The following is a 144,179-nucleotide window of genomic DNA, read 5'->3' on the forward strand; positions in this document are numbered from 1 at the left end:
TCAACAATTTTATTATAAATTTATTGATCACTATGATCCACATCCATTAATCTAAATCTCAATAAAGATTTATTTAATTTATATTCGTTATCAAAATAATGACTAGTCACACAAATATAATTTTGTTTAGCTCTACCATTCCAAGTATCGGCGGTTAGAGCCACACTAACATGACAACTATGTATTTTATTTTTTAATTCTAATTTCATTTTTCCAAATAATTTTATTAAATCATTTCTAGTTGCAGTTTTAGAATAACTTTTAAATTCTGGAAAAAATAAATTTTTAATAAATCCTTCAAAATATTTATCTTCAGCCATATTAATAGGTTGATCAGCTGCAGCAATATATAAAGCTAATTGTTCCCTATATATATCAGAATTATAACGCCAAGTAGTACACATATTAGTTATTTGAGTTTGATTGGTTTCTCTATTTCCATGTTGCGTAATATATTTATTAGCATGCCTTTTTAAAATACTAGTACCATTATCTAAATCAGTTTTATAAATATTTCTACAATACTTGCATCTTGCTTTCTTCACTTGAACTCCATTTTCTATCTTGTAAAACCTATCGAAATGCACCGAAACGTCTTATGTGTGCCTATCATCGGTTTCAACAGCAGTTGATGAACTCGCTTCTGCTTGAGATGAAGTTGGACGAGGACGACGATTACGAGGATGACTTATAGAACCACCGGGAGCTGTAGCAACATGGGGAGGAATCGGGGGAATATTATGAGGTGTATCGGATTCTAAGACTGAGAAAGCGAGACTATTTGAATCTATTGCATTTATGTTAGTAAATTTAGGGAGACTATGATAGTTTCCTTCATCATCGAAATCGATGGGATGAAAATATATATCCATTATAGTTAAAAAAAAAAAATTGATATAGAAGAAATAAAAAATTAAAGAAGGAGAATTGGAATTTGGAAATATTAATTGAAAATTGCAAAAACTAATAAAAATTAAAATGAAAGCAGATTGATAACAAAGAGAATAATTGAGAGATTTTAATAGAGATTAGAGAAAATCAGAGAATTTGGGATGTGAGAAAATATGAGAGTTTATGTCCTATTTATAGAAAAAAAAAAAGGGAAAAGAAAATGACAAAAAAGACTACTCCAACTACTATAAAACAGCTATATTTCAAGGGTAAAAGGGGTATTTGCAAAAAATAATTATTATTTAATTTTTTTCGTCCAACCCGCCGGTCAACCCGATGGGTTGACCGTTGGCTTGCAACAGCCAACCTGTTAGGTTGAAAACTCCCAACCCGGTGGGTTGGAGGGTTTTTTTGAAAAAATAAAAAATTTAACCTGTCAGGTTGACATATTAAAACATGGCCCGCCCCACGGGGTATATGAGGGTTGGGTTCAACCTGGCCCGCCTTTTAGGTGGTCCGGATTGAACTCATCTTAATGCGGGCTGGGTTAGGGTTGACTCGCCTAACCCAGCCCATTTGTTCCACCTCTACTTTGGACCACCTTGACTCATCAGATGAGCCACCAGAGCCTCTTCTTCGATAGCCTTTGAACAGTCGTCGCTGCCGAGTTTAGGATTTGGAGTGGGGTTGGGTTTTTCTCCTCTTTGTGAATATTAGCCATGATTTTGTGTAAGGAAGCTTTAGGATAGAATATTTGCCGGAAATAAGACACTTTTATTGTCGAAAATCGCAAAGAAATCAAAGGTGTTCGTTGGTCGTTTTTTGGGTATGTGGCTCGATTAAGCGATTTTGAAGGGTGGGCGTCGTTTTTAATTTTCAAAATTTAAACAAACTTTCATTAATTATAATATTACCCACATATGTTTAAATCTTTTCAATTTAACCCGTTTTACATGTTTTATGAATCTTAAGTGTGTCATGTCAGTTTTTCTAACTTAAAAAAATTGCAAAATCTTTTCAGCGTTATTTTTTTAAATGCAAACTTGGGAGTAGGGATGGGCATGGGCTGGGGACCCTTGTCTCTGGCCCCGGCCTGTAGCTCGTTCGGGGAATTCAGGGAATCCCTAAATAAAGCCTATTCCCCAAACTGGGAATTCGAGGATTCCCTAAATTCCCTATTTGGGGGTTTTGTGTCTTTTTATGTCCTTATTACCATTTTCTCTAAATTATAATATACCATCAAAAAAGAAATTAAATCTATAATGTACATATTAAACATAAAGACCATCATACTAAATTGATAATATATTACAATATGTGACAGATCTATAATCAAAAGATTCAAAACATGAGCTGCCAAACTACCAAAAAGACCCCCACAATCCACATCAGTAGATTCAATACATCACACTATCAAGATTCAACAACCAGCAAACAACACCTAACATTCCATTTCCATGTGTAGCCAACAAACAACCTGTAGACAAATTTTAGATTATTACAAACCTAAAAAAAATCTAAACCATATTAAATTGCATACAATTAAAATATGGAGAAATAAACTTGTCACATATGAAATCCAAAACTTTTTACCAAAAGTATCCATATCATCAAAATTATACCACTTCACTGCAATGCAGTTTGCTTGTGCAAACAGCACTGCAGTTCGCACAAGCAAACTGCAGTGCAGGTACAAACATAAACTGTAGTGCAGTTTGCAGTTTGCACATTGCACAACAGGTGCAAACATAAAGTGCAAATACAAAATTTTCAAGCACATAAAATCTTCAATCACATCACACGAACCAATCTAAACCCTTAAACCCTAGATAAAATCTTCAATCATAACTCAATTAATCTAAACCCTTAAACCCCAGATAAAATCTTCAAGCATAAGTGCATAACTCAATCAATCAATCTAAATGACACATAAAATCTTCACTCATATGAACCAAAACTGATGAAAGCCTAAAACTTTAAAGGAAAACAAACCTATTTTTCTTGAATCTTGACGCAAAGGGCACGAAGAAAGAAGAGGTGAAGAGGCAAAGAGCCACCGATGAAATGTGGAGGTCAGAATCGGCGAAGAGGCAATGATATTTCGGTGAAGGTTTGACGATGAAGAGGCACACCAAGCGGCAACGTTTTTACTAGATAAGGGATTTAGGGTTTCACTTTCAAACTTTGATTACAATATTACATCGTGAGTTGAATGGATTTGGGCATAATTTGTGTTTATAAATGAAGGGCAAAACTGTTATTATGGAAGCATAACGAGAGAAAATGGTAATTACGTAATGGAAACATGGAATCAAAAATTTGAAAATCATTTAAAATGAAGGACAAGGTCTACACTCCACAAGGTGTCAAAGACTTTATTTATAATTATTAAAAAAAATTATAATGATTTATGTATTTATTATAATCAATAACGGATCCATAAATTTCTGTTAGGGTGGGCCAAAATAAAAACTAATTATACATTAATATTTTTTTTCAATTAATAATTCTGTTAGGGTAGGCCAAAATCAAAAAATTGTACATATTAGTATTTTTTGTTAAAATGCCCACCCTCAACAAATGTTGGATCTGCCTCTGGTTAATGATTATAATGAATCCAAATATCAAAATGATAATTATTATACATTATACATATATATAAATATATTATATATTAACAGTATAATATTATGTATTATTGTATTAAGTAATAAGTATTAACATATGATATTATCATTGCGGATAATATCATATCATGTATAATGTATAATTTTTGTTTTATAACATATTTTGTGTAATGTATAATAATTATATAGAATTTTGTATAATGTATAATATGTAATGTATAATAATAAATTCCATATAAAGATTACTATATATATTATAATGTCTCATTAATATTCTAAATAATACATAACATTATATATATATAATGTATGATAATACATAATATATAGTGTGTTATAATAAATTTTAAATAAATTATACCATACATATTATAATGTCTCTTTTATATATAATAAATTCTAAATAAATAACTACCATATATATTATAATAAATTTTAAATAAATAGCTATCATAATATAACAATGACAATTAGATAATAGAATTAAAATAATGATTCAATGAGGAACAAAAAAAAAAAAAATAATTATAATGATTTATTGATTTATTATAATCAATCAAAATACCAAATGATATATTATACATATATAACATATGATTATAGATAATAACATATTATGTATAATATATAACATATATATGCTATATACATTATACTTATTTACCATATATAATGTACAATGTACAATGTATAATGTCAAATGTATACTATATATAATGTACAATAAATAATATAGAGAATATATAATGTATAACTTTTGTTTCATAACATTAGTATATTATGTATAATGTATATATATAAAATGATTTATTATATTTAATCTAATTTTATTTATTACCTATTTGTATATGGTTTTAGAAAATACTTACACAATTATAATTTATCATGGTATAATATATGATTGATTTCAAATATTAAAATTAATATAGGTATATATAATATATATGATTGACTTTTTTATCAATCATATATTATACCATGACAAATTATAATTGTGTAAGTATTTTCTAAAACCATATACAAATAGGTAATAAATAAAATTAGATTAAATATAATAAATCATTTTATATATATACATTATACATAATATACTAATGTTATGAAACAAAAGTTATACATTATATATTCTCTATATTATTTATTGTACATTATATATAGTATACATTTGACATTATACATTGTACATTGTACATTATATATGGTAAATAAGTATAATGTATATAGCATATATATGGTATTTATATTATACATAATATGTTATTATCTATAATCATAGTTATATATGTATATATATCATTTGGTATTTTGATTGATTAAAAACATAAAAATTATAAATTTGAAAAATCATTATATATATTATATATATTATATAATATATATAATATAGATATATATTATATATGTTAAAACCTCTTTATAGTGGTACTCTATATAGGAATAAATTCTACATAGTCATAAAAAACTCTAGTCCCAATTTGGGATAGTTATAAATAAGAATAAACTTCACATTGTAATAAGTTATCATTTTTCTAATTCCCGTCTTAAGGAAAATTATCTCCACATAGTGATAATTATCTGTATATTACCAAGAACATATATGTTATGTTACATTATATGTTTAAGATGAAATAAAATATTTATCTAAAGTTATTTGGGACAATGATTTGTATTTTTAGAGTTGTTATCACATCTTTTACCTTACTAGTATGTAATAACTTGTTAGCATGAACACCTTCTTGTTGAAACTAAAATAGTTTTAGCTTCTCAAGCATGTTTTGAGTTTCATGGCACGAAACTTTTTGTATTTCCGTACTATCATCCTTAGGATTATTTCCTTTATCTCCTTATCTAATTGTAGCAATGATTTCTCCTTTGGTTAAGACATACACGATTTGTTGCTCATTTGGATGATCAAGAAAGACATTAATATCCATTTGATTAGTGTGGTAAAATTGTCGAATCTGATCACTCAATTTTGCAATGACTCTTTTATTTTTCTCGTCTATTTCATTTGTAACTTGCAATTCATCAAAATAGAGAGTCCTAATTTTGCAATGCTTAAAACCATTGGCAATTGTCTGTGGCTTCACATCAATTGACCATGCATCAACTGCATTTATAGTTCCATCAATGACATTTATCTTTGCTGATTCCAAGACACGGTCTTTAATCAATTTCAAAAGTAGACAATTGAAGTGCTGAATTGAAATCCCAATACTACTAAAATATGAATTGAAATCCTAATATTGTACTACTAAAACATGAATTAAAAAATAAAAAATAAAAATTATAATTTTTGTAATTACACCTCCATTAAGTTATAACCTCCTTATAATAATAAAATGAGTTAATTCCACCATTATGACTATAGAGAGGTTTTACTCTGTGTATATATATATATATGTGTGTGTGTGTGTGTGTGTGTGTGTGTGTGTGTGTGTGTGTGTAGGGGTGTTCAAAAGAACCGGTTGGAACCGGAACCGGTGGGTACTCTGGGTTTGGTTCTGGTTCTTACCCAGAACCAGTCGTCAATGGGTAGATTCCGGTTTCAAATTTTTGGAATTGTTACTGTGCGATTCCGGTTCCGGTTCCTATAGTTAGGAACCGGAACCGGAACCAGAACCAGAACCAGGAACCAGGAACCAGGAACTGAGACTAATATAAAATAAAATTAAAGATTATGGGGGTTAATAAAAACTTTTGTAGAAAAAGTAATGTGAATACATTTATATTTATATTTCATAACATTTAAAGTAAGTTGGTTTAACTTTTGAGAATCTACCTTTACAAAGTAACGGAGTTTGTAATTTTGAATTTATAATTTGTAGTTTTATTTTTGTTAACAAGTGCCAGGTGGGGGGGTATTTGTAAGTTTTTAAGAGCTTTTTTGCCATTTTAAAAACTGTTGGGGNATATATAACATATATATGCTATATACATTATACTTATTTACCATATATAATGTACAATGTACAATGTATAATGTCAAATGTATACTATATATAATGTATAATAAATAAAATAGAATATATAATGTATAACTTTTGTTTCATAACATTAGTACATTATGTATAATGTATATATATAAAATGATTTATTATATTTAATCTAATTTTATTTATTACCTATTTGTATATGGTTTTAGAAAATACTTACACAATTATAATTTGTCATGGTATAATATATGATTGATTTTCAAATATTAAAATTAATATAGGTATATATAATATATATGATTGACTTTTTAATATATATATATAGTAAAACCTCTCTATAGTGGTACTCTATATAGAAATAAATTCTACATAGTCATAAAAAGCTCTAGTCCCAATTTGGGATAGTTATAAATAAGAATAAACTCCACATTGTAATAAGTTATAATTTTTCTAATTCCCGTCTTAAGGAAAATTATCTCCACATAGTGATAATTATCTGTATATTACCAAGAACATATATGTTATGTTACATTATATGTTTAAGATGAAATAAAATATTTATCTAAAGTTGTTTGGGACAATGATTTGTATTTTTAGAGTTGTTATCACATCTTTTACCTTACTAGTATGTAATAACTTGTTAGCATGAACACCTTCTTGTTGAAGCTAAAATAGTTTTAGCTTCTCAAACATGTTTAGAGCTTCATGGCACGAAACTTTTTGTATTTCCGTACTATCATCCTTAGGATTATTTCCTTTATCTCTTTATCTAATTGTAGCAATAATTTCTCCTTTGGTTAAGGCACACACGATTTGTTGCTCATTTGGATGATCAAGGAAGATATTAATATCCATTCGATTAGTGTGGTGAAATTGTCGAATCTGATCACTCAATTTTGCAATGACTCTTTTATTTTTCACGTCTATTTCATTTGTAACTTGCAATTCATCAAAATAGAGGGTCCTAATTTTGCAATGCTTAAAACCATTGGCAATTGTCTGTGGCTTCACATCAATTGACTATGCATCAACTGCATTTATAGTTCCATCAATGACATTATCTTTGCTGATTCCAAGACACGGTCTTTAATCAATTTCAAAAGTAGACAATTGAAATGCTGAATTGAAATCCCAATACTACTAAAATATGAATTGAAATCCTAATACTGTACTACTAAAACATGAATTAAAAAATAAAAAATCAAAACTTTAATTTTTGTAATTACACCTCCATTAAGTTATAACCTCCTTATAGTAATAAAATGAGTTAATTCCACCATTATGACTATAGAGAGGTTTTACTCTGTGTATATATATATGTGTGTGTGTGTGTGTGTGTGTGTGTGTGTGTGTGTAGGGGTGTTCAAAAGAACCGGTTGGAACCGGAACCGGTGGGTACTCTAGGTTTGGTTCTGGTTCTGGTTCCTACCCAGAACCAGTCGTCAATGGGTAGGTTCGGTTTCAAATTTTTGGAACCGTTACTGTGCGGTTTCGGTTCCGGTTCCTATAGTTAGGAACCGGAACCAGAACCAAGAACCGGGAACTGAGACTAATCTAAAATAAAATTAAAGATTATGGGGGTTAATAAAAACTTTTGTAGAAAAAGTAATGTGAATACAATATTTCATAACATTTAAAGTAAGTTGGTTTAACTTTTGAGAATCTACCTTTACAAAGTAACGGAGTTTGTAATTTTGATTTTATAATTTGTAGTTTTATTTTTGTTAACAAGTGCCAGGTGGGAGGGTATTTGTAAGTTTTTAAGAGCTTTTTTGCCATTTTAAAAACTATTGGGGGGGTTAGTAATTTCACAGGGTACCCAGAACCGGAATCGGAACCGGAACAGTTGTTACAGGTTCTGGTTTTGGGTACCTAGGAACCGGAACCGTTGGTTCCGGTTTTGGTTCCAGATTTGAAGGAACTATCGGTTTCGATTCCTTCAAAAAGTGCAAGGTACCCGAAACCGAACACCCCTATGTGTGTGTGTGTATGTGTGTGTACGGGTCGGGGCAGAGATTTTAAGGTGGGGACAAAACGGGGCCAAACCGGGGAGGGGCAGGCACAAACCTATCTCGACCCCAGCCCGTCCCCGAATTTCAAGACTAATTTTGGGTTAAATCCCAACCTAAATCCTGAATGATTCAGGGAAACCCCATCCTGTTCGGACGGGTCGGGACAGCTCCCGCGGGCCGGGTTTTATGCCCGTCCCTATTTGGGAGGTCTTGCCGGTTAAATTTCCTCTTGAACTCTCCCATAAACCCTATCACCACCATCACCTCCGCTTCACTGACTTCACTCACTCACTGACCCATGAACTCGAACCCAACTCACAAACTCATACCACGCTGCGTTTCATAGCTCACTCACCTCCCTCTCAATCTGAATCAATTTCAATCTAAAGCCTAACGCAAAACCTTCACAATCCTACAATGACGCTTCACTCAATCATAATCCAAAAGCTTCTGAGCACAAACGCCCACTTGGGTCGGCGCGTGGCGGCCCACCACTTCAAACAGTTCACTTACGGCAACCGTAACGGAATGGCCATAATCGATTCGGACAAAACCCTAATTTGTCTCCGAAGCGCCTGCCACTTCATCTCTCTGTTAGCGCAACGTCAAGCCTCGTTCATGTTCGTCAACACGAACCCTTTGTTCGACGAAATCATAGTCCAAATGACCAAGAAGATCGGGTGTTATAACCCTAATATGAACGCGCTGTGCCGAATGGGGGGATTTTTGACAAACAGTTTGAGTCCGAAGAAGTTTCGGTCGAGGAACAAGAAGATTAGGTTCGCGCCCGCGAAGTTGCCGGACTGTGTGGTGGTGTTAGATACGGAGGGGAAGTCGTCGGTGATAATGGAGGCGGCGAAGCTGCAGGTTCCGATTGTGGGTTTGGTGGATTCGAGTATGCCAGGGGAGATTTACAGCAAGATAACGTATCCGATACCGGGGAATGATTCAGTGCAGTTTGTGTATTTGTTGTGTAATATGATTACTAAGACATTTTTAGCTGAGCAAAAGAAGTCGGGGTTGTTGAAGAAGGATAGAGAAAACATTGATGGGAAAAAAGGAAATGGGTATGCATATTTTTGCTTTAAATTTTTATGTTCTATTGCAGTTCATACGTATCTTATTAAGCTTGATATTGTTTTCATTAAATAGTTTATAAAGAATGTTTATAGAGTATTATATAAAGATGAGAACGTTTAGTAAGGAAAAACAAATTCTGGTTTTCAACTTTTTATCATACAATAACATTTGTGGTAAATTCATAATTGTATGAGTCTTATTCTAATTTGCCATTCATAAATGTGTCATATGCTAGTATTGTAGGATACGGGTATGCACGCTTAGTTTATATTTCATGAATACATTGCAATTCATACAAGTCTTATTAAGTTTGATATTTTTTCCGGTATCAATATTTCCTATACTAATATGGTATGGATATAGATTATGTCATTTTGATTATTATCTACCTTTTTAGTTTTTGGGTTGAATAATCATGTGCAGAGTAACCATATTTTTTTATTGTTCTGCTGTTTCAGAAGTTGAGAACTTTTGACTGTAATTTGTGGATATTTTTTTCCTTCTTGATAGCTTATCTATTTTGTTTATTATGAGAAAAATAGGAGAGCAGGAAAAAAGTGAAAGAAAAAGGACCTAGCGAAGATCATTACTCTTCTTCTGTCATCCCTCTTCCTTTCATTTTCCGTAGTGTTAGTACTATAGGGCATTAAATCGCATTATTCAAGTTTGTTGTTTCCTTGTTGGCATAATTGTAAGGCTTGATTTCGTTTCTGAATTGAAGGGAGAAAGTGGGACAAATTGAAAACAGCGAGAAGAAGAGTGAGATTGATAGTTTAAGAGATGAAGTACTAGTTGTTCCTTATGACAGCTTAGCACCTATTTCTGAAGGTAGTGTTAAGTTCAATTTTACATTTCATTTGTTTGCTCTAATGAATTTTATCTTTGTCACCCTTATTATTGTCTTATGATCCTATTTCACTCATTTTATAATTTCAGATACTGTGGAAGTGAAGATGTTTCTAGACAAGCTAGTGGTGGTAAAGTTCAATGGAGTTCTGGGAACAAATATGGGTTTTGGTGGCCCCAAGTAAGTGTTAATTGTCTCTGGAAATTTTGAGCCCATTCCATATTTTGTAGTTGAATTGATTATATCTTCACATTTATATCCTCTTTCAGAGGACCCTCTATGCCGAATGTACTGTCTGTACTAATCTAAATATAGATTCTGATGTTTCTAGAGGATGGGAACATTGTAGTCCTATGTTAGGATTAGCATTTGTGATTACTTTATCTTTATTGTGTTCCTTATTTGTTTTTCTAATTCTTTTCATAATATTCAAGCCTAGAAACTAAAACACTTCAATTTGATTTTGTTTTTTCCCTCTGTAATTTGTATCTTGTTTTGGCAAAATAACTAAGAGCATGAGATGAAAACTTATGTTATGTCATAACTTTTATAATGCTAGTAGAAATGTAAAAAAAGAGTATAGTTTCTTACCACATAAACTTTGTTTTCGAAATATAGAAACTGGATACTTATAAATGTTGAATAGAATTCCCATTAATGAATATAAATTTCTAATATTTCTTACTTTTTTTCAAAAGCTTTAAATTTAATTATCTTATATTGCCTCTCAACGAAAATCTCTTGTGCGGTTGTCATTTACTATGCTAATGTTTAGTGTAATTTTTTTGTGCCTTAGATGTCTATGATCTTTGGAGTGTTAGTGATGGCAGTTCATTTCATTTACACCATCAATAGTTTTTGCATTTAATTTTTATCTTTTATTTATGCAGATCTGCAATTGAAGTTCATGATAAGTTGACATTTATGGATTTGATGGTTAATCAAATTGAGGTCAGCATTTTATTTGTGTTCTTTTTATGTCTTGTTTTCATTCTCTCTTTTCGGGTTTTCCTTCAGGTCAGCATTATATTTGTGTTACTGTTATGTCTTGTTTTCTTTCTTTTTCTTTTCGGGTTTTCCCTCTGGTCTGGCTTGTGCCTAAACCTGCTGTTTGAATTGTTTGTAGTCTCTCAATTCCAAGTTCGGATGCAATGTTCCTTTAGTACTTATGGACACCACTGAAACAAATAATGATACCCAAAAGGTAATTGCCATTCTGTTTTGTTCTTGACCTCAAGATTTTACCAGTCTCCTCATCTAAGCTGTTCAATGCAGGTTGTGGAAAAATATTCCGCCTCAAAAATTGATATTCATTCTTTTAGCCAGGTTAGTGGATCTACCATGAATTTTTGTTTAGTACATCATATTCTACAGTATTTTCTTTAAAACTTGATTTATGAGTTATTAATAACAAGATTTGTTTTGTTGACCCTACTATCTCAACAGAAACCATTAGAAGGACAGACTGGCAAAGATAAACAGTATGTCTTTTCCTCTTTTGTTTCTCTGTACTTATGACTGACTAGATTATCTAATTTCTGGGATAATGGACAATAACTTTTTCAGATTTTTTTTTTTTTTTTTTTTCTGTTCACTTGTTTGGATTTGGAGTCCTTGTTTCCCTATTATGATTCAGCAGCTTTTAAGCTCTTTCATGTGACTTATGTTTTCTGAATAGAGAAATTTTTTGGTCAAATCAAAAGTTGTGCGCCATTAACTGATTTTGCTCTTTTCTCATATTATCCTTGAGTTTATATCAAATAATCATAAACTTCTTGCTGATAGAATTAGAGACATGAAATTGATTGCTTTGTGGAATCAGAAATTTATTTTTTCCAATTTTTCACAATAAAATATTAATCCTAAGTTCACATAAAAGTAGATTTATGTGACGTCTTTTGTGGTGTTACTCATAATAATTCTTACCTTCCAATAATTTTGCATATGCCTTTTATTGACTTTGTAGAAACTTTCTAATGGATTGTGCTATTTTGTGTGCTGTGAAGGCATCCTTCTGACCATGGTGCAGTTTTTCTTTCCCTGATGAAGAGTGGTACTCTTGATGTGTTATTGTCACAGGTAGTTCTTTTGTTTTAATTGTGAACATGTTCTTTCTTATATCTCCATTTAACTGGAGAAATGATAAAAATGAAATTAGAGCTCCTGGTAGGGGAGGGAGGTGTAAGCCTATAATTTATTCTAAGTTCCAACTAACATCTTTGATTTCTTTTCCAGGGTAAGGAGTATGCCCTTGTGGTTCATGCAGATAATGCAGCAGCTGTTGTTGACCCAAGTATCCCCCCATCATGGTTTAAATTTGTTTGTCATAATTATTTTAGTATATCCTTGTACTTGATTGCGTTCTCTTTTGTTATGAGTAAGTGGTGATGATGATTGTGCCCCTTGATTTATGATTTAGAAATCTTGAATCATTTGATTCAAAACAAGATTGAATACTGCATGGAGGTACTGAGGGATGATTTCTGTTCTTTATAATTATTTGGCTTTGGCTCATAGGTTTTTCTTTGTAATAAAATTTATGTCTTTCAGGTGACACCAACCACTTCAATTGATTTGAGAAATAGTATGATTAATTTGCGACAAGGAAAGTATCAGGTGAGTCTTATTTGTCTAGGTTCTGGATCTGGGATATAAGTTTTTTTTAATTTTTATCAAGTTTTGATGGTATAATTGGGCTGTGGAGAAGCAACTGGGAAATGATTTTATTCTTCTATTTATGTCTCTTATCATATTTAAACTAATGCTGTCCATGTAATAATGTATTGCAGCTTGTGAATATCACTCAAAATCCTGCTAAACATGTAAGTTATAGTGCCTTGTTTTACCTCTAGTAGGGATTGACGGAATTTTTACTATTTTGTTAGCATGATTATATTCAGCATTGTTTTTTGCTTAGTATGCCAGCTGATGTTCTTTTTTATTGTTCTTTCATGATCAAAAAGTCAGATGGAAAATTCAAATTTATTGATACAAGAAACTTGTAAGTCAACAGCCAGGTTTTTGGGGATTTACTCTGTTTATAACCTCTGAATGTTCTCAAATCTGGATTTATTTAATTTTTTGTCAGGTGGGTGGATCTGAAAGCTGTCAAAAGGCTTGTAGATACTGATGCACTAAAGATGGAGAGTCTTTCTGCTTCAAAGGTACCATTCTTTTATTATTCTCTGAGGGACGCGACTTAATTCATTAACAAGAAATTTACAAAATTACTGTTGTTCCAGGAAGAAAATGGTTATCAAATTAATTTGCAAGACACAGCAGCTGGTTCAGCAATACGGGTATTCTCATATATATTACATCCTTGGGTTCTATACTACTAATTTGTACTGTGTCTTATCATCATTTTATGGTTAAGCCAGTTCTTTGATCACACTATGAGTATCAATGTCCCTCCATCTCGTTTTCTTCCACTGAATTCAACATCAGACTTACTTCTTCTCCAGGTGATACTACAATGTCATGGTACAACTGAAAAAATAAACATGAATGCTTATTATTCACTTTGTTGACGACCTTTATTTATTCTGCAGTCAGATTTGTACTCCTCTATTGATGGAATCTTAGTTCGAAACAATGCTAGAAATAATCCTTCAAATCCTTCTATTGAATTGGGACCTGAATTTGAAAAGGTGAAATTTTTTTTTGTGACCTATAATAATTTTATTATTGAACATATCGCATTCCTCATGTTCTGAATTTTTATTCCATTCTTTCTTAGGTTAGTGACTTCCTAAGTCGCTTCAAGTCCATTCCTAGCATCATCAAGCTCGATAGCTTGAAGGTGGCAGGTGATGTCTGGTTTGGGGCTGGTATAACGCTCAAGGTATTCATTTTGTACCTTTCGCTGCAGTGTCTCTCTTCTTTCTACATTCTTCGCATGTTTGATCTAATGGTGTGTACTTTCAACTGAAAGTTGGTATTAGATAATTTGCTGGTAAAATATCGTATCATTATATAAGAGGTCTTAAGATTAATCCCACTAGCATCAAGGTTGGTGTTTTTGGTGTTGCAGACGATGGAGACTAGTGCTTTGTTCATTGTAGTTTCTTTTTACAACCATGAATTGATTTTGCCTTTTTTACTTTTCAGGGAAGAGTAAATATTGCTGCTAAACCTGGGATGAAACTGGAAATTCCTGATGGTGCAGTGCTCGAAAACAAGGTAAACTACTGAAGCAGCAAAGCTATGGGAGTGGATGTGGAATTGGTTCTCATATTCCGGTTCACTTTTTCTTGATATAATCAGCTCTGATTTTTATTTTTCGTTTTCCTCAGGAGATCAATGACGTCGCTGACATTTGAGAAGAATCTCTTTCAAGCCTTTTGTTGTTCCATGGTGATAAAGAATATATCGGAGAAAAAAAAATTAATAATAGGTGATTCATGTGAAAATTTCTGAAATATTTTTGCCGATTTCCTTAGTTTTTTTATATGATTTATTTTCTTCTTGTCAGAAAATGAGAGGAAATTCTAGAGGGAGAGAATAGGGGAAATTGCTCAAAATTGTGTACTGTGTAGTGTGTTTTATTTGTAGGATAAAAATAATGGAGGAAAAGCCTCCCATTAGTTACAAATTACAATTTTAACATTACATCACCATTGTTTACCTTCTTATTATTATTTTTTTTTTTAAAGCTGACGTGACAATTGAGATGGAAATCTATATTAATATTAATACTAAAAAATTAGAGACGGCCGTCTATACTATTCTTGTTTTTTTCTTTTTTTTTTTTATCTAAAAACTAGTAAGGAAGTGAAAAAAAAAAAAAAAGTAAGGAAGTATGAAGATCGCGTGGAAACTTTTCCAACCAAGGATCCTCTATAGCATTCTCCGGTCAGGTCTTGAACAAGAGAAGATTCAAAGACTTTAATATAAATTTATAATAACCTTTTTCAGCTTCGGGAAGAGCTCGAGCATGGTTTACGAAGCGAAAGGGTATGAGGGAATGAAGGCCGAAGGGAAGAGGTCTGTAAGTAGACACTGAGGCAAAGACATATGCAGGTGCAGGTGGATGTTTCCATACCCTTTTCAACAATCCAAGGAAAGTGACGCTGATGTATCTGTAGCTGCTGAGGTAGTAGAATTTTTCCATCCATCCTTAACCCCCTTGTAATAGAAGGAATTCTTGGCCTTCTTGTCGGTGTGGCATCTTCGATGAGGTTTCTGTAGTTTGAGTAGAAGCTATTCGATCATGAAAGAGGGAGGGGCTTGCTAAGTGAAGTTAACAAAAAAAAAAAAAAAAGAAAATAAGAACCTTTCCTTTGAAAGATCCAAACGAGCTATTGATTACTCTACTATGTCCTGGTTACAAAAGTGCCTAAATCTTTGACTTTGAAAAGAAATTCCCAAACAAAGACAAAGATGACATAGAGAAACGTAATGGGTATGCACAAATCTTTTGGAATATGGACGCCCATCCATTGTTTTTTTTTTTTTAACAACATAACTTTGGATGGTCGTCCATAATACTATGAACAATCGTCCGAAATGTATGGACAGTCATCCAAAAATATTGGACAATTGTCCATTTATGTCAGTATTCAATCGTCCAACATGGTTGCTTCCACCTGTTTCGGTGTAATTTTTTGGTGCAACTTTTCGGTGGATATAGCATTTTTGTTACAAAATACCCCTATAAAATTATAAATTAGGCTCTCAAATTTTAATTTATTTCAAAAATGCCCTGAAAAAGTTAATCAGTCATTTTTGAAACATTTCAAATCATCCCCATAAAATCACCAAGTACTCCTCACAACTTTGAAAAATATGAAACCCCTTGGAACCTCAACGGATCAGAGAGGTTGTCGGGTCCTGATTTGACCAGCTGGTCCGGTCTAGCTTCTAAAACAGGTGGCAACTTGGTTAGAATTAAATACAAGATTAAGACTTTAGGTAGGTAACCTNAGAAGGCCGAAGGGAAGAGGTCTGTAAGTAGACACTGAGGCAAAGACATATGCAGGTGCAGGTAGATGTTTCCATACCCTTTTCAACAATCCAAGGAAAGTGATGCTGATGTATCTGTAGCTGCTGAGGTAGTGGAATTTTTCCATCCATCCTTAACCCCCCTGTAATAGAATGAATTCTTGGCCTTCTTGTCGGTGCGGCATCTTCGATGAGGTTTCTGTAGTTTGAGTAGAAGCTATTCGATCATGAAAGAGGGAGGGGCTTGCTAAGTGAAGTCAACAAAAAAAATAAGAAAATAAGAACCTTTCCTTTGAAAGATCCAAACGAGCTATTTATTACTCTACTATGTCCTTGGTTACAAAAGTGCAGAAATCTTTGACTTTGAAAAGAAATTCCCAAACAAAGACAAAGATGATATTGAGAAACGTGAAGGGTATGTAGAAATCTTTTGGACGGACGTTTATTGTTTTTCTTTTTTAACAACACAATTTTGGACGGTCGTCCATAATTTTATGAATGATTGTCTGAAATGTATGGACAGTCATCTAAAATATTAGACGGTTGTTCATTTATGTTAGTATTCAATCGTTCAATGTGACTGCTTTCACTGTTTTGATATAATTTTTCGGTGCAACTTTTCGATGGATATAGCATTTTTGTTATAAAATATCCCTATAAAATTATAAATTAGGCTATAAAATTTTAATTTATTTAAAAAATGCCCTGAAAAGGTTTATTAGTCATTTTTGAAACATTTCAAATCATCCCTATAAAATCATCAAGTAGTCCTCACAACTTTGAAAAATATGAAACTCCTTGGAACCTCAACGGATCAGAGAGATTGTCGGGTCCTGATTTGACCAGCTGGTCCGGTCTAGCTTTTAAAACAAGTGACAACTTGGTTAGACTTAAATACAAGATTAAGACTTTAGGTAGGTAACCTAAAGTCTTACTATCCCATTATAGGTCAAATGGTTAAGTTTTATGTATTTAATTTACAAATTGTTGGATATAATTTTAAGAGTTTTACGTTAAAGTAGCGATACAATGATTTAGTATAGCAAAACGCACCTTATAATCTTGTAAAATCTATTTAGGCTAGCGTGAAGAGTCCGAGGACAGACAACTTTATTATGAACACTATTAATCAGGTACTATAGAGATCTCTCAACATTTGATTTTTGACAAAAGGGCCCCTCACGGATTCCCGCCCCAATATCACTCTCCTTTTTAGTCTCTCCTCCGTCTTCTTGCCCAAACCAAAAACCCTCAAATGCCTTCACCTTTCGAAACCATCATCTACAATCGCCACTTGGGCTTCTTAATCTGGCAATCAATCTCCTCCTCTCTCATTTTTCTTCTCTTCAAACTCTTCTTTCTCCCTACTACTTCTTCTTTCCTCGCAACTCTTTTCGCTTTCACTCTCTTTCTCTTTTCCCACTTAACTTTCTCCTTTTCTCTCTCCCTCGCGGCCTCTCCTGCCCCCACTCGCCCTCTTTCCCTCCTCCAGCTCGTCCTTGCCCCCTTCTCTTCATGGACTCTCGATTTCCGCCGCCGCGCCCTGCTCTCTCTCCGCCTTGGGCTGTTTGTGGCGGTGGCCTCCGTGTCGGGGGGCGTGTCGGTGCCGTGTGTTTGTTGGGTGAAGGATTATGATGGAGCTGAGTTGATTTGGAAACTGGGGTTTAGGGGTTCCGTTTGTGGGTTGCTTTATGGTTTGTTTTATGTTTATAATCATAAATGGGTTTTGAAGTTTCCCATTGTTCAGGTTGGTTCTTTGAATCTTTGATTGAGTTATTATCATTTTGTAATGTTGGCAACTTGGCATTGAAATCCTTGATAAAATTTTAAAAGCAAGTTATGTTCCATATTAAACTCTAAGGGCTTAGGGTTTTAAAATGGAGTTTGTTGAAAGGTTTGTGAAGATTTCTTGGTTATGGAACAAAAAAAAAAAAAAAAAAAATGTTATATTTGAATCACCTGTTTGAACGATGAGCTCAATAAACAACTGATTGATTCGTGGATCATTTATAATTGCAGTTGGTATTGACACACTTGTCAGACTTGTAAGATCTTACAAGTTATACGTTTCCATATGTTTGCAGAGCTTGGAGCTTGTAATGGGCTAATCGTATTAATTTTTAATTTTAAGGTCTTGAGGATTCTGCATNGAAGTTTCCCATTGTTCAGGTTGGTTCTTTGAATCTTTGATTGAGTTATTATCATTTTGTAATGTTGGCAACTTGGCATTGAAATCCTTGATAAAATTTTAAAAGCAAGTTATGTTCCATATTAAACTCTAAGGGCTTAGGGTTTTAAAATGGAGTTTGTTGAAAGGTTTGTGAAGATTTCTTGGTTATGGAACAAAAAAAAAAAAAAATGTTATATTTGAATCACCTGTTTGAACGATGAGCTCAATAAACAACTGATTGATTCATGGATCATTTATAATTGCAGTTGGTATTGACACACTTGTCAGACTTGTAAGATCTTACAAGTTATACGTTTCCATATGTTTGCAGAGCTTGGAGCTTGTAATGGGCTAATCGTATTAATTTTTAATTTTAAGGTCTTGAGGATTCTGCATGTAGTGTTCTTTATCATGGTATTCTAGTTTCATTAGCCTTCTTGTTATGAAATGATAATTGATTTTATATGTCTGTGTTGTAGCGCCTCCCTTTCTTCAGTTTCAAGGTGGCACTCTGTGTTGCTATTGGAAAGGCCTTACAGTTTTCAGCTGCAGCTTACTTGTTATCAGCTGTGCCGGTAGTTTTTGTTGCAGACTCTAAGAAAGTAACCTTTGGAAAGTTTATTGCTGAGCAGATTATGTTTTACGTTGGGATTTTTTCTGTGTTCCTATGTTGGGAATTAAGTCACCATTTACATCGGGTTAGTTTTTCTTTTTCAATTTAAATATTGGTTGTTTCAGGTCTTTAAAAGATCTCAGTTTTATGGTTTTTGAATTTCAACTGCTACTTCAGATCTATTTTTTTTCTATGGATAAATAGCAGATTGCAGGAAGAACTATTAATGTTATTCAATGGCTATAAAATATCCATAGCTTTCTTGTTGAAAATATATAAAAAGTTGATGGGTCAATTCTGTAATTTTTTGGCTAGTATGGATGTCAGAAGAAGATCATTAGAGTTTCGAATACGGAATTCTCACCTGCAGCATATGTTTGTAGTGTATGATTTTGAATGTAATCCTAATGTTGCAGTTTATTTTTTTAATCTTTAACCATTACAATTTCTGTAGTTGCTAGGCAATGGTTTTGTAACTTCGTATAAAGAAAGAAAAAGGAGGAAGGGGGAAGGGTTGTGTCTTCCTTCAAGGATTATTTTCTGTGCATATATGTGCATGTATACTTTATGTGATATCCTTACATTCCTGTGTAGGTGCTACATACAAAAAGGTTGATATTTGCACCACCAAAAGGAACAGCAGCGGCAGAAACAAATCCAAGTGAGCCTCTTCTTGCAGCTTTGGAGGAGAGCACCTCAAGTTCTCTTCTACAGTATCTGGCATATCTTGATCTCTGTATGGTTTGTGAGAAAAATGTTGATACTTGGCGGCGAGCTGCTTTCTTTGAAGAAACTAGTGAGACTTACAGAAGAGTCGTAGCTGTATGCTTGAGGCCTCTGGAACAGCTTGCAACAAAGTTGGGTGAAAGTATGGAAGCTGGGTCTATGGACAAAGCCTGCCAACTTTCCAGACAGATGCAGTTGCCAACTGACTTGCATGTAGATTCAAAGTCTTCTGAACCATTGGACAACTTTCAGGTATAAGAAATTGTTGTTGATTGAACTTATGGGTGCAATTTAATATATTCATGTGCATGTGCTTGCAGTTGATAGTTTGTTTAATTTGAATTTTTGTATTTTTTTTATCTTGTGTGACACCACTCTGTTTAAGCAAGTTCAGAGGATCTATGTAATTGTTACTGCAGTCGTCTTTTCTGGTCTCCATGCTTTCATTCTTTCTTTTGAATCCAAATTAATGTGGCAAAGAGATGGAAATGCTCATAATAGTTTTTTTATTGGTGGGGGATTCGGGGAAGGTAAAAGAGATGGTGAGGTGGAAAGTAGTGATTCAAGCATTGTAAATGGGATTTGGTGTGGGTGGTTTAGTTGAAAGAAATCTTGCTTGGTTAAGAAAGTGCTTATGCTTGGGAGGGTAGTTCTCTATAGAATGCTGTCATTTGATATAAATATGGCTTTCACAAAAATGGTTGAGGCTCCAATGGAGTAGTTAGGGGCTCTAGTCGTTGTCAACGGATATTTTTCATGACAGCACTTGTTTCAATGTGACATGAATAAAATTGTGTGATCTTAATCGTATATACTTAGAAGCCATCAGCTGTTCATGACTCTTCTTGTCCATTTTTAGAAACTATTAGCATTAAACATCATTTTCTCTCTGTCTTGTGCTGTTGCTTTGTACTTATGGTATAATCTTTTAATGGCTTCAAAGTTGAAATGGGCTATTTCTTTTCAAAATACTGCATTTATTGCTGAAAAATACTCTATTGGAGGTTAAATGGAAGACTGCTTGTTCCCTTCTTTCTCCTCTGTTAACTCTTTCTTTTTTAGTAATACAAGTTTATTATGTTTCATGCTTGGAAAAATAAAAAAGAAAGAAGAAGAAGAAGAACAGTGAGAATATTGACTCTATGTTGCATTTGAGCTCCACAGAAGAATATCTTGGATTAGCAAAATTAAATTTGACAAATATGTAGTCAAGTGTGTTTTCATCTTAGATGCTTAGAATTTAGCATATGGTTTACAGAGGTATTAGACATTGTTTAATGGTATTAGTGGGTTGTCTGTTGAATTAGCTTGAGAAAGTGGTCTGAATCAATCTTTGTTTAGTCTTTTATGTCTTGAAATTGTGAGAATTTTCTATATTTAGTGAAGTACTGATTATGTGTTTTTTTTTTTTTTTAATCTTTATTGTTTCTGTAACTGCTTCTGTTTGCATTCCTGAAAAGATGCTGATGTATGTGAAGAATAAAAGGTGTTAATGACTTGTACTCTCTGTTCATGATTCTTTTTTTTTTTTCCTTCAGATTATTATGTTTTGATGCTTAGAATACTATTTGTACAATCATTCAAAACTTTGAGAATCTTGGAATAAACTTTTCATTAAGACATTTCTTGTGCTATAGATTAGACAAAATTAAAGATTGGGCATGTTGTAAGTCTGCTTTGTGTGAATTATGATGACAAATTAACTAATCCAATGACTTGGGCCAAATTTTGCAGCTATGTGCTTGGTGTGCCCGGGCAGTCTCTGCGTTGACTGCACACTCACGCAAGGAAGACAGGTTTGGGGTTGCTCAACTTTCTGGTAGTAACGCTGCTGTTATCACCACCCTTCTGTCCTGCCTGCTTGCTGTTGAAGCTTTTATGGGGAAGAAGACTAATTTGCAACCGCCTCATCATTTGATGGGACCAGCTGGTATTAAATGGGCTGCATTGGACACCGGCAGAAGAGACGTTGGAATAGGAAAGAAGAAAAGTGGCCAACTACATCCAAAAGCATACGCCATGGCTGATGTTCTGAAGACCTCAATCTATTGTATTGTCTCTGCTTTCCATGACGAGATGATTAGTAGTGCCAAAGCTGGTCTTCTTGAGAAGGATTGGCTTGCTGTTGGAAAACCTCTTTTTGGTACTCGTGAGCTGCTCTTGCAGAAACTGCAACATTTCCTGGATTTTCGAGCAAGTTAACAGCTTCCTTGCTCAAGCTTGAGCTGTCTTTTTTCTTCCCCAATTGGATTGATGAACAGCATGTGAAGAGTTTGGCTTTGCGAGATCAGGTAATTGCATTTTTGTTGTAAGGAAAACTCAATGCCATCTTAAAATAGTTAAGTCTACAACTGATATAGTACAAAATGTATTCTGTATTTTAGAGTTTAGTTCCAGAAAGGTCTTTCAGTTGAAGTGGGGTGAGGTCACTATTTGGCTTGGAGGGCTATTTGTTTAATGACTAACAGTTGCATACAAATTGGGAAGGAGTTTAATTCATTCCAAATTTTTTTTTTTTTTTTTTTTTGTGAATTACTCATTATTCTAGGTATCGCTTTGGTATTGTTGTGACTTATAAATCTCTATGTTAGTTAGACTCAACTTGATCTACTCCAACGATAGGTGAATATGCATGTCGAAGAAGTAATTAGTTTTAAGCAAGAATAGTTCAATCATTTGATAAAAAACAGGTTTTTAAGTTTGAGTTTCAAATACGGTGTGTTTATACGTTTGGTTGAACCGTAGAGGATACCAAAATACTTACACTTATGGTGTGACTTGTCAGTGATCTTTTGCTCAGTTTCTTTTGAATCTGATCTGGGGACATTTATGCTTGAAAACCAGACTCAAAACACTAACCCTCAAGTCCATGGACCTGAAACACAAAGATAACATAAAATATAGTTGAAAATACAAATGATTGATATTATATGATATTTGATTATTTTGAGTGGAGAAATATCTTGATATAACCATGTCCATGTTGTGCATTATTGAACTTTAATGGAGATATTGTTGCAGAGCCCTATAGTGGTGGATAACATTATTTGATATTTTTAAATTCGAGTTCTTCAAATTAGCATCCTGCACAATTGGGGCATATGCATGGAAGAATATTTAAAAATTTCATGTTTCTCACTTCTCAAATATCTAAACTTTATAGGGTTTCATTCAATTATTAGGTCTTTCCCATTCGGAAAATAGGTGAGGGTTTCTCATAATATGTGAGTTCCTAAGGTATACGTTAAGACAATCCTTAATTATATATATATACTCAAACGATATATATATTGATTGTGTCGATGATTTTGAAATTGAGTTCTCTACATTTGATTGAAACCTTTTCCACGATCCACTATTCTTTTTAACGAATCGGAAAATCTAGCCAAATCAAACTGTAATCCCTATATTTTGAGATAGTATGACTAGTGTTTATTAAATTTTGGTTGAATCAAGCCTTCTAAAAGTTCACATTCTTGTGTAACTTTTCTTATGCAAACTTTATTTGATATTAATGAAAATCAAACACAAACCTAACCATATCTCTAAGCAATTAAATAACCACACAACTCTTCCATAATTAATTGGCAAGCTGTCGGCTGTCCTGCCATTAGCTTCCATTCCCATTATCATTATTTTAATTAAAAGAAAAAAAAAAAAAAAGTTTAAGACTCCTATAGAAGATTTTTCATCATTGCCTAAGAGAAGAAAAAACTTGAGATGACACATGTACACCATGTCATTCGAAACTACATTCAGTCATAATATAATCTCATATACGATTTTATTATTAAATTTTTTTTTAAATTTATTAAAAGGTTTACTATTAAATTTTAGGTGTTAAAATAAATGATAAGAGATCAATTCGGTAAAATTTAATAATTTATAATAACATATATTTTAATAGTTAACCAACAGTTCATGAACGATGCAAAAATTTCTCTTATTATAATATAAACCGTGGGATTAATGTCATTAACTCGGTATTATATCATATATGTATTTATTTATTTTATTCACTTTTATACTATTATTCATAATTTAATATAGAAAAGTGTACACAAATTAAATCAGTTTCACCTAAAATTTTCTAGTCACGTCCACGATATATTGTTGGGCTTCTTTAGAGCCACAAGTATCCAACTTTCCAACAATGTTGAATTGGTTGAGTCATCAGTGGCTTACTATATACCCTTATGGTCATGACTCGGCTCAAATAGCTCCATGCACTGAAAACAGTTTTAACTACAACCAATCATCTATCTTTGCGTTGACTCGAATAAATTACGATTATAATTTAATGATTAATTCTATGATCGTGATTCTAAAAAGTCTTAAAGTAAAACAAATATATCCTCTGATTGAATATAATTACAGCTTATTGATTGATATTACAAATTCATGTATTGAATTTTATAGTAGTCTCAAGCTATCATCCATTAAGAAATAATAATAATAAAAAAAGTAGTCTAAGTAGACTGCCACTTAAATTTTGACAAACCAAAAAGGAATTTTGACATATATGAAAGTGGCTTAACACGTCAACAAGCACTTCTCCAAGCAAATTAAGTGCTTAATTGACTGATGCGTGGCCACTAATAAAGATTAAGACTCCCCACAATTTGGGCATAAAATTCCAAACAATCAATAACTTGGGAAAATTAGATGCTTAGAACAAAATAATTATTCCCATAGAATCGTTTATTTTTTTATTTTTTTTGACCAGAGATGTTTGGGCCAAGCTTGCGTACATCTTAACTAATCTCTCGGACTTTGAAGTTAACGACTGGATAAACCCTCCAGTGGCCACCTCTTTAAACCCTTGGAGCTCTGAAGTTAACGATCGAGTGAACCCTCCAATGGCCATCTCTCTTAGCAATCGAACTCAAGACCTTTTGAGTAATACACTCAAGAGTCATTATCACCCCATTTAACCACTCAGGGGTGGTTTAGAATCTTTTCTTTGGTTTTACGTTTTGTGGGTTCTATTCTAATTAATTTAATGGTTTTGTTTTTCCCTGCCAAAGTAGCTTTGCTAATATGATTAATTATGTGTTAATTAATACTTTAATCACAATTATTAATATGTTTCTGTATCATGCACTCAAAGGCTAAAAGATCAACTTTGATAAAACATTTCTTTTCTTTCTCAAGTTCCACATGTAAATAGTCTATATGCTTGTCCTATTTAATTATAAAATTTTATGTAATTGTCTCTCGAGGTCATGCATTATTGAACCAACGATAAAAGAAGAATTCGAGATGAACCGTATACTTACATGTTTTGTATCCGATGCGTGCAAAGTGTAAACAGTAAAACTATACCCTAATTATACACTTGTATGTATTATTATGAGTTTATCATAAGACCTTAATTTAAATAAGAATAATACTACATATACAACTTTGTGTGTTTGATATATTATCTCCTTTATTTTTTAAATTTATCTCCAAATATGATTTATCTAATTATATTAAAACACATTAGTTTATACAATATTAAGAGTTTGTATATGTAGTATTCTTTTTATTGAGAGGGTTATCCTCGTGACCCACAAAAGAAAATAATTATTTCAATAAAACTAAGTGAAATTTACCTATTATTATCATCACATTTAATATGCTACTTTGACCTCAAGTTAGGAGAAGTTTAACATTAAATGGCGACATTTGATTGATAGATCATTTTATCAAACACCATGTATTATTAATATTTTAAAAATCTTATAAGAATTTGACCCGTGTCAATTTGTCACAAGACTCACGACAAAATCCTTTTAATGCCCTATAATTGCTCTCATGCCAAACACCACTAAGATATGTAGTCCCTGCTGACAACATTTCTAGCATCAATAGCAAATTCCCTTTTTTTTTTTAAATGATTAGAGTGTTCGGACCACTTTGCACCTATCTCAACTAATCTCTCAGGACCTTATAATTAACAATCAAGTAAACCCTCTTGTGACCATCTCTTTTAGCAATTAAAGAAAATCAAACTTAATACTTTTTAAATAATACGCTTAAAAATTTCTATCGTCCTATCCGATCAACCAAGAGTAGTTAATTTAGCCGAGTAATAGATGCCTATGTTCAATGTGTCTTCGATATTGCAACCTAGATATAGTTGAAGTTGACATGCTAAATTAATTGAGCCACTTAAATGTTCCCTACACCTAATTTAATTTTAATGGATTATCACATCACATAATATGTGTCATATCATCATAAAGCATTTTGATTTTGATTTCTATCATCATCGTAATATTATTTCAGGGTTTTATTATAGTAAAGAGGTCACGTTAACCCTCTTCATAATTAATGGTGATTTGTTGATTTATCTATGTTGCCTGTCCAAGTATCATAACCCCTTTTTTTTTTTTTTTAATTCTTTTGTTATGTAACCAAATGGAAATTCCAATTATGTTTTCAGAATTTACACCATGATTACGTTAAGAATCTCTATAAGTATCAAAATTTATGCATCTCAACTAATTTCTCGGGGTCATAAATCATGAAATTAACGATCAAGTAACATCAAATAACTTCTATCACCCCATCCAACCACCCAGAGATAATTAATTGAGACTTATGTTCATAACATATATATAATATTCCTATAAAAAGTCACTAAGATAATTGAAATTTCAATCCCCAAAACCAGGTAAATGAGTGAAGAATCAATAGCCATAAACAATATAATAGTACAAACTACAGTAGCATAAGGAAAAGTTCGGTGTCTATATATACAAACAGACTTGATTTTGTGCCATGAAATACGTTCTAAATCACCCACAAACACCTCTCCTTTAAGAAAATCATGGAAGAAGAGCAAGAGCTCATTGCTCAGCAAGCGGGACTCAGCATAAGCTCAGTAGAAAAAGGCTCGTCAACCGCAACCAAACTAGAGTTGACTGTTGATGAAGTTATAGAAGGATACATTGGATCCTTCGGCTTGTCTCAGATTTTGCATGTGTTCTTGGTTTCGTTGGCCTGGACTTTTGATTCACAAAACACTTTGGCGACGATCTTCAGTGACGCTCAGCCATCTTCCTGGAGATGCAAAGCCGGTTCTGTGTGTGAAGGAGATCAGAGCTCCGCCGCTTCTGTTTGTGCGTTGGCGCCGGGGACTTGGGAATGGATAGGTGGGAAGACGAGTTCCACCATTGCTGAGTGGAGTCTCATTTGTGACCGCAAGTTTCTTCCTGCCATTCCTGCTTCACTTTTCTTTCTTGGTTCTCTTCTGGGTATGTTTATAAAATGAAATGCTTCTCTTAATTTATTTCGCATAAATTTTCTATGTTTTTATTGAAGGCGTTACATCCCCTCGTTTTGTCGAGAGTTAAAGACATTATTTTTAAAAATGAAATGAATTCTGATGAAATTTATGTAACTCAATTAAGTAGAAATTGTCAATTTCTGTGTCAGGATCTGCTTTTTTTGGCCGCTTGGCAGACAAACGCCTGGGAAGAAAGAGAACAGTTCTTCTCTCGTGTCTTTTAACTTCTGCTACTTCATTTCTTACTTCCCTCTCACCAAACATTTGGATTTACGCTTTGCTTCGCTTTTCAAACGGCTTTGCTCGTGCTGGAATCGGAATCTGCTGCCTGGTTCTCTCCACAGAAGCCGTTGGCCGCAAATGGCGCGGCCAAGTTGGACAGTACGGCTTCTTCTTCTTCACGGCAGGCTTTCTTTCGCTTCCTATGATAGGTTATTCGACCAGAACTTGTTGGAGAACTCTGTACAAGATTCTATCTCTTTTCCCTCTCGTTTACTCTATCGTTTTTCTCCCTTTTGTATCCGAATCGCCTCGTTGGCTGCTTGTCATGGGACGGAGTAAAGAAGCTCTTGATGTGTTGAAAAACTTCGCCAGGCTTAACGGGAAGAAGCTGCCAACGAATTTGAGCCTCGCAAATCCTTCTTCTTCAGGAAACAAAACGGGATGCGAAGGTGAGTCTATTTATCAAATCGTGTGTCATCATGTTTAACATTGACATATAAATAAAGTGATGATACGTTGAATAATATGAAAATACTTATATACAGTACCTATATACATGGACGTATAAATAAAGTGATAATACATTAAATAATTAACGATACCTTTTCTTGAAGAATCTGCAGAAAGATCAGCAGCTGATGCAAACGAGAGCCTGTGGACGACAAAGTGGGCGGCTCAGAGAATGATTCTGGTTATGTTTACAGGTTTTGGAGTTGGGTTTGTTTATTACGGGATTCAACTCAATGTTGAAAACCTCAACTTTGATCTCTACTTCTCAGTCGCCTTCAATGCATTAATGGAGATTCCTGCAGTCATCATCGGAACCGTTCTCCTGAGCTTCACAAACAGGCGTTTTCTCTTCTCTCAATCCGCCTTTCTAGCCGGAGTTTCATGCATTCTCTGCATATTTTTCTCCAACAATGGAGCCCAAAACCAAACAAAAGCCGCTAAATCTGGCGGAAGTTGGCCTCAACTCACCATTGAAGCAATCGGATTCATGGCAGCTTCAACCGCCTTTGATGTTCTATACATTTACTGCGTCGAACTCTTCCCCACCAATGTGAGAAACTTTGCAGTCTCCTTTCTGCGCCAAGCTTTGATGTTGGGGGCTTCAGTTTCGCCATCGCTGGTTGTTCTTGGCCGCCTGAGCCCCTCTCTTTCGTTTCTCATTTTTGGGGGCTTCGCGATATTCAGTGGAGTCCTGAGCTTGTGGCTGCCGGAAACGAAGGATGCTCCGCTCTGTGAGACGCTGAATATGCAGCAAGAAGAAGAGGAGATACGGAGAAGAAATTTATCAGGTGAAAATCATGTGTTTGAACTTGGAAATTGTGATAGTGATGATAATCTAGAAAAGTTGTGAATCTTGATTAATTATAATTACTCTCTAGAGCGGGTTGCCATCATAAACTATTGTATTTGAGAATGTTATATTGCATACATTACTTGAAGATTATTTAAAATATTTAAAGAAATATGTTTGGTTGGTTAGAATAAATTGGTGGACATGTTATATTAATATGTTTGATTGAAAGAATTAAATTGATGGGTATATCATATAAATTACTAAATTGCCCTCTTTTTTTAATATTAATATAATATTATTTTTTAAATAATTTCTTTTAACCTCCTATATTTCAAATTTAGCTAAAACACCCCAAAAATAAAAAAGTTTAAAACTTAACAAAAATATTCCCACTAACCCCAAGCCACTGTTGGCGGCTTGCCAACACCACTAGCAATGGAGACCTGGCCGTGAAAGGCCAAATATTTGGCTGTGAAACAACGACCAAATATCTGACCTTTCACGATTAGGTCTGGTTGTTTCTGGCCATGAATCACAAATCCATGGTCGGAAACAACCTTATCGGTGCATAAGCGGCCTTATCCATTCCGTCGTCGCCGACGGTTGGGGGTGGTAGCCAGATCTGACCACCACCCTTTGGTAATTTTTTAAATTCCAAGAGTATTTATATCTTTAAAACTTTGTATTTAAGGATAAAGTAGTCAATTGATATTTTTGTAAATTGTTTTTAAAACAAGGGCATTATTGTCCTAAAATTGTATTAATAAGGGGTAAAAGTGTAACAAAGATAAGATTACCAAGTAATCTTAAAATACCTAAGAAAATAGAGGTAGTAAGATTACCTCTTATATTACCAACAATAACTACTATTGGTATCGGAAGATTATCGAAATTTTATATTACTTGATAACCAAATGTGGTAATCAAGAAGTATAAAATAACATTGCCTTAGTAATTCAACATTACCTTCAATCAAACATACCCTACGAGTAATGCTAGATGTACAAAAGAAAACTTACAAAGATTTAGGTACAAAATGATGTGACAAGAAATGAATGAAAGAGTAAATATGATAGGTTTGACTTTTTTATTCACTATTTTATTCATTTTCTGTCATATCACATTATATAAAACTCTTTGTAAAATTTCTTTATACGTACAGCATTATTGAAAAAATAAATAGTCAATGGAACTCTTTATGTCTTATGTGGTAAAATTTAAAAGATGGGAAACTCATGGAAATAGCCATATTTGAGGGACTAATATAAAATTTAAGAAAAAATATTTTCCTGTTACCTAGTTTAATCATTCATCCTATAAAATGACAAAATTACTTATTATTCCACAACTTCGTAAAACAAATTCTCAACACAATTACACTCGCTAGACATATAGAAATGTTAGATGTACAAAGAGTCTTTATACAAAGTGATGTGACAGTTACCACACTACCCATTTATGAAAAGAAAGAGAAGATTGATGTGAAACTGGTAGTGTGACAGCTACACTTTTTTGTTAATGAGCTCGTCAGCAGACAATTCAATCAAAGTAAGATGAACATCTTTCTTTTTTCAAATTTTTTTTATGAATTTCATGAGTTATAGTATATAATTAAATGATAATCTGATTCAGTTGACGTATTATTGATTATTTGTATAATGTTCATTGAATTAGACATATTAACTTTTGTAGATGTGGACTTTTGACAGAAGTGATGGAGATCCTCGTCTATTACGCTTTCGAAGTGGGCATAGTGCTCCTCCACTTTGCATCAGGTAATGATGCTATCCCTTTTGATTTTACGTGACTATAATATCAACATGATTGAAGTTTTCTTCTTATATCAGTTTATAACCCTGCGAGTCTTTATTCTTTTTGTGATATGGTCTTGTAAGATTTCAGTTTCACGACATTCTTACAACTTTGTGCCTTATTCTTTTGTTTTTGTCCCCTGTTACAATGTTATTTATTTGAAGGTTCGATAAATTTTAGGGATTTCTTATGGCGTAGAAGCAAGAAAGATTTTATTAATTAGAATGAGATACAATACTTCGTTATTATTTAGACTGCATAACTGAAAGACAAATGAGCAATAGGCTTTTCGAAAACGAGTGGTTGCAATGTGCTCCAATATCAAGAATTTTAACCATATTTCCTACATGGGAGAATAATAAATTTCATATTGCTTTAATTATTTTCTCTATATAGGTAGTTGTACATGTTCTTTTTATCTAAAATCTGAATAGCTATGAACGTGACTGAAATTTTGATATACAAATCTGAATGATATTTTTTCCCTTAATATCCATTTTTTTAAGTTCTAAATTTGTTTTTTTCAACAAAATTCTAAAGATCTGGCATCCGGTGTATTGTATCCATTCGGATCATTATAATCTTTGTGCAGCCTACTTATATTGTCATGCTAAACTCGATAGTTGGTAATTTTTCAGGGTAAATCGGTGTATGTTCTCTGGAGCATCAAATATTGATTCTTTAGCAAGTGGGAAGGAAATTGCGAGCATTAAAATGCCATCTGTTTCTTCAGTAGAAGGTTCTGAAGACAAGCATTCTACTAACTCTGTTATAGACCGCAGAGAGTCTAAAGACAATTCTGTTTCTTCAACTTCCAATCAGCAGATCCTAGATTTAGTTACTCTGTCACTGTTGCCTAAAAGCCAATGGCAAAGTTTGATCAATTTGGATATTATAAAGGTCACTATTTACTCTATGCTTTTTTATTTTAACCTGTTAACCTTTACACTATTCATTTCCATTTTAAACTTCTTAACCTTAGTTCACGATATCTATAGTTTACTCTTTTCCAGATTTGTTTGGTTTATGACTTTGTTTGTTGCTTTCTGCATGATGAATCCGAACAACTTTCAGGCTCGGAATAAACCAATCGAGCCTCCTAAGAAACCTGAGAAGGCTCCATTCTTCTTGCCTTCAATTCCATCTCTTTCTGGAGAAATATCCTTCAAGCCTAGTGAGTCCACAAAGGATGAGGATACAGAAAATGACAAAGAGGAAATCAGATTTTTCAATTGCGAGCTTGCTATCTCGTATAAAGTCATTTTTCAATTCCTTGTCAAGTATCTCTATGAAATGTTCTAGTGTCTGACATTTGTTTACTTTAAACATGTTGCAGTTTCGTTATTTACCGATTATATGAAAAGTTTTGGATATGGAACTCCGGATGCTTCAGATTATAGATGATGACGATGAAGAACTTGACAAAAGACCTGAGTTTATTTCATTTGAACTGCTTCTGGATTATTTTATTCATGAGATTTCCTGCAGGGACAATTTTGAGTTTATACAAGCTGTTATCAGGTTGTTTCTGAAGGTATTGACTCTTGCTTTTCTCATGTCAACTCCTTGTCTAAAAAGCATTTTCATTATTGATTTATAAAACCATGTTGATTCTGGGGAAAAATTGTAATCTCTTCTACATTTTTTTGTTCAGATACATGGTGAGACAATACGATGCCACTCCAAATTACAGGATAAAGCAAGAGAGCTTCTCGAAGTTCAATCCGCAGTATGGGAGAGAATAGACAAGCTGTTCCAAAGTGCTACATGCATGGTCAGTTTCCTTAGTAATTCAAAATTTTAGGCTTTTATTCTCTTTTATATTTTTAAATTTCTTAGGTTTTTTAATTTAACTAAACACTCCATATAATCAAACATTTAAAATTAACAAAAATATTTTTACTCACCCATTAAATATCGGCAATCGGCCACCTTCTGGTAGTGGTGGTCGGCTTTCGGCATTTAATGAGTGGATGGAGGTATTTTTGTTAATTTCAATATTTTATTGTAGAGGGTGTTTAGCTAAATTAACAAACCTAGAATGTGTTTTTATTAATTTTCAAATCATATCCTCGTAATAATAACCAAACTCAACTTTTTTAAAAATACTTATCAAAATAATAAAACAAACACAACTAGAAATGATTGTGATAGCAATTTAGATTTGTCTATGCCATCTTAACTATAGAGAATAAAATATATTTATTTTAATTTGTAATATCCAGAAGTTTTTTTTTTTTTTAATTAAGTTGTTTAGATTGGTTTACACTACTTCGACTAATCATAGGAGAAGACTAATATATCAATCCACTTAAAAGTTATTTGTTATCAACATAGAATATACTAATTACAATTGGCTTAGGAATTGAGTCTGTCAATGAAAGTCAATCGACCAAATGGTTGATTGAAAGTAATGTTATATATATAAATTCATTGCATAAATTAATTATTTGTTTTAATAATTTTGTTTGAAAAAATAAATTTAGAAAAAGATATAAGTTACAAAAGACATTCACAAATTTGGAAATATTTTTTTAAAATTTTTGTTTTTATTTTATTTAAAATAATTTAACAAATTATCGGCAATACAAAATTCAAATATTTGATTTTATATTTTATTTCATGTCAAAATAATTTCACAAATTAATACTAAGAACCGCAAGATTATAAATGAGCTACAAATTAACAATATTACGACATTTACAAAATCTGTTCATATAACAAACTATAAAATTTAATTTATGCAATTAATTTATAAAAGGTTTTATTATTCTTATTTTTTCAGAGTAAACGACAATGTCCCACCCCTAGTTTCGTAAATTCTAAATTCTTACTCTTAAATTAACAGAAAGTGGTTCAATGTAATGGTTAAAGGGTAAATTGGTCATTTATACTATATTAAATTTGAAATAAAAATGAAAATTTCAAAATAATCCTCCGCATCTCAAATTTCTCTCACAAGCACCCTCCACATCTTAAGTTTGAAATATGACGATCGTACCCTTCCGAGAGAAACGCGACTCGACAACTTGCGGATAGCAAACGATGAGTTGGGGGGGCCAGTGGAGGTGTGGATTTTGTTGAGGAGAGGATGGGGGTTCGAATAGTTGTGAAAGCGGGTATTTTCAGTGTCAATTCCAGTCGAAATCTGGTCGTAAACTTGGAGAATTGTGTGAGATTGCAAGGGTTGTCAGTTGGCGATTTGTGGGTACATGAGGTGGGAGTGTGAGGGGTTTTGGTGATTGTGGCATGTGGGTTCTGATGGTGGTGATGGGGGAGCTTGGTGATGTCGGAATGACCGGAAATGACCTAGGAGCGACAGTGGGTGAGAGGAAAAGTCGTGAAAATTGCGTAATCCGACTACCTTGGTGGGCGGCGGTTAGGCGAGGGTGAGGGGTGTCGCTCCTAGTCTCCTTCGTGCCGCTGCTATCGTGCTTTGGCCGATCTATGGTGCCGGTTTTGGTGGCTAGGGTTTGCCTAGCTCGTAGGGGTGCCATGGATAGCTTCCATCTTCCAGGGAGGTTTATAATGTTTAGCTGCCACAATCAAAAGTAAAAGTTAAACAACAGTTTGGTAACAACACATTTTATATTGTGTTAGACCTAGTAGTGTTAATTTAAAGGTGAGAATCTAGAATTTATGAAACTAGAGGTGGGAACTTGTAGTTTTGCCAAATCTTGGGTGGGAATATGTCGTTTACTCAAAGGTGAAATCCCAACCCTGTGATCATGATCAATATAAATTTTTTGAGTTTATTTTATCATATTTTATTGTTCCCAACTTTCAATTGATTTTGTACATTTATAGAACTTATAGTTTGTTATTTATTTGTTTTTAAAAGAAATTTAAGGGTGTTTGTCTAAGCTTATAAGCTGGTCATACTAGCTTATAAGCTCTAAAATTAAGCTGACATGTTTGTTTATAACTTTTTTGAGTTTATAAGCCCCAAAAAAAAAAAAAAAAAAAAGTTAGGGGGAAGATACTTTTTTTTTTTTTTTGCTTATAAGCACTCTGTTTATAAGTTAGTCTCACCAAGTATATTATCACATTAGCCTTGTTTAATTTTAAAATTTCATAATATACCCTTGTTTAATATAGTACCATTTTTAGTCATTTTATAATAAAATATACTTATAAGTTATATTTTACCAAACACGTCAACTACTTATCAGTCATTTATAAGTACTTTAACCAAACACGTAATTGCTTAAAATTTCAAATGCTTTTAGCTTATAAGCACTTGTTGCTTATAAGCTAATTTTCATAAGCTCAGACAAACACTATATGTGATGCCAAAGTGCATAATAGCTTAGATGCTTGATTGATAGTTAAGTGAAGATAAGAAGAAAAAAATAATAATAATAAAAGAGAGTATATATAAAACAATGATAGAGAAAGAATAGCCTGAGTAGTAAAAATCAATGTTTTAATGACCAACTCGGGGTGGAACCTAGCAAAGTTGACGGGTTCAGGTTGATCGATTTGATCAGGTGACAAAACTTTTAAAATTTAGTAAATACACCCCCATAACTTACAGTTTCTTTTTCCTAAAACTTTTAAAAGTTCCTACAGGTTTGAAATTTAGCGAACACACCCCAAATACAAATCCGTGGTCGATTGGTTGGTTGTGACGACACCCCAAATACAATCTCAATCATCCCTTGAGCCAATTCCCAATAAAATCTACCCAAGATCTTGTCGAAATCGGTTTGATTTTAGCCAGATCTCACTGACATCGATGTCAAAGTTCCAGGCTAGATCTCATCAACGCCGGCATCGACAACCCTCCCCATCACCCAAAAAATACTCTCTTTTGCCTCCCAACCAAAACCCACCTCACCCACCCCCATTAGCCTCGCCAATCGTGGGCAAAAGCCGACTGTTGCTGCCACAATTTTTTTTTTTTAAATTTTCGGTCAATTCACTCACTGAAAATCAACTCCATCACTACCATTGCACTCACCGACACTTTTTTTTCAAAAGTCCCAACATCTCGGCCTTCAATTGTTCACCGATCATCATCCAAAATTCTAGGATTTTGGGTGAATAGAGAAATTATTAACCCGACCTGGTGAAGCTCTTAGGTCCCGGTTAAAACTGGTCAGGCCGGACCGGGTCTTAAAACACTGGTAAAAATATAAATGTGAGGGTTATTGTGTAAATGAATGAAGTTTATTTAGACATTTAAATATGTTTAAAAATTTTAATGAGGTAAATCTAGAGATGGGTTTATTAAGATAAATTAAGGGAGACCAATAGCATTAGTCTTCTTAATGTAAGCATATAATGACATCAAAGCACAAGAATCTTTTATTTTATTTTATTTTATTTCATACAATAAATTTATATATATCAGTAAGTCGATGAATTGAGTGGTGAATGGCTTTGCTAAATCCCTTTTTTCCTTCAATTATTAATTGGATCCTCTCCTAATTGGAGGGGTAGTGATTTTAAGCCTCCACTCTTTTTTATCAGCAGCTCCCATTTTTTAATTTTTTTTTCTGACAAGTTTAACCTTAAATAAAATTACTATAAAGGACACTATAAATTCTAAGTACAACTTCTACTTTATTTTATATTTTCCTTTTATTTATTCTTTTTTTTTTTTTATAACATTTAAAACTCATAGTTTATCCTTTTAACATAAATATAATCACTTTTCACATTTCCATTGTATTTAAATTTTTCGGTCAAATTGAAATATGATTTTTCATATCCTCATCTTCCTTCTTTCTTTACAATTATCTACTCCAAACATGTTTTGTTTGTCCAAACATGTTTTGTTCGTGTTAACATGATTATCTCACTTATGGTAGAGTTTCTTGGAGTGAGTTGTTTAGAATACATAATTTTGGATTTAACAATTATTGGTTGACGAAAGAAGTATCTAAAATTTATTTAGTAATTAAAAAGACAACATCTTGAGTTTAGGAAATTTAAAAGCAAAATAAATAAATTAATATATAAATATTTACCATCTTCTATTATATTTGCTATATTTCAATGAATCTTTACGAACTTAGACAAAATAAAATAGTAGATTATCTATCAAGAAATTAAAAAAATTGAGGATAACACACACACACACACACACACACACACATATAAGTTTAAAAGGGTAATTTTGGTAATTAAGTGGGGTTCAAAAAGAGATTTTAAAATATAAAAATGGTGTACTTAATAATGGAGGCTAAAAATCACCAATAATGCTATGAACATCAATAATTTGCACTGAATTTTTGTACTAATGTACGTGACATCCAGTCAGATGCGGCCACATTGGAGATAACACAAGTCTTCTATGAATGAATGGTCATCCAACAATTATGGACGCCCGTTCAACACGAATGAACGAGCGTCCACAAAAATAACAATGGACTTTCGTCCATATTATTTGAACAGGAGTCCATTTACTATAGATGAGTGTCCACCTCATATGGACGCCCGTCCATAAAATTTTAAAAATAAAATAATGGATGCCAATAGTAGCTCACGAGTTCTTCTCTGCTTTTGGCTAAAAAAACTTGAATATCTGGTCCCAGAAACACTTATCAAGAGATGGAGGATTTAATCTCACTATATTCTTGAATTTTTTCTGTTCTTGCTTGGTCCAAGAACTGATAACTTCTTCACCCATCTTATCAATTTTCCATTTGTGAAAAGCTGAAGACAGCTCAAGTTTCAGTCTGTACCTTTTCTCAGCAATATGAAATATAACACATTCAATAGATGCTAGGAACTGACAACCACACGAATCTTGTCTTCCCTTTCGATACAATCCATTTCAATTAAAAATCTATGTTATACCTTTTCCAGTGGCCAAACCCGAGTCCCCAGCAGCTTGAAAACCTGGTCCTATAGGAATCATTTTCTCAACAATTTTTTTTCGTCATTTTCTCACAAACCCCTATCTAGAGAGAAGAGCCAGTTTTTGTGTTGGAGCAAGAAGCCTCTCTTTCTCTCTCTCAAATTCAACTCTTAACATGAAGGTAGAGCAAGACCTAGTAACTCATCTTGAGGAGATGCTGAACCAGCTACAATAGCCAAGAAGAAGAACAAGAAAGGAAAGAGAGACAAACCACTGATTTTAGATGGATGCCCATCCATACAAGATGGACTGGCATCCATTATTTTATTTTTAAAATTTTATGGATGGACGTCCATATGAAGTGGACACCCGTCCATAGTAAATAGACTCCAATCCAGTCAGACGGTAGTCCATTGTTATTTTCGTGGATGCTCGTTCATTCATAGAAGACTTGTGTTGTCTCCAACATGGCCGTGTCTGACTGGATGCCACGTACGTCGGTACAAAAACTTGGTGTAAATTATTAGTGTTCATAGCATTATTGAAAAAATCACTCCCTAATTTAAGCTTGGAAAGCTTTAAAACACCCTACAAAGAAGAAAGACTAATAATAGAACCTTATTAACATGGAAGCTCTAAAAAATTTGATGATTGAAGAAAATGGTTGTTCAACAAGTAAGGCAATGGTACTAAATAATTCTCATCCTTCACAGTGACAGTGGTGCCTCATCAAAATAGAAAACTTGATTGAAATTTACAAGAGTCTTTTTGATAAGAATATGTTCATTGTAATCAACTTTATAGCCCAATTGTACGTACCTAGCTTGGCATGTGTATGAGGCAGTGCATACACTTCCCTTCTTTCATGAGATTGAAAGTTTTGATGATATCCTCGACCTGAAGATCATGAGTGATGAATTGAAGATTAGGGCACTTGCTTGATATCGTGATTACACATTTGCGACATATGGTAATGACATTGCCATTGTCAAGCGTGCTCATTAGGTACACTTAGACTCACTTAAACCACTCGTATTTGTTTTATACTTTCGTTATTATGGCTGAATTTCACCTCCAATACTAAAGGGAAAAAAATGTTGATGGTTTGCTAGGTAACAAAACAATACCCTTACAATAAATGGTTAGGCAAGATAACAACATATTGCATGCCAATTACAAAAAGTGATTCGCAAAGGATCCGTAGTCCGAATGATCTCATGCCCAACTACATGGGTTGGAGGTGCGTGGTTCATTGTTAATGACTAAAGTAAGAATGCAATGTATGAAACTCTACCATCTTCATCTCCCAACAGTAGGCACTTGATCTCCACCCTCCACACTATGAAGAACTTCAGTCGACTTAAGTTCCAGGTAAGATTAGTTTATGAAAAAAAAAAAAAAAAAGGGTTTTTGTCATTGGGAGTCTATCTGTTTTTTTTTTTTTTTTTTTTTTTTTTTTTTTGCTTGAAAATGGTTTTTACAATAATATTTAGTTATATTTGTGTTTAGTTTTGGTTTCTATTTGTGTTTTCTGAAAAAAAAAAAAATAAAATAAAAAGGAGAAGAAGGGTTTTCTCATTAGGGTTGAAATTTGGTGAAATGGCTTACTATTTCATCATTTCTGGTTACGTGTTTTGTATATATTATACACATTTTATTTTGTATATGTTCTAGTTTACATGAGCATGTGAGATATGACTTATAGGGTGTATTTCATAGTTGGTTTATTCTTAAAAACTTGGGGTTTCTTGTTAGGATTGTTGTTTCTTGAAATTGCTAGTGTAATATACATGTTTTGTGTATATCAATACTTATTCCTTGATCTCTTAAATTTTCCTTTCTAAAATTTCTAATTACATTACTTATTTGAAGCAACCATTTCAATATTCATTTTCATGTTTTGTTAGGTTTTTGGGCAACAAAATGAGATTTTTTTTCTTCAAGCACATGGTTTTTTTTTTTTTTGCCTTTTTTTAAATTGATATATGTAATGCATGGCTATGCATATTACAATTTTTTTTTTTTTTTTTATATGCATATAAACTCGTAGTTTCCATGCACAAGGCATGGCTGCACATTGGATTTGCTTATGAGCATGTTGTAGCCATCTTGTAGGAATTTGATGCATGAGGGAAGCTGCACCTCCTGATATATTTAATGAAGATAAAAAAGAATTGACACTAAATATTAGCAAAAAAGATATCAACTTCTAACAAGAAACTCAAAGGAGAATCCTTCCTGCATGTCGAGCATGTAGGGCCTGGGTGCTTAGCGTGAAAGGAGCCTGCAGGTTGGTCCAATTAAATTCATGTCATAAAATTTGTTTTATGCATAAATATATAAAATTTAATTTAATTATTTTTTGTTGCATCGATTTTCATTTAATCTGGGTACCCGTCCAAATCCCAGACCCTGGGATTTGGAACCTGAACTGGAACTGACTGGTTCAGATTCCTAAATGCCTAGAATTGAAACCTGAAACACAGGTTCTGGGTACCAAGAAAAATTAATATACCCCTTAGGTTGTAGAAATTGATTAATGAAGATTATGCCAAAGTCTACTTTGTAAAAACTTTTCAAAGATCTACTTTTTTAATAATGAAAAGTTTCATTTACCATCAGTCAAAGGCAGTTTTAACTCTCACTTAAGTAGCAGATAACATAATAACAGGGATGTTTGTGCAAATTTCTCAAACATTAAGATTTGATATAATTTTTTAACACCTCCTGAGGTTGTATAAGATTATTCTTATATACAATTTTCTTTCATGTAAATGAAAATGAAATGGGTTTCCATAAAATTTAATCCTTATGGTTTTTTTTTTTTGATGAATAATTATAACATTAAATATAGATATATATTATACTGAATATAAAAATTGAAATGTAATATTATGCATAAAGAGATCACTTATTTTTAAGAACAAATTCAATGATTTCTATATATGATAGTTCTTAATATCAAATAATAAAAAAAAAAAGAACTTAAATTTAATATTAATGTAATACTTTTAAAACTTGAAAATTTACTGCCATAATATCGTAAAAAACAAATGAATAATAAAAAATTTCTTTTTCAAAACGAATGTATGTGTTTCTGTCTAATCACGACGAGACATATTAATATAATTTATTTGTATGTCAATTGAAACATGTCAATGTATTGTGTAAGTATCTCTCATGTATAATGAGATTGAATATAAGTGTCAAAGTGTGCATCCAATTGTATAAGTATCTTTAATTATGATGAAATATGCTAAAGATATATATCAATCCAATCGCAATAAAGATGTGTCCGTATAAATATCTATCAAGATATAGTGTAATTGAATGGACGTTAATGCATAGTAAAAAATTGCTTCTTTGAAATTAGTTTTTTTTAACATTATTGATTAACAAAATGAGGAGATAATCGTGATCCTTGGCCTAAAAAGGCGGGAAAACATCCTCCTTCAGTATTGGCGCTTATAAAGTTACCGTTCCTTTCGAGTAGTGAAACGACGTCGTGTTCTTGACATTCTTGTTGCTAAACAACAAACACACTCGCATAAGAAGAAAGCCCTATCAATCTACTCGCTCAATCACGCTTCCTACAGTAAATCTGAAACCCGAATTCATTTTCAAATCACATCAGCTCTCGCTGTAACACTCATCTTCGGTAAGTTTGTACTTTTATGCAAGTCTCCATTTTGATTTCTGTGAATTGTATTGTTAAATAATTCCATTAATTGCAAATAGATTGTCATTTAATCCAACTTAAGTTCTTCTGTGGTAGCTGTGAATTATTTTTGAATTATTATTATTTCTGTGTGGTTGATTGTTGAGGAACACTGTTAAAATTACAAACATTTTTGCCTTAATTTTGTTTCGTTTGAATGAAGTGATTTTTTTTTTTTTTTTTTTTTAAAGATTATAATCATATTTGAAAAGTTCCTCTTTTAGCAAAAAAAAAAAAAAAATCTCTTTATGGATCTTTCTGCTTTGTTTTGTTTTTTCATTAAAGCACTTTTTGTAGAAATGCTTTTGCTTACTGCCAAAATCATTGTTCATATAATCCTATGAAATGGAAAGAAAAGCATCTTTCAGATCTACTGTTTGCATTACTAATTTACAAATTGAGGGGCAGTAGAATTGATTTTGTTTGAACCTTATGACAGAAGTAACATGGATGAAGCCAATTTCCACATAGACGATATCTGTATGTATGTAGATAATTTGATGGAAACGAATTGGATGGAAGGATTATAAGTATGAGCTCTATCAGTGTTTTAAAGGGTTCAAGTCGACAGAAGAGGAACGCAAGTATCCGTATGGACATGTCACACAAGAAGATTGGAGTTGGTTATGCACGTTCTTTGAAAATAAGTACTCTGAGGTGAATAGTTATTTGTTTTTTTTGTTTGTTTATTTTTCATTCGAATGTTAACTTTTCTATTTCTGATGTGCAGAAGCGGCCTAAGAAGGACCCTGTTTCTCGAGCACAGCTCCCATATAAGCATTGGGCATGGTTAAAATCTTCTTTATGCCACAATGATGATGATGACGATGATGAGGTATGGTACTTAAAAGTTGAATTTTAATTAGTAGGGCATAATTTTGTTATTATATAGAGAAAACTAACTGGAGAGAGTCATTCAGGAGGAGCTATTTCATATCACACATCTTCCAGCTGCATCAAATCCACCGACAGAGGAGTTGCACAAAGAGATGGACGAGCAATGGTTAATAATCAATTGGCAGGTGCAGATATGATCAATCTGTCCTGCAGGATCAGCAAGAACAATTGAGGCGGTTAGAGGAGTGGGTCTTCAATGAGACAATGTTACTCTGGATCAGGAAGCAAAAGTTTGGAATCGAGAAGAACGATTGAGGCAGTTGGAGGAACGAATCTTCGCTGGACATGAAAACGAAAACAATGTATCTGATCCTGGATCCTCTTCTAACATGCCTGGCCTTAATTAGCCACAGATCCACTTCTAATTGTTCTTGATATATGGCATCAAGAGACTTGCATATTCCTCGTAACAGCCTATCTGACACACTATTTGAACTTTAATCTATATACTTTCTTTTTCCTTTACTCGTTTTCTAATTTTTCCTATTCTATAAATCAATTTTCTCGCACCAACAAGGACCTGCAATGGTTTGCTTTTGCTGCATGAAAGACCACCACTATTGATAGCCCACAACTCTCACTTTTGTTGGGATCTACTGTATCTCCATTTCTTGATTCCAGGTTTTCCTAGAACTCCATCTTTTCTTCTTTCTCTTCTACACAAAGAACCAAGTAAACCCAGATGCATTTACTGCAAATCTCACTAACAAAGAGTAATGCTATTTTTCGCTAGCAGATTATTAAAAATATTTAGTGGCACTTGTTTGTCATTCTCCATAATTTATTTTGAGATACTTTGAGAGAAGTTATCATAACTCCCTTTGAATTCGAATTGCCATCAAGTTTTAAGTTCCTATCTTTCTTCAAACTTTGCTTGTATGCAGGCCACTGTCATGTTTATGACAACTATAGTGTAAATTTGTGTATTATGAATAAAATATTGTACTTGCAGTTTGAATATCATGTAAGATGCTGTCTTGAACTATCTTGCAGTTTGAATTTTTATATCTCCGGGTTTTTCCTACTACCGAATTTTTTAGGCGACTATGACTCCATGAATTTGACCTATTTTTGGACCATTGAGAGTCACTTATGATCATTGAAATTGCATAAATGGTTTATATTGCTCTAGATTGTGTTAGTTTATGGAGTTATCTACATAATTTTCTTCTTTTAAAGTAGGCCAAAAGCTTCGGAATTCCCAGATGAGAATCGATACTCGATCAATTGAGGGAGAAGATGATTTTGATCAAAGTCTCCATCTATCATATTGATAATGAGATATTGGAAGTACGGGATGAATTAGAATTGATATTGGATGAAATTGTGTTAACCCAATTGATATCAATTTGGGCTTATGTTGAGTTGAGTAATTGAAGTGGAATTACACTTCAGGCAATAACAGGAGAATGGGACCTGTTGAAAAGTTTGGTAAAAATATCACAAGCTAATAATAATAATAATAATAATGGTTTTATTTTGAATTTCCCCCAAATGTGATTAGTAATCGGAATTTCTAATATTGCTATAGTATTAAGTCTTTGCACTAAAATATACTGTATATAATATAAGATAAACAATATAAAACATTTTAGAGTATTATAATTTTTAACGACTTACTAATAATTTATTTTCGATAAATAAAATTATTATTTTAAAATTTTCATAAATATGTTAAATGTGTTTTTAACTCTTAATATAATATATAATATAAGAAAGGCGGGAATGCTGCCCATATATATATACAGTCCCAAATCCAATGAGTCTGTCAGCCACTGGCTTCTGGCGCTAAAGCCACCTCTCTCAGTAGTCGCTAAAGATCGTCCATGTTTATTTATCACAATCCCTAATTCTCATTTCTTCTCTTTTTTTTCTCAGCTCTCTCTTCTCTCGCTCCAGCTCACTTTACCCTCTTACCCTGATTTCTCTTCAGTTTCGCGACATATCTTTCCCTTTACTTCCTGCCTTCTGGTAAGCTTTATCTCTTTGACTTCAATTTCTGATTTCTTCATGTGGGTTTCTTTTAATTCCATCAGCCTTTTGTGGGTTTTCGTTTTTTTTTGTTTGTTTGTAATTTATATTTCTTTGTTGTCGTCAGTTGATCTATATTGACTATGAATTGAATTGGGTTTTTGTCTTTTGTTAGTTTAAGTTAGTTTGTTTTGTTTCTTTGATTGTTTTGATTTTTTGTGATATTCTTGATGATATTGAGGTCTTGAAGGCATCGAGGGTGGATTAGGGTGTATTTGGGATGTTTGGTAAACCGGTTATTTTATTTATGTAGTGGTGTTTATTCTCAGAAGTGTTTTTTTCTTTACAAAAGCACTTCGTAATTCACTTTGAGTGTATTTTTGTGGGGCTTTGGTAGGAAGTGTTTTCAAGTAGAAGCGCAATTCCAAGTGCTTTTGTTACTGAAAAATTGCTTTTGAAAGTAGAACCCATCAAGGGTCTCTCCTTGAAGCATTACAGAAAGCAATTTTATTTATCTTGGTGAGACACTAAAAAAATAAGCACAAACCACTTTTGTTGATATGGTAGTGTTTAGTTGAAATAGACGTTAACTTCTTTTATAAGATAACATCAAATGAGTTTGAAAAGCGCTTTTTTGTGAAAATAGGTAATTTGTACTTCCAAGTTCAAACTATAAACGCACTCCATAACTCACTTTTTAAAGTATGTTTGGGAGTGTTATTGTAGTTAGCCCTTTCGAGTAAAAGGGAGCTTCAAGTGCTTTCGTTGTTCTAAATTGCAAGAGCCCTTTTATCTGTCTTAGTGAAACACTGTGAAATAGACACAAAAGACTTTAATTTTAAGAAAGCAGTTTTTATGGTGCTAAAATCACTTCCTACACTCTATTAGTTGAGCCAGTGTGGCTTATTTAAGTTTTTGATGTATTAAGAGTTTTGTGATGCATTGAAAAGAAAAATTATGATCAAAATATTTGGCTTTTCAGTTTGGTTAATTATTTAATTAGCTTATCTATTGGGTTTATTTGTTCACTGTGTGTTTTACTATGTTCAAATGGCAGAACTTGGATGTAAAGTGCTGTGCTAGTACCATTTTGTTTCAAATCAAATCATAAGGTTTGATCTTGTTTATACTTTAAACCTTATAACCGGGAAGTAAAACATGGATGAAGACATGTATAGCAAATTTAACATGAGTGTAGATCAGTTAATGGAAAAAAGTTGGAAGGACTATAGATATGAGCTCCATCAGTATTTTAAGAAGTTTAAGTCAACAGAGGAGGCACGCCAGCATCCATACAGAAATGTCACAAAGGATGATTGGGATGGGCTGTGCACATTCTTTGAAAATAAGTACTTTGAGGTAAATGCTTCTTTTTTCTCTAATTTTGTTTGTCATGTTTGTGTGCTAACTTTTCTGTTTCTTATGTACAGAGGAGACCTAGAAAGGACTCTAACGCTCGAGCACAACTTCCGTATGATCATAGAGCAGGATTAAAATCCTCTTTACGTTATGGAGGACAGTGGGTATGTTCTTCTAAAGTTGAGCTTTAATTGTAACTATGTTATCCTGTCTATAATTTTTATTAGAAAGAGGAGGCTTACTGGAGAGTAATCCAATCAGGAGAAGCTGTTCCATAACAAACACTGTGCAGCTGCATCACATGAAGAGATGGAGGAGTTACGTGAAACCAATGAGGGTTTACGTGAAGAGAATGAGGAGTTGCGTGAAGAGATCGATCAGTTACGTGAAGAGAATGATGGATTACGTGATGAGGCTGATGAGTTACATGAAGAGACTGAAGAGTTACGTGAAGAGATAGAGGGGTTACATGCTGCAGCTCAGAGTAAAGAGGAAGAAAAAGATCGGATCAACAGGCTTGAAGAAAAAATGAAACGGTTGGAGGAGGTAGTCTCTGAGGTTCGTAAGGGATTTCCTCATTCTCACAGCATGCCTAGCCTTAGCTAACCACATTCACATTCCTCCCACCAGAAATCTTCTACGTTTTGATTTTGTTTCACTGCAATGGTTTTGCCCTTGAAAAACCCGTGGAAGACCAACAAGGCCGGTGGCCTGAACAGTTCTCTCTTTTGTTGGGATCTTTTGTGTCTGCATTTCCTGATTTAAGGTTTTCCTCATTTTCTCTTTTGTGCCCTTTTCATTGAACCAATCAAATGTGAGCTAGTTTTCACTTTGTTAATTTCATTTCTCATGGGCCATATTTACTTGGTATAATTCTGACTTTGCTTTATTCTGAGCAATGCATCATTGAGAAGATGGAAATATCATGAACATCAACATAAATGTAACCACAACCACAACCCAAACATGAATCTGACTCATATTTCACTTGGTGAATTTTCACTGGTTCACTTTCATTCTTATTGAAGACAATGACAAGTGGGTTGTGGGGCAATGCAGAAATAGCATCACTGAAATTTCAAGTTTGGGTGAAGATGGCATTTGCATTATTGTTGACTGATGAAGTGTTCCCCATTATTTGTTGCTACCACTTAAAAGCTGAATCAATGCAAATAACCCCTATGCATGAATAAAGGTGGGAAGGATTACCAAATTCTATAAGCAGAGATGAATGATGTGTTAGGAAAAGAATAATGTCATATTAGTTTCGTATTCACAATTTTTATGTATAGTATTACTTGAAAATTAACAACTATTAGAAATTAAACTCGTTAAAGGTTAAAGATTGAATTGCAAAAATTACTCTTAAAAGAACGTCTGGGGTGCTATTGAAGGAACAAGTGATTACGAATCGCTTCAAGGGCTTTTGTTGCTAAAAATTGCTTCCGAGACAGATCCTATCAAGTGGCATTTCAGAAAGCACTTCTATTTGTTTTAATAACACACTATAAAGTGCTTTTAAAGGGTTTGCTTACGGACTTCCATACCTCTGACAGCACATGGACAGAAGGTTGTTTTTTAATACCCTTAAGAACCAGTTGCCACTCACTGGCTCTCTCCTTCCCAAAAAGCATTTTTAGTGAATTGAAAATAAAAACATTATGATGAACATAGTGAGCTTTGCAGTTTGGTTAAGTATTTTAATTGAACTCACTATCATGTTTGTTAGTTCACTTGCGAATTTTACTACATAGTGAAATCAATTGTTCAAACAGCAGATTATAGAAAAGCGTTGGCAGGATTACAGTTATGAGCTCCAGCTTTCTTTTAGGAAGTTTTAAGTCAGTCGAATAGGCATGCAGCACACTAACATCTTACAGAAATATTCACAAAGAAGAAAAGGAATTTACGAGTGAACGACAGATTACATGTACAGAGTGAGGGGTTACGTCATACGTGAACAGAAAGAAGAGTTACATAAAGCGAGTTACAGAGATGTTGGAGTTACATACTGCAGTTTGTAATGGGATCCTTGCTATACCTTGGGAGAATCAAGAACAATCGAAACTATTCAGAAGATATTCGCGGCTTGATCAACCCGTGCAAGTCTGCAAGACCACCTCAAATGGTGGCCTGAATGGCCCTTTCTTTTGTTGGCATCACTTGTGTCATATTCTCTTATTTACAGCAAATGAGGTTGTATGTAGTTATAGATTAACAGTAGCCACTTGTTTGAGTGTACTGTGAGAAAGTTTGATGAAGTAATGCTAATTTTCACTCTCTTTACTAGGCATCTTACAGATGCTTAGAACATGCTAAATTTCATTTCTTATGGACTATATTTACTTGGTCTTTGAATTTTGCATTAAAAAGGGAGCTTTCATCTTGAGACCAACTGAAGCCATCTTGTAATGCTTAAAAGATAGGAATTCCCTGTAGTTTCATTGTATATATACTTAAATGGCAGTTTACACTAGTTAACCAAACCACCTGTGAATTCTAGGAGAGATGTGCTAACCCAAAATTCTTTTCTTTTTTTCTTCTGATAAATATAATATTATATACATGTTTCTCATCAACAGTTTAGTGAACCCGTTACTCAGATAGAAACAAATACTACAATGAACTTTTGATACTATGAAGAAAATCCCAGTAATAATTTAACATGTGATCAGTAGGTCTCACCCGATCCCACTTCCCTGTACAGAAAATTGCGTATGCATCGGCTGCATACCTGGCCAATCAAAGGTGGTAGCGAAATATGAGTTTCCAAAAAGATGAATTGAGGTATCTTGAACAAGATCTAGGCACAAATAAATTTGGATCAAGTGAGAGAGAAGAGTTGCCTACTTACTTTCCAACACCGTGAAGCTGAGTTACATGTGTCCACTCCTCCCACAAATACTCCTGAGAGAAACGTTGTATCATCATTGCCCTCTTCTTTTGAAGACCTAGAGTTTGAATGATCTTTTCGATATCCTCAGGGTCAACCTCGGTTGCAGTTTTTGCATCAGGACACAAAGTGAAAAGTTCTGATATGACTCTTCTAGCCTGCAATAAGATCTTATACTTCTTTAAAGATATTGACTATATTATGCAGGAGTCTATCCATATTTTGTTTGGAACTAAAAGAATATGTTCATATGGCCAAAAAAAAGCATAAAAGTTCATGTGGTTATAAAACCTACTTATCAGTCAGAAGAAAAGTCTAACACAAGCAGCCCATACTGTTTAACCTACAGCCAAAAATGCAGAATTTAACTTAAAAAAACAGTAGCAATACTGCCCCCTTTGACATACAGAACTGGCTAGAATTCCTTCCCTAAATAGTGAATGTGGAGAGCTACCCCATTCTTCTGGTTCTATACAAAGTCATCAAATCCAAATTATTTCTTGAAGAATATATGATCTTGCCCATGATGGTATAAAATTGATGCTAAAAACATAATTTTATGACCACGACTCAACCAGGGGGAAAAACTTGAGATAGACATAAAATAACTTTCTTTACTTGTTTTGAATCTACCATAAATATTTCCTGATTCCTGGTAACTCTGGCCTAGCAAGAAACGGTGGCCGTACAAAGTTAATAAAATTTATCCTTCTTCAATATAAGTGTCCAACTATATTAAGGACAAAATATTTTACAATATTATCAAATACTCCAAAACATTTCTTTTCCCCATTTTCTTCAAAGACAACAATCAATCACCAAATTGTACCTCACAGCATATATTCCTAAATCATAAATAAATGAAAAGTGAGATGGTAGGGGTTTGAAATACATGTTGACCAAGATCTGCAGGCTGGCCACTTTTTAACGACTTACAATAATTTATTTCGATAAATAAAATTATTATTTTAATTTTCATAATATGTTAAATGTGTTTTTAACTCTTATATAATATATAATTAGAAAGGCGGATGCTGCCCATATATATACAGTCCCAAATCCAATGAGTCTGTCAGCCACTGGCTTCTGGCGCTAAACCACCTCTCTCAGTAGTCGCTAAAGATCGTCCATGTTTATTTATCACAATCCCTAATTCTCATTTCTTCTCTTTTTTTTCTCAGCTCTCTCTTCTCTCGCTCCAGCTCACTTTACCCTCTTACCCTGTTTCTCTTCAGTTTCGCGACATATCTTTCCCTTTACTTCCTGCCTTCTGGTAAGCTTTCTCTTTGACTTCAATTTCTGATTTCTTCATGTGGGTTTCTTTAATTCCATCAGCCTTTTGTGGGTTTTCGTTTTTTTTTGTTTGTTTGTAATTTAATTTCTTTGTTGCGTCAGTTGATCTATATTGACTATGAATTGAATTGGGTTTTTTTCTTTTGTTAGTTTAAGTGAGTTTGTTTTGTTTCTTTGATTGTTTTGATTTTTGTGATATTCTTGATGATATTGAGGTCTTGAAGGCATCGAGGGTGGATTAGGGTGTATTTGGGATGTTTGGTAAACCGGTTATTTTATTTATGTAGTGGTGTTTATTCTCAGAAGTGTTTTTTCTTTACAAAAGCACTTCGTAATTCACTTTGAGTGTATTTTTGTGGGGCTTTGGTGAAGTGTTTTCAAGTAGAAGCGCAATTCACGTGCTTTTGTTACTGAAAAATTGCTTTTGAAAGTAGAACCCTCAAGGGTCTCTCCTTGAAGCATTACAGAAAGCAATTTTATTTATCTTGGTGAGACACTAAAAAAATAAGCACAAACCACTTTTGTTGATATGGTAGTGTTTAGTTGAAATAGACGTTAACTTCTTTATAAGATAACTCAAATGAGTTTGAAAAGCGCTTTTTTGTGAAAATAGGTAATTTGTACTTCCAAGTTCAAACTTAAACGCACTCCATAACTCACTTTTTAAAGTATGTTTGGGAGTTATTGTAGTTAGCCCTTTCGAGTAAAAGGGAGCTTCAAGTGCTTTCGTTGTTCTATGCAAGAGCCCTTTTATCTGTCTTAGTGAAACACTGTGAATAGACACAAAAGACTTTAATTTATGAAAGCAGTTTTTATGGTGCTAAAATCACTTCCTACACTCTATTAGTTGACCAGTGTGCTTATTTAAGTTTTTGATGTATTAAGAGTTTTTGTGTCATTGAAAAGAAAATTATGATCAAAATATTTGGCTTTTCAGTTTGGTTAATTTTAATTAGCTTATCTATTGGGTTTATTTGTTCACTGTGTGTTTTACTATGTTCAAATGGCAGAACTTGGATGTAAAGTGCTGTGCTAGTACCATTTTGTTCAAATCAAATCAAGGTTTGATCTTGTTTATACTTTAAACCTTATAACCGGGAAGTAAAACATGGATGAAGACATGTATAGCAAAGTTAACATGAGTGTAATCAGTTAATGGAAAAAAGTTGGAAGACTATAGATATGAGCTCCATCAGTATTTTAAGAAGTTTAAGTCAACAGAGGACACGCCAGCATCCATACAGAAATGTCACAAGGATGTTGGATGGGCTGTGCACATTCTTGAAAATATACTTTGAGGTATGCTCTTTTTCCTCTAATTTTGTTTGTCATGTTTGGGTGCTAACTTTTCTGTTTCTTATGTACAGAGGAGACCTAGAAAGGCCTCTAACGCTCGAGCACACTTCCGTATGATCATAGAGCAGATTAAATCCTCTTTACGTTATGGAGGACGTGGGTATGTTCTTCTAAAGTTGAGCTTTATTGTAACTATTTTATCCTGTCTAAATTTTTATTAGAAAGAGGAGGCTTACTGGAAGTAATCCAATCAGGAGAAGCTGTTCCATAACAAACACTGTGCAGCTGCATCACATGAAGAGATGGAGGAGTTACGTGAAACCAATGAGGGTTTACGTGAAGAGAATGGAGAGTTGCGTGAAGAGATCGATCAGTTCGTGAAGAGAATGATGGATTACGTGATGAGCGATGAGTTACATAAGAGACTGAAGAGTTACGTGAAGAGATAGGTTACATGCTGCAGCTCAGAGTAAAGAGGAAGAAAAAGATCGGATCAACAGGCTTGAAGAAAAAATGAAACGGTTGGAGGAGGTAGTCTCTGAGTTCGTAAGGGATTTCCTCATTCTCACAGCATGCCTAGCCTAGCTAACCACATTCACATCCCTCCCCCCAGAAATCTTCTACGTTTTGATTTTGTTTCACTGCAATTGTTGCCCTTGAAAAACCCGTGGAAGACCAACAAGGCCTGGCCTGAACAGTTCTCTCTTTTGTTGGGATCTTTTGTGTCTGCATTTCCTGATTTAAGGTTTTCCTCATTTTCTTTTGTGCCCTTTTCATTGAACCAATCAATGTGGCTAGTTTTCACTTTGTTAATTTCATTTCTCATGGGCCATATTTACTTGGTATAATTCTGACTTTGCTTTATTCTGAGCAATGCTCATTGAGAAGATGGAATATCATGAACATCAACATAAATGTAACCCACACCACCCAAACATGAATCTGCCTCAATTTCACTTGGTGAATTTTCACTGGTTCACTTTCATTCTTATTGAAGACATGACAAGTGGGTTGTGGGGCAATGTAGAAACAGCATCACTGAAATTTCAAGCTTGGATGAAGATGGCATTTGCTATTGTGACTGATGAAGTGTTCCCCATTTTGTTGCACCACTTAAAAGCTGAATCAATGCAAATAACCCCTATGCATGAATAAAGGTGGGAAGGATTACCAAATTCTATAAGCAGAATGATATGTGTTAGGAAAAGAATAATGTCATATTAGTTTCGTATTCACATTTTTATGTATAGTATTACTCGAAAATTAACAACTATAAGAAATTAACTCTTTTTTCATTCGAATGTTAACTTTTCTATTTCTGATGTGCAGAAGCGGCCTAAGAAGGACCCTGTTTCTCGAGCACAGCTCCCATATAAGCATTGGGCATGGTTAAAATCTTCTTTATGCCACAATGATGATGATGACGATGATGAGGTATGGTATTTAAAAGTTGAATTTTAATTAGTAGGGCATATTTTCGTTATTATATAGAGAAAACTAACTGGAGAGAGTCATTCAGGAGGAGCTATTTCATGACACACATCTTCCAGCTGCATCAAATCCACCGACAGAGGAGTTGCGCGAAGAGATGGATGAGTTGCGTGCAATGGTTAATAATCAATGGGCAGGTGCAGATATGATCAATCTGTCCTGCAGGATCAGCAAGAACAATTGAGGCGGTTAGAGGAGCGGGTCTTCAACGAGACAATGTTACTCTGGATCAAGAAGCAAAAGTTTGGAATCGAGAAGAACGATTGAGGCAGTTGGGGGAGCGACTCTTCGCTGGACATGAAAATGAAAACAACGTATCTAATCCTGGATCCTCTTCTAACATGCCTAGCCTTAATTAGCCACAGATCCACTTCCAATTGTTCTTGATATATGGCATGTCTTCAGAGAGACAATGTTGCTCTGGATCAAAAAGCAAAAGTTTGGAATCGAGAAGAACAATTGAGGCAGTTGGAGGATTGAATCTTCGCTGGACATGAAAACGAAAACAATGTATCTGATCCTGGATCCTCTTCTAACATGCCTGGCCTTAATTAGCCACAGATCCACTTCTAATTGTTCTTGATATATGGCATCAAGAGACTTGCATATTCCTCGTAACAGCCTATCTGACACACTATTTGAACTTTAATCTATATACTTTCTTTTTCCTTTACTCGTTTTCTAATTTTTCCTATTCTATAAATCAGTTTTCTCGCACCAACAAGGACCTGCAATGGTTTGCTTTTGCTGCATGAAAGACCACCACTATTGATAGCCCACAACTCTCACTTTTGTTGGGATCTACTGTATCTCCATTTCTTGATTCCAGGTTTTCCTAGAACTCCATCTTTTCTTCTTTCTCTTCTACACAAAGAACCAAGTAAACCCAGATGCATTTACTGCAAATCTCACTAACAAAGAGTAATGCTATTTTTCGCTAGCAGATTATTAAAAATATTTAGTGGCACTTGTTTGTCATTCTCCATAATTTATTTTGAGATACTTTGAGAGAAGTTATCATAACTCCCTTTGAATTCGAATTGCCATCAAGTTTTAAGTTCCTATCTTTCTTCAAACTTTTGCTTGTATGCAGGCCGCTGTCATGTTTATGACAACTATAGTGTAAATTTGTGTACTATGAATAAAATATTGTACTTGCAGTTTGAATATCATGTAAGATGCTGTCTTGAACTATCTTGCAGTTTGAATTTTTATATCTCCGGGTTTTTCCTACTACCGAATTTTTTAGGCGACTATGACTCCATAAATTTGACCTATTTTTGGACCATTGAGAGTCACTTATGATCATTGAAATTGCATAAATGGTTTATATTGCTCTAGATTGTGTTAGTTTATGGAGTTATCTACATAATTTTCTTCTTTTAAAGTAGGCCAAAAGCTTCGGAATTCCCAGATGAGAATCGATACTCGATCAATTGAGGGAGAAGATGATTTTGATCAAAGTCTCCATCTATCATATTGATAATGAGATATTGGAAGTACGGGATGAATTAGAATTGATATTGGATGAAATTGTGTTAACCCAATTGATATCAATTTGGGCTTATGTTGAGTTGAGTAATTGAAGTGGAATTACACTTCAGGCAATAACAGGAGAATGGGACCTGTTGAAAAGTTTGGTAAAAATATCACAAGCTAATAATAATAATAATAATAATAATAATAATAATAATAGTGGTTTTATTTTGAATTTCCCCCAAATGTGATTAGTAATCGGAATTTCTAATATTGCTATAGTATTAAGTCTTTGCACTAAAATATACTGTATATAATATAAGATAAACAATATAAAACATTTTAGAGTATTANGGTTGTTTATGAAAAAACCGAGAAACAACTCGCGCCTTTCTACGCTTTCTCTTCGTGGCAGAATGAGAGGACAGTTGATGTTCTCGTTCATCTTGTTCTCTTCCGTACTTCTTCTTCGTAAATTTCTTTGCGTTTTTGGGCAAATCCTGTTCTGAATCTTCCATTCGCAGCCCATGAACCCGAGGACAGAGGCAAGATATCGGGTCTTTTTAGCTTATTTTGTTTTTATTTATTATTTTACTTTTTGTAGTTAAATAGAATTTCATAGAATCGTAGGCTCCGTTTGGTACATAGCTTGGGAAAACTATTCTTAACAAGTTAAACCCCTAAATTTGTTAATTTAATAACAATTTCAAATTTTTTTTTTAAAAATTAACAAAAATATCCCAATAACCCACATTTATCAAATTTTGGCCACCATTGTTAGAAGCTAGCCGAATTTGGTGTAATGGTGCACTACTTACTGAATCTTATCGATAGTATACTGATCTAGTATTTTTTGACCAGATCCACGATGAATCTGACCGTAGACAGTCGTCAACGATGGCCAAAATATGATCATCGTTAACGATTAAATGCGACCAGATCTGACCGTCAATGACCAGATCCATGGTAGATCTGGCTTGAAAAGGTCATATCAATGCACGACCAACAAGATCTAGCCGGTCATGCACCGATACAACGACTCCGACCATCCTCCGACAGTGGTGGCCGACTGTCTGTATTTAATGGATGAATTATGAGTGTTTTTGTTAACTTTTAATATTTTATTATAGAGGTGTTTAGTAAATAAACAAACATAAGAGGTATTTTTGTTAATTTTTAAATTCTATATCGTAATACTCACCAAATCTAATTTTTTTCAAAATATTATTTTAAAAACTATCAGAATAATAAACCAAACGGACCTTACTCATTGTCAATAAACTATTATATGAGTTCATAGTCCTAGGTCAAATATTTCGATAGTCCANGCGACCTCCCATCATGTAGCAAGGCTTAATTAATAGGTCTCCACTGAGAAGGATGAGGACTAAATTCAAAATATAACTACACTTAACTGTGTAGAAGCCACAACAGAGATTCATTTCAAATGCAATAGATGTCTCAGAAAAAAGAGTAAACATTAGCAAACAAGCCTAATCCCGATACGTCAGGACCTTCATCATTGTCTCAACTATAATATGCAGGATAATTTAGGGAAAATGATGGATACATGCTTGACATTTGCCATATAAATACCCAACCTAATATAATCAAGTGAAGAAAAGCCATCCATTATCTAAACAAACTACAATTTATATTACAGTTCCTAAGCAGAGTAAAGAGAAACAGGAAACTTCTTTGAAACACTATAATTTCTAATATAAGTGCCAAGTTGACCAGACAAGCTTGTTAGAAACCTATATGTTTCTGCAGAATAACTTATACCTACTAACTAAAGTCACAAGAATTAAATATAAACAGCTCACTAGCAAAGCAAAATTTCACCTCAATAAGTAACTAAACTAAACTAAGAACACGATATAAAAGAAACAATAACACTATACCTGCGTACCAGACGTGCGGTTGAGAAGCATACAAATAACCAAGACCCTCCAAGGGTCATGATAATGATCCTCTTGTAAAAGACCATGTTCTGAACGGGGAGGCTTCCAAGTATTATCCAAACTTTTTCTTTCATAAGCCTCATCAAACTTCTGATAATCACAACAACCATTATCAGGTGTTACTGCCTTTTTAAAGTAAGGCGAAACCTTTCTGCGTTTCGCCTTCACTTTTGAAGCTTTACAGCCATTCATAAAGTAAGGTGAAACCTTTCTAACTTCTACCTGTTGTAGACTACTCTCTCTTGTTATTTTCAAACAACTCTTTTCAACTTCTTCTTCTCCCAAGCTTCCATAAATTGGAGGCAAAGAATCTTCTAAAAAAGCTTTGTTCTCATCCTCATCCTCATCCTCATCCTCATTCTCGTTCTCATTCTTCTCCATGGTTTTAGTTTCACCGTTAATACAAATCCCCTGGTAAATGAACTGTGAAAGCACGTCATCAAGACTTGCAGCATCACTTAAATTACTCTCAGTCTTCACGACCGTCACCTCCGCCGTTTTCCGCCGTCTGGGTCGCTCTGTTCTCCTCCTCTTTCCACACCAATCACCGCAAAGAATATTATCATTAATCCTCTTCTTCTGCTTTGAGTTATCAAAGACGGAACAAATCCCATCTCCAGAAAAAAAATTCACGTCTTCCCCAACAATCCCACTCTTTGTTTTCTTCTTTTTATTGATCTTAGACGCCGAATTCGAGGGTTGTTTATGAAAAAACCGAGAAACAACTCGCGCCTTTCTACGCTTTCTCTTCGTGGCAGAATGAGAGGACAGTTGATGTTCTCGTTCATCTTGTTCTCTTCCGTACTTCTTCTTCGTAAATTTCTTTGCGTTTTTGGGCAAATCCTGTTCTGAATCTTCCATTCGCAGCCCATGAACCCGAGGACAGAGGCAAGATATCGGGTCTTTTTAGCTTATTTTGTTTTTATTTATTATTTTACTTTTTGTAGTTAAATAGAATTTCATAGAATCGTAGGCTCCGTTTGGTACATAGCTTGGGAAAACTATTCTTAACAAGTTAAACCCCTAAATTTGTTAATTTAATAACAATTTCAAATTTTTTTTTTAAAAATTAACAAAAATATCCCAATAACCCACATTTATCAAATTTTGGCCACCATTGTTAGAAGCTAGCCGAATTTGGTGTAATGGTGCACTACTTACTGAATCTTATCGATAGTATACTGATCTAGTATTTTTTGACCAGATCCACGATGAATCTGACCGTAGACAGTCGTCAACGATGGCCAAAATATGATCATCGTTAACGATTAAATGCGACCAGATCTGACCGTCAATGACCAGATCCATGGTAGATCTGGCTTGAAAAGGTCATATCAATGCACGACCAACAAGATCTAGCCGGTCATGCACCGATACAACGACTCCGACCATCCTCCGACAGTGGTGGCCGACTGTCTGTATTTAATGGATGAATTATGAGTGTTTTTGTTAACTTTTAATATTTTATTATAGAGGTGTTTAGTAAATAAACAAACATAAGAGGTATTTTTGTTAATTTTTAAATTCTATATCGTAATACTCACCAAATCTAATTTTTTTCAAAATATTATTTTAAAAACTATCAGAATAATAAACCAAACGGACCTTACTCATTGTCAATAAACTATTATATGAGTTCATAGTCCTAGGTCAAATATTTCGATAGTCCACAATTGCAGGTAAGAAATCATATACATCCTAACAGGTAAAACATTATAATACTTCACAACAACAGGTCAAATATCATATAAATCCAACTTTCAAGTAAAATATCATATAAGTTTACCGATGAAAGTAAAATTATTAAACCTACAATACATTATATCAAATAAGCACTTGTCGAGTGTATAATATCAAATAAACCCTGTCTTTGGCAGAATATCATATAACTACAGTACATGTAAAATATCGTTATTATCCCGAGTCACTACTCAGTAGTATAATATCATAATACCTTTAGCATATTTGAAGTATCAACTTTTACAAATGCATATTGAATTACTGTCTTCACAGCCGTCTCATCCTCCATTCTCCTTATGAGTCGATCTGTTCGCCTCCTCTTTCCACACCAACCACCGCAAAGAACATATTATAGCTCTTCTTCTTTGAGTTATCAAAGACGGAACAAAACTCATCTCCAGTAACAGCATTCACATATTTCTCGTTTCCCATCAATTCCACTCTTTGCTCTCCTCTTTCTATCCATCTTAGCTGTCGAATTTAAGGTTGTTTTTAAAAGAAAACAGTGAAACAACTCCTGCCTTTCTATGCTTTCTCTTTTTGGTAGAAGGAAAGGAGAGTTGATGTTCTTCTTCATATCTATCCTATTGTTCTTCTTATTCTAAGTTTTCTTCATTTTCTTAACACTTGGATAAAATAGCTTGAAGCTAACCCCTTAATTCAAACCCAAAAAAGCATTACTTTTAATGAAAATGGCTATGAAACTACCAAAAAAGGTATAAGCGAAGGGTATCAAAGGCAATTGGAAGTCAAAAGAAATCTTTTCATCTTCAGATACGTAGTCAAAACTACAAGCTCAGTATTTTATCTGGCGCCTACAAATTACAGGCTACTATATAACAGCTGGCCTAGATCTTACATTGCTTGTGCATTTTGTTCCCATAATTTTTTTTTTGCATAACCAGAATATGGAGGTGGAGAAGCCAAATACGCAATGCAGATCGCTATTTCCTCATCATTTCACATCTTGCTAGAAACATAATTTTAAATCAGTCATAACCACAGTTGCATTACCCAGTTAGTAGATCCTCACCATGAACACCGAAAAGTATCCACTTGCTATATTGCATAAAGAAATGGTCAGATTGTCAGCTTGTTTGCAGTTCTGAATCTCGATATATATGCCATTTTTGTTATCTTTCATGTCCGAAGAACTGGTCTAAGTCGAGGCAGTATTCAATTTCTACAGCACCATCCTCGCAAAGTCTTCACGCAGTGCACAGCATCTGAACAAGACACTAAAAACAGCTGGTTCAAAGTCATCTCATTTTAATTCACTAACAAAGTAATAGGGAAGAGACGGTGACTGCATTTATATAATACCAATAAGAACATTTAACCCAAAAGATAAACAGTGAAAGATGAGTGCCATTGTGCAAAGTGATAACGAAATTTGAAGAGAAAGCAATTGAGCTTTGGTCTTCTATTTCATAATGACCTTTTCTTTTTAAGGATTTTCAGTTCTCCAATGACGAAATTTAATAAAATGATAGGAACCCATACAAACTCAACCCAAATATAAGCAACACACAACATATCTGAATTACTCTGAATCCCTCTATATTGAATATCTGCCATTATGAACAACCCAGAAACATTGACAGTATAACAGAATTAAGAACAAAGAACAGAATGTAAAGGAAAGCAAATTAGATAACGGTAGCTGTTCGCGGCTAGGTACCTCCCCACTAATCCGTTTTCTAAAATATTCTCTGCCCTACAAATCGTATACCCAACTATATATATATCCCACTAATCACACTTTTCTAATTTGTCTGCACGTGGCTAGTGCTAACAAATTCCCCAAAAGGCCTACTAACTAATTATCCCTTTCTTCCTTGTCCTGTAAACATGATGACTGACCTTTGTGCTGGTGGTGTCTATCATAAAACACAAAAATACTAAGAGGTATTTTGAAAGAGCATAATCAGGATTTAGTTTCAGGGGATGTGACAAGAAACCCAATAGGTGTTCATTTGATCACAAATTTGCAGTTCCCACAATCAAGATCAAAAAAAATGAAACTCCAGAACCTATGCATCTACCATGAACTGGCTCTTCGAGCCCAGTTATGAAGATACAGAACTCAGGAGAAAAGGAAAGAAGAAAGTGACTTACAGAAAAGTAGGTTGCAATCAAGATTTGCACAGTTTCGATCCTTACTCAGAAATTGTGAATCACATATATAGCACATAGCAAATGGTTTTCAGAAACTTGTCCAGTCTTGTTTGCTTCAGTCGTAGCTTCAGGCTTGTAGGTTCCAGGTGGGAGAAAAGACGAATCAAACACAAACAATTCCCAACCCACTCTACAGGACCTTCATTCTTAAGATAGTGAGAAACACCTCCCTTCAAGTGTACAAATTTCGGAAACCCCTTTGTCTGCCAAAAATTAACACTTCGTAAGGGGAAGAAATTAAGCTTGTATGTGCTATATTGTCAGAGTAAATTGAAGAACCGAAAAAAAAAACTAAATATATTCCTGTGTATCCCTTAACTTTAAACAGAAAACTACTTGTCCTCTTGCAACTCTTATAAGAGCTCTATGCAACGAATCAATCTAATTGAAAGTAATCCAGATTGATATACCACCTTTAACATCAAACATGATATTATATGACAAGGAAAAATGAAAACAGTGAACACCTTAGGATAGTAGAATATACATCACAGCGATACCTCCTGTACAATACTAAAATGTCTGTCTTTTCTTATCAACATTCGCTAAAGGATCTGACAAGAGCCTGAAAAAGGAACATAGTGACTGGTAAATATAATCATAACCATCACTGAATCACCAGAAAGTGAAAATTTTCTAAGATGGCCCAAAGGATGCACAATATAATATGTCTTCCAATAAAAGTGCAATTATGCAAGCTCTACGGTAAGATAACTATATCATAAAAGTCTGCATATCATGCTTTGTTAATTTTATAAGTTAACCTTATAGATTCAGGATAGACCAATGGCACCCTGCAACACAACTGAATTTTACAAGTTCTTAAACAAAGTTCAGAAATGCCGGCAGTAACCTAGCATATAAAGATTGACCATACCTCACTTTGAGATTGCCCAAATGAAGTGCTCCTAAAGCAGTCCACATCAGGTCGTCTTGCACCCTCAAAATGACCAATATCCCATTCATAACCTGATTAAAAGTGATTACAACATCTTCAATCTTTCTAGCAGGAAGGTGAAAGAAACAAGAAAGTGCGGAAAAAGAGAGCAAGAGAAAAGAATAGAGAGAAAAGAGGAAGAAATAGGGAAGAAGAGAAGACAGGATATCTGGTTTTTAGTGGTTTAGGGTGTGATTGCTTCTCCAAATGGTGCAAACTACAGCACTTAAGGGAAACAGGAATAGCATCATCCAGCTGATGCAATGTGCATTTCAACTATGTCTTTCCTAAAGCATACCATCCTGGTTTATAACATTTCATATTGAGAGGTCTACTATAGTTCACCTCTCAACCTATAGCTAAAGTTTTACAAATTTCAGAGGCTATTTGACAAATTTGAAACATACAGCTAACTCCCAACAAATACGATACATGCGAAAACATACAGCACTAGATTTAATACCATTTCTCACATCCAATAGAATCAAGTTGGTATTAAGATTTGAATTTGATGCTTCGTCACTGTCTTTTACTGCTTCCAATCTCTTTCTCCATGCCGATGGTGCTAGTGGTGTTGCACCCATTGAGGGGTCAAGCAAAGGAAGATGTGAACTACCTCCTTCCAACTGCAGACAATAAATCAATTACTAGTTAAAACACCAAACACATACACATGCATGTATATCATACACACAACACTAAAAGAGTTTGAACTTTAAAAGTGGGTAGAAGCTGTGAATTATATATGTATTGCTGAAAAATCTTTTACAGGTAAAGAAAAAAAAAATTCATATGAAGGAGAATACACAAAAAATTATTACAAATTAGAAATAAAAATAAACCGAAAATCTAGATTAAAATATTTCATAAGAGAGCGTCATTGACTCAAGAAACAAAGTGTGCTATCATCACGAAAACAATCAATGTATAATATAGTTCATAAGGACCATACAAATTACATAGCAGAATGGCAAATCAACAAATTGAGGGTGGCAATACTAGATAAATAAATGATCAGTGAAGGAAGATAGTCTGTACAGAATAACATGATGTTTGAATAACAAACAGAAACATGCACAAATATATAGCTTGCCTGTACAAGTGAAGGCTTATACCGCAGCTTCAGTTTTGGAAAGGCATGCCCATTTAAAGCTGGAGATATCTGAACCAGTATATCAGAAAATCGTTCATCTTTTTTTAACCATTCTACATAGGCAAGAGCATCTTTTGATGGCCCACTGTACTGCAGAAAGATGAAGCAAATCAAAGGAAATTAAGGCAGATGTGCAAAGGATTAATAAGTCACAGAGATAAATAACCATCAACTTTATCCATTATGGCCCACCCTGCTCTGAGGTTAACACTAACATGGTGATTTAGAATTACGTATACAGGAAAGAAGTACATCAGTTCCACAAATTTTCATAAAAACTAGTTCCTAGCAAGATTTGCTTCAAAAAACAGATAGAGCCTAAGGCCAAAATAAAAAGTTGAAGTTTTCATTTATCGAACGGAAAAGAGTGTAGCATAATTCAGTCATAAATCAAGCAATATGAGGACTCATACAAATACAAAAGCCCATATTAAATCATACTCGTTTGGGGACCAGTTAAGTTGCCACCTGACTCGATGAGTTCTAATGTCCCCTTTGCTTAAGCTTAAACTCAATATAAGTAGCATACAAACATGGTAACTGTAGCATGCACTTGGTTAGCCCAATCAAATTCCTTTTGGAAGAAAATTGACCTAAACACATAACTTATCTCTTTCCAAAATGAAAGTTATTCCGAACATTCATAGGCTTAGAGTACTACCATCTCTGTGGCTTGTCTTCTAATTACCGAAGAAAATAAATGAGTCAACCAATCACTTGTGATCAATCATTGCAATTGTGGAAAAAGAGAAGATAGAGGAATCATATTCATGATGCAAGTCAAGATATTCACCATGCAGGCACAGTTCCACAGCATTATGAACAAAATGGAGACCAAGACCATGGAAACACAAGCAACGTATGCACATCCACATGACTTGTACCCAACATTGCCATCAAGGATTGATCGCCAGCTATCACAAAAAGAGAGGAGAAAACTACATGAACTTTGATAGATATGTTGTAAAAAGGAAAATATACCTTTGCATTAATACCTTGTTCATTCAAATATACCCGGCCATGTATGTAAGATCCTAAGAAGAAGAAAAAACTTTGTTGTCAGTTATTAGTTATGTGATAAGTAATAATTTTTATTTCACTGAGTGACCAGTTATGATCAATCATAAGGCACACTAAACAGTCTAGAATGATACTTCCTCAATCACATTAGACAAGAAATTAGAAAAGTGAAAACATAAACGACAGACATTGCAAGCAGCCCACACAAAATTCAGGCAAACTTTTCATATATATATGGCAGGAACCAGGTTTTTAACATAAAGTAAGACAACAATTATTAGAAGATTTCAATAAAAATGTTAAAAAAAAAAAGCTCTCTGCAACCTTGGATGCTAGCAATTCCCTGATGTTGAATCTATTAGACCATTCTGCAGATATGCTACAGCTCACGGACCAAATCTAATCACAGAAGACAGCCAAGAAAGGACACCAGTTGGACTAATACCAAGAGTCGCCAAGAATCAAGGCTCACAACGGTTACAATCTTCACACCACAATTATAGCTAGCTTCCTAGAATAATTCTTAAATTATCTGCATATATTTAGCACTGTATCGTCTGTAAGGGTGAGAATATTATAATCAGTTTTTATCATATACTGTCACTATTCAAACTTCATCATGGTATGCAGAGCAATCTCATCTGCAGAGACTTCACGGTATGAAGGTACTCCTAACTATTTTATTTCGTTGAATCAGCGTAAGCTCCTCTTTGAGTTGCATAGCTCTAGTGCTTGACTTGCTGCATACATAGTATTTAATTTGCCCATGCTTCTTTGAAGTTTTGGCAGTCGAGATAGGAGTATTGTAGGATGGTGGAAGCCAGAGCGCTAAGGATGATATCCTGCCTGACCCAGTGAGATTTTTGAAGGATGAGTCAGGGGTGGTGTTTGGTTGATGGGCATGGATTATCTCCGATAACGTAATCGAGAAGATTATAGCCAATAAGAAGAGCCTCAAACTGGCACGCCATTGAGGAAGGTGGAAAGGATGATTTTTCGTTGATCTGGGCAGAGATGTTGAGAGATCAAGGGCATTTCAGTGGAGAGGGTGGAGTGGAGATTGGTTTTGGGAATTGGGATTGGTTCTCGTTAGAGAGGGTTCTCCGTAACGTAACAGTTTGAATCCACCTCATGGCTTACGAGCAAATCATGAAGCTCCTCAAACGTGAGGGATTTGTCACGGACACGGTCGGGGCGGCAATCTCACGAAAAGCAGGTCCCACAGCCTTGAGAATGTAGAGAGTGAGATCATCAGAGATGGGATGATCATTAGAGCAATCTCAACGTGAGGGATTTGTCATCGTCATCTTGTTGAAACGGGACTCACATCTTTTAACGGATGCCGACTTACCACTCTCATATTGGCCTCATGCTTTCAAACAGCTACTTACCTCATAAATCGTCAACCAACCCCTCTCTTAAATAATAATCTCCCTTGAAAGTTTATTCAATCAACCACCAAATTATCTCAAATTAAGGCAATTTGTTGTTTGTGTTTTCCCCTAACCCGCCTTACAATAACTCAAAATTCAGCCCAAAGCAGCCCCTGTATTTTTTTGGGCTACTCTCAAACTCAGAGTGCGTATCGGTGCATGGACTTGCAAACAAAGAAAATTTATCTCTCACGGCATGTGCTTTTTCATGAAAAACAAAAGCCTTTTTCTTCTTACTTGCAGCTCCCCTCAAAAACTTCTCTGCCCTTTGTTCGTTGCCCATCGCGCCACTTCAAATGCCGCAACCACCACCAGTGCGAATGGACGTTGCACCTGCTTCCACAGCACCTTCAACATGCGCTCTTTCTCATCGACTTCTAGTCTCAAATGCAACCCGTCCAATCCGACTCTCTCCAGCCCGTTGATAATCAATCAGCCCATGACACATCTCGTACCATTCTATGACCCACGCTCGAGAACAATATCTACAACACAAAGCAATTCCATTCGTTCTCAAAACACCCATCCAGCCATCCGTGATCCAAAATGGAGGATTGCCATGTCTGATGAGTTAAACGGCACTAATGAGACATCACCACGTGGCGCTTGGTTTCCCCCCCCCCTCTTGTCAACCAGTGGGCTGCAAATGTGTGTTTAGAGTCAAAGAAATTAGATGGGTCGTTGATCGGTTTAAAAGCGAGACTGTCGCCAAGGTTTCAATCAACGACTGGGTTGGATTACAATGAGACTTTTAGTCCGGTTGTAAAACCCGCAACAATACGGACTGTTCTGACCATTTCTGTGATGCATGGGTGGTCCTTGCGACACTGGATGTTAACAATGCATTTTTGCATGGAAATTGAATGAAACTGTGTATATGATTCAACCCCCTGGTTTCAAAGATTGTCAAAACCTAATCATGTTGCCAGGTTACAGAAGACCATTTATGGTCTTAAACAAGCTCCAGGATGGTACTTGGCTTAAAACAAAAATTATGGAGTTGGGTTTGAAATTCCAAGGCGACAGCTCTCTATTCATCTATAAATCTGCATCTGTTTTATGCTTCTTGTTGGTATATGTAGTGATTTAGTCATCACTGGCACGACAATAGTGTTGTGACTCAATCATTGAACAACTTGGAGTCTCTTCCCCTAAAGGACATGGGGTCTCTTCACTTTTCCTTGGCATGGAGGTCATTCCCACACAGCTACTTTTCTTGTCTCAGCATAAATATATACATGACATTCTCTCCAAAACAAACATGCTCGGTGCAAGAGGTGTCCCGTCCATTGTCCCACCACCTGCTCCACACTTCTTGATGGCACTTCCTCTTTGACAGCACAGAATTTCGGCGTGTTATAGGTGGACTTCATACCTCTCTCTTACCCGTCCAGACATATCATTTGCTGTCAACAAACTTTCACAATTCATGCATAACCCTACTGCTACGCACATGGAAGCAGCAAAACTTCTACGTATTTAAGCATACCATTTATCATGGCATCACATTCGCAAGCTACAGCTCCTGACCAACTCTAATTACTTTACCGACGCTGATTGGGCCGGCAACTATGATGATAGAAGCCAACATCTGCCTATATTGCTTCCTTGGTTCCAATCCAATTCCTTGAGGTTCAAACAAAGCTTTGCAGATCTCTCCCCAACGAATATAGAGCCCTGCAATGCTGCTCTGAAACCACTGGTTACTGTCCCTATTTAAGGAACTCAGCCTGACTCTCTCTCCCCACCAACAATGCTTTGTGACAACTTGGGTGCCACCCAACTTAGTTTTAATCCGTTCAACCCTCTCGATGAAGCACATTCAAATAGATCTTCACTTTGTTCGATATGGTTTAGAAAGGCATGCTGACAGTTCGTCATGTAAATACCAAGATCAACTTGCCGATCCCTCCCCAAGCCCTTGTCCAAACAACCACTGAACAACTAAGAATCAAGATTGACTTGCCGATGGCAGCCCTATCTTGCGGGGGCGTATTAGAGACCATTCTGCAGATCATGCTACAGCTCACGGACCAAATCTAATCACAGAAGACAAGCAAGAATCAAGGACAACAGTTGGACTAATAGCCAAGAGTCAGCCAAGAATCAAGGCTCACAACGGTTACAATCTTCACAGCCACATTATAGCTAGCTTTCCTAGAAATTCTTAAATTATCTGTATATATTTAGCACTGTATTCGTTTGTAAAGTGTGAGAAATATATATCAGTTTTATCATATACTGTCAATATTCAAACTTCATCAGAATCAAATTGTTCGGTATTACTGAGATTGGTACACAAAACCATTAAAAGCGTGATATTCTTAACTCACAAATTGAATTTTAATCCAATTCACCCGGAAACATAACTGGGATTGGTATACCCCCACCATCCCATCCCAGCAGAAAATTTACTCAAATCTTATCTTTTAACTACCAACAGAATAAAACAAAACAACCCAAAAGCAAGAGGGCAAACATTGAAATACTAAAAGCACATCAAATGCAAAGGGAGTAGAACTTATAACCAACCTCCAAGAACAAGAGGTGCTTAGCAACTTCTCTTCAGGGTCTTACAAACACAAACTGTAAAAATTCACCACCACGAAATCTCCATTATCATCATTATTACTATAATTCTTTGCGCGGCGTCTCCCATTTTGTTCTTATTGGTGCTTGTGGTTGTCTCTCTGCGTGGCTTGGAGACTGGGATTGAGTGGGGGAAGTTGAACAGCAAAACACTCTGAAGTGGGCGGTCAGCTGCTGCTTCAAGAGGGTTAACGTTGGTTTGATTTTAGTTGGAAAAAATTGGTGCGATAATGTGGGAGAATGAAGAGCGTGTAATATCCTCTCATCATTTTTAAGCAGCTTCTGGTTCTTGACCGCCTTCCTTGAGTTGGTAATTTGTTGTTACACCTGGAGACGACAAAAAAAATTATCAACTATGTTAGAATTTTTTGAAGGGCTTAAAAAAAAAGAAGCATTTTCTTTAAATATCGTATTAACACGAAATCATATGCTAAATATCATATGCACCCATAATAACGTAGGATATATTTATTTATCCCATAAAAGTATACTGTTTATAAGTACACGGTATCATCTAAAATTCACATAAGTTGTCCTTTCAATATACAAATCTTAAAAGTCCTCATGTAGATCTAAAATACTCACACAGTCATCCATTTATGTAGAAGATGTACCAAGGCCTCCTTTTTATGTAAATATTGACAGTCCCCTGGTTGTAAAATCAAAAAATTCCCTTTTGTATGTAAAATTTTAGGTCCCCATTTGGATGCAAATATTACATAATTGCCCCTTTGATGTACCAATATACACGTCTTCATTATAGTAAACTATTATACAATCTATTTATATGCAAATTGTTTTATTTACCCAATCATGTTATTTTTTTTTTCTAAATCTTTTAAAAAGACCAAACTCATTATTATCAAATGAGATCACAACAACATGTACAATTTGGAAGCCTCTGATTCGGATTATATAGCTAATCTAGTATGACCTATCTTTTTATTGTATCTATCTGGTTTTAAAATTAATGTTATTTAATCCCATTATACACTGAAGAATCCCATTTTGCCCTTATGGTTCTGCACTTGACTAAAAGATCACATTAAATGGTAAAATTCATGTCTGTCCAATCAATCCTAAACATGATTATAAGGTTTAAGTTGGCTCTAAGTATCTGACCAAAGGATGCCTTCACCACCGTTTATTTTCACAGATTAAAAATATATATATTCCTTCATAAAGTTGACGACAACTCATTTGCTGTCTTAATTTACTTACAAATTGATGGATGGGCGGCCATTTTGGATTAATCTCAACGTAGTGGTGCCGCCCAAAGTGGCTGCTTATGTGGCCACCACCATCGCCATGCATTGACCTCCACTACAGTGCATATTCTGCAATTCTTTATTTCATTTTCTGCAGTGTCATGTCATCCATGATCAGACTCACATGAGTCCTCAAACTCATGTTGATCAACGCCTATGCCTATAAAAACCCCATTTTCTGTCCTTCAAGATTTGTCCTACCTGATTGTGTTTGTTTGTCGATAAGTTACAAATGGCTCAGCAGTGTCCTTTGACGTTTGTAATGAGCTTGGCTGTGCTTCTTAATGTAGCCTTTTGTGCCAATTTTAGTGATTTTTTTCAACCTCTTTGGGCTCCTGTCATCATGGCCACTGAAGGAGATCACATTAACTTATCCTTAGACACTGTTTCTGGTATGTATGGTTTAGCTATAATTTAGATGACTTTTATTCGTTATTGTTTCTATTTTTGCTGAGAAGTCTGATAATTGGTTGCAGTTGTGGGTTTGAATCTAGAAGCAAGTCTTGTTTGGGAAAGCAAGTATGCAGATCAAACTAGTTGAAGGTGATTCTCAGGAACTGTCACAGCCTTCTAGTAAGTTAATTCTTCTGTTTATGATATGTTTCTTTGTAATTTTTTTGATATAATGTGTTTATTGATATTCACAGATGTCATCGGAAGGGCCAAATCACGACGAGCTAGACTTTGAGTTTCTAGGTATGTTTCCGGGGAACCATATCTAGTTCAAACATGTGTACGTGAATGGAAGTGGAAACAGAGAACAAAGACATTCACTTTGGTTTGATCCTACACTGGATTTTCATACTACTCCTTGTTCTGGAACCGCCGCTACTAGTGTAATTACTCCTCCATCACCTGCCAGCATTTTTGGATGCTCTCCTTATGCTTTCATTAACATTTCATGTCTATTTATATGGTAAATTCAATTGAACTACATGTCTAATATTTCAGTTTCTGGTAGATGGGATTCCAATGAGAGTATTTGCAAACAAGGAAGAAAACGGTGTGTTTACCCAAGAGTCAAGCCATGTCAATCCGTGGGTCAGTGTGGAATGCTGATGACTGGGCTACACAGGGGGGAGAGTCAGACAAACTGGAGCCACTCCCCATTTGTTGCAGCCTTTAGATCGTTTGAAATAGATGCCTGCGAGTTTCGCCAACCGATGACGTGGAAGCCAATGTGGTGTATCACGGCAGTTCTGGTGGGATAGCCATCTGTGAGAGAGCTGAATAAGCACCAGAGTCACCAACTCAAGTGGGTTCGCGAAAGCTATGTTTTTATGATTATTGTAAGGATGTAGCTTCGGTTCACTGAGTGCCAAGGGAGTGTATCAATTAGCCTATATTATTGCAATGCAATTACAATGATTAGAAGATAAATATGCAGAGTCTCATCCATGAATTAACCAACCTAATATGAAAAGAAAGAATTTGGTCATGATCGTGATAAAGCTTCCGTGAGGACTATTTATCAACCAGTTTGTAAATCTAACTCTCAATTTTGTATGATTCACTTGTTTCCTGGTGATCATCAAAGGGGAATGAGAATGATATTTAGCCAAAATTATAGAAAATCCTCAATTCTAGTTTTATATATGTCTAAAGAGTTACACCAATCTTGACCCTTCCACAATTCTAGATTCATATATAGAACGGTTTAATATACTAATTTTGACCATTAATTTCACAAATTTTGATATATTTAGATCTAATCTTTATATTAGGATTGCTCGAGTTACATATTCATTAATCTCTTTTTTAATACATTTTGAGGTTGAACATTTAATTTTTATCAAGTATCAAGATCTGAATTTACCATTTCCGTTGTAGTATCTTATAGAAAGTGAATTACCACATTGAAACTGAATTCCGTCACTTAAGACTTAAAAAACTCACAAAAATGACCTTATAGGCTTTTTCCTATCAATTGGACGGGCTTTATGTGCCCAAATGGCTCAATTATGGGCCTATTATTAAACATCAATTTAAAGCTATTGAAATGGTCAATGTTAAACCCTAAGGGTTTTGGCCTAACGATAAAAAAGTTTGTTCTCTTTATTGACTTTTGGAGTCAAAAAATTTGTCCTCTTCAATGACTTCTTGGGACTGCCTACCCATTTGTGCTTTATCTTGAAACATTAGGTTTGTAGGGTGTCAATAACTCCAAGATTAATTGGATATGTACAAGCTAGCTCGAACACCCGCCCATCCAAAAAAAAAAAAAAAAAATAGTCCCCTTAAAGATCTTCCATATGATACCTTCAACACAAAATATTCTTGCAAAACATCAGTCATAATAATTAACCCAATATAAACATATTTTAATTCTCCAAATATCTTTCCTACAAGAGAATAATAAGATCGCATCTTTTTCAATGATCAACAACAACGTTTATAAGTACAAAACCAACAATATCACCTCAACCACTACCCTTAAAAAAGTCTTACTAAAAAACATTTATGTCATAACTTGAGCGGCTTTAGCAGTCGTCCCACATTACCTGACCATAACTTCATGTGGGTAGAGACATGGGGTTGGGATAGGGTGCCCGCCCCGCACTGGTTCAAGGATTATGAATGGAATTTACTCTTTAATAGTCTTTAATAGTGATGTAGATCGTCCAATAGATAAATTGCTAGAGAGAGCTGAGCATCAGAAGCCTAAACGCACGGTCCAAATGTCCTAAATGTGCATACCAACTTAAAATAGCTATAACTTTTGATTCGGGAGGAGTTATGAGGCCTGTAAGATATCAAATAAAACTTGTTTTGAGCCTGATGTCGTGGTCAACCTAGTACTCCGATTGCGGGTCTTTTTCTAGGCCAAAACCCACTGTTTCGACATGTTTCAAGGCCGTTTAAGTTTTCTGTGCGTTTTTCTTTATTTAGAGTCATTTCTTATTTTATTTAGAGTCATTTCTTATTTTATAATTAGTCAACAGTTATGATTTCTTTTAATTAATTTAGATTTTATTTCCTTGTTTATTTGAGAGTCTTGTTAAAGTTGGTTGTCTCTAGTCTCCACCCTATATAAACATTATTCGTTTCTTTTGAGGATATAGAATGATTTTCAGATTTTCCTTCCAACTTTATAAATGAAGTTTTTTTGACTGAGACTTGTTTACCAACCATAAATGCATAGTCGTGTGCTATCGTTATTTTTAAGCTAATTCTTTCATTTTTAGGGGCCTAACAGAATTAGGTAATTACAAGTGCCATCTTTTAATTCTTTCATTTTCAGTTAAGAGCTAGCATTTGGAATTTACTCTCTCCTGTTCTCACCACAAGAGGAAGATAGAACCATAGATGCAAAAAATCTATTGTTATGGAAATAGGATTTGATCCTATGAAGTTGAGGCCACTAACAATTTGCTGGACCTGCACACATGAAAAGACAAGCGTGAAGCTTACAGAAAACACTGGGGTGGTGTTTGTATTAGGCACTCCGACGCTTAAGTCAACAGAGTTGAAAGAGATGATTTAATGAGAATCAAGGAAAGAAAGATTACCAGGAGTCTTGTAGGAGGCCAAGGCCACGACGAATCGGGAGCAAGAATTTAGAAGCAAGTAGGTGATTTTGAGTAGTGGATATTGAATATTGGAGATTGCATGAATAATGAGAGGGCAAACCTCTGTTTTTATAGTGGTTGGAATCCTAATAGGACACTGAGCCTATTTTGGGAGATAATCCCTATCAGGAAATAAATAAGATTTATTGTCTTTGTTAAATTAAATTTACTAGTTTGAGTAAGATTCAGAATCTTAGCAGAAGAGGAAATAGATTCAGAATCTCAATAGAAGAGGAAATAGAATATGTTGTAGGCTAATGGGCTGGAACCCAGTTTAACTTAACTTGTAGGATAGCCCAACTCATAGAGTGGGCAGTTTATAAGGTGACTTTAAGTGTAGGCTCAAATGGAATTGGGCTAAGACGTTGGGCCATGACATGTTTATTTCGTTGTTGGACCTTGTTAGGTCCAAGACGATTTTTTTGCCTATATGGGACCATCCCATACATATTGTGCTTTTAAAGTGTTTGTTGTAAGTTCTTTTATAGTTGTATGTGATGTGATATTTTTATATTAGTTATCTATTTTCTTGTTGTTTACATGTTAATGTCATAACAAAATGAAAATAATGACTATAACTAGACATATCAGAAGATCTAAGATGACTTTCAGGGCCCGTTTGGATCGGGTTGAAATTTTTTAACAAGGGTAATATTTGTTTAATTGAGCAGATTAGCGTGTTTGGTATTTTCGTACAAAAATATTACTGGAAAATAAGATGACAGACAATGCCAAAAAGGGGGTAAATCGTCGGGAATAATATTACCTGGGGGGAGGGTGGATTAAAAGATTACTTCGGTAATCCAAATTTCTACCAATTTTGCCCCACAACAGTGGAGAATGTGGACGAAAATATCCTTGGCTTTGTTAACAATTACAAAACACCCAATTTGTAAAATGACAAAAACACCCCCACCACCACAGTGCTAGATTCCGGCCACCACCACTAGAATCTGGTCGGAATATGCCGTTACGACTCAAACTGGTTGAATCTGGCTGTAAAAGGCTAGATCTGGCCGTCGACGGCCGAAAAAAACCAGATCTGACCGTTAGAGACGGCCAAAGAGTTAGCCGTCGTTGACGGTCAATGACGGCCAAGAGTTAGCCGTCGTTGATGGTCAATGACGGCCAAGAGTTGGCTGTCATTAACCATCAACGATGACCATTTCTTTGGCCGTCAACTTTGGCATTTTTCTGCCAGATCCACCACAAATCTGGCCGAAAAAGGCCATATCGGTGAATAAATGGCCATTTTTTATCCTTTTTAGGCCTTTGTGACAGATTCCGGCCACCACTGACAGTGGTTGCTGGAATCTGGCAACTATGGGTGGGTGGGGTTGTTTTTGTTAATTTTTAAATTTTTTTCTGGGGGTGTTTAATTAAGTTAATAAACTTAAGGGGTCTAAAAGTAATTAAAAATAGAATAGTATTTCCCAAATAATTAAACAAACAAGTATTTTGGGAATAGGATAGAGAATAGGGTTTGAAATAATAAAACAAACAAGCCCTTAATTATTTATATCTAGTAATCTTCTAAAGGGCATTCTAGTAAAAGGGTATTTCAGGACATCTGTTATTACTATCAACCAAACACATTAATTATTAACACATCCCAATTGAACCAAGTACAATAATAANTAATTCTTTGCATATGCACCCCCAATAAACTATTCTCCATGCAATTTCCTTGCATTTTAATCCCCACTTTTCCTGCTAATTAGGGTTAGAATGGTCATTGTGCCCCAAAGGAAGAATTCTCTAAAAACTCAAAGAAATTTTCAGTCGAGTCTTCGCCCCGGTGACAACTTGTAGCAGCTACACCATGGGTTGTAGCACCTCTTCGCCGCGGCGAAGCTTCTTCTTCGCCCCGACAAAGATTGTAACATCAAGATTTCGCCAAGTCTTTACAATTTTCAGGGCAACCACTCAACCAAACCAAACAATTAACAACATACAAACTCAAATGAGGGTAAATCAATAAACATTCAAGCCATTCATCAAATCTTAACTACATACCTCAAGTGGGGCGTTACAATTCTCCCCCCCTTAAAAGAATTTCGTCCTGAAATTTACACAAATAGCTCCGGGTAACGACTTTGCATGTCTTGTTCTACCTCCCATGTGGCATCTTCTACCTTGTGATTTCTCCAAAGGACCTTCACTAACAGAATACCCTTGTTCCGGAGTTCTTTATTCCTTGGGTCTAGAATCTGAATTGGGCGTTCTTCATACACAAGGTTCTGTGCTATCTCAACGGCCTCTACACTCAGGATATGGGAGGGGTCATTTACATACTTTTGTAGCATCGAAACGTGAAAGACATCATGCACCTTGTCCATGCCCGGTGGTAGAGCCAATTTGTAGGCTACTTTCCCCACTCATTGCAACACTTCAAATGGACCAATGAATCTCGGTGCTAGCTTCCCTTTATTTCCAAACCGCATTACCTGTTTATAGGGGGAAACTTTCAAGAAAACTTTATTACCCACTTCGAATTCAACTTCTTTTCTCTTCAAATCGGCATAACTTTTCTGTCTATCTTGGGCTTGTTGCATCCTGTTTCTGATCAGCTTTACATCTTCAATCAATTTCTGAGTCATCTTAGGCCCAATAGCTATATTCAGCTCGTCTTTCTCACCTATCTCATCCCAATGTAGTAGAGATCTACATTGTCTACCATACAAGGCCTCATAAGGCGCCATCTTAATTATAGACTGATAGCTATTATTGTAAGCAAACTCCACTAAAGGCAACATCTCATGCCAAGATACTCTATAATCCATACATCAAGCTCTTAACATATCCTCAAGCACTTGATTTGTTCTCTCTGTCTGCCCATCAGTTTGAGGATGGTAGGCGGTGCTAAAAGCCAATCTAGTACCCAAGTTCCTTTGTAAACTCGTCCAGAAAGCGGAGACAAATTTGGAATCTCTATATGATACTATTGTCTTGGGTACCCCATGAAGTTTCACTATCTCTTTGATGTAAATCTGGGCTAGTTGATCCGAAGTAGTGCTCTCTTTCACCAGAAGGAAATGGGCTGATTTGGTCAATCTATCAACAATCACCCAAATAGCATTATAACCTCTCTGAACTCTAGGGAGACCTGTAATAAAATTCATCAAAATACTCTCCCATTTCCACTCAGGAATACTAAGCGGTTGAAGCAATCCAGATGGCCTTTGGTGTTCTGCTTTCACTTGTTGACATACCAGACATTTAGCTACAAACTTCGCAATACCATTCTTCATACCTGGCCACCAATAGCCTTTTTTTAGGTCTTGATACATCTTGGTTGCTCCAGGATGAGCAGTGTTGGGTGTGTCATGAGCCTCCATAAGAATTCTCTCTCTCAACTCCTTATCATGAGGAATACACAACCGATTCCTGAAACGGAGAACACCATCTACCAAATGGAACTCTGGTCTCTCATTCTCATGTACTCTCTGTAATAACTTCTAACACCATTCATCAACCACTTGCTTTTCTCTGATTTCGTCCAGTAAGGTAGACTGAATCTGTAACCTGGCAATCCCTCCTTGAATCACTTCAATCTGTTCTTTACACAACTCATCTATTAACTCTCTTTGTCTTGTGAGTTATAATAAGTAAGCTTTTCTATTCAACGCATCGGCTACTACATTAGCTTTCCCCGGCTGATATTGAATCTCACACTCATAATCTTTAACTAGCTTTAGCCACCTCTTCTGTCTCATATTCAGCTCCTTCTAAGTAAAGAAATACTTCAAACTCTTATGATCGGTGTAGATATTACTCTTTGCACCATAAAGGTAATGCCTCCAAATTTTCAAAGCAAAGACTACCGCTGCCAACTCTAAATCATGCGTAGGGTATCTTGTCTCGTACTCTTTCAATTGATGAGAAGCATAAGCTATCACCCTACCTAACTGTATCAATACAGCACCAAGTCCCTACAGTGAGGCATCTGTAAAAATGTCATAATCCACACCCTCTTGTGGTAACACTAAAACACGAGCTGATGTCAACTTTTCCTTCAACTCTTGAAAACTCTTTTCACAAGCAGTTGACCATATAAAAGGAGTTCTCTGTTTGGTAAGAGCTGTCAACGGCTTAGCCAGCTGGGCAAACCCTGATACGAATCGCCGGTAGTAGCCTGCTAGTCCCAAGAAGCTTCTCACTTCTTTTACCATTTTCGGCCTTTGCCACTCAAGGATTGCCTTCACTTTACTAGGATCCACTGAAATCCCTTCGCTAGAAACAGTATGGCATAGAAATAACACTTGATCCAACCAGAATTCACACTTGGAAAACTTAGCATACAACTTCTTTTCTCTCAAGCGTTGTAACACCCTTCTTAAATGCTCCTCATGCTCTTCTCTCGACTTAGAGTAAACCAAGATATCATCAATGAAAACCACAATGAATTGATCCAACCAATCGTGAAATACCCAGTTCATCAAGTCCATAAAAACCACTGGGGCATTCGTTAACCCAAAAGGCATCACTACAAATTCATAATGCCTATACCTTGTACGAAAAACGGTCTTAGCTATATCTTGCTCAGCTACTCTCACTTGATGGTACCCTGACCTCAAATCAATTTTCGAGAACACTGCCGCTCCCTTCAATTGATCAAACAAATCATCTATCTGAGGTTGCGAGTACTTATTTTTCACTGTCACCTTATTCAATTCTCTGTAATCTATACACATCCGTAAAGATCCATCTTTCTTCTTCACAAAAAGAATTGGAGCTCCCCAGGGAGAATGAATTGGTCGGATAAAACCTTTATCTAAAAGCTCTTGGAGTTGCTTCTGCAATTCCTGAAGCTCGGCTAGGGCCATTCAATAAGGGGCTTTCAATATTGGTGTTGTCCTTGGTGCTAGTTCAATACTGAACTCAACCTCTCTCTGTGGAAGTAAACCCGGTAACTCTTCCGGAAACACATCTAGAAATTCTTGAACTACAGGCACCCTCTGAATTTCTGACTGAGGAATATCACCACTTTGCACTACATGTGTAATATATCCTGAATACCCCTTTCTCAGCATCTTTCTAGCTTTCAAGCTACTGATCAACATACTCAACTGATGGCCCTCTCCGAAACTAAACTTATCTCCACTATCAAGATTAAATCTTGCTTTCTTCTTCCGACAGTCAATTTCTACTCCATACTTCCCTAGGAAATCCATACCTAAAATCACATCAAAATCAGACATATCAAACACTATTAAATCAACTAACAGCTCTCTCCCATGAATCACTACGGACTCTCCTGAAAGCATTTCACGGGTCAAAACACTAACCCTATTAGGTAACTCTATCCTAATGGGTTGGTCTACCACAACAAATTTCAGACCTAATCTTTCTATCATCCCATGAGACAAAAAAGAATGCGTGGCTCCAGAATCAATTAAAGCATAAAGAGGAACTGCATGAAAGAATAACTGACCAGTTACAACTGATGGGCTGGCCTCTACTTCACTCTGTGCTACGGTGAACACCTTGGCATTCGTACCTCTAGAAGCCTATGCTGCTGGTGGAGAAGGAGCTTTACAATCTCTCATTAGGTGCCCTGGCTAATAACACCTATAACAAACATTCGGACCGAACTCTTTTAGACACTTCCCCAAATGATTTTTCCCACATTTAGGGCACGGAGTGACTCCAACTGTTCTAGGTCGCTTACTCTGCCAATCGCCCTTATTCGTCTTTGGCTGGAATCTCTTTTTATTTCTCACGTCTCTACCTCTCACAACCTCAACTCTTTCTTTATATGGAGTAAGGGACACTTCATTCTGAATTATCATGGATGGCCCTTCTGAACTCATCTTGTTCACATAAATCTCTGCTCTCAAAGCCCGCTCTAATGCTTCAGTATATGTACGAGGGGGCTCTGCTCCGATCATAACATCACAGGCTATTTCTGACCTTAACCTGAGAATAAATTTCTCTCTTCTTAACTCGGGAGTACTCACTATCCCGGGTGTAAAACTCACAAGGGAGTTGAATCTAATTGAATACTCTTTCATTGTACTCATCCCTTGCTTCAGATTAACAAACTCTTGTATCTTCTCATGAACCCGGTCAACCGTTCGATACTCGGCCTCAAACACTCTTCTAAAGTCTCCCTAAGTCATAGTTGTCGTGTCATGAGTCTCTTCCATTAATTCCCACCAAATTCAGGCATCTTCCCGAAATAAAAAAACTAGCATAGTTGATCCTCTCTCTATCATTCATGGGAAACAAGGCTACCGTCCACTCAACGGACTTAAACCACGCTTCTGCTTCCAATGGATCCCTAGTACCCCTAAACTCTGGCGGACAGTGCTGACTTGCAAGCCCCTGAATCGGCTCAACTCGACTTTATACTGTCTAAAGTATCGGCCCTTCTCGCTCTTGTCTTGTGGGCGATACTTTAATAGGGGTCTAGATTCTCTCCGGTACAACTCTCCCCTAACTCTCCGCTAACACCTGTTGTACAATGTTTCAAATCCTTGTATCATCAAGGGTAGGGGGAGTTTGTTCTGGTGGGTTAGAGGATTCTCCCTCATTCATCACACCCTTACCCTTCCTCTATTACTACGTCTCATCTAAAAAACAACCAGTCTCACATCAACTTCAATAACTCACTAGTAAGAAAATAATTTAACTTACAGTGGTCGGCTAAGGCACGTCGTAGCGGCTAGAATGACACACTGTCCCATCCTAAAATCACGGCTCTGATACCAAAAAGGTAACAACTACTTTCTACTATCATATACATAAAATATATTAATAAAAGAACAAGCATACGTATCAAAATAGTTGGGCCCAAAAATTTTCTTTAGTTAATATATACATTCTTTACATAGTACAATATCATTTGTACAAAAAGACTCTCAAAACAGTGGACAGTGCAGCCAAGTCTCCCCGCTTGCCGACGTCTATCCGACCACGTCCTCACCTATGTCCTGTAAAAACATTAAAACAATGGAGTGAGCACAAAGATGCTCAGTAAGCAAATCCTCTACTTCATAGTCCCCATGTATTACTCTTCAATTCTTTTCTTTCTTTCTATTCTCATCACCCAAGGAGAATATCATAATAACATGCATGGATGAGATGCACATGCATTAAAGCATAACAATGCATTTTCTTTCTTTTATTTTCTTTCTATTCTTTTCTCATGTTTTCTTATTCTTCCTTATTCTTTCTTATTCTTTCTTATTCTTTGCCGATCGGTCTTGGTTGATGCATGGATTCGAAACCCTTAGTCATGTGAGTGTACTCTCTCTCGTGTATAGCCCTCATCCGCATGTATTCTCACGGCTATATGAATTCTTTTTCTCATTCTCATTCCACTCTCTCATGGCGGAGACCGCTCTCTCATGGCCGTTACATGCGGTTAATTTCTAAGCTCACGGGCTCCCCATCACACAACCTATTCTCTTCTCTCTTCTTTAGCACTTCTCTAGTGCTAACTTTTTCTTTCTCTTATTCTAAGAGAATTAGTCCTTTTCTTTATCTCTATTCTTAGAGTGTTTCTTTCTCATTTCTTATATTTCTTTCTTTGGTGATTATTCAAATAAACATATGCATATGGATGGCTCATATCTAAAATCTTTCTTATATACATTCATGAGATGCAAATATGCTATGTTGCATAAAGTAAGGTTCTTTATTTCTACTCATGCTTCTCTTAGACATTTTCTCAAACAATATGGGTGCATACATAAACTCTACTCTAACTATAATTCTATTTCTTTCTTAACCATCCAAAAATTGGAGTTCAACTCCTTTAACTCATCACACATCCTGCAAAGAAAACACACTTCAAATATTCTTCTCAAAATTCTTTCAATTCTACCCATACTTCTACCAACTTTTATCAACACAATCCACCATTCTCATGGTGGAATTCTGTTCATAAATCAACAATAAACTCATTCATAAAACTATCAATACATTTCAAACATAAAAATCCATGCATTAATCATATATAAATCTCTACACATCATTCAATCATGCAAATTACAACTTAGGTGAATTTACTTACCTTATACACAAATAGAATCCACTTAAGCTCTCTACTCTTGATGACTTGATACTTTCTCTTTAACCTTAACACAAACTCAATAAGGATCCTACTCTTACACCAATAAAAAAAAAAAAAAATCACATCTAGAGTAAGGATTCTTACCTTTAAGTGCTTAGGATCAACTTGTAGTAAAAAACCCTCCAAAAATCCTTACAAAATTGAATGAAAATTTGAGAGAATTTAAGGATGAAAGAGGCGGTGGAAAGAAAGGAATGAAATGGTTTCTAAAGCTAAACCCTTAATATCTCATATTTTTCTCCTCTCTTTCCCATCTTACCCTTACTCTTTCTAAGGAATTCCATCTTTGTCCTTTAATTCTTTGCAAATGCACCCCCAAATAAACTATTCTTCATGCAATTTCCTTGCATTTTAATCCCCACTTTTCCTGCTAATTAGGGGTAGAATGGTCATTGTGCCCCAAAGGAAGAATTCTCTAAAAACTCAAGGAAATTTTCAGCTAAGTCTTCGCCCCGGCGAAAACTTACAGCAGCTACACCATGGGTTGTAGCACGGCGAAGCTTCTTCTTCGCCCCAACGAAGATTGTAACATCAAGATTTCGCCAAGTCTTTACAATTTTCAGGGCAACCACTCAACCAAACCAAACAATTAACAACATACAAACTCAAATGAGGGTAAATAAATAAACATTCAAGCCATTCATCAAATCTTAACTACATACCTCAAGTGGGGCGTTACACCGTTTGGATCGGGTTGAAATTTTTTAACAAGGGTAATATTTGTTTAATTAAGCAGATTAGCATGTTTGGTATTTTCGTACAAAAATATTACCGGAAAATAAGATGACAGACAATGCCAAAAAGGGGGTAAATCACCGGGAATAATATTACCTGGGGGAAGGGTGGTATTAAAAGATTACTTCAGTAATCCAAATTTCTACCAATTTTGCCCCAAAACAGTGGACAATATGGACGAAAATATCCTTGGCTTTGTTAACAATTACAAAACACCTAATTTGTAAAATGACAAAAACACCCCCACCACCACAGTGCTAGATTCCGGCCACCACCACCACCAAAATCTGGTCAGAATCTGCCGTTACGACTCAGACTAGTCGAATCTGGCCGTAAAAAGCCAGATCTGGCCGTCGACGACCGGAAAAGACCAGATCTGGCCGTTAGAGACGGCCAAAGAGTTAGTCATCGTTAACGATCAATGACGGCCAAGAGTTGGCTGTCATTGACCGTCAACGACGACCATTTCTTTGGCCGTCAGCTCTGGCCTTTTCCGGCCAGATCCACCACGAATCTGGTCGAAAAGGCCATATCGGTGAATAAATGGCCATATCCGATCCTTTTTAGGCCGTTCTGACAGATTCCGGCCACCACTGACGGTGGTTGCCGGAATCTAGCAACTATGGGTGGGTGGGGTTGTTTTTGTTAATTTTTAAACTTTTTTCTAGAGGTGTTTGATTAAGTTAATAAACTTAAGGGGTCTAAAAGTAATTAAAAAATAGAATAGTATTTCCCAAATAATTAAACAAACAAGGGCTCCGTTTGGTTCATTATTCTGATGGTTTTTAGAATAATATTTTTAAAAAAGTTAAATTGGGGGGTATTACGATGTAGAATTTGAAAATTAACAAAAACATCCCCTATATTTGTTTATTTACTAAACACCCCTATAATAAAATATTAAGAGTTAACAAAAAAACCTCTAACCCACCCATTAAATACGGACAGTCGGCTACCACCACCGGAGGGTGGCCGGAGTGTTTTTGTAATTTCTAAAAAAAATATTTGGGGATGTTTAGTTAAATTAACAAATTTAAGAGGTTTAAAAGAAATTGAAAAATATAGAATAATATTTTAGGAATAATGGCATTTTACTGTTTAACTTTTTTGGGAATACTAATAATAGTATTCCCAAAAACGAACCAAGTATTTTGGGAATAGGATAGAGAATAGGGTTTGAAATAATAAAACAAACAAGCCCTTAATTATTTATATCTTGTAATCATCAAAGGGCATTCTAGTAAAAAGGTATTTCAGGACATCTGTTATTACTATCAACCAAACACATTAATTATTAATACATCCCAATTGAACCAAGTACAATAATAATTTAAACCTGGTAATCTACAATGTAATCTTTCTTTTCGGTAATCTTATTACTAAGATAAAAAAAATTATATGATCCAAACGTCCCCTCATTGATATATATATATATATTTTTTAAGTGACTGTGTTTGCTTATCAAGAATATCGAAGAAATCTTAGAAAATCAAAAGATGATTTCAAATTTGCATATAAATAGAAAATCATAAAACTACATTACGTAATATTCACTGACTTAAGTCAAAGCATTACAAATAAATTCGATTTCATGCTTTGTACATAGAGGAAATAAATTAGTTGGCTGTATGGACAGAAAATAAAATGACATGATATTAAATGGTGTTGCTGATCAGCATGATAAACGTTGATAATAAATAAATAACAACTACCTCGGCACAATAAGTAGTTAGATAATAAATAGTTTTGAGAAAGATTATCATCCATGAGCTGTCTATGTCTTATAGTTATAATAACACAATAACTCAAGCATGGATGGATGGAATTAATGTTACCTTAATTACCTCCTCCTACTATTGTCTGGTCTATTTACGAATGTTTACGAGACAAAGTGATGAGTAGGATTCAAGATTAATTACTCATGTTACACAATCGGTGCATGCACTAGTTCAAGATTATTATATAGTTACTTTGCTAGTGCCAATTATCTGTTAATCATGTGATTCATTTCTATATGCATGGTTTCCAACCAAACCTTTTCCCCATATATAATATCATCTCTTTAATTTCTTTGAAGTTTTTTCTTATGCATTGAAATCTTACTTCCAGTTGATGTATCTATCTTCATTTATTGTTGATGTTAGATTTATTTGATGTATCTTTCTTCATTAAATTAACAAAAAGTATTGAACTGTTTCAATAATAACTACCTACCTTTGTACAATCAATAGTTAGATAATAAATAAATTTTAATTGTAATATTAAAAGATCATCTTGTACATATTTGTAAGGTTACACTTTTTTATCCTGAAATTTATATACAAATGATGGTAACGTTATTTAGGATATGTCTATATACGATGAACAAATGATGGGATAATCTATCCTAATGCTATTCAACCTAAGTGGAAAATGCAGAAGACATTTTCACGGTGGACAGTGAAAAGTCCAAGAAGTGGTTTTTAATTTGAAGTAGAAGTTGCTACTCAAGTTATGATCAGGATCAGGAATATGATGGAGTGGAGAAGCTCTTTTAGCCTTAGAGCCAAGTAGACTTTTCCCAACCTCTAGATTCGGCCGATCCATGCGATCGTAGATGTCTAAAGCTGTCAAACCTTGACGGTTCTTTATATTTACTCCCATTTATATAATCATCAGCTTCACGACCTTTATTTTTCATGAGAAAAGGAGAAGTTATAAACTTATAATTTAAAGAAAATGAAAAGGCAAAAATTCTTATTGATGAATTATTCCAATCCATCCCACCAAAAAATATCATCCTTCATCCTACAGAAGCCAAGTGCTGGTAGATACAGGAAATTTTCAGAGGGAGCAAGCAGATAATGATTTTAGAAAATATCAGGCCTTTAGTTTCACGTTTTGACAATTTCATGTTTTATGTTGCGTATGTTAAGTAATATATTCAAGATTTCATATAGGTTAGTTTCTTTTTCAATTAAATTTTTATTCAAAATAATAAATTTAAAATTAATTTTAGCTTTAATATTTTTAGATGAAGAAAATGATTTTATTAATAATAAATTAAATTTTTGTGTTAATAATTTTGTAAAAGTTTCAAGTGCAATGTTTTAAGCTTTGAATTTCTAGTTTTTAGAGTCAAACTCTTTTCATTTCAAGTGTAATGTAAAAAAATTCACATTTGATGTTAATAATATCAATCTATCTTTTTAGATTTTCATTATTTTAAATTGTTCAAGTAACATGTTACTTGTTTCAAATTAAATGTCTTTTGTATCAAGTTCTTATAGTTTCAAATTTGATGCTAGAATACTCGAGTTTTATGTTATATATTTCATTTACGTTTTCTTTAGTTTCAAGTACCGTTAATGCATACCAATATTGTGTTAAAGGTTTCTAATGACATGTTGGGGTTTTGCTACCTTACGCAAAAATCAAATTTTGCTTGTAACCGGTTGTCCCAAAAAATTTAATAAAAAATATTTTAAATTAATACTTAAATTATTTTAATTTTTTAAAATAAAAAATTATATTTTTAAAATTTAATTTGGTATAACTTACATATTAAGAGTATAAAGTTTGATGTTAAAAATTTCAAGTATAATGTTATTAATGTCAAAGTTTGTTAATTTCAATTTTAATGTTTATAGTTTCATGTACAATATTGTTATATTGTTATTTGGATTTGGATTGGATTTTGGATTTATTTTATTTATCATTTTATCTTTAAATTTGGATTTTTGATTTATTTTATTTATGATATATTGTTTTTTAGATTTTGGATTTGAAAATGTTATATTGTTAAAAGCATATAATAAAAGTCCACACAGCTCCATAACTTGAGTGGCTTTAGCGGCTGTCCCACATTAGCCGACAATAACTTCGTGGGGCAGAGACACGGCACGGGATTGGGACAGGGCACCCGGCCGCACCGGTTCAAGGATTCTGAATTGAAATTGATCTTTAATAGAGCGATAAATACTGAGCATCTTCAAAATTCTTTCATTTTCAAGGTCCCAATAGAATTAGGTGATTACAAGTGCCATCTTTAATTTCTTTCATTTTCAGTTAACAGCTGGCGTTTGGAATTTCCTCTCTCTGGTTCACACCATAAGAGGAAATTAGGACTAGGGATGGGCGCAGGGTGGGTTGAGGTCGAGGACCCCAGGTCCCCAGGTCCCCAGCCCCAGCCCCAGCCCCCGCCCCCAAACCTGAAGCTGCCCCTTACACCCACCCTCGCCTTGCACCTGGGAACGGGTATTTTTTTGGAATATTTCTTGAATGTAATTAGCAAAATGTTTCTCATTTCTAATAACCCAACTAAATTAAATATGAAATTCATTAAATGCACACAAGAGAGAAAAAATATGCCAAATAGATTTCAAGAGACTGATTATCTCTTGCCAAAAATATTTAAAACATTTAACCAAATTTCATTGTATCAAATTGATTGCATTTTGTAAGATTATAGGCTTAAAAATCTGAAATTATATGAGAAATGAAAGTTCTGATATTAGAATAATACAACTAATGCAATCAATCGCCGGCACAATACCTTGTTAATCTCTAAAATTTCATTATGTTACATTTATATATTGAGCTGCCAATTTGACCCTTCTCAGACTTCAAAACCCAAGAGAAAAAGTTTTTCTTTCTCAACAAAACCACACATATAAACCACCCAGATTGCAAGGGTGTGTTTACTAGATTTCAAACATGCAAAGACTAATATTTAATTTATCAGGGGTGTGTTTGTTATATTTCAAACTTGTTTGATATGTTAACATCACCTGTCCAACCAACCAGTCCAACTGGTCAAACTAGACTAACCAGGAACTGACCCCTTGACTTGGGTCAAGGGATGGTCCAGGTTTAAAAACATTGATGAGAACTGGCTACAAAGATTCCAAATTGAAATTATTCTTTAATAGAACAATAAATACTGAGGGTATCTTCAAAATTCTTTCATTTTCAGAGGCCTAATAGTGTTAGGTAATAACAATTGCCATCTTTAAATTCTTTCATTTACAGTTAACTGCTAGTGTTTGGAATTTGCTCTCTCCGGTTCACACCGCAATAGGAAGATATGGTCATCCCTTAAATGTTGTGGTTTTAAAGAGTTTGTTGTAAGTTCTATCATCCTTGTATTTGATGTGATATTTTTATATTATTTGTCTTAATTTGAAAATGAAAGGACATCACTTGACCTTAATTTTTGCATCAATAATTCATTCTACCATATCACTAATTCATTCCACCACATCAATAATATAAAAATATCACATCAAATACAACGATAAAAGAACATACAACAAACGCTTTAAAAGCACTATATTTATGGATGGTCCTACTTTCCTCTTTTATGGTGTGAATCGGAGAGAGCGGGATTGGGACAGGGCACCCGACCCCGTCCCAGTTCAAGGATTCCAAATTGAAATTACTCTTTAATTTCAATTTTTAATAGAACTCACCTGATTCTATTTCGACCTTGAAAATGAAAGAATTTTGAAGATGATCAGTATTTATTGTTCTATTAAAGAGTAATTTCAGTTTGGAATCCTTGAACCAGGGTGGGGCCGGGTGCCCTGTCCCAATCCCGTGTCTCTGCCCCCACGAAGTTATTGTTGGCTGATGTGGGACGGCCGCTAAAGCCACTCAAGTTATGAAGGAGCTGTGTGGACTTTTATTATATGCTTTTACAGTGGTAATGAAGCCGATGTCAAGTTCATGACATCAAATAGTAGACTTTCTCTTCGAGCGAGAAACTGAGTGAGGCTTCACCATATCTAATTTTCCCTACAAATATATGACAAATGGTTTTATATGTTTGGCAAGTTAAAACAATGTAGTTTCCCTTCTTCTACTTCACGTGCACATGCTCCCTTGGAGTTGATTCACTCTGATCTGTCCAGCCCCTGTTTTATCACAAGAAGGTTATCGCTATTATATCATTTTTCTTGATGATTATAGTCGGTTTACTTGGATTTATCCACTTAAGCTTAAATTTGAAGCATATGAAGTGTTTACTCATTTTCATGTTTTTGTGGAGAAGCAATTGGGGAATAAGATTAAGTGTCTTCAAACTGATTTGGGAGGAGAATTTAGGCCCTTTTCCAAATACCTCCAACAGCATGGAATCATTTTTCTGCATCCCTGTCCTTACTTTCATCATCAAAATAGCAGGATTGAGAGGAGACATAGATCAATCACTGAGTTTGGACTCTCCTTACTAGCTCATGCTTCTATGCCATTGAAGTTTTGGTGGCTAGCTTTCTCTATAGGAGTTTACATTCTGAATAGATTACCGTCATCAGTTCTGGGTTTCCAGTCTCCATTGCAAGTACTCTTTAATCAAGAACTTGTCTATAATGAACTGAAAGTTTTCAGTTGCAGCTACTTTCCCTATCTTTGGCCTTATCAAAGACACAAGCTGGATTTTCATACTGAAAAATGCATTTTTGTAGGCTATAGTCTACGTCTTTGTAGGCTATAATCTAAGTCATAAAGGGTATAAATGTATGAAAAACTCTGGCCGAATGTATGTGGTTAAACAGGTGAAGTTCAATGAGCAAGATTTCCCTTTTAAGTCTGGTTTCTTCCAGTTGGATTGTCCTGAGAAGACTTTAGAATTTCCTGGATGCACTTTAGCTTCTTCCTCTTGGATCATTCTTTAATAGTCATGCAATCAATCTGAGTCTCATATCAGAACTGTCACTTCTCCAGTATCTAGTTTTCCACACTCTACAACAACTAAGTCACATACATCAGCCTTCAATGATACATCTGTAGATCATAATAACACTGCAGCAGCATTACCTGTTGATTCAGATTCTTACCGTGATTTAGATTCTCACCCATCTGCAATAACTAAGTCACATACATCAGCCTTAAATGATACATCTGCAGATCATATTAACACTACAACAGCATTACCTGTTAATTCAGATGCTCACCTATCTGCAGATTGTATCCACACTGCAGCAGAGGTCTTTACTAATTCAGAATCTCAACCATCAGTTTCAACTACTCAGACTACTACTCAGTTTTTTCCAGATTTGCAAAATTCTTCTGGTATTCAATTGGAAGTAATTCTTCCGTTTCCATTGACAAGAGCTTCAGCTTCCACTGATAACAATCATCCCATGATTACACGTTCTAAATCTCACAGAAACCAACCACCAGCTCAAGCTTTTCTCTCAACCCAAACCATACTTAAAGAACCCAAAAATGCTAGAGAAGCTTTGGCTATTCCTGAGTGGAAGGCAGCCATGGAAACTGAGTATCAAGCCTTATTAAACAATGACACGTGGGATTTGGTTCCATATGTAGATGGTATGCACATTGTAGGGTGTAAATGGGTGTTTAAAACTAAGTTGAATTCTTATGGATCTTTGCAGAAATACAAAGCAGGGCTAGTGGCTAAGGGTTTTCAGCAAACTCTCGGACTGGATTACTTTGATACATTTTCTCCAGTTGTAAAAGTTGCCACCATCAGAATTATATTTTCATTAGCAGTCCATCATAGTTGGGAAATCCAGCAGCTTGATGTTAATAATGCATTTCTGAATGGGGACTTAACGAAGCAGGTTTTTATGTTTCCTCTTGAGGGGTTCTCTGCAACAGCTCATTCACATCAACCACAAAAGTTTGCAAACTCCGTAAAGCTTTATATGGTCTCAAACAAGCTCCTAGAGCTTGGTTTGATAAACTCAAACATGTTCTTGTGACTTGGGGTTTCAATAATAGCTCATCTGATGTCAGTTTATTTTATTATAAAAAGGGATCTATTGTGATGTATTTGTTAGTATATGTTGATGATATATTAGTCACGGGTAATGATTCCTCACTCATTTCCAAAGTGGTTGAAGATCTGAATAGTCAATTTGCACTAAAAGTGTTGGGAGCAGTTCATTATTTCCTTGGTTTTGAAGTTAAAAGAAATGGTTCAGGGCTGTTACTTACACAGACCAAGTTTGCCCAAAAACTGCTTTAAAAAGCCAGAATGGCAAACTGTAATCCATGTACTACACCCATGGCAATTGGCACTAAACTTGGAAGAGAAGAGGGAGACTTATTTGAAGAACCGACTCTTTATAGAAGTATCATTGGTGGCTTACAATACTTGACTCTCTCTAGACCTGACTTAGCTTTTGCAGTGAATAAGCTAAGTCAGTTTTCGCAGTCTCCAACTAATGTGCATTGGACAGCTTGCAAGAGGGTTTTGTGGTATATCAAAGGTACTAGTCATTTTGGACTTCTCTTTGACAAACATGATCATTTACGTCTTGAAGCTTATGCTGATGCCGATTGGGCAAGTGATATGAATGATCGAAGGTCCACAAGTGGGTATGCAATTTTTCTTGGAAATAATCTCATCCAATGGAGTTCTAAGAAACAAAAAGTGGTGTCCTTGTCATCAATTGCAGCTGAATATTGCTCACTAGGTCAAACAGCCACTAAAATTGTTTAGGTACATCATCTATTTAAAGAGTTAGGTCTTGAAATTAAGCACATTCCTATCATATGGTGATAACATAAGTGCAGGGGCGTTATCTTCTAATCCTATATTTCATGCTCGCACTAAACACATAGAAATTGATGTACACTATATGAGAGAGCTGGTGGCAGGAAAGAATTTAGTTGTTCAATATGTTGCTTCTGAATACCAAAAAGCAGATGTTTTAACCAAACCATTATCAAGATCTCGGTTTACAATGTTAAGGGACAAGTTGAATGTAACCTCTATACTTCCCTGACCAATGCAGAAGTGGGCTGACTGTAATGATTGATTTTTCGGTATTAGCCAATGGAGAAGTATTCTGATTTTGTAGAAGTATGCTGAAGTTTAGTTCTGAGTTTTCATTTTTTTGAAGACTGCAGAATGTGCAGAAGTATGAATGTGTGTGTGTGTTGCCTGCAGAAGTGTGTAAATGTAGAAAATGTGCAGAATATGTTGTTTGCTGCTGTAGTATGGGTAGTTTTAGCTATTGCAGAATGTGTTGTTTGTTGCAGCAGCATGAGTTTTTGTTACTTGCTACAGAGTAGAATTTTAGCTGCTCCAAAATGTGTTGTTTGTCGCAGCAGCCTGAGTTTTGTTACTTGCTACAGAGTAGAATTTTAGCTGCTGCAGAATATGAGTATGGTGATTGGTGCAGAATATGAATGTGTTACAAAGTATAACTGTGTTGTATTTTAGCAGTTGCAAAATATGTTGCTGAAGTATGGGTAGTTTTAGCTGTTGCAGAATGTGTTGAATGTGTTGTTGAGCATGAGGTTTGTTGCTTGTTGCAGAGTAGAATTTTTAGCAGTAGCTATAGAATATGAGTACGGTGATTGGTGTAGAGTATGAGTGTATTGCTTGTTGTCTTATGATGTTGGTTGGTTTAGAACATTGAGAAGAGTTTGAGAAGAGTTCAGTACTTAAAAACAATGGAAAAAAGAGAAGGCTTGGTTTATGGGGGAATGTTAGTATAATAAGAGAGTTGGAGGTTAACGGTGTCGTTTTAACTCAGTTAATGAAAAGCTCAAAACGACGTAGTTTAGCTTTGTCTCTTTACTCTTTTGTATAAAAGATTTCAGCTTCTGTAGTTTGTAAGTTCAGTTAATAAAAAACGCAGAAAGTTTCAGTTTGTATATAGCATATCCTAAATAAAGTTACTATTAGGATCTCACATCAGGATCTCAGACCCATTAAGTGTGGTACTTAAGCCTAGGGGCTCTTTCACCTATCAAGCCGATCTTTTGGGTTTGAGTTCTAACATTGGTGCTTTCGTTAAGAGTTGGGCTGCAGAAAGGGCTATTTATAGGCTAGATTACAGTGCAGTGTGCTCTCCTTGGGAGGGGTTGCCGCATCGAATAACTAATAGGTGAGTAAAGCCTTCCAAAGAGGGAAATGGCTACCATCGGGTCAGTGTTGATAGAGTGAAAGCCGCCGTGGACATTAGCTCTTAAAGGGGAGTGTATGTTAGGATCCCACATCGAGATCTCACACCCACTAAGTGTGGTACTTAAGCCTAGGGGCTATTCCACCAATCAGGCTAGTCTTTTGGGTTGGACTCTCTCTTGGGCTTTAAGTTCTAACATTGGTGCTTTTCGTTGAGAGTTAGGCTGCAAAAAAGGTTACCTATAGGCTAGATTAAAGTGCAATGTGCATTGAATGACTGATAGGTGAGTGAAGCCACCCAAAGGGGGAAAGAGCTACCTTTAAGTAAGTGTCGATAGAGTGAAAGCTATCGTGGACATCGACTCTTGAAAGGGGATGCAATGTTAAGATCCCACATTAGGATCTCACACCCACAAGTGTAGTACTTAAGCCTAGAGGCTTTTCCACCTATCAAACAAGTCTTTTGGGTTGGGCTCTCCTTCGGGCTTAAGTTCTAACATTGGTGCTTTTTGTTAAGAGTTAGGTTGCGGAAAGGGCTACCTATAAGCTAGATTAAAGTGCAATGTGCATTGAATGACTAATAGGTGAGTGAAGCCGCCCAAAAGGGGAAAGGGTTACCGTTGGGTCAGTGTCAATAGAGTGAAAGTCGCCGTAGACATTGGTTTTTGAAGGGGGTGCATTATTAGGATCCCACATTGAGATCTCACGCCCACCAAGTGTGGTACTTAAGCCTAGGTGCTCTTTCATCTATTAGGCTGGTCTTTTGGGTGGGGCTCTCCTTTGGGCTTAAGTTCTAACAGTTACCATCATCTATATATAAATTTCAGGATAAAGAAGCGTAATGCTACAAATAGAGGTAGCGGTGGGCCATGCCGACCTATAGCACAAAAAAGCACGGCATGACATGGCATGAAAATATGCAGGCTGTGCCGTGGGCCTTATAAAAGGCACGTGAGTCGGCACGACACGACACAAAAAAATAAAGAAATATAAAAAAATTATATGAATTTAGAAATTAACGAAAATGAAGATGTATAATAATTCTTAATCATAATTTCTAAATTTGTATTTGTAATTGATAATTATAACTTATAAGTAATAAAAATTGTTGAAATTCAATTAATATTTCAATGTTTCATTATTTTATTATATTTCATAGTGAGTATATATATTTTAATTAATATAAATACAAAATGTTACTATATATAACATATAAAATATTTTTATGATAATTATTAATAATAAATAAAAAATTACCATAATTTATAAGTATTGAAATTAAATATTTTTACAAAGCACGTGGGTCTACCCATGGCACGACATATAGTGGGTCATGCTGTAGGCCTTCAATTTTGGTGGGCTAGCACGGCATGATAGGGCATGAATTTTTGTGGGTCTTAGCACGGCATGACCCATGACACAATGGACCTTGAATTTTTAGGCACGACACAGTCCACCACCACCTCTAGTTATAGATATGTACAAAATGATCTTTTAATATTACAATCAAAGTTTATTTATTATCTAATTACTGATTGTACCAAGGTACTTGTTATCCTGAAAAAAATTGGCTATTAAATTAATAAATATTACTCTTTTAAGTTATTGAAATAGTTCAATAGTTTTTCTTAATTTAATGAAGAAAGATACATCAAATAAATCTGACATCAATAGATGAAGATAGATACATCATCTGGAAGTAAGATTACATGCCTAAGAAAAAACTTCAAAGAAATTAAAGAGATGATATTATATATGGGATGATCCTATCTTCCTCTTGTGGTGTGAACATGACAAAGCAAATTCCAAATGCTACATGTTAACTGAAAATGAAAAATTTTTGAAGATACCCTCAGTAATTATTATTTTATTAAAGATTATTTTCCTCTATTTTAAAACTCGGCCTAGCTCAGCTTGTTTAACTAGTCAAACTAAGAACCAGCTACTAAATTGATTCAGTCAGGGTGAAAAATCAGGACCTGTGGCTAGATCGATGTTACTATAGCGAACCATCGGTCCAACCAGTTTTCTGCCCAAACAAGTTAACTCAAATTCCCAAATTTTCATGGCCAAAGTTTCAGTCAATAGGTACGTGCCGTCAACCAGGAAAACACAACAACACACAACACCAGGAAGCCGAAACTAATAAAAAATCAATCGAAACTCTTATCAATCCCACACCACAACAATCCAAATCATGGTGGCTGGAGGTGGCTCTCGATTGGCATTCGGTAGGCAAACAAGAATCATGGTTAGGGGGTTTTGAAGGGTAGATCACGGTGAGTTGGGAGGTGGTGTCAGATTGAGTTTTGGTCATCTTAATCGTCAGAATTTGGCCAAGAAACAGCAAAATCCTAGCTCATGATTGCCAGTGATTGGTGGGTGGAATGGCTTGGGAACTTTGGGGGTTTTGTAAAGGAGTAGCTGGTGAGTCAAGGGTGGTGGTAGGGTTGTCGTCGCTCAAAATGGTCAAAAATCAAGAAAGGACAGTCATTTAATGCGGCTGCCCTGGCTAGCGCTTGGCAAGTGATGAGAGGGGATAAAGGGTTTGGTGTTGAAGAGGAGAGCGTGGGTGTTTCAAGGCTGGTGGTTGGGGTGATTTTAGGTGAGAAAATAGTTAGAAAAAGAGGAAAATGCTAATGCTACAATCTTGCCAAACAAAGAGGAGATGAAGAGTAAGAGGAAGAGAAAAAGAAAAGAGGATGGAAAAAAAGGGAAAAAAAAAAAAGTTATAGATGCTGTAGGGATGTGTTTACTTTATTTCAAACCTAGAAGGACCCGACCGACCCGCGGCGGGTTACTAATTTTGGCGGGTCGGTCCTAACCCCCCCGCCAACAAAAGCAGGCCAGGTTAGGCCCGCCATTTTTTGGGGATTGGCTGGCCCAGCCCGGCCCGCCAACCCTAACCCGCCAGGTTAGGCTGCAGGCCAGGCTGGGTTAGCCCCTTTTTTTATTTTTATTTTATTTTGTTTTATTTAGTTAACTTTTCAAATAAATAATTAACAATTTATAAATGAATAAATGTAATTGTTTTTAGTTAACTTTTCAAATATCAATAATTCAATTCAATTAATTTTTCTTTTGTTAACATTTCAAATATTAATTCAATTTTAATACAATAAAATTGTAATATAAGAAAAATTAGATTTATTCATTCAATTGATGAAACTTTAGCAGAAGAATGAATTATATTTTATACAAGACATGGAAATTTGAGAATAAGACTTTAGTATTTAATTTTTTTATATTTTACGTATCATAAAAAATAATAATAACAATATGTCAAATATTACGAAGTTTTATATATTTAATATTTATAATTTAGAAGTATAGTTTAATATTATTGTGTAAAATTATTTGTAAGAATTCAATAATAATAGTTTAATTAAAAGAACTAAAAAACTGGGGGAAACTTGAAAAAAATAATTAATTTTTAATTTTTTATAATTTTTTATAATTTTTTTGGGCCAACCTGGCAGGTTGGCTATTGCAAACAAAATAGCAACCCGGTTTGCCCGTGGGAAGGCGGTCCGGGTTGAACCCTCTCTAATGTGGGCTGGGTTAGGGTTGATCCGCCTAACCGACCCATTTGTTCCACCTTTAGCTGAAAATCATCCACATCTACAATTAATTGTGCCATCAGTACCTACCTCAAAGCACTAGAGGTTGACGATGATAAATAGTAACCATTGTACTATGTGATTTCAACAATAAACACNTCTGAAGGTGTAGATCTATGGATTAAGTAGGGTCAATCCGAAGGTGTAAATCCATGGATCGAGTAGGGTCGATCCGAAGGTGTAAATCCGTGGATCGGACAGGGCTGATCCGATGGTGTAAATCCGTGAATCGGGCAGGGCCGATCTGATGGTGTATGCCAAGTGGAGCTTGTATGGAGCTTGCAGTCGAGTCGGCATGATCGACTTGTAGTTGAAAGCTTTGAAGGCTATGTGGCCCAGTCCGCGTGACCAACTTTGTAGTTGAAAACATTTGATTGAAGCTGGAGCAGTGACATGCATGGCGTGCATGTTTTAAGCAAAGAGCCGAATGGAGAGTCAATATGCATGATGTGCATGTGTTATGGACTGAATAAAGAGTGAGCTAAATGGAAAAATGGGTTGCATGTATTTAAGTAATTGGTCGAATAGAGAAAGATTTAACCAACTAGAGTGGTAGTTAAAAGGAGATAATGACACATACCTTTTCCCCTTCAAGTGCTGCCACCCATGCTTGCTAGACCGAGTGGAGAAAGGGGTGTTACTTTCTATGTCGGAGCTGAACCAGTTGAAGTTGACTGGGCACTTGATTCACTTTTGGGTTGAACCGAATGGGCACGTTGATATTGTATGTGCAGACCCAAATATCATTGAGTGGACTACTCATGTTGTTTAGTTATGCTAAGTTGCAGTGGGAAGTGGAAAGTTTGCAAACAGTGGGGAGTGTGAGGGCTTTTGTGACAGGTGTGTTGGAGATTGTGATGTGAAGGTGGTTTGAGTTGATATGTATTGGTTGGGAAGCGGCGATGGTTCGAGTTTGGGTTACCTTCTAATGGAGCGGAGGTCCTGGAGATGCTGGTGTATTGCAGCATCTTCTTGAATGAACAAATTGACAGGTTTTGTGGCAGGTAATGCATTGCAAAGCTTTGATGACGATGGTGGAGCTGGTGGTTTGATGATTGAAGTGAAAAGGCGTGTGTAGAGAGGTTAGAGACAGAAGCTATTGCCTTATCTGAACAGAGCATTAGAGAAGAGAGATTGCTGAAGCAAAGTCAATGAATCAAGTGGTTTAGGAACACCACTTTAAACTCTGACACATTATTATTCTATTATTAATTTAGAACAATAATATGAGCTTCAAGGTCTTATAGTACTCACTGAATGGATATAATATAAAATAAATTACGATATGCCGAATAGATATAATATGGCATGTGAATAGATAAAACAAACGAAGGAAAATAAAGAAAAAAAATTCTTATCGTGATGGGATTTTCTGATTAACATTGTCAGTCAAAAAGAGTGTCGTGTCGCCTCCCACGTTGTAAGTCGTCGTTGGCAGATGATTGTCAGGGCCCCATGGTGGGTGTCAAACTGTAGATGCAAAAAATCTACCATCATGAAATTAGGGTCTGATCCCGAGAGGTTGAGGCCACTGACAAGCCGCTAGACCTACACACATGAAAGGGCGAGCGTGAAGCTTCCGGAAAACACCGGGGTGGTGTTTTCCGTAGGCACTCTGACGCTCAAGTCAGCGAGGCTGAAAGAGATTATTTGATAAGAATTAAGGAGATAAAGAATTACCAGGAGTCTTGTCGGAGGCTAGGACTACAGCGGAGGCGTCGGGTTCTTGGGAGCAAGAACTTAGGAGCAAATAGATGGTTTTGAGTAGTGTAGATTGATTATGGGAGATTGCCCCCTAATGAGAGGGCAAGCCTTTGTTTTTATAGTGAACCNTGTTTCCGCTGCGTATACGAGACTGTTTACTGACATACGGCAAACACCACCTCGGTGTTTTCCGGAAGCTTCACGCTTGCCCTTTCATCTGTGCAGGTCTAGCGGATTGTTAGTGGTCTCAACCTCACGGGATCAGACCCTATTTTCATGATGGGAGGTGAAGAATTACGAGGAGTCTTGTCAGAGGCTAGGACTACAGCGGAGGCGTCGGGTTCTTGGGAGCAAGAACTTAGGAGCAAATAGATGGTTTTGAGTAGTGCAGATTGATTATGGGAGATTGCCCCCCTAATCAGAGGGGAAGCCTCTGTTTTTATAGTGAACCTAACGGGTTAGAATCCTAGTAGGACATTGAGTCCTATTTTGGGAGATAATCCCTATCATGAAAGAGATATGATTTCTTAACCTTATCAGATCAAGTTTAATAGTTTGAGTAAGATTTGAAAATCTTAGTAAAAGAGGAAATAGAATGGGATTCTGATTTCCTATTTATAGACTGTTGCAGGCTAATGGGCTGAAACCCAGTTTAGCTTAACTTATAGGATAGCCCAACTTATAGAGTGGGTAGGTCGCAAAATGATTTTAAGCATAGGCCCAATCGGGATTGGGTTGAGGCCTTGGGCCGTGACATGCTTATTTCGTTATTGGGCCTTCTCAAGCCCAATACGATTTTTTGCCCTAACAGTTAGCCCCCCACTCTCTAAGTTAAAGAGTATTTAGCTTAGAGAGTAGATTTAATCGAATGAGTGCAGACTGAGCGGATTAGTGATAGCAGCTTGTTAGGTCGGATGGATCATTGCGTGGATTGGGTCAATGACTTGTCAATTTGAGCTGTAAGAACCCTTCAATCGGCCTGGCCGACTGAATCTGTAGCTTTATGGACCGAGCAGGGCCGATCGAAGGTGTAAATCAGTGGATCGAGCAGGGTCAATCCAAATGTGTAAATCAGTGTTAGTAAACGGTCCCGTATACGCAGCGGAAACAAAAAAATAATATAACAGGACCGTTTACATGAGCCAAGATCAATGGTATGATTTTACAATTTATATTATTTAAAATCTGCATAAATATTCAACATGAGTTAAGAGAAACAAACGCACGTTGAAGGCTCCTCCAAATTTGTCNTAGTAGGACACTAAGTCCTATTTTGGGAGATAATCCCTATCATGAAAGAGATATGATTTATTGACCTTATCAGATCAAGTTTAATAGTTTGAGTAAGATTTGAAAATCTTAGTAGAAGAGGAAATAGAATGGGGTTCTGATTTCCTTTTAATAGACTGTTGCAGACTAATGGACTGAAACCCAGTTTAGCTTTACTTATAAGATAGCTCAACTCATAGAGTGGGTAGGTCGCAAGGTGATTTTAAACGTAGGCCCAATCGGGATTGGGTTGAGGCCTTAGGCCGTGACATGTTTATTTTGTTATTGGGCCTCGTCAAGCCCAAGACGATTTTTGGCCCTAACAGTTATTAAATCTTTAAAGGCAAATATAAGCAGTTTTCCTTATTATTCAGCTTTAGGAAGTTAGCTTGTTAGAGTTAGTGCCATAAATCATGACATGAATGATGTTATTTGAGCCCGTCTAGATTTCTTTTCAAACCTGTTTTAAAATGCAATATATTAACAAATTATCTTTCAATTTCAATTTTAGTAAATCTTGCTTCTTAAGTAAATAACAAGCTATTGAAAACACTTGGAGAAACCATTGGGAAGTACCTGAGTGAAAAGAAAGCTCTTCCTAAGGATCTAATTTATTATCGGTTCGATAATATTATTAAATTGATAATAATATTAAAATAACAATAATATTGTGCCTATTAAGTTAAGATTTTGACTGTTTATTTCAAATAGTATAGTTGATTATATGATAATAGATATAATAAGTAACTAGATTTGTAATTAAGGTGATATTGACATATAAGATTCCACGAAAAGCGAGGATACAAAATTGTGATTCAAATTTTCTATGAGTAAACATTGCTTTTAAAATAAAAATAAAAGATGATATATCGTGTTTTCTTAGTTAAACTAAATTTGGTAGCACTAAGGATCAAAGAATATTTGTGGAGCTCAGCTATAGCCTCGGTTTGCCATATGCTAGTTCATCCCCTGCTTAAAGAAAAAGTCTTTGATGAGGCAACTGTTTTATCCTTAAAACAATCAAAAAATCTATTCTTTACCCTTAAAGAATATGCTACATGTTGGGAAGAGGGTTGGAGATTTAACTCACATTAGAGAGTGTGGTTACCCATTTAAGGTGCAGCGGAATATTTACCAAGTAGATTAAACATTTCCAATTTGAACACATCAAACTCAAATGCGGAAAATAAAGAACACAGCCATATACATGGTTTTTCTAAATCCAATTTTAGCCTACATCCATAACACCTTGTCCAGATCGAAGTAATCCACTAAGTTAAAAACACATTACAAGATATAGTTCAAAGTTGATCTAAGTTACAGTAAAAAGAACTCCCTGTTCAACTTTGCACTTAGCACCACACTCTGAATCCTTAACGTGTAGCAACTCCTTTGGATCTTCTTTACACCGGGAACACACTCGTGAACAACTTGTAAACCACCAAGCTTCAACCACCGACACCACACACCAGCATTAGCAAAGGAACCACGTTCCAAGAGTCATCAATAACATGTTTGATATGGTGAGGTTTTGGCACAAAATATGGAAATGAACCTTGAACCTTAAGAGAAGAGAATACTCTAAGAAATTCATAGTACTATTAAACAAAAAGTCATAAGGTTAGATTCATACACGCAAGAATGGGTATAATATAATGAAGAATTTCTTGCTCAACAATATAGTGTCAAGTTAGCCAACAAGAGACTGACCAATGTTTGTCCAAATAAGGAAAGTTTTTATTCTTTTGGTTTGGACCATAAAACAAATTGGTAAAAGAACCTTATTCCCCAAGACCACTTAAGGATGTTATGACACATGTAGAAAGGTTCTAAAAAGTGAGAGACAAAGATGAACAATATCTTTTTCACTTTTTCAGACATGCAACTCATGCTGAGTTGTAAATATCTTAAGCGAGAGTGAAAACACAAACTAGTGTGCGCACACACTCTAAACGAAACAAGCCAAGATTCAAGTCTAGCAATTTGTGTATATGCAGAACATATGTGCACACATATAACAAAGAAAACAAATCGAATCATAAGATTGGGAACAAGTGTGCACACATAACTGTTATGCACACACACAACTTATAAGTTTGGCAAATATAAATATTTCACACTACACCTAGATATTACCTTTCTAATTGATAATATTTAAAATGACCGTTTATAAACAACATAAACATTTGTAAGAAAATGGTTGCGGAGTGTAAATTACGTATATAAATATTTCTTAAAACTAAAAAATCTGTAAATTACGTATGTAAATAAATGTAAGAAAAACAAAATTAATATAACTTGTATATTCTTACACATTCTAATTAGTTTTATTAGTTTTATCGAATAAGAGTTTAAGGCCTGCACATCAATTCATGTTTGACTTTTTACTTGATAATAATATTTAAAAATCAGATGAATATTTTTATACAGCTATTTAATCGCATATGCTCCAATGGCCATGCTAGAAAAATTTAAAATATTCCCAAAATGTGCAGGTTTTTTATAAGGACAAATTAATTGTAAAATCCAATGACTTATCAATTATACCCTCAATGAAATAATAAATAATATATTCTTAATACATAACACTAGACTATACGACATTTGATAGTCTAGCATTTAACATCCTAATTAAACCATGCTAAATGGTGCTAGACTTAGTGATCTAGCGCATTTCGGTTATTTTTGTCATTGTTATTTTTCTTAAGGGCAATAAGGTTAAATCATGTGATAGGCTAAGTCTGTTATTTAAACAAGTCCTTGACATTTTAAGAATTAAATTTAGTAAAAATGACTGTATATGTAAATTATTGATAAATCAAGCTCTCTTTAACATAATAATTCCAACATATATACATACATACATACATACATAAAATTAGATTCCAAGAACAGTAATTTTTTTTTTTAATTACACTAGCTTACACATTTGACTTCATGAATGCTTTTGCTGTCATTGTTGGTTCTAATCAGGCACGTAGCCACATAGTGGCTTGTGGGTTCAATTGAACCATTGAACTTTTCAAAAATTTCAAAAAAATATTAATAGTTTATGAATTTTACAATTTTAACCCTATTTAACTTCATGTTGACCCCACAAAATAAATTATTAATTAATACTTTTTAAACTTCTCTTTTCTTTATTTCCTCCCTTTTGCTCTCATATTATATTTGTCATTTGGTTGGATACTCATGAAAGACTACTCCTTTGGATTACAAGGTAAGATGATACTAATTTAATTTTTATTTTTTACTTAAAATTAATTCTTTTCTTTTAGGTTTCTTAATTGATGAAAGATCACGAGTTATGGGTTTTTATTGAGTTCAATAAATGGGTTTGAAATAATTCATAGATTTTGATGTGAGTTTTGATTTAATCTTGTTTATGTTGAGGTATGGGTTAATTAATTGTTGTTTTAAGTTGGGTTTGATAAATTGTGGTTATTTATTGACTTAATTTTGAATATGGTTTAAAGAATTGATGAAACCCTAAGTTGTATAGATTTGGGGATTTGGTTTAATTTTGATATATTGGTTAATTGTTTGATATTTAGAGTTAGATTTGATGAGTTTTCATGTATTTATGAGTTGAATTGTATTGGGTTAGTCGAAATTGTTTGAAAAATCTAAGTTAGTTGAATTTTGATAAATTTGTGTTATTTTTTAATTGTGATTGCAAATAAATTATATTTATGATAATAAAAATTCTTTTATTTTTTTAGTTATGGACAAGTTTTTTATCAAAAGAAAGTTTCTAATGAGGAACCATCAATTGAACAAAACATAAGGCATTACGATAGTGTTCACAATGAGCTATGGAATCTAGTTCAAGACAAACATATGTTGAGCTTAACTTGAGTAGTCTTCCTGCGGATCCTGGATTGAGGATTAAAATTATAGAATATCATCCTAATGATAGAGACAAAGTGAGAAAGGGCATACTTGCAAAAAGGACCTTGCCAACCACACAATCATAATTTTAAAAAAGCGAGCACTTGGGAATTTAATGCGTCATTTTAATCCCATTTGGTTTAGAGAATATGCAAATTGGTTGGAGTATAGTGTAGAAAAGGAGGCTGTTTTTTGTTTGTGTTGTTATCTTTTTAGACATGAGATTGGAAAACTAGCAAGCGGTGACTCTTTTATTAGTGAAGGTTTTGATGTTTGGAATAAAAAAGCTAGATTGGATATTCATGTAGGAGGTCCTAACAGTACTCACAATCAAGCATGGAAAAATTGTGAAGCTTTGATGAGACAAGATCAACATATTGAAGTGGCTCTTAATAGGCATTCCAACCAAATGAGAAAAGATTATCGACTTCGTTTAGGTGCCTCAGTTGATTGTCTTTGGTTCCTTTTAAAGCAAGGTCTTGCTTTCCATGGTGATAATGAATATGATGATTTAAAAAATCATGGAAATTTCCTTGAGCTTTTAAACTTTCTAGCTACGCATGATGAGGAAATTGATGCAGTTGTTGGACAAAATGCTCCTAGTAATGTTAAGCTAACCTCTCCTGATATTCAACATGACATTATTAATGCTTTTGCCATTGAAACTGTAAATGCTATGATATATTCATGATATGGGAGATGATTTTTTTTGCAATTTTGGTGGATGAATTTCGCGATATATCTCTGAAAGAGCAAATGATATATTCATGATCTGGGAGATGATTTTTTTTTGTAATTTTGGTGGATCAATCTCGCGATATATCTGTGAAAGAGCAAATAATTATCGTGTTATGTTATGTTGACAAAAAAGGATATGTAGTTGAGAGATTTCTTGGCATTATTCATGTTAATGATAAAAGTGCTTTTCTCTTAAGTTATCAATTGATTCATTATTTTCCAAGCATGGATTAAGTATATCAAGGGTAAGAGGGCAAGGTTATGATGGAGCTAGCAACATGAGAGGTGAATTCAATGGGTTAAAAAGTTTGATCATGAGGGAGAATGAATCAACATATTATATTCATTGTTTTGCTTATCAACTTCAACTTACACGTGTTGCTATTGCAAAAAATGATGTTCAAGTTGGAAGTCTTTTTAACATGGTAGCTGATCTAGTAAATGTTGTTGGAGCTTCTTCTAAGCGGCGAGATATCCTTCGAGAACGTCAAGCTGCTCATGTTTCTGAAGCATTATCTATTGGTAAACTTACAAGTGGACATGGATTGAATCAAGAAACTACGCTTAAAGAGCAGGAGATACACGTTGGGGTTCACATTATGGTACGCTTGCATCTTTGATTGTTATGTTTTCATCTATGGTAGATGTTCTTGATAATGTTGTTGAGGATGGTTCAGATTCTAAACAAAGAGCTCAGGCTTCTACTTTGTTAGAGTTTATACAGTCTTTTGATTTCATATTTAGCTTACATTTGATGAAGATCGTGTTAGGCATTACAAATGAATTATCAAATGCCTTACAAAAAAAGATCAAGATATTGTTAATGCAATGAAATTAGTGAAGTTATCTAAACAAAGGCTACAAATGTTAAGAGATGATGGATGGGGTGGTTTGTTGACTGAAGTTTCTTCATTTTGTAAAGAAAATGATATTATTGACTTAGATATGAATGACAATTTTTAAATGAAAGGGTGATCCGACGCAATTTTCATCAAGTTACAAATTTACATCATTATCAGGTGGAATGTTTTTATGCTACCATAGATTTACAACTCCAAGAGCTTAACAGTCGTTTTAATGAGATGAATACAGAGTTGTTTCTTTGCATGGCATGTTTAAGTCCAAATGATTCAATTTTTGCTTTTGACAAAAAGAAGTTGATCCGTCTTGCTCAGTTTTATCCATGTGACTTTTCACCAGTGGAGCTTGTGTTACTAGACAATCAGTTGGATATTTATATTCTTGTTATGCGCTATAATAATGATTTTTTGACATTAAATTGAATTGGTGCTCTTGTTGAAAAGATGTTTCAAACTAGGGGTGAGCACGGGTAGCGGGTAGAACCGGAACCTGGGGGTAGAACTGGAACCGAAACCTATCTGGAACTGGCACTGTGCGGGTAGGTTCCGGTTCTATTTTATTGGAACCGACACTGTGCGGTTCCAGTTTCGATTCTTATGTGTGGAGGAACCAGAACCGAAACCTGGAAAAAGAACCGATTTTTGGAACCTGCTTTGGAATCCGTTTTGGAACTTGTTTTGGAACCTGTTTTGGAACCTCGACTGCAATGAAAATATGAAATATTTGTGAAATGTGAATAAAGAATAATGGGGGGTTTCTATTATTTTACATATAAAAAAATTTTAAATAGAAAAAATTAAATTTTTAGAATAACCTAATTAAATAAATATACAATTATACTTATTACATATAAATTACACCATATTAAAAACTTTAATATATTATAATATATTAATATTAAAGTTTTGATTAATTAAGTGAATAATTGAATTTGATTCAATTAAAAGTGTTTTAATGTTATTAAAAGAATTATTTTTGAATAATAAATAGTATATTTGATTGAATAATAATATATTTAGTTATTTACTTCAATTATCAAGTTCTAAGTATATCTATAGTAAATTAGCAATTAATTAATTATATATGATAAATTGATAAACATTAATAAATTTAATTACTAGTTAAATATCATACTTAATCAATTATAACATTATATTATAGTTAAATAATTACTTAATTAATATAATTTATAAGATGACTTAATTGATTATAGTATAATTAATTATAGCATTACATTTGATTACTATTAATTAATTGACTTATAGTATAACATTTAGTATATTATTAATTAAATAATTAGAAATTTAATTAATTATAGTATTACATTATAGATTTATAGTATAATTACTTAACAATTATAACATTCATTATAAACATTAGTACAAACTTAATTGAATGATTAAAAATTTAATTAATATAATATTACATTAAAATTTATAGTATGATTACTTAATTCACTATAATATATATTATAGTATGATTACATAATTAATTATAATATACATAATTAAATATTACTTAATTGATTATGACATTATATTACAATATTAGTAATTACTAATTTACTACATAAACATTCCACATTAGCACAAACTTAATTAAATGATTATAAATTAATTAATTACAACATTACGTTATAAATTTATAGTACGATTACGTGATTATGTAACATTACATTATAATTAAATAATTACTTAATTAATTATAACATTCTATATAAACAAATTAATTATAATATTACATAAACATGATTATTTTATTGATTATCAATATATTATAAACATTAATTATAAATTACATTATAAACAAATGATTACTAATTAAACGATTAAAATTTAATTAATTAAGCATTATATTATAGTTAAATAATTACTTAATTAATTATAACATTATTACATTATATTATATTATGATCACTTAACATAGTTAAATGATTACTTAATTAATTATAAATTTTAACATTACATTATAAACATTAGTAATTTACTACATTATTAATTACTAATTAAATGATTAAAATTTAATTAATTATAACATTAATTATAGAGTTATAATTGATTACTAATTAATTATAACATTCCATTTTAGATTTATAGTATGATCTTAATCAATTATAAACATTAGTATATTAATTAAATGATTAGAAATTTAATAATTACAATATTAAATTAGATTTTAGTATGATTCTTAATCATTATAACATACATATAGTATGATCACATAATAATTATAACATTAAATAATACTTAATTGATTATGACATTATATTATAAACATTAGTAATTTACTTCAAACATTAGCACAATACTAATTAAATGATTAGAAATTTAATAATTATAATATTATAAATTTATAGTACCATTACTTAATTAATTGTAACATTACATATAAACAAATTATTACTTAACTAATTATTACGGTTAATTTAATTATAATATTATTACATTACATTATATTATGATCACTTAATTAATTATAACATTACATAATTAAATGATTACTTAATTAGTTATAAATTTATAACATTATATTATAAACATTATTAATTTACTACATTAGTCATTAGTACATTACTTAATTAAATGGTTAAAAAATCTAATTAATTGTAACAGTACATTATAAATTTATAGTATGATTACTTAATTAATTATAACATTATATTATAAACATTAGTATAATATTTAATTAAATAATTAGAAATTTAATTAATTATAACATTATATTATACAAGTATAGTATAGTTACTTAATTAATTATAACATTACATTATAATTAAATAATTACTTAATTAATTACAATATTATTATATTACATTATAAACATTAACAATTTATAACATTAAATTAACAATTTACAAATTAATAATTGTTTGTGTCTTGGTTTTGATTGAGAAATTTTATATGAATTGATTGAATTCAAGTGTTGTCTAGAGATTAGAGGATTTATGAGTTACATTGGACACAAATGAATACGTAATCAAAATTTGTTAGGGGTGTATTTGTAAACTTTTAAAGTATTTTTGTCATTTTTTAAACTAATGGGGGTAATTTATTTTTTATAGGGTACCCGGGAAAGGAACCAGAACCTACATTTTAGGTTTCGATTCCTTAAATTTAAGAACCTGCACTGTGCGGTTCCGATTCCCCCGAAAAATGCAAGGTACCTAGAACCGCTCACCCCTAGTTCAAACAAAGAAGAATGTGGTGTATAACTTGGTTTATTTACTTGTGAAATTAGCATTGATATTACCTATTGCAACTGCAAGTGTTGAAAGAGCATTTTCTGCGATGAAGACTGTGAAAAATTGACTACGGAATCGAATGGGAGAATTGTTAAATGATTGTCTTATTACATATATTAAGAGAGAGAGAGATATTTGATGGAATTGTCAATGAAGCAATTATGCAACATTTTCAGACTATGAAAAATCGTCGACGACAATTGTAGAATTGAAAATTTGGTTTATATAACTTTTAAAAGTACATTTTTTATGCTTATTACTACAGTATATATTTTATTGTAAATTTATCAACTTTGATGTTTTGAACCCACTGACTCAAAATCCTGGCTACGTCCCTGGTTCTAATCCTAGTCGAGTAATTATCTTTGTTTAAAATATTATATGAATTAAATATGCAAATTTTGGTTATTATATTTGTAATAATGGAATCGAATTTACCAAACCTCCTCCTTAGAATATGCAAAGAATTATTTGTCAATTCGATAATATTATCGTATCAATATAAAATAATATTAAAATAAAAATAAAAGATGACATATCATGTTTTCTTATTTAATCTATAATTTGGTAGAACTGAAAAAAAAAAAAAAAATTGTGGATTTGGCTATTGTATTACACTATATAGGTGTATTTTATAAATTTTACGTTTTTAATTTATAACTTAAGTGTTGCTGTATTGTACTGTAATAAAACCAATATTTGGGTTATTAGTGATGAATGACTTTGAAAAAAAAGCAAGAATCAAGAAGAACAAAGAAGAGCTGAAAAAACTCTGTATTTCCTTAATTGAAAATCGTTACAAGAAGGAAGCAGTTTATACGTGGTTAATGAGTATCAAAATGTAGAGTTTTAACTTCTTGGTTTTGATCTTTACAAAATACACCCCATATGATATTCTGAAAGATTACAAATATACCCCATTATACTAGTATGCTTCCTTAAACTAAACTATGTAATTGTGTAACAGCCTGCTATAAACTTCTGGAGACTGAACTATATTCCCCATTATACTAATATGCTCCCTTAATCTGAATTGTGGAACACTCTATCAGCATCAGCACGATCTTCTAAAAATTAGACAACACAACACCATCACTGAAAATTAAACAACACAGCATCAGCCCCAACATCGCCAATCTTCTGATATGAAATTTTCCAGAATCAGTAAACAATACACCACCAGCATCAACATCACCAATCTTCTAATCTAAAATTTTTCAGAACCAGTAAACAATAAAGCATCAGCACCAACATTCCAACTTCTGAACACCAATCTTCAGAAATTTTCTGTAATGGTAACAACACAACACAGCACCAGCACACCAGCACCAACTTTCAGAATCAATAAACAAACACAGGTAAATCCAGAGACAACACACAACATAGCACTAGCACACCAGCACCAACTTTCCAACTGCAAACACCAATCTTCTGAAATTTTCTATAATGGTAATTGATAATCCGAGGATTATACTGTTTTATTTAGGCTTTTTGGCCGGATTTTGGATACTTCTTATTTCGTTTGTGCCTGAATTGCAACTTAATTTCACATATTTTATGTTTAAGGTGAAAACGTGCACTATGAGCAAATAATAAGCAAAATCGAGTTTTTGGACCCAGAAGCAAGCGAATCTCAGAATTCGAGGAAGTTCTGAAGTGGATTTGAAGCACTATGAAGCTTGTTCCATTGGAGAGCATCAAAGATGGAAGATTCAAGCATGGAAGCAAGCGGAGGGCAATTCCATAAATTTAGAATTGTTCATGAAGGTTCGCCGCGGTGAAAGACGCTTGGATGAGATTTCAATTCAACTCGTAGCCGTAGCGAAGTCTGCGATTTTCAATTTTAATTAAAACACACAATTTTATTTTAGGAAAGTTTTTAGGTTTTTGGACCGACTATATAAAAAAAAGTTAGCCATTTTTATGAGGTTTGTCTTTGTTTTAAAGGAGCTTGGACATTTTGGGAGAAAATGAGAGAAAATTTGAGATTTAACCTTGTGAATTCATCAATTAGGGGAGATCTTTTACTTTATTTTCTTTGTTTCAACATGTTGAACATTGTGTTTCCTGTTTTTCTTGCTATTTGTTTTAATTTCATTATGAACTAACTCACTTTGGGGTAGGGTTTTAATGTAATTCGGATTTCTATGGGTAATCAATAAATTATTGTTGCTTTTACATTCTATTGCATGGATTGTATGATTATTCTGATTTTTATTGAATTTATTTGATGAACACGATGAGATTGAGAAATGAATCATGTATGAGCTTCTTGGGTAATCACCATTGTTGTATTGAACGCTACAGATAGGTTTGAGAATCAATGAATTCAATCTAGGATTCCATTAGCGAAATGAACTTGGATCTATTAATCTTCAATTTGTTGGGTGCGGAAGCTTAATAGGGAAAAGTAGGAATTCATAGCCTGGAAGGTATGTTTTACACATTAGGGAGTTCGATTTACAATCCGTGCATGTGAGTGTAGAAGTACCATAATTCGTAGAATTAATTCATAGAGTCCTAATGAAGTCAAAACCCTAACCATTGTTTACTTGATATTACTCTTGTTTTAATCTTGCCTTCATTAATTAGCTTTTTAATTACATAGTAAATTTTGCTTTCAATTTAGTTTAAGTTTCTCCCATAAATCCAACATTTTTCAATTTCTCCAACTTGATAACAATTAGGAAAATCAGTGCTTAACAACCAATCCTCATGGGAACGATACGTTTCTTATCACTTTATTACTTTTTGCGACTAGTGCACTTGCTATATTGCATGTTGTAGTTACAACGCAACAAGTTTTTGGCGCCGTTGCCAGGGATCGATTTTTGTGTTAACATTGAATTTTTCTTGTGTAGCTAGATTAGAGTTTTATTTTTGTTTTAATTGTTTATTGGTCAATTTTTGTTGTTCTTTTCTGTTAGCGTGTGATCTCATTTTTTTTTCTCTCTTTCTGTGTAGTTTATGGGAAGAGCTAGACGTCAGCCAGTGGTTCCTATTGATCCAGAGATTGAATGAACCGCAAAGAGACTTAACAGAGAGAAAAGAGAACGAGAGGCCATAACTGTTGAGATGGCAAAAAATAAAACATTGAGGGAATTCTCAATTCCCACGATTGATGGCAGTGGGTCAAGTCTAACTAGACCAGTAGTATAAGCCAACACTTTCGAAATAAAACTGACAGTCATCCAGATGATCAAGCAGTCGGTACAGTTTAAGGGAGATTTGAAGAAAGATCCAAATCTGCACATTGCAAACTTTTTAGAGATCTGCGACACCTTCAAGTCAAATAGAGTGTCAGATGATGCCATCAGATTGAGATTGTTTCCTTTTTCATTAAGGGATAAAGCAAAGGGATGATTAATGGCACTACCACCAGGAATGATCACAACATGGAATGAATTAGCACAGAAGTTCCTGACCAAATTCTTTCCTCCAGCCAAATCTGCGAAGATGAGAAATGATATCACATCGTTTCTCCAGGAAGAGTCTGAATCATTATATGAGGCTTGGGAAAGATACAAGGAACTATTTAGGAGGTGTCCACACCATGGTTTGCCAGTTTGGATGCAAGTCCAAATGTTTTATAATGGATGGATGGTTAATGTGCAAACGATGATGGATGCAGCATCGGGAGGAGCATTGCAAAATAAGACACCTGAAGAAGCTTATGAGTTGCTTGAAGTTCTGGCAAGCAACAATTATCAAAGACCGAATGAGAGGATACAATCGAAGAAATCTATGGGTCTTCGTGAAGTTGATGCATACACGGCCATTTCAGCCCAACTTACAGCACTTCAGAAGTAGTTGGGAAATATGCAGGTAAATTCTATTCAAGAACCTCAGCTAACTTGTGATCTTTATGCAAGTAATCATGTGAGCAGTGAATGTCAAATGGGGAACACGTTTGCTTCAGCTTCATCATCATCAGAACAGGTTAACTACTTGGCAGGAAATCAGAGGCAACAGAACAATCCGTACTCCAACACGTGTAATCTTGGTTGGAGGAATCATCCGAACTTGTCTTGGAGCAATCAGAATCAACAAAATCAGCAGAATAACCAATGGAACCAAAGAGCGATGCCAAACAACCAGGCGGGGGTGAACAATCAACCAGGGGAGCAAAGATTGACAAAATTGGAGGATATGTTTAGAAAATTTATGCAAGAGACCACAGGTTTCATGAATGAGATGAGGACGAATTTCAGAAACCAAGGCGCGTCCATTCGAAACTTGGAGATATAGGTGGGTCAATTGGCCGGTAAGCTAAATGAGAGACCACATGGTTCCTTACTAAGCAACACAGTGCCAAACCCACGTGAACAAGCAAATGCAATAACTCTACGGAGTGGGACAGTCTTGGAAGAGGTGGAACAATCAGGGGAATGAGAAAGCCCACCAAAAGAAAATGAAGATTGTGATGAGGAAGTTGACGAAGAGGTCATTGCTGAAGAGAAACCAACCAGTTCTAGGGAAGATGAACAAAAGCGGGAAGAGAAGCAAAGACAAAAGAAAGAGAAATTTCCATTTCCTGAGATACCACCAAATTTGGCACACCACACCCTTCTTGTGCCTTTTCCTCAAAGACTCAAAAAGAAAAATCAGGATAAGCAATTTACCAAATTCATTGAAATATTTAAAAAACTGCATATTAACATTCCTTTTGCAGATGCATTGCAATAGATGTCGAGCTACGCAAAATTTCTCAAGGAGATTTTATCAAACAAAAGGAAGTTAGAAGATGAGAAAACAATGATGCTCACGGAGGAGTGCAGCGCCATTCTATAAAAGAAGCTGCCACCGAAACTCAAAGATCCAGGGAGTTTTGCTATTCCTTGTGTTATAGGAGACATTACTTTTGATAGAGTTTTATGTGATTTAGGTGCAAGCATAAATCTAATGCCTTTTTCTGTTTTCAAGAGATTAGGGATTAGTTAAGTGAAGCCCATGACCATATCTTTGCACCTTGCAGATAGATCCATCAAGCATCCGAGGAGCATAGTTGAAGATGTTTTGGTGAAGGTGGACAAAGTTATCTTTCCTATAGACTTTGTTGTGTTGGACATGGAAGAGGACAAGGAAATGCCTCTCATTTTGGGACGACCATTTCTGGCCACTGGAAGAGCCCTCATTGATATGAAAGAAGGAAATTTCCTGTTAAGGGTACAAGATGAAACAGAAACATTCAATGTTTTTGAGACAATGAAATTTCCATCAGAGTCAGATTCGTGTTTTAGTGTAGACGTGGTGGATAAACTAGTGGCAGAGGCTATTGAAGAGAACACCTCTCAACTACCTCTAGAAGCTTGTATTGCCTAATAAAAAACAATAGAGGTAGATGAGCCGGCAAAGAATGAGTGTGCTAGATTTTTGGAAGCACTTGAGCTGATAAATGCAAGCCAAGATCCAGAATTTGAAGAGTTTGATATTGAGAAAGAGAAGGAAAAGGCAAGAAAGGAAGAACCTCCAAAACTTGAACTGAAGCCTTTACCTTCTCACCTCAAATATGTGTATCTTGGTGAAGCAGAAACTTTCCCAATGATCATCAATTCAAGGTTAAGTAAATTGGAAGAAGAGCGGTTGATTCAGTTGCTTAGGGAACATAGATCAGCAATTGGATGGACTATTTCAGACATTAGTGTCATCTTTCCATTGTTTTTTATGCATAAGATACTCATGGAAGATGATGTCAAGCTTAGGGTACAACCACAACGGAGATTGAATCCTTCTATGAAGGAAGTGGTGAGAAAGGAGGTGGTGAAACTTTTAGATGCGGGCATAATTTATCCTATTTCAGATAGTCCATGGGTAAGCCCGGTGCAAGTGGTTCCAAAGAAAGGAGGTATTACAGTGATAAAGAATGAAAGCAATGAATTGATACTAACTAGGACAGTCACGGGTTGGAGGGTATGCATTGACTACCGAAAATTGAATAAAGCGACAAGGAAGGATCATTTCCTACTTCCTTTCATCGATCAAATGTTTGAGAGATTAGTAAGGCATGTTTACTATTGTTTCTTTGATGGTTTTTCAGGTTATAATCAGATTGCCATTGCTCCTAAAGATCAAGAGAAAATGACATTCACTTGTCCCTATAGCACATTTGCTTACAAAAGGATGCCCTTCGGGTTGTGCAATGCATCGACCATATTTCAGCGATGCATGATGTCGATCTTTGGTGACATAGTGGAGCGGTTTATAGAAGTCTTCATGGATGACTTCTCTGTTTTTGGTTCTTCTTTTGACAATTGTTTATCTAATCTTTCATTTGTTTTGCAACGATATCAGGAGACGAATTTGGTGCTCAACTAGGAGAAATACCATTTCATGGTATAGGAAGGAATAGTACTCGATCATAGAATTTCAAAGGACGGCATCGAAATGGATCGGGCAAAAACAGAAGTGATTGAGAAGCTGCCACCACCTGCAAACGTTAAGGCAGTTCGGAGTTTCTTGGGGCATGCGGGGTTCTATAGATGGTTTATTAAGGATTTCTCTAAAATCTCTAAACCCCTTTGCAATTTACTGATTAAGGATAATCCTTTTGATTTTGATGATGAATGCATGCATGCATGCTTTTCAAACTCTTAAGAAATTGTTAGTGTCTGCACCTATTATTGCAATTCCCGATTGGGGACTACCATTTGAATTGATGTGTGATGCTAGTGATTTTGCACTTGGAGTAGTTTTAGGACAAAGAAAGAACAAAGTTTTACATGTAATTTAGTATGCTAGCAAGACACTCACTGATGCACAGTTGAATTATACCATTACTGAAAAAGAGTTGTTAGTGTGGTTTTTGCATTTGATAAATTTCGTTCTTATTTGCTAGGTGCTAAGGTGATAGTCTACACGGATCATTCAACACTCAAACATCTGTTGGCAAAGCAAAAAGCAAAACCTTAGCTGATAAGATGGATCCTATTACTACAAGAGTTTGAGTTGGAGATCCGAGATAAAAAGGGGTCAGAAAATGTGGTGGCGGATCATTTATCAAGGATTGAACGACCAACCCAAGGAATTAAAGAGGAAACCCAAATCAAGGAAACCTTCCTGGATGAGAAATTGATGAGAGTTGAAGAAGCACCTTGGTATGCAGATATTGCAAACTACTTTTCATCGAGAGTGCTCCCAAATGGCATGACCTTCCAGCAAAAGAGGAAGTTTTTCTCCGACTTGAAGTATTATTTCTGGGAAGAACCATTTCTGTATAAACACTGTGCTGATCAGATGATACGTAGGTGTGTCCCGGAAGAGGAGATGGAGAGTATTCTACGACATTGCCATGAGAGGGAAGTGAGTGGTCATTTTGGAGGAACTAGGACAGCAGCCGAGGTCCTTCAATCTAGATTTTATTGGCCAACCCTATTCAAGGATGCCTTCCGGTTGATTCAGGAATGTGATCAATGTCAACAGAGTGGAAATATTTCAAGGAGAGATGAGATGTTGTTGAATAACATCCTAGTTGTTGAACTATTTGATGTGTGGGGAATTGACTTCATGGGTCATTTCCCAAATTCTTATAGGAATATGTACATTTTGGTGGCGGTGGATTATGTTTCAAAATGAGTGGAAGCAGTTGCATTGCCATCCAATGATGCTAGGGTGGTGGTTAACTTTGTGAGAAAGAACATTTTCTCAAGATTTGGGGTACCACGGGCAATCATCAGTGATGAGGGGTCTCATTTTTGCAATAGGCAATTAGACGCCTTGTTGGGAAAATATGAAGTGAAACATAGAGTGGCCATACCATACCATCCTTAGACCAGTGGGCAAGTGGAACTGTCGAACAGAGAGTTGAAAAGGATTTTAGAGAAGACAGTTAATGCATCCAGGAAGGATTGGTCATGGAAGTTGGATGATGCATTATGGGCATACCGCACTGCATTCAAGACTTCGATTGGTATGTCTCCATTTAGGTTGGTATATGGGAAGGCATGTCACTTGCCAGTGGAACTCGAGCATAAGGCATATTGGGCCGTGAAGTAGCTAAACATGGATTTATGAGCTGCTGGGGAACAAAGGATGCTGAAATTGAATGAACTTGACGAGTTCCGTCATGAAGCGTATGAGAATGCTCGGATATACAAAGAAAAGACCAAGAAGTGGCATGACAAGTGGTGTGCTGTCGTAGGCAACCAAGATTTTAAACCTTCCTAAGCTAACTACTGAACTGTAAATAGGGTAAGCAAGGGTCGATCCCACGAAGAGTGTCTAGTCGAATTTTCGATGATGTGAACAAGGCTGGGGGGTTTTGAATAAAACAGAAAACAATCTTAGCAAAAATCAAAACAAAAACAATTCAAATCGAAATCAATTAATATAACAAAACTTGGTCTCAATCAACATCCACCATTGGAATCTTACAACTGATCATTGATGCAAAATTAAATCAATTCATACCTGAATATTCACCGTTGGAACTATTTTCCTATCTCTCCTTAATTGTAATTAATTAAGAAACAAGCGATCTTAATTAATCTTACCACTAAACAACCCTAGACAAGCGCTCAAGATTTAATCTAGTGGCAGGCTTAAGAATTAGAGAAATCGATGAAGCTAAACAACACAAACTCAAGCGGTTGTATTTAATTTAGTTGAGTGTTCTTCTTAAGATTACTAATTCCTGACGCAGCAAATTATTAACCCTAATTGCTTCACAAGTTAGAGGGATCAAACAATTACGGATTTGATATCTAACTTAGCGGTAGATTGCAACAATTAATAAACTAGTAGGCCTCCCTAGTAATTAAACGAAACGATCATAAAATTGGGCACAGAAAAACATCCAATACTCAAACACGAAAATAAAATAGATTAGATCTCACAGTTGGTTGATTCCGAGATCTCCGTTTCCTTCGACCAAGTTGCAAAAATCAGCCACTCATGGCCATAAACAAAAACTCAAGAAATAAAAATTACAGAGAGACAAGAGAGAGGCGTAGTGTCCCTTAAAACCTAATCTGATCTCCCTTTTAAAATCCAATTCGAATCTGGAAAAACTACTCAATCTCCTTAACAAATTCTAATATCCTAAAATAACACTTATCCTAATCTGATTAATTGGAAATAAAATAAAATAGAGTCCTAATAAAATAGGAAAGTGGTGTTTCCAGCTGTAATCTTCGTGCAGCATGTATGTCTTCAAAACGTACAATAATAGACTGACTTGCATGACAAGTCAAAACATCGGCAGTGCAGGTGCGTCAACTTCAAGCCCGATTACAACCTTGATGCAGAGAGAATCTCTCCAAACTCAAAACATGAAAGTTGTAGATCTATTTCTTAGAGTTGCACATCATTTTGAATCATCGCAATGGGAGCTCGGATGAGAGAATTATGCATAGATTACGAAGCAGTGGCGAAACTGTCCGAATTCACCTAATTAGTTCCGTTTTGCAATTAACACCTCCATTTGCTTCCTAAATCAAAATAAAGTAATAATGAGAACAATTGGGCAACAAATACATATAAAAGACTAAACATTAAGGGGGTTAAATATGACATTTTGCATTCCCATCAACAAGCATATCAGGAAGAAGAACTTTGAAGTGGGTCAAAAAGTGTTGTTGTATAGTTCTAGACTTTTGCTCTTCCCTGGAAAACTTAAATCTAGATGGTATGGACCCTTCATAGTCACAAACGTTTACCCATATGGGGCGGTGGAGGTCTCACATGAAGAAAATGACACATTTAAGGTCAATGGACAGAGATTGAAGCCATACATTGATGGGGTGATAAGTTGCAAGTCACTTCCCGTTCAACTTGACATTCCGACATGATGACTTGAGAAAGTTGAGCTCCCGACTATAAACAAGCGCTTCATGGGAGGCAACCCGAGTGTTTTCATTTGTTGTTTGTTGGTGTGTTGTTTTTTAATTTGTTTAGTTGTTTTATGATTTAGAATAATTTTAATTTCTTGTGTTTTTGGGTGTTTTAGGTGAATGGTCGAATTAAGGCAAGAAGCGGGAAATTTCTAGTTTTCGCCGCAGCGATGTACACTTTGCGAAAAAAAGAATTCAAAAAGTTCCAGACTTCGCCCAAGCGTTGTGCTCTTTGGAATTTTTCATCGCGGCGAGACAATTTTCTTCATCGCGGCATAGAAGGTATTGCAGAATTGAGATAACGAAGGTTTTTCACCGCGGCATCGATTAGGATTTGCTTATACATGAAGAACTTCGCCGCAGCGAAATCTGTTTTCTATAAATACTCGAGTTATTTTTCCATTTTTCGCAAAAAGTTTCAAAACACACCTATGAGCCAAACACTTCCACCTTCAATCCAAAGCTTTTCCAGTGAATTTTCATCCCTATACCTCACTCTTTAACCCTCAAAAACACTAAATCAACTCATTTTGGCAAAGATTTTTGCAAAATTTTGAAGAAAATTTTGGAAACCCTTGGTTTTCAAAAATTGGGGATCTTGCAATCTGGGCCGATGTTAGTGAATTGGTGGTGCATTCATCTTGGGATTGGTAGGATTTCGAGTTTTCCATCCTTTAAATTGATCAATTTCAATTATTAGAGTGTTGAATTTGAGATATTGATTGATTGCTTGAGTTGAGTTGTGATTTTTTGTGAAATTTGTGGTTTGATTTTGATTAAAGAAGTGTGGATTTTGATTTGTGTGGTGTTAAGGAAGTTGGGTTTTCGATTTGGGAGTGTTTTATTTGAGTTTGGAAGAATAAAGAATTTGGGGGTGTAGGTCAAATTTTTTGAAACTTTGGTGTACATTCAAGAGTGCTTGTGGTCAGTAGTAAGGGCACTTAGCGTTGAATTGTCTAGTTGAATTATTATTTTGGGGGTACATCTGAGTATTCACAGTGAAAACCAAACATGCTGCTTAAAATGACTTCCCGGGATAAAGGAAAAGGGAAACAAGTAGACAGTAAGTTTGTTAGTGAAAAGGCTCGGCAACGTTATGAAGGTGCAATCAAAAGAAAAGATAAGAGGTTTATCGCTGAGCGTGGATTGACCACTATCCATGCCGAAGATTGGAGTCGAGGGAGAAAGTGGGACATCTTCATGAATGAACCTGAACATTTAGCCATAGAGTCGATAGTGCGAGAGTTTTATGCCAACTTCCCTGAGTGTAATCCTAGGCATGTATATGTGAGGGGTATTGATGTGCCAATTGATGCAAAGGTGATCAATGATTTCTACGGGCTGCCTCCAATTGACTGTGATGAGTATCTGGAATTTAAGAAGAGTCAGTTTAAGGAGGATGAGATTCTTAAGGTAATAGCAAAGCCGGATACCCCTTGGGAGATTTCGAAGAAGGGAAGAAAGAGCATTAAAGGAACGAATTTGATCTCTATAGCTAGATTGTGGCAGTACTTTGTGTGTGCGAGGATGATGCCGGAGACGCATTATAGTACAGTGACTTTTGAGAAGGCATTGTTGCTTTATTCCATTGCCATCGAAAAGAAAATGGATGTGGGGAATATTATCATGACAAGTACATAGAATGCAGCCAAACCAGGGCGAGGGAGCTTCCCCTTCCCACATCTCATCACTGAGCTGTGCACTCGAGCGGGAGCCGAGAAGACAGATGATAAACCACTTATTCATTGTGCTCCACCCCTCGATGCCACCTACTATCACAAGCTACTTAGGCGTCCTCCCAGAAAAGAACCCGTCATAGGAACGAAAAGACAAAGAACCTCAGAAGCTGCCGCAACATCCAGTTCAACATCCATAACAAAGGAGTTGTTGCGGCAGATTTTGGGTAAGATGAAGCGGATGGAACAACGTCAAGATTGGATGGTAGAGCAGACCCGAATGTTGTATGATATGCAACACAGCTGCTACACCAAAATGGGCGTCGACGTTTCAAGCTTCCAATAGGAAGACTAGGATTCTGAGGAATGGAATGATTCCGAAGTAGAAGATGATGACACTGAAGAAGAGGAAGAGGACGAAGAATGAACCCTGAGCACCTGTTTTTGTAGTTATAATTTCAATTGTTATAGTCTTTTGTTTTGTAAATTGAACTTAATTTTCTTTTCGTTTTGGATTGTTAATTTTTGTTTGAACTTTCTAATAGTTGTAAGAGCGAGATTAGGTTGTAATATTTCCATATTATTCAGTGAATTTTTCTAACACAATGGACACCACAAAATTTCAATTGTTTTATAGATGATGATTACGAGAAAGCCAAGGACTGGGTGTGTATGCTGTTGAACGAAACTCAGACTTCACAGATTAAACAGGGAACTACCTCGTACTTTTTTTTAAATACTATTTTTCTATTCCTAAATTGTGCATAATGTGACATTGGGGACAATGTCATCTTTAGTTTGGGGGTAGGAAAATTTTGAAATTTTGATTTGTGTTTAGTGTTTTCATGTTTTTTTTTTTGTTGTGCCAATGATGAATTGCATAAGTCTATGATGAGAATAGGATTGTTGGGATTTTATTGTTGAAAAATGTTAAGCATTGCTTCAAGTTTAGGATTGTTGACTTGATTTAGCTTGAGGTTTGTTGAGTGGTTCAACCACTATTTTCATTATTTCGGCATGCTTAGATTTATTTTATGTGGTTAGGCGAAGTCTTGATAATGTTGGTGGACTCTAGAACCTAGTTGAGAAGTGCTTGAGGCGAAATTCTAGGAATAGACATTATTGAGGAAGTGATTTAGGCATTTTTTGAAACGTTTGAGCCTTTCCAGCCGACCATGAAAATTTGTCCTTAGTCACCCATTTGAGCCTTATGAAATCATTATTGTCCTATTTTTGTGTGCAACTAATAATGCCCAAAACCTTTCACCCTAAACACGTTTCACAACCCCTAAGAGAATTCTAAACCTAATGCAAACACAAAGAGCTTGGGGAGTTGTGTGAAATGCTAATGAACTAAAATAACAGTTTGGGGGTCATAAGAAGGGAAAGAAGAAGAAAAGGGGTAATTAACGTCAATAAATTATTGTTGCTTTTAAATATATATACATATATAGAGAATTTGAAAGTGTATTTTAGAATCAAAAATAAGAATGGCACATGTTTGAGGTTTACAAATGGGTTGACGCCTTGAGCGGTGGTTGAGAAAGAAACGGGGAAGTGATGTAGTTCTTAGTGTTTGCTTAAAGGAAACCAAGTTCTCTTGCTTGATCTATCTTTTCGTTATCTTTGGAGCCCACTAACCGAGCCTAACATTACAAGCCTATAAAGACCTTTTGATCTTTAGTGATGTCTAATCCTTATTAGTGGAGAGTAGTTTGATACTTAGGCTTATGGAGTGTGTCACCATTTGATAAACTTTGCATTTCTGCATAAAATAATCCGTGAAGTTGGAATGTGGACTGAAGTGGGGATTACCTACTCAGGGGACCAATAGAGAAACATAGTCGATGCAACTTATAACTTCTTGGAGTGTTGAGCATTTTCCAATAATAATGTTTCAACAATCTTTGAGACTTGGATAAATTCTAGGCAGTTCTTTGTGTGTGATTTTTTATTTTAAGTTTTCTCATTTCATTTTCAATTTTGTTGTTTTTCTTGGAGTCGTGTTTTGTACCTGATGCTCGGGGACGAGCATGTCTTTAGTTTGGGGGTATTTGATAATTCGAGGATTATACTGTTTTATTTAGGCTTTTTGGCCGGATTTTGGATACTTCTTATTTCGTTTGTGCTTGAATTGCAACTTAATTTCACATATTTTATGTTTTAGGCCAAAACGTGCACTATGAGCTAATAATGAGCGGAATCGAGTTTTTGGACCCAGAAGCAAGTGAATCTCAGAATTCGAGGAAGTTCTGAAGCAGATTTGAAGCACTATGAAGCTTGTTCCATTGGAGAGCATAAAAGATGGAAGATCCAAGCATGGAAGCAAACGGAGGGCAATTCCATAAATTTAGAATTGTTCATGAAGGTTCGCCGCGGCGAAGTTCTTTCTTCGCTGCGGCAAAAGATGCTCATATGAGATTTCAATTCAACTCGTAGCTGTGGCGAAGTCTGCGATTTTCAATTTTAATTAAAACGCACAGTTTTATTTTAGGAAAGTTTTTAGGTTTTTGGACTGACTATATAAGAAAAAGTTAGCCATTTTTATGAGGTTTGTCTTTGTTTTAGAGGAGCTTGGACATTTTGGGAGAAAATGAGAGAAGATTTGAGATTTAACCTTGTGGATTCATCAAAAATGGGAGATTTTTTACTCTCTTTTCTTTGTTTCAACATGTTGAACGCTATGTTTACTATTTTTCTTGCTATTTGTTTTAATTTTGTTATGAACTAACTCACTTTGGGTTAAGGTTTTGATGTAATTCGGATACACAACACAGCACCAGCATACCAACACCAACTTTCAAAATCAGTAAACAAACACAGGTAAATCCAGAGACAACACTTAACACAGCACTAGCACATCAGCACCAACTTTCAAAAATCAGTAAACAAACACAACACCAGAAACAACATACAAACTACAAACTATAACTCCAACACTTACTCAGAATCAGTACTACTGTCAGTATTGTTGTCTTCTTCATACTCAGTACTAGAAGTTACATTCAGCTTCTTCCTTAGAGACTGAAATCTATTTCCTGGCAAGGTCTTAGTTAAAACATCTACAATTTGGTACTCTGTACCAACAAATTGAACTACTAAATGCTTGTCAGCAACCAATTCTCACATATAATGTACATCTATTTCAATGTGTTTTGTTCTAGCATGAAACACCGGGTTAGATAAGAGTGCTCCAGCACTCATATTGCCACACCATAAAATAGGGGTTGTGTTGATGTTTATGCCAAGTTCTTGAAATAAATGTTGAATCCAGACAAGTTCAGTGGCTGCTTGACAGAAGGCTCTGTCGAAGATAAGGAGACCACTCGTTTTTTCCTTGAGCTCCATTTCACTAAGTTACCTCTAAGGAAAATATTATAACCACTTGTGGATTGTCTGTTACTCACATCACTTGCCCAATTAACATCCGCATAGCCTTCTAGAATAAAATCTATCCTCTTTGTAAACAGAAGTCCATACTGTAGGGTCCCTTTAATGTATTGCAATACTTTTTTACAAGCAATCCAGTGGGCAGTAGTAGAAGCCTAAAGAAATTGACTTAGCTAGTTGACAAAGAAGGCTAAATCAAGCTTGGAATAGGTAAGATACTGTAGACCTCCTACAATGCTTCTGTAGAGAGAAGGTTCTTCAAAGAAGGCACTATCTTCTTTACCAAGTTTTACTCCCATAGCCATAGGAGTGCTATAAGGTTTACACTCACTCATGCCAGCTTTAGTTAGAAAATCCTAAGTATACTTGCATTGAGTGAGAAGTAGTGTGGAATCATTCCTTTGAACTTCAAAACCAAGGAAAAATTGTAGAAGCCCAAGATGTTTCAAAGCAAACTGCCGATTTAAATCTTCAATTATTTTTGCTATTAGTGTGGAGTCAGTCTTTGTGATTAAGATGTCATCCACATATACCAAGAGATATATAACTTGACTCCCTTGTTTGAAGAAAAAGAGACTAGTGTCTGAAGCTGAGTTGCTGAAACCCCAACCAACAAGAGCTATTTTTAGCTTATCAAACCAAGCTCTAGGGGCTTGTTTTAAACCGTACAAGGCTTTGTTGAGCTTACACACATGGTGAGGACAAGTAAAATAAAAAAAACCCCTCAGGTTGCTGCATAAAAACAGTTTCTATGAGATCACCATTTAGAAATGCATTGTTAATGTCAATTTGTTGTATTTCCCATTAATGGTACACAGCCAAAGACAGCATAATTTTGATGGTTGCAAGCTTAATAACAGGGGAGAAAGTGTCAAGGTAATCTAAGCCAAGGGTTTTGTAACGCCCCACTTGAGGTATGTAGTGAATTTACGTTGCATTGCTTGAATCTTTATTGTTTTGCTCTTAATTGAGTTGTTATATTGTTAATATTGTTTGGTTGGTCCTTGGTTGAATGGATATTGTGAGTTAGTTGAGTGGTTGCCCTGAAATTTGTAAAGACTTGGCGAATTTTTGTGTTACAGACTTCGCCGGGGCGAAGAAGAAGCTTCGCCACGGTGATGAAGTCTTGCAACCTACGGTGTAGGTTCTGTAATTTTTCGCCAGGGCGAAGAACTATTCTTCGCCGCGGCGAAGGGCTTGACAAAAGGTGTATTGAGTTTCTAGAGAATTCTTCCTTTGGGGCACAATGACCATTCTACCCCTAAATAGCAGGAAAAGTGGGGAGTGAAATGTAAGGAAATTTTAGGGAGAATATGTTAAAGTGGGGGTGTGATTGTAATAATTGAAAGGACAAGGATGGAATTTTGAAGAAAGAGCAAGGGCAATATGGGAATGAATGAATATATTTTGAGCTAAAAAGGGGATAAACTTCATAACCCTTTCATTCATTCTTCTCCACCGCCATACTCTTTCACCACTTCCTCTCAATTTTTCCTTTAAGCTTTCAAGGATTTTTAAGGGTTTTTTTAGTGGATCTTGTAGAGAATTGATCTAAGGCATCCTAAGGTAAGAATCCTTGCTCTAAATGTGAAATTTACCGATAAAGGTGTTGAGGTCTTAATGTGTTAATGTTTAAAGGTGTAGAGAAAAGACATCTACCAAAGGAAAAAAGAAGTGTTAGTGGAATCACACCATCACAAGGTAAGTAAATCCCAATCCAAGTTGATATTTGAGAAATCCTTTGAGTAGAGATTTATTTATGCATGATATATGTTATGTTATTGAACTTGTGTTGAGATGAGTAGTTATTTTGTGGTTGTTAAATACACTTCAATTGAGAAGTGTGATGTGTGATGAGAATGGAGTTTGTGATGAAATTGGAGGAGATTGAGAAATCTTTTTGGAAGTGTTAAGTTATGGCAGGGATTATAGCTTGGTGAGGGAGTTTTCTCCCATTTTGGATGGTCCAAGGGAGGAATGGACTTATAAATAAAGTGGAATGTAGGTATGCACACTAATTGTTTGATGAAATGCCTAAGAGAAGTATGATTATGAGTTGTGAACCTTAATGTTTGCAACATTGCATATTGGCATTTCCTAAGTGCATTAATGAATATGAATCATCCATATGCATTAATTGTGCATTTGAGGAGTAGTTTGAGAAAGAGTAGAGAACTGTGTGAATGAACTACTCTAAGAGAGGCTAGATTCAGAAAATGAGAAAATATGAAAAATGGGTTAGTGCTTTGTGATCTCCACCCGATAGTGATGAGAAATGGGATGGTGCTTTGTGATCTCCACCCAATAGTTATGAAAAGTGGGTTGGTGCTTTGTGATCTCCATCCGAAAGTCACGAAAAGTGGGTTGGTGCTGTGTGAACTCCACCCGGCCGTGTCTCCGGTAAGATGAGGTCGTGACATATATAGCAGAAATTAAGTGAGAGAACTGTGTGAAAGAGAAAATAAATGAGATGAGAAAAATGTGAGGAAAGAATTAAAAGAAAGGAGTAACGGGGACAGACGTAGAGTATTTACTTACTGAGCATTATTTTGTGCTCACCTCGTTGTTTTCTTTGTGATTGCAGGATCTAAGTGAGAACGCGGTTGGACGGGCGTCGACAAGCGAGGAGCAATAGCTACACTGTCCGCTGTTTTAATATCATTTTGTAAATGATAGTTTTATTTTGTATAAAGAATGTTTATATGTAATAAAGAAAATTTGTGGGCCCATTTACTTTTGCTATTACTTACTATTGTTCTATGAGTACCCTAGCACAAAGCAGCTATTATAGGTTTGTTGAAAACCCTAGGCTACCAACCTTGCTTTGTACTTTTGTAACGTTCCATCTGACTTTAGTTTAGTTTTGAATACCCACTTGCAGCCTACTATGTGCATGTATGGAGAATAAGGAACTAAATCCCAAGTTTTATTTCTCAAGAGAGCTTGGAACTCATCAGTCATGGCAGTTTTCCATTCTGGAATTTTTAGTGCTTCAGAGGAAGTCTTTGGTTCAGCTAGAATGTGGCATGTTGAGAATAGTGCTTGTCTTGCTGTGTGCTTAGACCGGGTGATCATAGGACGATAGTTTCCACTTATAGATGAATGTTAGGATCTGGTGAAAGGTAAGACAACCTCTAGTTGTATATCTTGGGAGGAGTTACCATGTGGTATTGAAACTGAACCAGATTCTAAACCTAGAAATGTGACAGACTCATGTGCAACCTTTGTAGTTGAATCAGTCAAGCTGAAACCATGATTAGTAGAAGATACTCCAAGAATGGAAGGAACATTATTCATGGGCATAAGAACTGGACCAGACTGTGGTTTGCTGACAGGCAAGACAACTTCTAATTGTATACCTTGAGAAGAGTTACCAGTTGGAGCATAAATTGGACCAGATTCTGTTCTTGGGGCTATCACATACTCATGTGTAGATATTGTGGTTGGATATGCTGAACTGCACTCATTATTAGTAGGTGATAAACCAGTAGCTAGGGGATCATTATTAGTAGTTAAGTGAGCAGTAATTGCAGCAGCTTCTACTGGTAAGTTTGCACTAACAAAGAAATCACCATCCACACACCCAACTGGTATCTCAGTAGCCGGTATCCTAGCTGTGACATCACCATCCACACACTTTGGCAATATCCAAGGAAAGTAGCCTGATTGAGGTGTGAAAATCTGCCCTGCAAGTTCAACCTTTTTGATCAAATGACACTGAAAATCATGTTTGAAAGGAAAGGAAAATTCATTAAACTTGGCTTGTTTAACGATGTATAGTTTCCCTGAAGAAGACAGGCACTTGAACCCTTTGTGAGAAGTGCTATATCCTAGAAAGACATAAGCTTCAGTGTGAGAGGAAAACTTGTGTTGTTGGTAGAGCCTAATGAATGGATAACAATAGCACCCAAAACTCTAAAATCATTGTAGGTAGGTTCTTTATGGCATAGCTTCTGGAAAGGAGAAATATTCTGAAGAACCGATGAGAGTAACCTATTGATTATAAACACAACTGCACTAAAAGCTTGCCACCAAAAACAGAGGGGCATGGCAGCATGAGCCAGGAGAGTTAGGCCAAACTCAGTGACAATTCGATGTTTTCTTTCTACCCTTCCATTTTGTTGATGGAGATAAGGACAAGGGTGTCTAAACACGATTCCTTGCTTTTGTAAATACTTGGTAAAAGATCGGAATTCCCCACCCTAGTTAGTATGCAAACACTTCAATTTAACCTCAATTTGTCTTTCAACCAAACTGTGAAACAATTTGAACATAGTAAAAGCTTCAGATTTTAATTTCAAGGGATAGATCCACATGTATCTAGTAAAATCATCCACAAAAAGCGTGTAATATTTAAAACCTTTAGAGGAACATTCTGGTGCAGGACTCTACAAGTCTGAATAAACCAATTCAAGAGGGCCATTAGTGTTGGATGTGGACAGAGGAAAAGTGGCTTGTTGCATTTTACCAAAATGGCAAGCTTCACAAAAAGACATTTTATTTCCAAAAGATCCAGCTACATTGACTCTATCCATTACAAGCCTCAAATTCTTTTCATTTGGGTGACCCAACCTAGCATGCCACAGACTAGTAAGCTAGCTCCTTACATCAGACTTATTTGCAAGAATACAGGAACCTAAAACATTACTGACTTCAGAACTATCACTATTGTTAGCTCCAGAACAGACACTATTGTTTATTGCAGCACTACTTGCACTAGAAGAGACAGTAGCCGAATAGGGGACTGATGTTGGAATGTCCCAGGAGACAGCAAATCCAACAAGTACAGAGACCGGTTGTGGGGTTGCAGATGATATGAAAGCTGTGCCAAATGTTGGGAGAGAAACTTGTAATTGATATAATCCATCCTTTAAGAACCCTTGGAATAGCACCACCTTAGAGACTTTATCCTTTATAAGACAATGGTCACAATGAAATTCCACTATCACATCATTATCTCTAGTAATTTGAGAAATGCTTAGTAAATTTTTTGCAATATGGGGAACACACAACATTTTCTTAAGATGTAATAACCTAGGACTAGTGGTGGAAGGCAATAAAGACTCACCAATGTGAGTAACAGGCACATTCTGTCCATTCCCAACCTGAACAATGGATCCTCCCTGATAGTTGTCCTTAACAACTAAATTGGTTGCATCAGCAGTCATGTGATTTGTGGCTCCTGAGTCAACATACCAAGTCTGATCATTGACCACTTGAGGGGTTGCAACTGGTACAGTTGAGGAAGAATGTGCTCCTGGAGAAATAGTAAAAGAGTATCCACCCCCTGGAAAAGAACTTGAGCTAGAGTTTGAGGTAGAACTTCCAGGAAAACCGTGGTAGAGAGGAACACTCTAGTGAAAATTTTTAGGACCACCAGGACTAGTCATGTTGTGCTGAGAATGAACCATGTTATGTTGAGGATGAGTGGAATCAACTTGTCCAAGATAAACAGGATTGGAAGGAACAAAAGCTGAAACTGAATTTAGTCCAGTTTGTCCTGTCATAATGTTGGTCAGCAAAGCTTGAGCTGCTTGAGCTGAATCAGTAATTCAATTTTGAGGAAATCCCTGTGAGGTTAGTTGATTAGAGAATCTAGTATTAGCAAACCCCTGAAATCCATGATCAAACCTGTGATAGCATTGAAGGGCAGTATGCCCTCCTTTGCCGCAAACCTAACAGAAGAGTCTTGATCGATAATAGCCTCTTCCCCTGCCACAACCTCGCACTCCTTGAGGATTAAACATAACATTTGCTGAGGACAAAAACTGTGAAGCATCTGTATGGGGCTGCTGATAGGATTGATTGAAAACAGGTCCAAAACTGCTTTGATTGGCGTTGTACTAAAGTGCTGAGGAATACCAAAGTTTTGTTGAGGGTGAAAGGTCTAATGTTGTGGAATAGGGAAAGTTTGATGTTGTGGAGGGTTAAAGGTCTGGTCTTGTGGAGGGTTAAAGGTCTAGTGTTATGAGGCAGGAAGAGTATGATTTTGTAATGGAAAACTAGCCAACTGTTAAGGATTAAAAACCTTTGTGTCAGTGTTCATATGGACATTTGGAGAGGTTAAAACAGGCTCATTGGGGACCTATTTAGCAGCTATTAAAGTTGAGGCTAGCTGATCATGAAAGTTTGTAAGACAGTTGTTCTGTTTTTCCAATCTAATTCCATGCTTGTGTAGTAGAAACTGAGCTTCTTGCAAAGTGGTTTGGCTACTGGTATGAACAAGATTAGCTACAACTGCATCATATTCAGGCCCCAACCCATCCAGAATGTACAATAACAATTCTTCATCACTTATATGAACACCACTCGAAGTCAATTCATCACCTAGTTCCTTCATCTTAAGTACATATTCACTTATACTAGTAGAATCTTTCTTAGTACTTTGAAGCATATTGCGCAAATGTAAAGTTCTAGCCTTAGATACCAACTGAAAATGCAACTCTAACAGATTCCAAATCTCATAGGACATACCACATTTAGCAACATGACGAAACATATTTTCAAAAATAGATGATAAGAGCCAACTAACCAGGAATTGATTGACCTTTTTCCAGGTAAAGTAGCTAGGGTTTGGTCGCTTGACTGATTTATCAAAACCTTCTTCCTTGTCAACTAAGAACAGCGAAGGACATGCTTTTTCGCCAGTTATAAAGCCATCAAGACCATGGGAGGTCAAAGCTGGAAGAATTAACGATCTCCAGAAAGTGTAATTCTTCTCCTACAACTTGATTGAGATCGGTGGCAGAGTGGGAGGTAGATTGAAATTGTTTGAAATGGTGAAGTTGTTCTCCATTTCCATTGTTCAAGAAGCAAAATTTGAGAGATTAAGGATCAAAGGGGCACCTTGACGTTGGTCTAGGGCTCTGATACCATGAATGACTTTGAAGAAGAAGCAAAAATCAAGAAAAACAAAGAAGAGCTGAAAAAACTCTGTATTTCCTTAACTGAAAATCATTACAAGAAGGAAGCAGTTTATACTTGGTTAATGAGTATCAAAACGTAGAGTTTTAACTTCCTGGTTTTGATCTTTACAAAATACACCCCATATGATATTTTGAAAGATTACAAATATACCCCATTATACTAATAAGCGAGGATAACTATTATGTGATATTATTATGACTATATGAATTTTAGTTTGATTACATATTTAAAAAATTATTGATAAATTAAATCGCAGTTTGCTAATGAGAATACGAGATTCGATTTTAATGAGAATCGCATTCTTTGAGTAATTATTTATAGTAATTAAAAACAAATAATTGGGTTGTCATAGTATTGTAAATTTATATATATTGAAGGATAAATTCATGGTTGAGCTGTTAAGAATATTTTAGATTATGGGAACATGACAGGTAAGAGTCAAAGGTCTACAGTTCAATTCATGGTTGACTTTACTCGATAATGATATTTAAAATTATGAATTGATTTTTTAACTTAAAAAATCAGATGAATATTTTGATACAGGTTACGCACTACCGGATGTTATTGGTAAACGTTGGCTCTCTCCCATTTAGATTTATTGACTCTTCTTCAAATAAACCATTATAAATACCTAGAACAACGATGAAACAATCCACCGAAAAACAAAGTTCTTAACATCAAAATGCACGGCCTTGTTGCAACGAACACAGTGGTGGCTGCATCGGCTTGTTCAGTGTGGGATGTCTACGGCACTCTTCAAGTCCTCACAATTATAAATACATTTCTACCAAATGTGCTTTGAATTGTAAAAGTCCTTGAAGGTGGTGGGCATGTTGGCACACTTCTAAACGTTACATTTCCACCAGGTAATAAAATTAATTCATATTATTTATCAAACATTTAATTTGAGTTGCTGAATATTAAATATTGAATATTTCTGTTTCGTTTTTGTTTCAGGAACTCCTGGAGTTGGTTATATGAAGGAAATTATTACAAAGGTTGATAATAAGAAGCGTGTGAAGGAAACGGAAACCATTGAAGGAGGATTTATAGCACTGGGCTTCAAGCGTAATATAACTCAATACAAAATTATTGAGAAAAATTATACATCAAGTATTATAAGATCAACAATAAAGTATGAGCTTGATGAGAAGTTAGCAAATCTTTCTTCTCTAGCCAACACCAAGCTAGTGGAGACACTTGCAGAAACCGTTGGGAAGTATCTAACTAAGAAGACTCCTCCTCATTAGAATCTGCAAAAAGAGTTTGTTGTCGATGTGGTAAAATAAAAAATAGAAGATGGTATATCATGTGTTCTTAATTAATCTATAATTCGTTGGAACTAAAGAATAAAGAATTTTTGTGGGGTTTAGCCATTGTATTTTACTGTACAAGTGTATTTTGTAAATTTTACATTTTTATACCACATGCGAGTACTTCATCATTTATATCACAAATCAATGACTTTATATCAGTTTTAAATTTATTTTCTCTCATCTATTTAATCGGATATGCTCCAATGGCGACACTCAATCATTTGTAATTATCCCGTGACAATGATAATAACTATTTTTCTTTTTTCTTTTTCCTAGTGTAATTTATTAAGATTCGTTTGAATATGTTTATATATATCAATATGAAAACGAAAATGTAAGCATATAGAATGAACCCTTTATATATGGACTTGATTAAATAAATAAATAAACAAAAAGGAAGTAAACCTCACTAATGTTCCCAAGACCTAGTGGTTTGTAACATAGCTTAAGAAATTATGTTTGACAATATATATAAGGTGCGACTAACATATGACTTCTCTGCATGATCTAATAAAGTATTGAGATATCAAGCTTTTTTCAACAAAATGATTCCAAAATATTCTTTTTTAAACAAAAATTTAGATTACTGTAACAATATCTATAATGTCTCTTTTTCAAATTCGAAGCATTCGATTAACATATTAGCATTATATCATTCCACAAGTTCCTATCATAGTTTGTTGGATTAGAAGTCTTTCCCTAATGGGATATTAACTTTTAATAGGGTGTGAATCCTTGTTTTTTAGGATTCTTTTCACCTAGGATTAGGTTGAACTATTATCCTATTTACATTAAATTTATTTCTTTTATGTATACACATTTATTTAGAATTCTTTTTCCTTGAGGACTTGGGGTTCCTAAAATCTTAAGATTAGAGTATTATAAACATGTGATGTATTGAGTCTTTTGTAAGACTTGGTTAAGAGGTTTTGGGTAGCTCCTAAGTAGAGAGAGATCCTTAATATTGTATTTGTCTCTTGTTCTTGTGAAGTAAATATTTTTTATTGTGCCCATGGATGGAGGCATATTACCGAACCACGTAAATCTTGTGTGTTTTCTCTTTTCTTCTCTATTTCTTCTTTGATGTTCCTTCCTTGAGTGTTCTAATTAAACCTATTGGTTGTGTGTTTGACCAAATATTCTGTAACAATTGGTATCAAAACCTAGGTAGAAATTTTCAAAACTAAAGACCAATGTTTTAATGTTTATAATTAAAGATGGCATCCAGTTCCACCAAATTTGAGGTGCCAAGATTCAACGGTTCTAAATTCGAATTATGGAAGTTGAAGATGCGAGCAACCCTTGTGAAAGATAGATTCACAATTGCTCTAAAAGAAATGGAAGCGAAGCCAGAGGAGATGTCTAATGAAAAATTCAAGGAGAAAGATGAGTTGGCCATGAAATATATTTATGTTGAATTGGATGAGGTAGTTTTATTCAACGTATTTGAAGAAACTACGGCAAAAGGCTTATGGGACAAATTGCAAACAATAAGGCAAGTCTATGTTAAATAAGATCTTTCTACAAAAGCAACTATACAACCTAAGGATGGAGTAGAAGTCCTCTTTGCGACAACACTTGAAGCCATATGAGGTGTTTGATGAAAAATTCAAGGAGAAAGAGAGGTTAGCCATGGCAGTTATTTATGTTGCCCTGGATCAAGTAACTTCAATCAACGTATTTGAAGAAACTATAGCAAAAGGCCTATGGGAGAAATTGCAAACAATATACGAAAGAAAGTCTACATCAAATAGGATATTTTTACAAATCAACTATACAACCTAAAGATAGGGGATGAGTCCTCTTTGCAACAACACTTGAATGACTTCAACGCCCTAATTTGCGAATTAATAGCTATTGAGTGAAGATTGATGAAAAAGAAAAAGCTACTCTGTCTCTTTGTTCTGTGTCTGATTCATGGGATACCTTAGTCATGAACATCAATAAAGATGTTGATCTCACTTATGAATCGGTAGAAACTTTGTTACTCATTGAAGAGCTGCATTGGGAAACCAGAAGGCGATTCATCAAATGATGCAATGTCACGCAAGGTAAACCTACAAAAAGAGCATATGAAAGTAGATATCAGTCTAGATCAAAGTCTAAAGGCAAAAGCAAAGGGAAGTGTTAGAACTGTAGAAGGAGGGGCCAAGCTGAGGAAATATTATAGATTGAAAAAAAAAAAAAAAACAAGATAATCCCAATCTGATCTACTAGCATCAAATTCAAATAGTTCCTAGGTGAATATTGTTGAAGTTAAAGATTCATATAAATATGGAGAGGTGGTGTCAATAAATTCGCAACAAGTTATAGAATATCAATTAGTGTTAGATTCAGTTGCTTCATTTCATATGACAATACATAGAGATTGGTTCTAGACCTATAAGTGATGTGGGGATACTACTTACATGGTTGATAACAACACGCGAAATAGTGGGAGTTGAAGATATTCGAATTACTATATTTAATGGTTTCATGCATACTATTTTTGGTGTACGCCATATGCCAACTCTTTGGAAGAGTCTTTTGTCATTGGAAAGTTCGATGAAAATGGATATAAATTTTCTAGAGGAAAGAATAAATTGAGGATCTTTAAAGGATCACCAGTGGTTGCAAAGGGAGAGTTAGCAGGTGGTTTTATCGATTCATATGAGAGGTTGTGATTAGCAAAGCTATTGTTGTTAATGCTGTGACAAATTCGGCATTAATCTGNGAAAGAATAAATTGAGAATAGTTAAAGGATGACCAGTGGTCGCAAAGGGAGAGTTAGTAGATGGTTTTATCGATTGATATGAGAGACTGTGATAGGCAAAGCTATTGTTGTTAATGATATGATGAATTCGGCATTAATCTGAAGTAGAGGTTTGGGACACACAAGCAAGCAATGACTGAAGGTACTTCTTGACAGAATTACTACCTGGTTTAAAATCTATTAATTTAGATTTTTGTGAACGTAACATTGTCTCTATGGTAAACATCATAGAGCTAGTTTCCCTTCATCCATCACTAAAAGTAAGGATGTTTTGGATTTGATATATTTTAACTTATGGGAGGCTCTTGTTATATCTTTTGGAGGTGCAAAGTATTTTATCTCATTTATAGTTGAAGATAGGATTTGAGAGAAACAAAGAAACAAGAAAAGAGAAGAACACTAAGCTTTTTCTGTATTGATAAAAACTGTTACAGAAATTAGTTACAAGCTCTGATATATAGCATGAGCACAATACATGTGAGTCAAGTTGCTCATTATCAAGGCTAGACTAAAGCTACTTGCCAGTTGCTAAAAGCATAGTGAACTATTTGGGAAACTAATCCTAACATTCTCCGTTAAACCAAACTTTCACAAACATAGACAATTTGAGGAACTAATCCTAACATCCTCCTTTAAACCAAGCCTCCATAAACTTGTTGATTTAACAACTAATTCAAACATCTTTCTGTAACGGAAGATTCACTATACAAGAGCATTCAGAGAGTAGATGCAAAAGCATTCAGAAAGCAGAGAATAGATTCACCAGTGGAGCATTTAGAGAGTAGACATAAGAGCATTCAGAGAACAGATGCATTCAAAGAACAGATTCACCAGTGGAACATTCAGAGAGTAGACACAAGAGCATTCAGAGAGCAGATAGATTCAGACTTCAGATTCATCAGTAAATCTTGAACAAAAACTCTGAAACAACTTCAACACCTTAAAAGCAATAGAAACTTTGCAGCTTGTTACATTGATGGAGGAGATCTTATATTGAGCTTATCTCAAAATGTTGCAAACTTAGAGGCTAGCAATGTTTTAGTAAGAACATCTGCTTTCTGAAATTTAATAGGAACATATTGAACTTTTAGTTTGTTTTTAGTCACCTGGTTTCTCACATAATGAGCATCAAGCTCATTGTGTTTTGTCCTTCCATGAAAGACAAGATTAGAGGCCAAGGATCCAGCACTTTAGTTGTCACACCAAATGACAGGAATATCAGTAAGTTGTAATCCTATTTCAGAGAACAGACTGTAAAACCAGGCAAGCTCAGTTGAACCTTGTGCAAGGGCTCTATACTCTGCTTTAGTAGATGACAGAACAACAACTTTTTGTTTTCTAGAGTGCTACTGAATTAAGTTGGAACCAAGGAACACACAACATACACTTGTTGATCTTCTGTCATACAGGCTGCTGGCCCAGTTGACATCAATAAAACACTCTAGATGAAACCGATGACTCTTGGTGAAATGAACTCCATAATTAAAAGTCCGTTTAATATATCTGAGTAGCCTCTTACAAGCCTGCCAATGTAGCTATGTTGGAGCCTTTAAAAACTGACTCAGTTTATTGACAGAATAGGCAATGTCTAGTCTGGACAGCACAAGGTATTGTAAGGCTCCAATGGTACTCCTGTAAAGTGCAAGATTATCAAATAATTCACTGTGATCTGGGATCAGTTTAGTGCCCACTACCATTGGTGTAGAACAAGGTTTGCAATCAATCATTTTGGTTTTGATTAGAATGTCCTTTGCATACTTTTCTTGATTCATGTATAAGCCAGATGCATTTCGTGTGACTTCAAAGCCTAAAAAATACTTTAAAGATCCAAGAATCTTCAATGGCAAATTGAGTGTTGAGCTTCTGTACAGTTTCTTAAATCAACTGAGGAGTATTCCCTGTCAAGATTATATCATCCATATAGACTAAAACATACATGATTTGCTCTTGATGTTGATAAATAAACAAACTTGGATCAGCCACTAAATGTACAAAACCCCAATCTAGAAATGTTGTTTTAAGCTTGTCAAACCAAGCTCTTAAGGCCTGCTTTAACCCATAGAGTGCCTTTTTTAATCTGCATACATGATGAGGACTGGCAGAATCCACAAAGCCTTCTGGTTGTACCATATACACATTTTCAGCTAATTCACCATTCAAAAATGCATTGTTAATATCAACCTGCTGTATGGCCCATTCATGGCTCACGGCTAGACTAAGGATAACTCTAACAGTTGGTGATTTCACAACTGGATTGAAGGTTTCCAGGTAGTCAATTCCAGGGGTTTGCTGAAACCCTTTTGCAACTAATCTTGCTTTAAACCTTTGGATAGAACTATCAACATTGTGTTTAACTTTAAACACCCATTTACAGTCAACTGGATGCATGTCTGGAGTGAGTGGAACTAGTTCCCAGGTTTGATTAGCTAAGAGTGCATTAAACTCTGATTGCATAGTAGCTGTCCAAGAGGGGTGAGAAAGAGCTTCTGAAACAGTGTTTGGTTCTTTGGTATCAAGGTGAGATGTAGAAAGAAGGGCAGTATTGTGAGCTTTGGCTTTGGACCTAGTTTTCACTTGATGAGTGTTTTGGACAGAAGTGTTGGATTTAGGAAAGGACAAGTCAACAATCAATGATATAGTGTCAAAAGATGCATCAGAAGCAATGGTTATAAGAGAAGTAATAGACATAGAAGTGTCATGTACTAGAGTTAAATCATGCTTGTTGAATACCTGATTAGGTGCAGTAGGACAAGTGGAAGAGGATGGTGACTTTGCAGCTAGTGGAGTGTAGACAAGTTGTTCAGATACTAATTCTGAAGTATGAGTTGGCTGAGAATGACTCATGGAGTTATCAGAAGATATAGGAGATACAGAAGAGGACAGGTTATGTGAGGAATAAGTTGACACAAAGTTAGGAACATGCCAGGTTGAATGAGAAGCAGGAACATATGGAAACTCTATAGAAATAGGTTCTATACAAGAGGTTGAAGAACTAGAAACTTTGTGAGATTGGAAAGGAAAGTCCATTTCATCAAATTTGACACTTTGACAAATATAAATTCGACCATTAGGACCAAGACATTTATATCCTTTGTGTTGCAAACTAAAACCAATAAAAGTGCATTTAGTGTTATGAAAATCAAATTTATGATGGTTATAAGGTCTAAGAAATGGGTAAATGGCACAACCAAAGACCTTTATGATAGAGTAGTTTGGTGGATAGTGAAATAATTTTTGAAAGGGAGAGAGATTGGAGAGCACAGGAGAGGGAAGTCTGTTTGTTAAATACACTGCAATTTGAAAGGCATGCCACCAAAATTTGAGAGGTATGTGAGCTTGAGCTAAGAAGGTTAGACCTTGCTCAACAATTTGTCTATGTTTCCTCTCCATTCTACCATTTTGTTGGTGAGTGTGTGGACTTGGATGCCTAAAGGAAATTCCATGTTGAGCAAAGTAGGGAACAAGGCTTCTAAATTCTCCTCCCCAATCGATTTGAACACATTTCAAGGTTGAACTAAACTGTCTTTCTACTAACTTATGAAACTGGGTGAAAATAGAGTAAGTTTTAGACTTATTTTTCAAAGGGAAGATCCAGGTAAATTAGTTGTGATCATCCAAGAACTGGATGTAATATCTAAAGCCCTCAAGTGAAGAGACAAGTGATGGTCCCCAGAGATCTGAGTAAATTAGATCAAGAGGTTTAGCTGACTGAGAAGAGGACCTAGGATATATTGATTGGTGTAATTTACCAAACTGACATGCTTGACAGAAGGTGTAATCAGCTTTGGATGAGTGAGGCATTTTGAGTTCAGATAGGATCTTGGTTAAAACAGAACTATTTGGATGTCCTAATCTTTTATGCCACAGCATAACATCAATTCTTTGAGCAGGAAATGATTGAATACCATGCATTTTATTTATATCAGATGCAACACAAAAGAAAGATACATTTTCAGAGTTATAGTCTGTAACAGAAGACTTATTACAATTCAAACATGGTTGGCCAACAGTCAAGGCACAACCTGATAGACACTTAGAGATACTAGTAGACAATAAAGGCAAAATACAAGTGCTGAAAGATGAGGCTGGATTATTGTCATAAGGCTGAAGATTAACTAAAGTTGCTAAGGCTCTAATAGGAAGAAAAGAAGCAGAGATTGGAATCTGAAGTCGGTATAGACCATCCTTAAGCATTCCTTGAAGAAGAATTGATTTGGAAGACTTGTCCTTAACCACACATTAACCAAAGTAAAATTCAACAAACACTTCATTATCTCTAGTAAATTTGGATATGCTAAGCAAGTTCTTTGTAATTTTAAGAACATAAAGAACATTCCTAAGATGCAAATTTCTACCAGGACAGGATAACATTGAGGAACCAATATGAGAGATTGAAAGTAACTCACCATTTCCCACTTGGAGCTGCTCACCTCTAATGTAGGTAGTGCTTGCTATTAATTGTGTAAAATCAGAGGTTACATGGTCTGTTGCTCCAGAATCCATGTACCACGCTGCATCCTAAACAACTGAAGGTGTAGCAACATAGCTGATTGTTGCAGGGGTGTGATTCTAGTTTTGTGATTATGATTGAGGCATGAATACTTGATTGTTTATGGTTGCAGGTGCAGAAGGGGATTGATGTGTTGGTGATCCAAAACCAGAAGTAATATGTGGGGAGAACTCCTTTGATGATTGTACTAATGATCTTGAATTCATACCAGCTCCAGAGTTGTGCACAGAGGGCCTTGAACTCATACCAGCTCTAGCGTAATGAACAGAAGGTCCAGTGTTAGGACCTTGTGATAGTCCTGAATGTGGATAATACGATGATCCTCCATGAGTGAAGTTAGAGGGTCCTGTCAGCTTAGGAGGTCTTGCAAAATTAGGAGCAGAAACATGACTAACATTACTCCTGACCAATGTGTTGTTACTAGTAAAATGGACATCAAATATGTGATAACAATTCAAAGCTAGGTGTCCTGTCTTCCCACATACTTGACAAACAAATTTGTTCCTATCACCTACTCTGCCTCGACCTTTTCCTTTAGTAAAATTTCCAGGTTGATAAGGATAAAACTGATTAAGAGGAGTTAGGCACACAGGGTAATTTTGATTTGCAGTATAGTAGGATGGCACCAGGTTATGTGGCTGCTGTAAAGGTGTTGGGGTTGTATGTGATGAAGACTGTGATATATTAGTAAGAAATGAGCCATTTGCATCCAATTGTGACTTATTTTTGTTACTATCAATACTTAGATTTGCAACATTGGCAGAGATCCCATGAAATTCAGACTGTATAGCTGAGTTCAGTACATTGTTAGCCTTTTCTAACCTAAGTTCCAGTTTTTGTAGAATTATTTGAGCTTCCTGAACTGAAATAGGATATAGTCTAGACTCTAATCTAGTAGTAATGTTTACCACAGCTGCATCATAATCAGAGTCAAGTCCATCTAATTTGTAATTCAATAGTTCTTCATCAGGAATAATAATTCCACTTGAAGACAAACTTTCAGCAAATCCTTTCATTTTAAGAAAGTAATTATGCATACTTAGATCATTTTTCTTTTTATTTTGCAGTAAGCTCTTAATATGTAGTGTCTTAGCTTGTGACTTAGTGAGAAATTCTTTCTCTAGAGTGAGCCAAATCTCAGTTGAAAATTGACATTTAGAGATTACCGAAAAAATTGATTCTAAAATGGATGACAACAGCCAGCTGACGAGAAGTTTGTCTATCTTCTTCCAGATGTTGTATTCCAGATTAGGTTTTTTGACAATTTCAGAGCTTGGGCCATCTAGTTGAATTCAAACGAATGGTGCTGGACAAGGAATCAATCTAGTGAGATGATCCTCTAGCTCATGAGCTCCAACTGCGAACAGTATTTGCGATTTCCAAAATCTGTAATTATCTCTAGTGAGCTTGGGGGAGATTATAGGGAGCATGGTTGAGGATATTATAGTTGAGTACATGAGATTACTGAAGTCAGAATTATGTTTCTATCTTGAATGAATTGAATCTTTATCAGATTTGTGATGTGGAGAAGAGTTTGATGAAAAATCAGCCATTGTTGATGTTGGTCAAAGGCTCTGATACCAAGTTGAAGATAGGATTTGAGAGAAACAAAGAAACAAGAAAAGAGAAGAACCTAAGCTTTTTCTATATTGATAAAAACTATTACAGAAATTAGTTACAAGCTCTGTTATATAGCATGAGCACAATACACGTGAGTCAAGTTGCTCATTAGCAAGGCTAGACTAAAGCTACTTGCCAGTTACTAAAAGCATAGTGAACTATTTGGGAAACTAATCCTAACATGATTACCTTTCTAGAAACATTTAGGTGTTTATGCTCAAAAGGAGTCCAAATCCTCCTCTTGTTTCACAAAAGGGAAGAAGATAAATTGTCTTAGACAAGATAATAGAGGATATATATGTCTTCAAAGTTTATGGAGTTTTGAAATAAACATGGCATACAAAGACAACTGACGATCCCTGACACTCCAAAACAAAATAGAGAGGTCGAGCGAATGAATCGCATGCTTATGGATCGTGTAAGGACCATGTTGAGTAATGTTAAGCTGGAACAAATTTTTTGGGTAGAGCCAGATCATACTACATGTTACCCTGTAAATCGATTTCCCACCCCATCACTAGATTACAAGATTCTTGGAGAGGTATCGTTTGACAAACTGTTAATTATTCTTTCTTTTGTATACTTGGTTGTGATGTTTATGTCTAGATTCCTAAAGTGCAAAGATATAAGTTAAACCCAAGGTCTAAGAAGTGTATTTTTCTTGGCTATGAAGATGAAATAGAGGGGTACAAACTATGGGACCCTATTGCCCACAAGCTTATTATTAGCCAAGATGTTTTTAATAAAGATTCAAGGTAGAGGAACTAAGAGCAACCAAACTTATAGAACATGGAGGTAACAATATTTGAGACTTCACTTAGAAGCCACAATCAACAACATCAAGAAGTTGATGAAGTGATTGAAGAAAATGGTGATGATTGTAAGCATGAGGCTTTACAAGATATTGAAACCCAAGATAATCAAAGTAATCCTGTTAGAAATCGAAGACCCCCAATTTGGCTCAATTATTGTGTGACATGTTACGCTTGCATGAGAAAAAAGTGTGAGACTTATTCATATCAAGAAGCATGTGAATCCAAAGATGTTAATCAATGATAAACAACTATGGAAGAGGAGTTAGAGTCTCTACATAAGAACGAGACTTGGAGCTTAGTTCAGTTACCCACAAGGAAGAAGACTATTGGATGTAAATGGGTTTACAAGTTAAAGAAAGATGCTAACAAGAATATCAAAAAGTATAAGGCCTAATTGGTAGTGAAAGGCTATGCTTAGAAATCTGGTATTGATTTTGATGAAATTTCCTCTCCTATAGCTCGTTTAACTACTCTTTGTATGTTGCTGAGTTTGGTAGCTGCATTCAATTTAGAATTTGAGCAGTTGGAGTTAAAACTGCATTTCTGCATGAGAATTTTGATGAAGAAATTTATATGACTCAACCTAAAGGCTTTATTGTAGAAAACAAGGAGAATCTAGTTTGTCATTTGAAAGGACAGCTTTACTGTTTGAAACATGCGCCAAGGTACTAGTATACACGGTTTGACTCTTTCATTGTGAGCTTAGGATTCCAAAGATATGATGTCGATCATTGTGCCTACTTCTACAGTTATGGTAATAGTGATTTCATAATCTTGTTATTATATCTGGATGACGTGTTAGTTGCAGCTACCAATATGAATGGTACTACAAACTTGAAAACTCGTGTGGCTAGGGAATTTGAAATGAGAGACTTAAAAGCTACAAATCAGATTCTTGAGATGACAGTATTTAGAGATATAAGTAACAGGAAAGTCTGGATAACTCAAAAGAGTTATGTTGAGTGAATCTTGCGGAACTTCAATATGCAAAATGCTAAACTAGTAAGTACTCCAATTCTTGTTGGATACAAGTTGTCTTTTGAACATCCATCTAGAACAAAATCAGAGAAGGCACAAATGTCTCGAGTACCATATTCATCAACAGTAGAGAGCATTATGTTTGCAGTGACATGTACAAGACCCGACATTGCATAAGCATTGGGAGTTAGCACATACATGGCTAATCCTAGTAGAGATCATTGGAGTATCGTGAAGTGGATTATTCGTTACTTGAAGGGCACTTCTAAGGCTATTTTGTTTTATAACGACCAAGATCTATAGTTGGTTGTTTATGTGGATGCTAACTTTGTAAGAGATCGAGATAAAAGAAATTCTACCACTGATTTTGTATTCTTTATAGTAGTGGGGCTATTAGTTAGATATCCAAGTTACAATCCAAGGTTGCGTTGTCTACACCAGAAGTTGAATATATGGTAGCTACTGAAGCATGCAAAGAAGCTACTTGGCTAAAGAGATTGTTTAATAATTTTCAAGTATGACAAGAATTGATTGTGATTCTTTGTGACAGTTAAAGTGCGATAAGTCTTGCTAAAAATCTAGTATTTTACTCAAGGACAAAGCATATTGAGATGGAGTACCATTTTGTATGTGAAGTACTGGAAGATGGTGAGATCTCGTTGCAAAAGATCACACTAACGACAACGTGGCAGATATTTTAACAAAGCCTATCACAAAGGGAGAAGTTCATTCGATGCAAGACTTCTCTAGGGCTTGGTGCCTACTTGATGTTGGTAACACATATATGGGCATCAACTTTGCAGTATGGTTCACGATAGAAAATAAGCAAGTTTTTAACTCCTAATAGGATAGGAATCCTTGTTTCTTACAATTCTTTTCACCTAGGATTGGGTTGAATTATTATCCTATTTATATTAGATTTATTTCTTTTATGTATACACATTTATTTAGAATTCCTATCCCTTGAGGACTTTAGGTTCCTAAAGTCTTAGGATTAGAGTACTATAAATAGGTGATGTATTGGGTCTTTTTCTAAGTACTTGATCAAGAGGTTGTGGATAGTTCTTCGGTAGAGAGAGATCCCTGATGTTTTATTTGTCTCTAATTCTAGTGAAGTAGACATTTTTGTGTTGTGTCTCATGGACGTAAGCATATTGTTGAACCACGTAAATCTTGTGTGTTAATTTTATGATATTACTAGAGGCGGAGCAAGCTTTCTGGAAAAAAAAAAATTGATTAGTGTAAAATTCGTTTAATTTATATATCATTACAAAATAACCTTGAAGCTTTTTATGTCATTTTTTTCCCTTTTTCTTTTTATTATTATTTATTTTTTTCGCTTTCATATGAGCTTACTTTTCTAGTTTCCTTTATCTATTTTTAAATTAATAGTAAAGTATTAATAATCAATTTTTTTTTAAAAAAAAAAAAAACAGATTTGTGATGTTTTCATTATTATATTTTTTACAAATATTAGAAAAACTTCAATTATTGAGGAAATTTCAACATCGAATTAGTATTTAACTTTATAATATATTATGGTTTGGTTTGAAATTTAAATTAATCTATTCTAAAATAACTTGTATTATTATTATTATTATTTTTTAACTTTTGTATAAAATTTTAAAGTAAAAATATGACAAACATATAAAGGACATTTTCTTATTTATCATCCATTTTTATTCATTTATTATTAAAATTTTATTTTTTTAATCATATTTACATCTTTGAATATAGCTTAAATCCATTTAATGTGTAAAATTTAATGCTCTAGAGAAATTTATAGTTTATCCAACTACAATTATTCATCAAATGTGTGTTAGAGTAGGTGCACTAGAGCCAACATTTTAACTCTTGTAAAAATATTCTTTGTATAAATAAAAGGCATTACTTATTTAAGCTTATACATTATAGCATCTATTTACTACATGTAAAGAAAATAATATATGTCCTTAGAAAGGTTGAAACCAGTGACGAGAGAATTAAGTGTTATAAATCTTAATTGTGAAAATCTTATGAGCACAAATTTTGGTCATTCTAAAACCGTCCATAGTCATAATATAAATCTAACCAAGGATACAGATAATACAAAGAGATTATCATCCTGTTGAATGACCTTATCAAAAGGTAGTGATAGATCTCACATGTCAAAGTTGTGGGCATCAACCCAGTGCAACGCATGGGTGCTTGCTTATGCAAGTCCACTGAACTAACCTATCAGAGGATTCCATACAAGATAGTAAACCCCAGTTCTACAAAATGCATCTTCTTACAGATGGTGGTGCATGTGGTCCTTCGATTTGAGATCACTAGAGCACCGTGTGTAAATATCGATGTGATTTAACACTAGCCTAACGTCGTCTCTTTTAAGGATTACCAGAACAGTGGTGATTGGTTACATCGAGAAGTACATTATGGCTATGATGGATCAACAAATGTTACAAGAGATCTTGATTTGGTTTTGATTTGGTTTTAACACATGCAAGAAGGGCCGAAAACGACCAACGGACAACCCGGAATACGAACAGTCGCAGTTCGCCGGAAAACGTTAATTTTCCGGCGGGTCTCCGAAAAACGGTGGCGGAAATGGGATCCGAAGGTACCGATGGAAAGCTCTGGTGATGGGGAGTTCAGAACAGGTTCTGGGGAGGTGAGAAGTCGTCGGAAATGAGCAGGATCTGGCCTGGAAGATGAAGAGTTGCGACAGCTAAATCGCGGATTCCGGCGGTTTTCGCGGCGGCTGAAGCAAGGGAAGTGTAGATCCGGCCGTGGGGAATGAAGATCTACCCTTTGGGAGCTGGAACGTCGCCGGAAAACGGCCAAAACTGGCTGGGAAGATGAAACGTCGCGGTGGTGGAAGGCGAAGCGTCGCGGTGTTGTGTGGCGTTTCACGGTGGTTTGCAGTGGCTGATGACGGATCGATGCATGGGGAGATGAATCATCGCTGGAGGGAGACGAAGGGTCGCCGGAAAACTGGGTGAACAGCCTCCCTGGAAAACGCGATCTGCACTTTTCTTTTATAGAATAATTTATAAAATATCAGTTTAGTCCCTACACAATTGAAAAGTGACAAAATCAGCCCCTTAAAACATGACATTTTACCCCATAAACAGCATAAATGAGACAAAATCACCCTTATTCCATAAACCACAACCTAGTATCAATTCATATACTTTCCAAAATCATTCCAAACACGTTAAATTCATAAGAAAAACATTAGGAAGTGATTTTCGTGAATAAATTCATAAATTCTTTAATTATCTCAATATACTTCAATTAAATCACACATGGGGTTATCATCAAAATAGAGTCACTTTCATGACTCTAACAGATATAAGATGATGAAATGATCGAATTGCACAACAACCATACTATAGAAAAGGTAAGCCTAAATCGCTGATTCTTTATTTACCAGGGAATCATGATGCCTTGCTAGAGCCTAGAGGCCAATCTTGATTGGTGTATGAGAACACTAATTGGTTGATGCTTAATTAGTTATCGGGACACAGCCACAAAATAAAGAGCCTTCAGGTCACACACATAGAAAGTAGTTAAGTGAGAATGGGAAATGGAAGGACAATTTTGTCCTTGGGCCGAAAAGGGTATTTTGGTAATTTGGGAGTCCATGGCCATTTTCGTCATTTTGGTCAAAAAGGATACTTTGGTAATTTTTCTAGGGTTGACGCCATTATCTAATATTTATATTGGAGGAATTTCAGTAAAATTGGCTCCATATTAATTTTAATTAATACAAAGGAATATATTTAAATATGAATATATATATATATATATTAAATACATAGTAATATTTATTTAATTAGAGTATTTATATAGGAATTAAATAAATAGGGATATTTATTTAATTAGGATTCATATTTAAGGAGAATATCTTTAAGATTTATTCTTATTCCTTTTATTAAGGATTGCAATCCAATCGAAATAGGAATTAAAGGATTCACAATCCTAATTGAATTCTTATATGAGGATTGCACTATATAAAGGGTTATTGGGTTTTGATTTGCAATACAATTGAAGCAAAATTTTCATAAATTGTTTTTACAAAGTTAAGAGCAAAAATAACTCTCTCAAATAAACCCTAGCCGCCAACCCTAGAGAGAGAAATTCTCTCTCTATTTCTGCCACCTCCCTTAAGCACTTGGGTTGATCTAGCAATCAATCCAAGTGTGATCCTGGCCCCACTTTCGTGTGGATACCGTCATGCTCGACTCTATTTTGGGTCGATAGCGAAGTCGCGAAGACATCCAGTGAAGGAGCCACCAACGAGAGTTAAAAGCTAAACCTTGTATGGTTTATTTATATGTAGGTTAGTAATATCGTATAGTGATCTTGGGTAAAGGGTAACTGCGTAGCAAGAAAATTTTTATTATTCTGCGCTTGCTCCGGCATTATTCCCTACAATGTGTTCCTCCACTTTTGAACCATCTAGTTAGCTTAAGTTTAATTTGTTTTGAGCCAGAGGACACTTTTATCAAAAACTTACAGTTATAAAACACTTTTATTTTAAAATATAATGATGAAATACTTAACAGTTTAAAACTGTTAACTTTAACTTTATTAAAGGTATTATGGTAATTTCAAGTGCGATATAGTTCCTTCACTTTTGGACCAAAAATTCCAATTAGCTTAAATTTATTTTGTTTTGAGCCAAAGGACACTTTTATAAAAAACTTACAGTTATAAAATGCTTCTATTTTAAAATATGGTGATGAAACACTTAACAGTTTAAAACCATTAACTTTAATTTTATTAAAGGTATTAAGGTAATTTCAAGTGTAATATAGTTTCATTTAAACTAAAACTTTTTAAACTATAATAATTTGAAGAAAAAAAAAATT

General features: G+C 35.0%; 6 protein-coding genes, 1 long non-coding RNA gene, 1 other non-coding gene and 2 pseudogenes across 11 annotated transcripts; 7 read left to right on the forward strand and 3 right to left on the reverse strand.

Moving 5' to 3' along the window:
* Positions 1–8,684: 8,684 nt before the first annotated feature.
* Positions 8,685–14,769, forward strand: LOC116109366 (UTP--glucose-1-phosphate uridylyltransferase-like). 3 transcript variants are annotated; one of them, XM_031395596.1, is made up of 20 exons: positions 8,687–9,533; positions 10,268–10,374; positions 10,483–10,573; positions 11,284–11,344; positions 11,520–11,597; positions 11,669–11,719; positions 11,840–11,874; positions 12,400–12,472; positions 12,629–12,686; positions 12,813–12,859; positions 12,944–13,009; positions 13,183–13,215; positions 13,357–13,394; positions 13,482–13,557; positions 13,636–13,692; positions 13,774–13,857; positions 13,945–14,043; positions 14,133–14,237; positions 14,504–14,575; positions 14,689–14,769. In XM_031395596.1, the coding sequence occupies exons 1-20, from the start codon at positions 8,884–8,886 to the stop codon at positions 14,713–14,715; spliced, it is 1,908 nt and encodes a 635-aa protein (XP_031251456.1). In that variant the 5' UTR covers positions 8,687–8,883; the 3' UTR covers positions 14,716–14,769. The 3 variants fall into 3 exon arrangements, 2 of the variants coding, with proteins under 2 accessions (XP_031251457.1, XP_031251456.1); XR_004124756.1 differs by lacking the exons at positions 13,945–14,043; positions 14,133–14,237; positions 14,504–14,575; positions 14,689–14,769 and having other exon boundaries at positions 8,685–9,533; positions 13,361–13,394; XM_031395597.1 differs by lacking the exons at positions 13,636–13,692; positions 13,774–13,857; positions 13,945–14,043; ... (1 more) ...; positions 14,504–14,575; positions 14,689–14,769 and having other exon boundaries at positions 8,685–9,533; positions 13,361–13,394; positions 13,482–13,558.
* A 2,746-nt stretch (positions 14,770–17,515) lies between these two features.
* LOC116109357 lies at positions 17,516–22,480 on the forward strand. Its single transcript, XM_031395581.1, has 4 exons — positions 17,516–18,083; positions 18,986–19,204; positions 19,714–20,097; positions 21,580–22,480. The coding sequence occupies exons 1-4, from the start codon at positions 17,592–17,594 to the stop codon at positions 22,045–22,047; spliced, it is 1,563 nt and encodes a 520-aa protein (XP_031251441.1). The 5' UTR covers positions 17,516–17,591; the 3' UTR covers positions 22,048–22,480.
* Positions 22,481–26,543: 4,063 nt separating this feature from the next.
* LOC116109358 (organic cation/carnitine transporter 1) lies at positions 26,544–28,817 on the forward strand. Of its 2 annotated transcripts, none has more exons than XM_031395583.1 (3): positions 26,544–27,089; positions 27,271–27,792; positions 27,958–28,817. In XM_031395583.1, exons 1-3 carry the CDS (start codon positions 26,663–26,665, stop codon positions 28,701–28,703), a joined length of 1,695 nt encoding a protein of 564 aa, XP_031251443.1. In that variant the 5' UTR covers positions 26,544–26,662; the 3' UTR covers positions 28,704–28,817. The 2 variants fall into 2 exon arrangements, with proteins under 2 accessions (XP_031251443.1, XP_031251444.1); XM_031395584.1 differs by having other exon boundaries at positions 26,546–27,089; positions 27,967–28,815.
* Positions 28,818–40,825: 12,008 nt separating this feature from the next.
* LOC116109303 lies at positions 40,826–42,686 on the forward strand. Its single transcript, XR_004124753.1, has 4 exons — positions 40,826–40,924; positions 41,424–41,641; positions 41,715–41,819; positions 41,905–42,686. It is a non-coding gene; the product is annotated as an uncharacterized LOC116109303 (long non-coding RNA).
* A 949-nt stretch (positions 42,687–43,635) lies between these two features.
* LOC116109364 (golgin subfamily A member 6-like protein 7) lies at positions 43,636–46,054 on the forward strand. The gene is made up of 4 exons (XM_031395589.1): positions 43,636–43,852; positions 44,910–45,211; positions 45,283–45,375; positions 45,473–46,054. Exons 2-4 carry the CDS (start codon positions 45,011–45,013, stop codon positions 45,815–45,817), a joined length of 639 nt encoding a protein of 212 aa, XP_031251449.1. The 5' UTR covers positions 43,636–43,852; positions 44,910–45,010; the 3' UTR covers positions 45,818–46,054.
* A 1,067-nt stretch (positions 46,055–47,121) lies between these two features.
* Positions 47,122–56,548, reverse strand: LOC116109305. Its single transcript, XM_031395543.1, has 4 exons — positions 56,479–56,548; positions 55,565–56,448; positions 48,066–48,262; positions 47,122–47,945 (listed from the first exon to the last, which is right to left on the reverse strand). Exons 1-4 carry the CDS (start codon positions 56,483–56,485, stop codon positions 47,828–47,830), a joined length of 1,206 nt encoding a protein of 401 aa, XP_031251403.1. The 5' UTR covers positions 56,486–56,548; the 3' UTR covers positions 47,122–47,827.
* Positions 56,549–57,658: 1,110 nt separating this feature from the next.
* On the reverse strand, positions 57,659–64,368 carry LOC116109331 (annotated as a pseudogene).
* Positions 64,369–68,174: 3,806 nt separating this feature from the next.
* On the forward strand, positions 68,175–69,281 carry LOC116109333 (annotated as a pseudogene).
* Positions 69,282–108,965: 39,684 nt separating this feature from the next.
* On the reverse strand, positions 108,966–109,072 carry LOC116109378. The gene has a single exon (XR_004124762.1). It is a non-coding gene; the product is annotated as a small nucleolar RNA R71 (small nucleolar RNA).
* Positions 109,073–127,756: 18,684 nt separating this feature from the next.
* LOC116109334 (phytohormone-binding protein-like) lies at positions 127,757–128,582 on the forward strand. The gene is made up of 4 exons (XM_031395563.1): positions 127,757–127,763; positions 127,876–127,899; positions 128,145–128,198; positions 128,290–128,582. The coding sequence occupies exons 1-4, from the start codon at positions 127,757–127,759 to the stop codon at positions 128,580–128,582; spliced, it is 378 nt and encodes a 125-aa protein (XP_031251423.1).
* The last annotated feature ends 15,597 nt before the right edge of the window (positions 128,583–144,179 follow it).

This window comes from Pistacia vera, unplaced genomic scaffold (genome assembly GCF_008641045.1).
Source record: "Pistacia vera cultivar Batoury unplaced genomic scaffold, PisVer_v2 Contig578, whole genome shotgun sequence".
Lineage (NCBI taxonomy): Eukaryota > Viridiplantae > Streptophyta > Magnoliopsida > Sapindales > Anacardiaceae > Pistacia > Pistacia vera.

Coding starts and splice junctions, on each gene's coding strand:
- LOC116109358 (XM_031395583.1), top strand. CDS start 26,663: ATGGAAGAAGAGCAAGAGCTCATTGCTCAGCAAGCGGGACTCAGCATA. Junction 27,090..27,270: donor CTTTCTTGGTTCTCTTCTGG/GTATGTTTATAA, acceptor TTTCTGTGTCAG/GATCTGCTTTTTTTGGCCGC. Junction 27,793..27,957: donor AAACAAAACGGGATGCGAAG/GTGAGTCTATTT, acceptor CTTTTCTTGAAG/AATCTGCAGAAAGATCAGCA.
- LOC116109364 (XM_031395589.1), top strand. CDS start 45,011: ATGGATGAAGACATGTATAGCAAATTTAACATGAGTGTAGATCAGTTA. Junction 45,212..45,282: donor TTGAAAATAAGTACTTTGAG/GTAAATGCTTCT, acceptor TCTTATGTACAG/AGGAGACCTAGAAAGGACTC. Junction 45,376..45,472: donor TACGTTATGGAGGACAGTGG/GTATGTTCTTCT, acceptor TAATCCAATCAG/GAGAAGCTGTTCCATAACAA.
- LOC116109305 (XM_031395543.1), bottom strand. Junction 48,263..55,564: donor ACCGCACGTCTGGTACGCAG/GTATAGTGTTAT, acceptor ATCTTATTGCAG/GCTAGAAGAGTCATATCAGA. Junction 47,946..48,065: donor CAGCTTCACGGTGTTGGAAA/GTAAGTAGGCAA, acceptor TTGATTGGCCAG/GTATGCAGCCGATGCATACG.
- LOC116109366 (XM_031395596.1), top strand. CDS start 8,884: ATGACGCTTCACTCAATCATAATCCAAAAGCTTCTGAGCACAAACGCC. Junction 12,860..12,943: donor AGATTGAATACTGCATGGAG/GTACTGAGGGAT, acceptor TATGTCTTTCAG/GTGACACCAACCACTTCAAT. Junction 13,395..13,481: donor TTTATTGATACAAGAAACTT/GTAAGTCAACAG, acceptor ATTTTTTGTCAG/GTGGGTGGATCTGAAAGCTG.
- LOC116109334 (XM_031395563.1), top strand. Junction 127,900..128,144: donor CGCACTACCGGATGTTATTG/GTAAACGTTGGC, acceptor GAATTGTAAAAG/TCCTTGAAGGTGGTGGGCAT. Junction 128,199..128,289: donor AAACGTTACATTTCCACCAG/GTAATAAAATTA, acceptor TTTTTGTTTCAG/GAACTCCTGGAGTTGGTTAT.
- LOC116109357 (XM_031395581.1), top strand. CDS start 17,592: ATGCCTTCACCTTTCGAAACCATCATCTACAATCGCCACTTGGGCTTC. Junction 18,084..18,985: donor TGAAGTTTCCCATTGTTCAG/GTTGGTTCTTTG, acceptor TCTGTGTTGTAG/CGCCTCCCTTTCTTCAGTTT. Junction 19,205..19,713: donor TAAGTCACCATTTACATCGG/GTTAGTTTTTCT, acceptor ATTCCTGTGTAG/GTGCTACATACAAAAAGGTT.